At 44.1% G+C, this 144,179-nt stretch overlaps 1 protein-coding gene across 2 annotated transcripts; it reads right to left on the bottom strand.

Annotated features, from left to right (window-relative positions):
* Positions 1 to 24,544: 24,544 nt before the first annotated feature.
* Positions 24,545 to 141,505, bottom strand: grm8a (glutamate receptor, metabotropic 8a). Of its 2 annotated transcripts, none has more exons than XM_018726062.2 (10): positions 140,690 to 141,505; positions 101,643 to 101,859; positions 65,470 to 65,605; positions 64,687 to 64,841; positions 63,356 to 63,493; positions 50,604 to 50,804; positions 39,821 to 39,960; positions 35,714 to 36,649; positions 26,978 to 27,224; positions 24,545 to 25,115 (listed from the first exon to the last, which is right to left on the bottom strand). In XM_018726062.2, exons 1-10 carry the CDS (start codon positions 141,200 to 141,202, stop codon positions 25,063 to 25,065), a joined length of 2,736 nt encoding a protein of 911 aa, XP_018581578.2. In that variant the 5' UTR covers positions 141,203 to 141,505; the 3' UTR covers positions 24,545 to 25,062. The 2 variants fall into 2 exon arrangements, with proteins under 2 accessions (XP_018581578.2, XP_018581579.2); XM_018726063.2 differs by having other exon boundaries at positions 24,545 to 25,112.
* Positions 141,506 to 144,179: the final 2,674 nt, after the last annotated feature.

Here is a 144,179-nt window from a genome sequence, read left to right as displayed (position 1 = left end):
CTTTAAATATTAAAACTCAGAAGCAATTGTTTCACATATATTGCTGTTGAAAAATCCATACCTATACCAATAATGATTCGCTTTAAAGGGACAATCTTAAAGCACTATCCTGATGAAGACAACATGAGTACCATTGAAATGTTTTATACAACGGATCCCACAAAGTATAGTAATTTCAAAGGGAGAAAAGATTATTCATATTACTTTTTCATCCTTACATTACTTTTATTTCATCATTTTTTCCTTAGATCCCGTTAGTTTATTATGATGGGCAGAATGTAAATCATTCTATACATATGTGCTCTCATTTTGATTCAGTATGCTACAATTAAATACATCTTGAAAGCAGTTCTAACTTGAAGAATGAAGAAGCTATAAAAGCCAAAAGATTGATAGTGATATTATATCTCTGTGGCTTTACCTACGTATGGATTGAAATTTCTTTTTTTTTTTTTTTCAGAAAATTAAAGGCCCAAGATGAGAACTCTGGAACTAAAGGGCATTCCCAACAGCCAGTTTGTGTAAATAATAGTCCACAAACATGTACAGCCTGATAATTATTTGTCAAAGTTAGCATTCCTGTAAAGGGCAAGAGGAAACAAAGAATCATTGTTTCACAGCAGTGTGCTTTCTGCATTTTTGGGAGCACCAGTGACCTTCTTTGTAGAATGTTTTCAGATATCGTGACTTTAGTTTTCTTACGTCACTTAAAATATTTATGTACCTGTCATAATTCGTGCCTGAACTTACATTTTTTAGCTTACTAATAAAAAAATTACCCAAGGAAATTAAACATTCCATCCAAAATTCCGCATGATGAGTGACAGCCCAGTACTTTACGAGCAATGCACTGATGATCTAATTGACAGTGTTGCAGGCTCCTCCAGCCCTCTTTAGAGTCAAGACCTCTGACATTAATTGCAGCTTAACTGGTCCTCTGACTGTTTTAAACCCAATTTGCACACGTCATCTCACTTTCTGAACACCACGCCTTCTGCTCATTACCAAGAGAATAACTGATTAGTCATTATTAAGAGAAAGGAATGCTCCTTGCTTTCACCGTTGCATATATTTGAATCACTTCCAGATATTTAGCATACATGTGATGCAATACTTTAGACATAATTTGCATATCAAAAGGCACCAATGAAATTAGAATAGAAGTGAAAATCATACAAGTATCATGCAAGTATCTCTACATTTTTTCTACCACTGTCACATAAGACAGGTCTAAATCAAAGTGTTTTCATATGATCCAAATGACACCAGCTCTTATGTGAGTATTGTATTCCGTGCGCATTCTCCTGTCTGCGGAGGCTTTTCAATGTGTTTCATAGCTCAATGCATCACGGCTGCAGTTTCCCATTAAAAACGTATTTCGCCCGCACCTTCCGGCAACAGCATACCACAGGCGTAACTTATTTAGCGAAAGGAGAACTCAGCTGTTGCAGCTACCGCATCATGCCAGTAAAACAGACTTATTGCATTTGCTGAGGTGTACAGTAGCTTCATTGTGCTCTGGATCTTAATTTTGAACATGAATTTTAACATTTTCTATGCCAACAGCCACACTAGAAAAGGAACCGAAAAATACTGTCTTTTCCAATAATAGAGTCACAGTATAAGCTAGTTTGGCATTAACAAATGGTGCTCTATTGAAACCTGTAAAAAAGAGATAAACCTCAGCAAAGTATTATGTAACTCCCAGAGAGTTTAATTATAGCGTTTATCTTTATATTTACATAAATCTCTGTGTGATGAATAATGATGTGAAAAAATGTAAATCTGGCCACGATGAAGACATTTTCTTTTTAAATTCTGTTCTTTATAGCATCAAACATCTTACTATTTTTCATATTTTAATTGATTTATCTCTGCTATTCCTACAACGTCAGTTCCTGTGCAGCATGTTTTAAACTACCACACTTGCTATGAAAATTTTTCGGATAAGCATGCCCAGCTGAATTAATAAATATTACTAAGTGAGTATTAGCAAAGGGTTTTTGACCTAAGGAGTCAGACCGGAAGAATGGCAATACACTTTTCACTGAAATGACCCAGCTCTCTTCAGAAGAATGCCATAAACACACACACACACTTTCAGAACCGCTTGTCCCCTACGGGGTCACAGGGAACCGGAGCCTACCCAGCAACACAGGGCGTAAGGCCGGAGGGGGAGGGGACACACCCAGGACGGGACGCCAGTCCGTCGCAAGGCACCCCAAGCGGGACTCGAACCCCAGACCCACCAGACAGCAGGACTGTGGTCCAACCCACTGCGCCACCGCACCCCCATACCATAAACCATAATAACTTAACATCATGTAGATCCCAGCAGTAAACGCACATGTAATTACTAGATATCTTGCTGAGGGATGGATTGCTGTAGTTTGCCTCAAATGAAAGAGTAGTGGTATTACTGAACAAAAAATATAATATTTTGTCCATAAATAGGAAAACAGACCATGTGTTTTAAGCCAGTTTGTATGTCAAACATACATCCGTACAGGATGCATTTCAGCATTGGATTCACCTGTTTTTCCCTTGTTTTTCTCTTCTTTTCAAGAAATCCGCATAAACTCCACGCTTTGCTTTAAGGAACGAGTATCAGAATTCATTTCTCTCTCCCCCGAGACTGAGGTCCAGGAATGTGCAGGGTAGGAAGAGGAGAAAGAGCTGAGGAAATGGCCAAGAAATAATATCTATGAAGCATACAGCATGGTCACATGACTGTGCTTTTATTAAAAATACGCTAAGGAAGAAAAGAACTGTTTTCATTATGTTGTGCTTGAAACACAGTCGTAGCACAAAGGGCAAGTATGCCACATAACTAATCATCTTTTTACATTAAGAGATAACGGCAGTATGAGGGATTTATAACCAGGGACGTGAACTGGGAAAAAGGTGTACGGAGACTGTGGAGGAAAACTTTCACCGAAACACAGCAGGTGGAGGTACGAAATATTGATGTTGCGGCTTCAAGTCTGTTTGGTCAGCAATTTTCGGAACTTTCAGAATTTACCGTTGTCAACAAAATTAAGCTTGAGGAACAGAGAACAACTTTTTTTGTTTGGCCCATGAGTTCTAAAACTGTATTTGGAAAGGGAAATATGCCTAAACAGGAATGCAATACTCTTTATAAATTTATGTAATGTGTCACAGTCTTGTTCCCTTTGAGATGACAAATTGAAGGATCATTTTGGAGCAGTGACTCCATTAGACCCAGTGGGACCTGATTGGCTGAGACAGACCATGTGACACATTCAGCCAATGAGAACGAGAGTTCCTGTGCGGAAGAGCAAAACACCGTTCACGTCTGCATTTTTCTCCCTCTGAAAGCACCTAGAAAGCCGTAAAAATGGAAGCAGCAGGAACCCTACCAATGATTATTCCTGTCAGTTTGGTTTAACATGAAAAACACTGTTGCAGTCAAATTGACTCTATTCACTTTTTAATATATGCAAATGCTTTTCAAGAAATACGAAATTTGCCTTTCAATAAATTGTTGATGTAGAATAACAGAAATAATACAATACAGTGAGTTCATTACTTTAGCAGAGAATAACATTTCTTACTTTCTTTAAGCATAGCATTCAGCATTCTTGGCAAATTTTTAAACACTAACATCAATAATGCCAAAAAACGTTTTTGGTCAATGTTTATTATTTCCCATATTGGTGGTAGGGAACAAGCTAGGTTTGCTTGAGACTTTCATGTCTGCAGCTATGTCTCCTTCTCTCAATGTAATGCATAAATTGTACTTTTGCTGAGATGTACGTCGCTTTGGACAAATGCGTCTGCTAAATGAATAAATGTAAATGTAAATATTAAAAAGTAATAGAATAGCTAATCCTGAAAACCTGATGCGGACACAATTCTGCAGTTGTATCCACAAAAATCACCAAACTGAAAGCCACTCTCTGATTTTTTTTTTACGATCCTTATGCCAGCCCTGTGGACAAAGTCATTGATAGACGGCAGTGTCTTGGAACCACTGGTGTCTGATCAGGTTCTCTATCTCCATCACACACAAGCCACTGAAAAAGAACAACTGCATTTTTGTCAGCCAATTTCCCTTTTATATTTTATATATAGCAAATAGAAAACCATCAAAGTATTCCCTTATATATGAACACATAATGACAAAATAATGGCTTTAAGACCAGAGACTGATGTGCTGTCTTAAAAATTTCTGCATCAAACTGTGCAAGTCACTTTTGATTTAATAAATATTACAGTTGCTATGTGGCATGCAGGGGTGGAGACCGTGCATCACATCCTGGATGATATATCAGCCATGCCTTGGGAATGAGAAGAGCACCAGGTTCAGCCCTCCACGAATTTTCGGGGGAGAACTCATTAGCTGGATGGTAGAGTAGACTGGGGGAGTTTGTTGTTTTACAAGATGTAATTTACGCTGCAGGTGACGGTTTGTTTTCTTTGTTTGATGAAGTCTCCGTTTTTGTGTTGCTTGTTTTATTTGTACAGTAAAACTCTTGCTAAGTCGACCCTGTGCCTCCTTGTACCTGGTCATTTCCGGACTGGACACAGAACGGCCTGTCAAACACCTAAATGTTTATAAACCAGCATTAATGTGCTCATATTATAGATTTTTATACATTTGACATTTGTCCTTTAGCAGATCTTCTTAATGTGCAGCTTTAAAACTAACATATGAATGGTATAGTTCAATACAATTTTCATGGCTATTCTGCAAGTGTGTGTGCAAGTGTTTAAGTGCCAGAACTGAAGAGTATCTGCACAAAGCCCAAAACAAAGCAGAAAGCTTGGAAACACATGGCAGCAGTCCAGCCATTCAGAATCACAAGAGTCTAAGAGCTCTGAAAGGAGCTGGGGAGCTGCACTTCATTTCTGAAGAAAAACTTTCTGGTGATTCAGATCACATTTTACTCAAAGCCCTTTGCTATGTCACTCCTTTAGGGTTTTTTGTACTCATTGTGTATTTTAACTCTAATGTTATTAGACTACTATATGTTTCGCTGAGTTGAAAGGAACAATGTGCAAAAGAAAGCTTTGTGGTTAGGCCTGCTAAGATCCTAAATTCAAACCTGTAGCTCCATGTACTTCATATTCTGAAGTTGCCTGAAGGTGTAATTAGTTGGAATCCTCTTCCATGGGACTATTCTGCATAGTTGTTGCATGACCTCATCAGTTTATGATGCCACTCAATCTATATTCATGAATGAATTCTCTTAATAATACACATTTCATGAATAATATCTAACTGGAAACCTTTGCTTCCTTACCATTTCATCATCTGCACAATAAAGCTTTCACTGTATAATTAATCCTCAGTCATGTAAGGCACAAGGCGGGTTTTTCATGGAGAGAAATTCTCCAGATAATTATTCAGGCACAGACGAACAAAGCTAAAAAGTATTCCTGCCACCAGCACAGACGTTTGGCAACATATGCCATCAAACACGCATGCAAGATCATATACTGACTTAAGATCACTGCATACATTCCAGAACAACTAATACGTATAAAAATGTTTTATAGTTCTTAGAGAGTGCTTCGTATAATGCTCTTCAAATCTCTGAAATGTCCATGTTCTCTGTATTGTTGCTAAATGAATAAGAATATTTCCTATCCTCTTATTTTTGCTTGGTCCTGGAATGGTTCTGCTCTCTTTGAGCACTAAGGGCCGTTGTTCTCAGGAGGTCAGAATCCTCTCTTCAGAAGTACGACAAGCTGACCTTCCTGTGTTTGTTAGAGAGGCACTCTGGTCCAAGGTAAAGTAGGGGGTCAACCACTCTTTTTTTCAGAGAGCAGCAGAAGTGTCCTAGATCAAGTCAAAGACAGATCAGCCCCCCCCCTTTACCCCACCCTTCCAGGTGCAGTGTGCGTAGTGACTGTAGTGTATATTGTCTGCTATATACTGTGGACGACATTGAGTCTTTACACACCTTCTCCCATCAAATATAATCCAACATCAAAGGGATTAATCTGTTTTATCAAACAAATATACCGGTTTTGTGCTTCTCTTACTTCCAAGTTATGTTAAATTTTCAGGAGACAATCATCTTCTTCTATGTCAACAGAGGTGTGACCCCTAGTGATGAATGTGGAGCTGCAGGTAGGCCATCGTAACTAGAATGATCACATTTATGATTCCAGGTTGGGCATAAGGAACATTCAAGGACAGCATTGTAATTCAGTGTGATTCAGTCATGTGACATTGGACTTTATGCTTGTCCTATCTCACTCTATTAGATGGCATACGCATGCAGTATGTGAAGGTAGCCAATAAAGAGTTTGTAATGCAGTCATAGATAACCTCCTCCGTCACTGCTGTCTACTCATATTTACAAAACATGTTAAGATCAAGCTTAGAAATAAATTTGGTAGAGGTACTTTTCCATTGTTAATTTCAGTTTAGGATATTGCCTTTCTCATAGTAAAACTAGGATTTTTCTGTGAGGTGTTGAGCTAGTAGACAGATGTTTAAGGTACTTTCTTCAATGAGCCACCTGACTGGCTCTTGTGGCATTTCATTGGGCAGCCTCTTCATCAGCAGTCTGTGCAAAATACCAGTAGCAGCAGCCTTCACATTCAGGGTTTCTGAGCAAGGAGATTCTTCTTGAGCAGGTCAGAGCATCTTTTCAGTGTTCGCTCGGATGATTTCTGGGTGTTTTTTTAACATCACCAGCAGGGCTTTGATCGAAGGAAGGAGTTTGAGTCTAGCAGCCTCATGGAGGCCAGATAAGTGGGGGAGCATTGTGCTCATTATTGAGTTATGACTATCCTGGACAGGTATCTGGGAGAAGGGGGTGTGGAACAGCGGGGGGTTGTGTGTAGTGAGGAGCAGGTCTATTTAGATTGGGTTCAGTCTGGAGCAATGACTCAGCACTACGAGGGCAGATCAATGAGCAGGGACATTGCCAGAAATGTTATTGTCTCTCGGTCTTGAAAAATTGTGCACAAACACACACAGGTGGGAAACTGAATTTACACACACACACACGAGGGCACAGAAACTATGGGATTCTTTGGATTACTGAGCATATTTTTTTCCTGAAGATCCCCTTGTAAAGTAATTTAAATCAGAGAATACAAGTGGCTCTTGAGTTATGACAGGGTTTCGTTCTGACAACCTCATCATCAATTTAGTCGTAGGTCGAAAAACCCATTTTATTATAGGAACTGTAAGGATATATGAATTTACATAAATACTTCATTATATAATGGGCTTTGTTAAATTTTTTCACTAATTTCAGACATGATGTTAAAATAACATTAATATAAATACAGTGCAGAATTATACTTTCATGCCACACTATTATTTACATTTTCATTTCTAAATCTGTTGTTTTCTGCTTTTTGTTTTTAGCACCCCCACTTTATCATTTTATCAACACTCACTTCATAATTTGCTAAAAAGTTAGGTAAACGGCATCTCGAACATAAAGTTTTGCAATCAAAGCTCAATTGCCGCGAGACACCCAAGCACAGGTGGAACTGCAGAATGTCTGTTGCTTCTGCCTCTCCCAGCTCATATATGGTAACACAAGAAACACGCTAAATGATTGTTTTATCTCTTGAACACAGAGAAAACCTATTTCAGAACTAAGTCCAGTACATTAAAACTGCTCTGTAATCCTTTAAAACCAGGCTTAAGACCTATTGGCTCAAAACTACTTTTACACATTTGCTTCTTTCTTTGTATCATCGTTTTTTTCTCGAAATTTACCTTACTATCAGTCATTTTGCTGTTACTGTATTGTTTTTGATTTGTTCTTTCATTTTGGTACTGCAAAAAGGCAAAAACAAATGAGCTAGGTTTTGGGTCTCTGTGCTTTTGTACAAGGGTGATATCTGTGTGGAAAAAAGTTATCTTAAATCCCAAATTTACACTCAAATCCCAATTTTCATGGCACAAACGAGCACAAACACAGTACTAATAAAATATGAGGGATTTTCTGCTTTTGTATATACAGAAGAGGCTGCTTCATGGAGCTTCTAATAGCTAGGCTGTGAGTTCAAATCCATCTTAGCGAGTATAGACTCTGCATGTTCTCTGTGTTTGGATGAATTTCCTTCACTTTCCTTCCACAGTACAAAGATGTGTTTCAGCTTAATTGCTGACTTTAAACTGCCCATTGAGTGTATGTGTATGTATGCATATAGAAATGTGTATCTGCCAGTATGCACTGGACAAGCAGTTAATGACAAGGGAAGGACTCTGATGTTATTTTAATCGGTCATGATGCTCGAAGCCCCTCTCTACTGAGATATTCGTAAAGAATCATTCGCTTTAAAAGAACAGCAAATTAAATCACAAAGTTGAATATTCCTGTATTGCATTTAAAGAGAATATTATGCATTTTACAGACTCAAATTTTAAGTAAAGTCCCAAGAGAATAGGAACTTGTTGAACTTTCTTCAAAACTTGTTTGCTCATAATTGTTATAATGTGATAATGATTGTCCAGACTTCTGAGACAGTCTGTGAGCCCCAGCTAACAAGTTAGCTTGGCACGGAAAATGTGTTCACTTTCACTCTACATCACCAGTGCATGTATTTCGAATTGAAATGTCTGTTCTTGTAACGTGTTTCTCGTAGGTAAGAACTGACATCTCATTATGTAAATTTTAAGGTATAAATTAAATTTGCTTGTAACTTGGAATTTTCCCAAAAGGAGCCTTTGTTGTACCAAGGACACCTGTATAGACGATCTATATAACATCTTGCATGAATTTACAGTTATAACACAAAGACCTAGAGTGAAACATGCATAATGTCACACACCCTCTTGCTCTCTTACAAACACACACAACAACAGAAGACAGAACCAGAAACACAAACTAAAAGAAAAAAAAAATAGGTGCTGTTTCCAGCCACACTTTGATGTATATGAAATAATTTTCTTTGTGTTGCAGTACTTGGTGGTGTTATTTTTACCCCAAGAGCTCTACCCACGCAGCAGAGTGTTCCTTAAAGAAAATCCTTCCCCAACAACAGGAGAGAAAGATGCCCAGCATTTTAACCCAAATGAACCTTGATAAAGTGTTGCCATGCCACTCGGATTAGGAACCACACCCATAGAAAGACCCCTTCCAGATAAATCCCTCTACAGTAAATTATAGGCACATATTTGTGCATTTGCCCCTCATATACTGACACCTACAAGCTGGTCCTGGAAGGTGTGCTAATTGCTCAGTATCCCATGTTTTGTGGCTGAGAGGGGAAGACGGGTTGAAAGGCTTCAGCTTAAGGTCAGCAAAAACCATTTACCCCATTAGACATGAATTCACCTTGGAATTTACACTAAACAGGGGAACAAATGTGCAAATGATGACAATAAACACAGGACACATTTTTTTTTACTTTTTTTTCCTATTCACTGTACATATTGAGCTTGGTAAACTCCCACTGGCATGGACAGAAATCTGCTGTTGTTCAGCATCAGCAACCCCCCCACCACCACCCCGCCCCCTCTTGGTAACCAACACTCAACGATATGAAGAACAGAAATAAACAATAATAACTATAAACAGAGTTACCAGGCAAGTCTGATAAGTGAGGCAGATGGCAGCCGCTTGCTGGAGAAGAGGACTGCTTGGCACGCCGGGTAACTGCTAGAAAAGAGAGACATCCAAAAGCATTCTAATTGTGGGGAGTGAGGCAAGGAGGGAAAATGTTGGGTGGGCATTTTCACACACAGGACTCATTTAAGTTTTTTTTTTTTTTCTCATCCCAAGCCAAAAGAAACATTGTAATTACTCTGTAGTGTGACATCCATTATTCTGCATCCACCAAGTCCACCAGGAGGATCCATTGTATTTTCTAGTAATTTTTATTTTTTTTTTGTGTTGCCACCAGTCCGTGAGCAGAGACTATCGCTTTCTTGGCTCTTGCATCTTGCATAATGAGGAAGTCCCAGACAACACAGTCAAGAAAAAAATGTTTCAAGGCCTGCAATCTTTTTCCTTGCTACAGAAAGTCACACTCCAGCATGAGGGCCAAGAACAAGGAACTTTAAATTGAATTTGTGAGAAATAATGTGGCATTTTTGCTTTCAGAAACATTTGGCAGAAGCACAGCTACAAGGCATACATTTCAACGTGAGTGCTGTTTGTTGTAGAGGAACTAAGGAACCAGATTAATGAAGGCAAAATTTGGAGGTAATATTGCTTCATCTGGATGAGTCTGCTAGCCAAGGTCACGAAACAGTATGTCTCTTCATGCATAGGTACATGTATGTACATATCCAAACAAAGGGACTGATTTTATTTGCAGTATTTTTCTATATTTTTTTCTAAATCCATTACATAAGAACACTACGAGACATTAGTTCCATCCATGAATGTTGATTTGTTTTCCCCTAGAGGAACCATCCAGGGTCTTCATGGCTATATATAGCTCCCAGCGAATCTGGGGACACGGAGAGAGACGGGTTTGAGGTGCAACCATCGTGGCCCCCAGGTGGAAAGTCCAGAGCTGGAGGCGGAGGGGGCAGAGCCCAAGAGGGCTGACAGAGGTGCTCAGGAGAAGGCAACACAGCTGCTAGGGGATTCTCCAGCTGTGAGCTGGCAGCCTTAGAGCAAAATAATGTCTGCATTGCAATTACTGGTTCTGTTTTGCACCCTGAATACAGTCCATCGCCTCTGTTTGTAGGTAATGGGTTCTGACAAATGGGGGAGCAGCTCCAGCCAGTTCATGCTTATGGGCCAATGGCACCCAAGTGATTCGGGTGAAATGGGACTTGCCATATGCCCCACACGGTACACCCTGCCAAGCCCTGAGCGGAGCAGCAGGCCTGCATCACGAACATGGTGGGAACCCACCAGCCTGTGGGCCGGACACCCACCAACTCAGCAGGACAGGCACCGCACGCCTGCGTGATGGTATGGCACCAGTGGAGCGAGCGCCTGTGCTGGACAGAGCACTGAGAATGGAGGAGTTAACAACTAAAGGCAGTGAAAGGGAATGGAAATAGCTTGAGTAACACACAAAATGAATAAGTGATGGGAGAATTGCTCTGAAGCACCATATCGAAATTTCTGAATTGCAGGGTTTGTTCTGTGTCACGAGAGAAACGGCGGGACCGAGGTGCCTAGCGTCAATACTGCTCTTTGAATTTCCCAATTAAAACTTGATTTGGACTAAGTCCAGGCTCCATGCTGAGATAGGAGCCAGTATTTGGGCAATTCACACTGGGAAAACACAACGGGGAGCTGAAAACAACTCCAAATAAAAAGTCACAGTCTTTAAAAAAGGGAAGAAAACACATCCATGTTACATTTTCCCATGCAAACATTGGCTTGCAAAGCACTTCATGGGTCAATGAGGCCTCAAGGACTTTAAACATCTTAACTCTATTCCGTTTTTTATTTTTAATTGAAAAGTTTGCTGCTTCATAATACAAAAACTTGAGCACAATATTTCGAATGACCGAACCTGAGTGACGAAAGGATGGCGTTCCAGAGAAGAGCTCAGTCCTTATGATCATCAGAGAGCCCAGTTTCTCTAACAGCCTGGTTTTGTCTTCACCAAAGGGCTGATTAGGTTTTTTAATGATGTCATATCAAGTGACCAGTTTTGCAACAACTCATGATTAAACTGACAGTTCAGGAAATATGTTTTAATTGAATTAAATTCAGCTGAAAAACTAAACATTTTTTAGCAAGGTCAAGTCTAAATGCATTCATTATTCTGCACTGTAATTGTTAATTACGCAGCCTAAAATAGAGATACCATTCTTCTAATTAGTATTCCAATCAATGTCTTTTCATCTTTTCAGAGATGTTTTTCGTTAATTGCCAGTTTCACAATATCTGCATGAATAATGACTGTTATGGCAGGACCTGGGAAAGGTGGGAAATTTACATTGTAAAGCAGCTGGCGGCTCGTCACAGGTCAACTCCACGGGCAGATTTGACAGGGAGATGTCACCATATCTGCCCTCTTCTGGTTTGTCATTCGAGCTCCCCTTTGACCTTTGTGTTTTTTTAACTAAACCAGCTCAGCACATCTACTGAAAAACTTGTCTGGGCTGGTAAGAAATACAGGGTCCTTCACTGACTCCCAGCAGTAGATGGATCCCACGTGACCCAGGGTTGCCTGTCTCTAGTGTTAATTAAAACAGTTTTTGTGCCTAATCCCACTGGGAGAGTGATGAGTGACAGAACAGGGTGTGCAGAAGACCCCAATACACCTGTTCTCAAATTAAAGCTCTCAGCTGTGTTTCCTATATTGAGGTGGCTGTCACTGTACAGCGAGTCCATGATTTTTACATGTGGTTACATGTGTTGAAGGTAGGGACCATAGCGCCTTGACTGTGCTCTGTGACAGACCTGCATCATACTCAAAACTTGTACAGGTAGCTCAGTTGATGCTAACTACATACCTTTTGAGTGATGACTCCTTAAAAACCTCAGCTGAACTTGGAATTCTTCATCACGGATTCCGCCTTGCAGGCATCTGCGTTCTTTATACCGACCTGGCTGCAGTGAGTCAGCCACTGGAGTTGATGAACAAGTCTATTTTTGTTTCAGAGGAGGAATATAAACACTCTTCGTCATCGGAATGTCCTTCACATGGTAATTGTCTTTTGGCTCCTGCTGATGCATTGCTGTGTCTGTTCTACTCTGTTTATGTAGGCAGTGGTGGGACAGGGACGAGTCCTAACCTTTTAATCCATCCCTCAATCCCCGCTTTCAGCAAAACCAGTAGCGTAAGCCTGATAGCACTTATTCGGTTTTTAAGTTATTGACTTAGACACTGTGCAGCTCATCTCAGTGTTTGCAAGGAAATATAAACTTATCTAATGGCTGCTGTGAAAGTATGTACTGTGTCCTGGGAACCCACAATATTGAGCTCATTGACATTACACCATATAACCAAACTGCGTGAGACCTAGGAAAAGGTAAGACGACAGTGTAATGAATGAATGAATGAATGAATGAATGAATGAATATGAAAACAAAAGCCCTGCCTCTTCATATTTAGCATAATAGACCACATTTCTTTCTTACAGAACTCAGCAGACCTTGCAGTGAGCAACGTTTTTTTACTTTTCTTGCTTCATCCTAGTAACTTCATTGAGTATATTTTAATCATAAAGCTCCTGGTGCCAATTAGTTGCCACATTAGAGACTCTCTGCTACTGAGTGTACGGGACCCGTTTTGCGTACCAATACCTACCTATATCTAGCTCTTAGGTGTGGTGCTATTAAATGAAGAGTCAAAATGATGGACAGCACTCAATCATGAGCAACGCCGTACATCTACGTAATGTCAACAGACACGGGCTTCAGCTTTAAGTGGATCTATTACTCATTTCATCCTCAATTACCTTTCTGTATGCCCTTGAATAGGATCTAATTGCCCTCAGTTGTTTTACACTGAGAGGTATTCCTCATAAAACATACCAACATTAGAGGTATGCCATTCATCAAACATAATTACCTGTAGCTGATCTAATATGGAGAGGGGCGCTAAAGTGTCTGTACAGTGACATAACAAATGGGGGCAAAGGGACATCTGTCTTTTGTGTCCACACCATTGGATTACTTCCAGCCCTGCATACCATTTGCAGCAGTAAAGCTGCATCGCTAGTGTCTCGCCAACTCTCTCGCCGTCAGTTATTCCAATAAAATGCCTTCTCTTCTTTTTCAATCACTTTATGGTAATACCGTCATTCTCACTATTCAGATGGTTGTGTACAGACAATACAAATTGTAAAAAAGCTGAATAAAGATGCACCCGATTCCCCGCTCGGTCCGTTGCCCTTGTGCTGTTTTTGAAAGTAATTGCTCTGCTGGTGATGAATTGTTCTGTCAATGTTTCAGCTACTTTTCAGATGTCGGCTGGAAGTCGTGTCCGATTTCCTCTGAACAACACCTGGAAGGGGAAGTGGATGCTCGTGACTCATCTGTCGACATCCTTCGGAGGTGCCGCACACCTGGATGCCCGATGGCAGGGTGCCAGCTATGCTACAAATGTCCCAAAAGGTGAGCCTTTTGGTACAGGAGAGGCACTTCAACGGGGATGAAGAGCTATCTAAACAGTGATCAGGATTATAGTGCTCTGTAAGAACCAGATGTTGTATATGGCTCTAAGGGGATCTCTGTCAGTGTTACAGCAAAAAAGTAAAATTATTCCCTGTTAATACATTCAGTGATTGCTGTAGAACTTTGTGATGTATGGTGTATATTGTGTATACTGTAATCTTAATGTATGTTACTTTTTCACCCCCCCATGAGCTTGCAGAAAAAGACATTTCACTGCCAGCAACCACTGCTGTACGCTGTATTGTTGGGAATTTGATAAATAAACTTTTGATTGATTGATTGATTGATTATATAAGAATGTTCTACAAAATCATGGACCTGTGTGTATATGTACATAAACATGTATAAATATAAATATATGTATATATGTAAGTATATACATAATGAGGTGGCGCAGTGGGTTGGACCAGGTCCTACTCTCCAGTGGGTCTGGGGTTCGAGTCCCGCTTGAGGTGCCTTGCGGTGGACTGGCGTCCCGTCCTGGGTGTGTCCCCTCCCCCTCCGGCCTTACGCCCTGTGTTGCCGGGTAGGCTCCGGTTCCCCGTGACCCCGTAAGGGACAAGCGGTTCTGAAAATGTGTGTGTGTGTGTGTGTATACATAATATATACTACATATATATAGTGTGTGTTTGTGTGTATATATGTATATGTAGAATAGTTGAAAAGAAACTAAAATCAGAGCAAAATTATGGAGAAAAACTGCTACTGTGGGTTCAAACAGTATCTGAAGAAGTTCTTTTCACAATGTTAAGCTGTGTTTCCAATATCCAGCAGGCCCAAATGTGACATTTACAGTTTAAGGACTGTGGACATAATCAGCAACACATTTATATTATCCCTGCTTCAAGGTAAATGGTTGTCAAAGCCACTGTTTAGATATCATTTTTCTGTGAGGTGAGCCCAACACTCTTAGCAAGTTCATGAAGAGAGAACAGTTCAGCCCAGACTGTAGCCAATGCCTTTACCTGCAGTTCAGATGAAGTGGCCAAATAAATAGACTCTCACGCAGTCAGCCAACGGGTCCCCAAGGCAGGTAGACAGTCCCAGTCTGTATCAGGCCAGCAGACGCAAAGACAGCCCATCTTCTCACCTCACTCATTAAGAAACTCCCAGCAGTTTTTTCTTCTCTCTGAGCCACTTCTGAAGTTGACTGTAAACTGGAAGCAGGCCCAGAGGACCTCCCGTCATCTCCTGGGAGATGACAGAGAAATGGTTTGCTGCTGAAAGAAGACCATTAATCACCTGTGCATCGGTGTGTGCGTGGAAAGCAGAGAAAAGCCTGGCGTTTGAGGAAACAAGATGTCTTCTTCAGAGTTGAGGAGTTTTTGCTTGAACTGCATCTAAAGCCAACCTCAAAAGCCCCTGACCCCACAGTGGAACATATCCAGATATTACTGAGCAATAGGAACGAAGCTCTAGTTCTGTTTCTCTTCTCCTCTGAGTTTGCTGGAATAATCATCGAGAATGGGCCATTTTTCATTTCAGGTGTCAGTCAGCGGCATTCAGTTTCATCTCATTTTTAAATTCAAGCCAAGTAATCGACCGTAAAGCATGATCATTATTGCACGCTGCTGTTTGTCTCTGAAATAAGGCATCCTCACTGTGATGTTGTTCTACCTCATGGAGAGTCAATGTCGTCCACTCTGGATGCTAAAACTTTCCATAAATTGAATGAGAAATTGTATTTTCATTCAGAAGCATTAATTTTAGCAGCATGGTGTCTGCCACTAACAAATAGTTTCAGAGATTACTTCAAAAAATATAGATCATGTCATGTTCTACAGCTGAGATTTTCATCTTCAGAAATAATGCAGGAAGGTCTGTGAAATGTATCACCTACATTAATAAAACATGCATTAATTATAATAACTCATCAGGTCTTTGAAAGCCGTAATGGCGGAGAAGAACGAATATGTCATTAATGACTAAATTACCATAACTATATTGGGAGGAGAATAAAAGCCCGATGAGTATGTTTTGCAAAGATTGTCACAGCACAACAAAATGACCATTTAAACGGTATCATAAGAAAAGGGTGAAATCGGGCAGATCTGAAGAGATTGCATTAGCCCATAATGAAACAATAAGCAAGCTGTCACTTCATAAGTATTGCTATTAATTCAGATGAATTGAAATTGCCTCTATTTTTCCATATTAAGAGCAACTGTACAGGTTGGCAGATTACATATAAAAGAATGACCTGAAAAACCAAGCATGCAGTATACTCGGAAAGTTAACCCTCCTCCTTCAAACACCATCCACTGATGCAATGGTAAAACAACGCAATGATAATTTCGAACTTTAAAGAGATTATATTCATTAGGAAAAAAAAACAACAGGACCATCTGACAAAAGGCTTTTTATTCAGCTTCTGTAAATTTTCATCTGCCCCCTAGGACCCCATGAGAAACAACGACGATCCATCAGACTGCCAGATGTTTCATCTTCATTCGTCAAAAAATAAACGGCCAAACAAGCAAACAAAGTCATTCGAAAGCAGACCTACATTTCACTCAGTGTATCAAGGTGCACTTTTTCAGGTACTCAAGGAAATCTCACCTCTTAGCCTAAAGCCATTATCCCTTAAAAACATTCTTGAAAGAACATGGCTGGGACCTTGGTGTGACAGCTTGACGTTGCACTTCGGACATGATGTGTCCAGCAGCTAATGCCTGGTGAAATGCATTTGAAAGTGTGGTAAATGGCTGTGAGAACCTGTGCGTTCTCCCATTTCTGCCAGTGGACAAGACACTCTGCCTTCGCTAGAACAACTTTTGTGGTTGAAATTGCATCAGCGCTTCTGTAGGGATGCTCACTGCTATATCAAAATGCAACAAAATGATCTTATTCTTATTCTTAAAATGACCTTGGTTCTTAACTTTTAAACAGCAAGCGAAACAGATTACCCTTCTCGCCCTAAATTTTATTTGTGTTTTATGCACACGCACGTCTCCAAAATACAGTATGTTTACTGTAACTATTTTAAGTATTCACCCCATAGGACTTTTATGTATTTTATTGCTATACAACATTAAATCACAATGGATTTAATTAATTTTTGACCCTTATCGACACAAAAATACTCTTTAATAGCAAATCAGAAACACATTCCTATAAATCAGTTTAGTTAGTAAGAGCAAGGACTTACCACTGGATCGCATAGTGGTTTTAGCTGCTGCCTTTGAATCTAGAAGTTTCCAGTTCAAATTTCACATCCTGCTGTAGCCAGTTTGCTCCAGGTACTTACCCTTAATTGCCCCAGTAAAATGAACTAGTGGTATAAATGGATGAATAATTGTAAGTAGCTTAATGTTGTAAGTCTCTTTGGAAAATGTGTCTGCTAAATGAATAAATTTGATTGGATGTATCCATCCATAGACCAACAGCTGAGCACCAGAAAGGTGTATGGTTTATTCTTTGTGTGTGTGAAGGGTGGGTGTAATTCATTACAATGTTCTTCTGGGGATGATTAGGGCCGAACTGTGTAACCTTTTCAGCAAAGGTCTCTGCTCTTTGTACAGCTGCGGTAGAAAGGCCACGTCGGCCCCACTGACGTTTCCTCTCACCATGGAGCACAGTGACCGAGAACCTTCACGTGAAGGTTGCATGTGGCCTCCCCCCTGGCCCTTACCCAGAATTCCTACCTCTCTTTGGTCTCAGGCTTGAAAGGGGACTGCTCTTCATAAGATTGTACCAAGGGACATCGCCAGGTCGATAAGTCTGCATTTGCCAGAAGATCAAAAGGAATGAACCTGCATTGTGCTAAAAATCCATCAGAGGCTCTGACATGCTTGGAAAACAGCATCTCCTAATGACAGGAAGCAGAATAATGAAACACTATTGATATCTCAAGTGTTTGATGATCAATATAATTGATATATAATGCAAAATGATGAACCACTGTGCCAAACAGATCCGTCTTGCCATTTAATTATGAAGCCTAATTCAATTTGAATTGCTTTCAGCTGGATTTAGAAAATACACTTTAATGCCTCAATCCGTCATCAATACTCACATAATGAAAAATTTGTATAACAATATCGAGGCCAGCCAAATGCTGAACAGTAATTGAGTAGCATTGATATGATCACGTATTTTCATTGTTCATCCATTCTTTCTGTGGCTTTGCAGAAATAATCCAAAATTTCTGGTAATGGCATTAATAATCTGATATGGGAAATCTGTGCTGCCTGAAGTATTTCAGAGAGGATATGTCAAGAACACATATTTTACATTCAGCACAGCAGACTGGTCAACAGAACTGTTCATTACGGTTCTGATCATCGAGATCACAACTAAAATTGTTATTATTCTTTGTGAAAACCCAGCTGTGTGAATTCTTCTACTCTGGCTACCCAGGGTGTCCACAGCAACATTACTAAGTGACACACACTCGCTATCATCAACTGATTGTCTAAATCAGTGTTCTCGTTGGTCCGGATGCTCTTCTGGTAGCACAGGGCGTGAAGCTGGAAAGGGTGCACCCTGGGCAGGACACACTCATTCACTAAAACATAAACACAGAGGGAAATCTAAAGTCATCTGTTAACTTGAAACACATGTCTCTGGACAGTGGGAGGAAATCTCCTCAAACATGTGGAGAACACATAAACTTTGCACAGACTGAGCTGCATTCAAACCTCTGACTGACCACTACCTGCTGTGCCACCATTGTCATTAATCCGAAAATGTTATGGAAAATATTTAAAAAGTGAAGTCAGAAAGTATTCAGACCCCTGCACTTCATCATATTTGTTATGTTACAAAAATGTGAAAAATCCCATTTTGCTTTGTCATTAAGGGGCATTGGGTGTAGATTAATGAGGGGGGAAAAAAAAAGAATTTTACCAATTTTAGCATAAGGTTGCACCATAAAAAACGTGAAAAATGTAAATGAGTCTAAATACTTTCAGAATGCGCTGTTTATACTAATGTACGTAATACAAAGTATACTTACAATATGCTAATATACTTAAAATATGAAATGTATGTTTTTTTTTTTTCTGTTTCAGACAACAAATAAACAGGCAAGGTCAGAAGGGCGTAAATTCTCAGCTGGCCCCGGCTCTCCATCTCTCACACCTCTCCGTTGGCCATCTCACTGACATGGCTCTCTACTTTCCCATCCTGCAGAGGACACACTCACTGATAACATCTCACACCCAAAGAGTACACAGCGTGTCCAGTCCAGATAACTGGCTCCTCCAGGGCTCTGAAATTACAGCGGCGTTTCAGCTCTCCTGCAGGCATTGTTTAAGCTAAAACCAGACGCCGTTCTCCAGTTTCATATTTAAACGTCTCAATTACGTCGTCCACATTCTCCGACTCTTTTCACGTGAGCTGCACTCTCAGCTGGTCCTGCCAAGTGTCATCCTTATCAGGGTCCTCCAGCTCTGAACACACCTGGCAAAATTGCTCCTTCCACAAGTCCCGCATCTCATAATTGGCTTGCCAGCACAAAGAAGCCCAGCTTTATTCAACAAATCCAAGAAAGGATCCTCTTCCGCTACGGCTGAGTCATCTGCTGCACATAACCGATACACAGCGACAACACAATGCAAAACGCTCAGACGGATCACACTTTCCTGACAAAAACACTATTGGAAGTTATCTATCAATTTCACATGCATGGCATTCACACTGAACAAAGGATATTCACTGCTGACATAGTCGCAACATGTCATTAGAGCACCAAATAAGTTAAAAAGAAGAGAGACACAGAAATACATTTAACCTTGTTAAGTCTAAGATGCCAAACTCTAAAATAGATTATAACAGCATAGCTGTACATTGTACTATTTTGATAATTCAAAGGGGAAAAGAATGTTGACTCAGTCACTCTATATTAAATATATACACCTGTAAGAAATAATTAAATGCTTTGACTGGAGGCTCATATAAGGTAATATGAGACATTTTTTTACATGCGTTGTGTAAAAACAAAGGAAAGGGCATAACCAGAACCTTAACATTTGTAATACATATACACTGGGACTATTTTTTACATTGGCACCATATCAGAAAGTAAATGGCAAACAACGTGAGTCGTAGCTTATGGCAGCCTATCAATCTGTTAAACTCCCTGTGACAGACTGCTTGATGTCTGGGAGACGGATCCACGGCGAAGATGTCCATACCTTGGAACGAACTCATTAGGTTGATCGCTTAAAATCAGGCGTCAAGTCAAGCAGTCAGATAGCTGAGTAACCAAAGCAAGGGCAATTAATATCAGTCATATAGAAGCAATAGAAATAAAATACATAAAAAGTATACGTTTGAATGTCAATCACACAGAGCTGGTGTCGAGCACAGAATAAACCCCAGAGATTAAGTCTGACTTCACAAAGACGTTAATAGACAAAAACGTATAGGACGGCATCATTTATTGCACCCGTGTCCTTCATACATGCAGAGGACCTCAAATCAATGAAGACCAAACGAAGAACTTCCAGCAAATTGTCTGGGTGAGGACAGGCTGATTAGTACCAATCAACCAAACGTTAGCCTGAATCAGCTAGTGCCGAACGAACAAACTGGCACATTTAATTTTGGGGTTCTTCAAAGGACTCGCTTTCCTTCACCAATTATAAAGTTCCAAAATAAAAAAGGACAACCTTGAAACAACTGCAATTATAACTGTGTGCCCTTTAAAATCACAAGTGGAACAAAATTAGACCTGCAAATTAACTTAACACCAATTTATTCAAGGTATATTAAAAATAAAGAAAGCTGGGGGCCTCTTTGCCGACTGTGATGAGAAGGCCCAGAGGAAAAACAAACCCTCTGGCTGGGGGTTCTCTTTCCCCTCACTGCTCATCCTCACATTTGTGGTCAGCTGCATGCCTGCAGGGCTGTGTAGAGAATCAAGCGAACACTGATCCCCTCCCAGACTTACTCATCGTCCAACAAAGTCTACGGCTCGCGGAGCCAAAACAAGCAGGTGGTTCGCAGCATGATCCTCAAAGTAGTGTGTTCTGCACTCCTATTGGCATGGGTGTCATGCTCCGAGGGGTAACATAAAAACTTAACTGGCTACAGTGAAATGGGATAAGTGGGTATGTTAGTAAATAAGATATAATAAAATAAATAACATGTAAAATAGCCAAACAATATAACAGGCCCCCGATAGATAGATAGATAGATAGATAGATAGATAGATAGATAGATAGATAGATAGATAGATAGATAGATTGATTGTATGCCTCCAGGTGAAAACATCCAGTTAGCCTTGGGATCATCTTATATTCCATTGGCTCTAAGGGTCATCCAAAACACTGAAGTCTTGCTGTGTTTATGCTGATGATTTCGCCCGGCTGTTTATCTCTGCTCCACAGACTGCCGAGCAGCTGCCCAAAGTGTTCCGGAAGGTGTGTTTGCGCAGGAGTAGAGCACATCCCCGGAGTGGCTTGCAGCAGGCCTGTAACGTCCTGGTGCTGATAGCTTTCGGTGACAAACTGTACGAGAAGTGTTTCTCAGCACAGTTAGCGAAACAAGAGTTCAGGCAACCACGAAGACGCTTAATATTCACAAATTCAGGTACTAGACCACTTGAAGGTGTGTTTTGTCCGTCGTCATCGTTAGGTTTGAAGGTGTGAAAAATTTTGTCATTCATTTTAGAGTTCCGAAGTGCGTTAAGACCATGTACAACTACTGTCCAATATGAACAGTACAAATCTAAATATTCTGTTCAGTTCATTCACTTTGACAGGGTTTATTATTAAAAAAAAAAATAATAAAAATAAGGCTGGTATAATAATAGAGGCAACAAACTCCTCAATTTGAATTTCAACTCATATTGTTAGTGCTTAAGTGAAGTCTTCCTAGGGTTCGCCAAGATTTGTTTCTTTCATTGGATTATCTGATTTGTATATAACACTTGCTCAAATATATCTAAGACAGTACCTTTCAGTGGTTCTTTATGACAAAGTGAAATAAGACAAGTGTAATTAAGATTCTGCAGACTTGCATTCATACTAAGTACATCAAAATAAATTATATGATTCCTTTTTATCCATTTTTCTGTTTTTTTAATTCTGTTCATTCTCATCTGACAGCAGTTCAGCATCACAAATTCACTGGATGTGCACTCTGTGTGCATAAGACACCAACAATATAATTTTATATTTAAAACATTTATTACAGGCAAATTAACAGCACACCGGATTTTAAACGCTGAAAACTGAAATAATAATTAGATCCAATTTCTTTCAACTTTGTATACACTCTTTGAAATTTTTTAAAAAATGTAATCTGATAACACTGAACAGAAACAAGCTGTCAAAAATCCACTTTACCCCGAGGCAAGCTCTCTGCAGCGTTCTGTGTTCACAGAGCTGAACTGTCCTTCAAAAAGCAGCTTATACTATTTCTTTTCTGATGCCTCAAAAGCTGGTTCTTCCTCTACGTGAGTATGACATCATTTTCCAAACACGGCATTTTTGCATTTCGGTGTCCTCTTCAGCAACAGTTATATAAGATCCTATAATCACTTTTATTTAACATTTGTTTGGCGCCTTTTCGGGTAATGATTCACAGCAGAATGATGGGTAAAAAGATACTAAACAACAATTGTACGAAGGCACATTTCCATCACCACAAGCGGTGTTAAAAGATCATGGTTTCATGTCAGCAGCATCTGTTCACTGTCATGGCAACAGCATCCATCAAAACCAAAGCAGGGGTTATACACCCCCTGAAGGCTGTCTACATATCTGCACAGAAAAAGTCACTTTTTTTGCATAGTAACTTAGATTTCAAGAGAGGTCATTCGATTTGAGAATGGATGTTCTCAATTTGACAGAGGCTGAATAATTTAATTAGCCTATTTGAGGTAACTGGGACGAGTATCAATTCCAGATTCACATGTGGCACCAGGTCCTGGATGCTCACGACTAGAAGGCTGGGGACACAGGAAACATCATGCTTTGTCCAGAAAAAAATGCATTAGCTTGTCTTACCTTAATAAAAACACCATGCAAATAAACTAAAGAATATCCCGTGCACTTTCTTGTTCTCTGAGTTCAAGAGGCAGGATCAACTGGCAATACTAATGACTGTGTTATGAGACATAAAACTTGCCCAGTGCCGAGTAAATGAGTATTTTCCCAGTGTAATTTAACAAACAAATGAAAGTGATGAAAACATGAACCGGTTTATTATATCGAGTGGCTCAGCCAGTGGAACTGCTCCTCAATCCCAAGTGCAGAGCAGCTGCCCAGAATGTTCCAGAAGTCCAGAACCCAGACTGAGCTAAAGTCGGAGCTGTGTCATGAGCTCGCTAAGACTTCACTCTCCATTGTAAGTGGCACACAGTTGCCATCATTCCACTCAAAAGAGAGGACTCGGGCACAGAAGAGGCCCATCCAGGAAAGCTATAAGGTACATGGAGGCTGCCAGCAGACTGTGCCGCTAAGCAGACCTGTTTACCCAACGACGAGTAAGAACCGCTGCCCAGTGCTTTAAAGATATCATCAAACATCTTCCCCAGTGTTGGTCAGAGAGAAACGGAATAAAGTTAAACTCTGTAAACGCAGGGCGAACTCATGGACATGAATTAAGAGAACACACCTTTCAGACTTTCCTCCTGATTTTTCTATTCATTCGAGCTACAGAAGAATTCATTACATGCTTCAGGAGTTTCCACTTTCACTTTTATCGATCATGCTCTGCTTCCAGTCACAAAGGTGACACTGATGCAGCTGACTGGTTTTCAAATTTCATGTGTGTTTTTTTTTTTTTTTTTTATTATCGATATTTGGTTTGATGTAACAAACCTCCATCAAAGAAGAGGAAGCCAAATTCAGGAATTGACCACTTTCCATATCTGCTTTGCCTCTGGTCATCCAGTTTAGGAATAGATCCAGTGGAGGATGAATTATGGCATTCCATAATTACCCATGATCAGTACCACACATAAAAATGAGTACAATCGAATGCACAAGAGCTAAGAGAATTTAGTGAAAGCATTTTCACAGACAAAAGTTTTAAAATGAGATTTTAATACTTTTTTCATGGCTAAGCTTGACAGAGAGCAAACAGGTTCTGCCTTTAAGAAAAGAGGCACCGGGGTTGTGGTACTCCTTCTGCGGAGTGCATTCTACACAAATTTTACAGGAAGTGTAACTATACTTTTGCTTTTAAATTCATTGTGTTTTCAAAGTTTACATAATGCCATATATTTTCTTTCTAAGGGGTCTTTCTAACACTTTAATTAGATTTCTGTGTCCCCATAGCATCACGTGTTCCTCACACTTCTGATAATAATGTCAAAATTATTCCCTGTAAGGGTATTTTAGAAAACTTTAGATGTTTTAATTACCCAGTGATTTAAAAAAAAAAAAGACTGTGGTTTGCAATGTACCATGAGACTAAAATTTGTTCATCACTCAAATTCACAGCCAACAACGCTAAACATTTGCAAAACATTCCTTTATTATAAATAAATTATTTGTATAAAAACAGGCATGCTTCAACCATTGCATTTACAGATTCACAACCCAGGGCTACAACCCAGTTAGCCAATACAGGAGACAACTGATCTCATTATGCAGTTTGGACAAAGAGGGACAAGGATGAAAAATCTTCACAACCACAAAAATACTTACAAGTAGAATAACAACAAACATGGTTGACTCTGATGCTTTTTCTTTTCTTTTCTGTATATTTAAATCTGTTTTCAAAAGTTTTTTTTTCTTGAAATCATCCCGCTCTGCTCTGTTATGTGTTTTGAATGTGTCGCTCAGTGTCTCTCAAACAGCAGTTCAGTTTTTGCCTATTTACTCATGGCAGGGCTGTTAGCGCTGAACGCTCTCGTCCGAATTCCACGTTCTCACTCTCTCTCTCGCTCGCTCTCGTTCTTTCTCTTTCTCATACATCAGTTCGAAGTCAAACGGTACACAGGTCTCATGAGCCAGTACCAGAGGCGGACCCCCCAACTCCTGCCCTCCCCCATCCTCGCTGACCATCACGGATCTGTGCGGAAGCCATAGTACCTCAGGAACGGCCCCACCCTGGGGGCGCTCTTTCAGTTGGCGTGATTGCTGTAGCTGACGTACGTCGTCTTAGTCGATGAAGCTGCTGAGGGAAAACACGACAATGTCAAAGTTCCCATGTTCCTTTTCAGATGCGGATGGTAATCATCTCTCTGTTGTCCTCGCTGAAAGCCTCAGCAGCACTGCTGTGAAATCATCATTTGCGTACAGAAGCCTTTGTTGTTTTACCCACATTGTGCACTGTCTACAATGAGCACATTTAATCTGTTCACGCTCCTAAAAATTCTTTCTCTTGCCCTTGAGACTGTTATGTATGGATACCTTCAAGTCTTAAAGTAACTCTATGCAATATAATACACCTGTTGACAGACGGTGGCAGAAGCATGCAGGGCTTTGGTCCATCTGGCCAAACAGAGGGATCTTCCAGGTTGGAGAGCATTGAAACAAGCGTGCTGTATAGGAAAGCGTACGGACCACGCAACAACTAAACGGTCCGTGGGCCCCAATCAGTGAACACCGAACAAGTACCTACAAGTTAGATTCAGAGCTTTTTTTTTTTCTTTTTCAAAAGAATAATTATGAAAATACTGAAATTTAATTTAGCATTTATTCATAAGACAATTTCAACAAAGCAGGACACAGTTCAGAAACAAAAAGTTCTCGGATGAAAATGAGCAGAATTATAATGAATAAATAAAGGAGAACCTGCATCTATAAAGCACTCAAACCTGACTGGCTGACAGATAAAATTTTGCTTTGATGTCAAAGTGAGCAACGTTCCTTGAAATAATTAGAATGGGTTTCGCTTAATTACACTGAACACGTCTTTTTGAACGCTAACTCTCTCAGAGGAAGTTTAAAGTGTGAATCATTTTGATATTGTTCAGAAGGAATCTAGGACTTGTAAACCTCCTCTTAGTTGCATTTTTATATATTGGTTTTCATATAAGTAACCCCTACAGGTATGGTAATTTAGTATAAATATTAAAACATGCAAATTTTCTTAAAGAAAATTGCACGTGGCTTTTTTAAGACGACTAATGGAGGGAATTTGTGGTAAGCCCAACTTCACTGAGCTTGGTTGAGGTCGTGAAGAACGTTCAATTAATACAGAGCTAAAACAGACAGGCTCTTTAATATGAACTGCAAAATAAAATAAAAATAAAAATGTCATTTAAAAAACAGATTCAGTTCAACCAAATTTTCTAAAGTCTTCTAGACTTTTAAAACTTTTCTTCCTGTGCTTCCTTTGAAATGAGCACAGCTTCTCATCGCAGGTATTGCCTGTCTTGTGACTGGCTAATTAACCTCCAGCAAAAACAGATTCATTTTCATGACAGGTCATGGTCAGCGACAGGTCCGCGCAGTAAGACTCGTCTCTGCTGAGGTCCGTGATGGATCTAAGGTAACAAGTTCTCTGCAACTGAGTTCACAGAATTTTCAGGTTGCTTTTGCATCGGCAGCAATTTCTTGTCTGGAGAATTTAGACCACATGCAAAGCATCCTGTGGTCAGCATTCATGCAGTTTGGCGAATAGCTTGGTGGTAAGTTAAATGGAATCTGTACCATGAAGTCAGCAGGGGCTTCAATGAATAACAACAGTATCATTAATAGAGGATGTGCAAAAAGAAACTTGCCCTTGCCTGTTACATTAGACATATCAGAGACATATCAAACATATCAAGTCACAGTCTGCTCTCAACCTTGAGTCATTCCATTTGAACTGTATGCACAACAATGCTGCATGAGTGTAATGCATTAATGAACTGATGCCTCAGTAAGTACTAAAAAAATCTGACTGGTTATATGTTCCATACCCGCTATTTCCCTCCATTATGTCAATTAGCTTCTCAGTCAGCGTCTAAGAAGATGCAGAGCCCGACTGGTTCTTACGAGAGTTCAATGCTCTGCGCTAGCGGGCGAGGAGGAGGAGGGTGGCGTACTCACTGTTGGTGTCTATGCTCTCGCAGAGCTCTGTCTTGACCTCGCCGTTAGGGCGGTCGGCACCCTTCTGCGTCAGTTTGCCAGACATGGTGGCGGCGGTCACAATGGCCTTGAAGCTGCGCTTGCGCTTGGGCACGTTCTGCTCTGGGTGGAAGATGATGATGTAGACCTTGGGCATGTAGAGCATCCCCAGGGACACCGAGGCGCTGAGGCTCAGCGACACAGTCAGCGTGGTCGTCTGGATGTACATCTGGGGACAGGGGGACAGGACAATTACCAAAACTTCTGAATGCTGATCATTAACTTCACAGAAAATAAAATTACCTCCGGAAAAGAGCTCTGCAACCTGTCCGTTCAGCATGAAATTGGGCAAGAATCCCTAAGTTTTCCACCTTTCATCAATGTGAGTGGCGAAAAAATGAATGTTAAATGAGAAACAATGGATAGCAGTCACATGAGTAAGCGTACCACAATTGCCAGTCTGGATTCCACATCAACAGGATCAATGAAAACATCACACAGTTAAAGCAGACTCAACTCAAGCCTTCCTGAGACCCTCTGGCCTCACTACACAAGGGGTTGTTACCACACTTGCCAGGAACAGCCATGAAATTGTCCCTCGCGCCTAGAACACCCCGATGTGAAAAGCTGTTTGGATGCGGGAACGACAGCCAGCGAAGGGGGGGGCTTCCACTTTGGAACGGCATGCTGAGGGCAGGAGATGCCAAAGGAGAAGGGTTCATCTACAATACATGTTCCTGAGGTGTGGAAGAGAATGGCAGAAGATGCCACAGACTGGACAAAACCTGTAGTGAATTTCTGAAAAAAATGATGCCCCTAACAGTTTAAAAATCTGGGAAAGGTCCATAAAATATTCATGCCTCACTAAGGAGCCATTTATGGAGGACACTGGCTGAACATTTGAAGTTGTGAAATGTGCAGAGCGTTCAGAGCATTGCGGTCTACATCAGAGCACATTTCGGAGTTTTAATGAGCTGTCTTATTGTCACCAACCAGGTGTGATGCAGCCTGTGTCTTCTGAATCCCTTTTCAAAATAAATATACAGTGCAGAAATTAAACAGTCACTTCTACATCTCTTGGAGTCTTGTGATGTAGAAGTCCTATCTGAAACGCCAGGTACACCACACGTCAACATGAACATCAGTGCAGCCATCTTTAAAAGTACACATACAAGACCAAACAGGAATAAAAAAATGTGCCTTAAAAGACTTTTCTCCTAAAAGTTTCATTTCCTTTCCCTCGAGGTAGTCTAGTAGTTAAGGATCTAGACTTATTACCAAAACACTGCAGGTTCAAGTGCCACCATGGGACCATGCACTGGAACCTTAAGCAAAGGAACCTGCACCGCTGTAGAAAAAATCAGCTGTATAACTTGGTAAATGTGTCAGCTTTTATATACTCTTATTTGGCAAGAGAGTTCTGCTGTGGAGCTAAGATATGAAATGGAAAATAAAGGGTTCAATTTGTTTAGCCAATCTGAGTCCTCGTAATTTGTTTTCCAGCTTGTGCTCAAATCCCTGCCAGTCACTGCTCAGCCCGCTCTGGTTGGCCCACGTTTCCTAACGATAAGAATTTGCCAGTGCAGAGTTTCGCTCTCCCTGGGCTCTCAGTCCAGCACGTTTAACCCCAGGGTGATGACTCACCACCGTGCCGTGAGGCAGGATGGAATAATGAACACCAGGTACGAGGGACCAAGCTGTTGTTTGTAACCTAACCTGTTGCTCAGATGTTCATTCTGTGACAGATAAAGGAAAGCGATGAAAAGTCTCTCCAGAAGAGAACTTTATGAGCAAATAGAAACACAAACATCCAGTTTCAAAGGAGGATCACTATAAACACACCCTGCACAGGGAATAGTCACACAGCAGACATTCTCCAGCACAGGAAACACAGCCATGATCCCCTGTCATAAGGGGCCACTGTCAAAAACCTGAAATATACACAGCACTGATCACATATGGGCAGGAATGCCAGTTTTACAGTACAGGCTACGATAGTCCTTATTCAAACTCAGGTGTTGACCAAAGGGCCACCAGAGGAAGGAAACAAAAGAGTTCTGAGATGCAAGCGCACATAGATGTTGGATTCGGGCCGTGCAGGGAACCACTAAGCGATTACCTCTCTTTCCTGGATAAACAACATGGAGAGATTCTACTGAGCCGTCAACACCCGCGCAGAGATGAGATGAAGACAAGAGGCACGCTTCTTGGCCTAAGAAAAAGCGCAGCAAAAGTCGAGTAGCAGAGAGCGAGAGAGCCGGGGAAGGACGAGGCTCGCTTTAATGAAAGGAGCTGATGTTCCCTATTACAGAATCAGCGGCAAACATAAGCAGGTGCGAATGACGGACGTTTGCAGAATCGCTCCGGAACCCATTCAGAACAAACTGGCGCTCCTGCCCATAAACGCCAAAGACTCGAAATACCAGGTCGCCTATTGTGTGGCTCCCTAACTACGGCGTGTTCAATTTTCCACGTTCACGCTCCTGTGAGTTCTGCGATTAGGCCAAAAGACTGGCCCAAATGAATGCTCCTCGAAAAATTGCTTTGCGGCCAAGGCCTAAGTGAGAGCCTCTAACTTACATTACTTATTCAAAGAGCAAATATGATTGTTCTCATTCTCTCCCCCCGTGGAAATCTCATTACTCTATTATAACTGGGCGCAAGTTATTGCAAAGATCAATTCTCCACCGTCCCACGGATAGATGGCTCTGCCAGTGGGTCTCATCGGGGATAATTACGCACTTCCATCAATGGGCCGCTTGTCACATGGAAAGGAAGAGCAAGCACGCATGGGCCCCCCTTTTAATGAGCGCTGCGTTCAAGCATGTGTCAGTGAGCTGCACAATGGCACTAAAACAGCGTGCCAGTTCAGCTTCAGGGTTAATGTTTAGCGAGCCTGCTCAACAACACACGTGAACGTGTTCCGTTTTTCTTAACACCGGGAGGGAAGACATGCTGGTGCCTCACTGTGTGTGCTAAACGTGGGAAAACGCCTCATTTGTCAGTGAGCGGTGAAAGAGCATGCTCTGCAACGTGGACAGCTGTACACAAGGCCCATCCCCTGCGGTCCACATTTACTTAATAGGCCAAATGTGGAAAAAATAGCTTCTCATAATTAAATCATGTCGATATTTTTGAAACCATGTGGAATAAAAGGCCACGGCTGGATTTCTAAAGCCAGATTCTCCTGAGTCTTCCCTTAAAAAATGTGCATGACAGAGTTTGGATTTTGCACATTGTTACCTGTAGCCCTTATTAAACAAATAAATGAAAGGCAAATGACCAACACAACCAAAACCAGGAGTAAAAAGGCATCATCGCATTTGATGGGGAAGTGATTGTGCGCATGTGATTAAAATTTGTACACGGCCACTTTGCAACGAATGCTAAAGTAACTGTCACATATTTATGAAGTTTACTTCTTACTTCTGTGAAAATATCCTTTGGCAGATGAACATAAAAACCCTTTATGACACAAGATCTGAAATCACTTTTGATGTAAAGTCAATAACATTACCAACTATTATTCCTCCCAGTCACTGCCAACTGAATTATTTTTGGTTACTTCTAAAACAAAAATATGGATAACGCTAAATTAATCATTTTTGCTGCTTTAATCACTGAATTTCCTGGATCATCATTTGGAGGCAGTGATTACATCATGCTTTTTTGAAGAAGTCTACAGCGATCAAACCCATCTGCCTGACATTCTGAACGCCAGAGAGGCTTTTTGATGTGCAGCGTGTAACCGAGATGATCCCAGCTGCCAACAAGCCTCCCAGTGTAGCATTGCTCAGTGTTGTGTGCTTCTGAAGAGAAGAGGACTTCTGTTCCAAGATCCACTCAAGTGTCAAAGCTACCACTAAGGCAGTATGGTCCAGGACACTCATGTCAAGTAGGACATTAATTCTAAGAGCTTTGCCTTACCCTGCACAAGGGTAGCATTACCCTTTAACAGAACTGAGTTGTCACTGGTTTGGAACCTGGACCTTAGGATCTTTGTTATTATACAAAGCTATTTACATGTAATTTGTATACATCTCAATGTCCGTACCGATGCATGTGAGGATAAGAGACTTCTTAAAAAAGGTACAAGAGCATGCTCCTTCCAGTCATATGTTGTGGTCCTCAACGACAATCCTACTTCTGACCTGTTCCTGAACAACACACTTTAGCATCCCAGCAGATACTCATTCTACAGCATAAGTCGGTCGTTCGGAACAAGACAGTCTGTGAGAGAATGGAAGAGTAATAACAACCTAGTTTGAGCAAAAGCTCTTAATTTTCACATTTCTTCTTGTACCCATGACACGTAGTGCAGTTGCTTAAATGGCAGAGAGTGAGACACGCATCATCCATTTACTTTGGAAAATTGAGCGTTAGGCAAGTTCAATGCACTCCTGAAATCATTCGTTCTCCAAGGGCCCCACAGAAACTTCTTCCCGCCTGCTTTTGAGATGGCAAGACTTTTACATTTGAATCTGAAATTATTCAAGATGAAACGAAAATCTGATTCAAGGGCGATTTTTAGATATGAGTTAGGGAAACATGCATAAACAGTTGTAATAATGAACACAGCACAAGTCTCACTGATTAATCAAGTTCTGTTGTTGAAGTTGAGTCGTCTTTATTGAACGAATATGGGGAAAAATCACTCTCCTACATTTCTCCAGTGCTGTGTTCTCTGTGGAAGTGGACAGCAGCCAAGAAGGAGAAACATAAATGAATAAATTTACCGAGCAACCTGAACACTGGAACAACTTTGGCTGGAACACTGACAAGACAAATCATATTTTCCTAGTTGTGAAGCTGTCAGCTTCTATATTGTAGGAGCCAAAGTGTTGTCAAAAGTGCTTACAAACCCTAAAACCCATCTGTTTATATATAGTACATAAACTGTGTGCGTACATGTTTGTGTACATGTGAAAGAGAGGAAAGAGCTCAAAACGGCTCAGTCCAAGGGCGACCACAAGTTTCTTCTTCTCTTATACTAATGTTTTTAAAAACGATACATTTGTACAAATTAAAAGTAAATAAAAAGTAAATGTTGCACACGTGTGATGGTGGCTACTTAATACGAATATTTTTTAACTCACTTCTTAGAACAGAAAAGCAACGGTCGACTTCCTTCCTCATGAACACCCTTACACTGCTGATGGGTGAAAATACTGCAAACTGACTAGTATTTTTATGTTTACTACAGTGGTTCAGGTAGTAGTACCAATCACCCCAGTACCATTTCCCCATAGCTCCTGGGTTGTAGGTTCAAACGTGGCCCCAGCTCAATCCCTGAACAGTTTATGTGTTCTTTCGTGTTCACGTAGGCTCCCTTGTGTACTCTGGTTTCCTCTCACATTCCAAAAGAAACTGGCTGTGTCAGTGAATGTGTGCATCTGAGAAATACAGAGAGACATGGTATGTATCCTGCTTGGTGCCCCATTGTTCCCAAGACCAGCTTCTGATTACTGAGTCCCTAACTGAATAAGCAATTACTGAAAATGTGTACAACATACATAAAAGCACTTTGTTAAAGATGATCCATCATAAACAGTCTCCCCCGCCCTCCACCTTCCACCACAGGTTAAACGGTATGATATTGGGTGGAAACATTTTATTTCTTCCCCTTTGCAAGGCAGGCAAGGGAAATTTACAGAGCAAGCAGGTAAATGTGCTATTGTACATTTCCGCGAGAAACTCCACAGACTGAGATCATTAAAAGTACCCTGGTGGCAGTTTCTTTGGGCAACTTAACAGTTGAATTTCAATCTGTCACGAAAAGCTGAGAAGTACTGAATACCACACTTTGAGTGGTACTGCAAACTGGCAGGCTGATCGCAGCACAAGCGACTGCATGATGGGTACAGTAGCCTTTATACTCAGTAAATCAGAACTGCTCCGGCAAGACAAGAGAATTGAGACTGTGATTCCTGCTGCACCAAGCTGCGATGACGTGATTCACTACTGGATGGTCCATCCTGCATCCGTGGCTATATAAATTCACTTGCTGGTATTACAGGTGATATATGTGCATTCTTTTTTTCTCCGGATGATGTCTGGATCATTATAACCCCATGCACAACAAGTACTTTGTGTCACTAAGAGAACTGTGAACTGCAACAGCACACCAGTGAGTTTCTTCTGCTGATACCTCCGTCCCAACTCTACTACAATGGCACAGGGGAGTCCCAATACCAAGTCCACTCAGTTTCTTCTTTTTTTTTAATATCTGAAGAGTCACTGGCTGACTCCGTGACAACTACATGACAAGATGGCTTAACAAAGCCTTTGTGAAGTATAGAGTTCGAAGCTAGCACCGAGCACTTAAGCTCCTTCATTCTCATCCTGCCAAGCCACTTCAGGTCCGTCTGTCTGCTCCTGACTTCATAATAACACCGTGACACCATGTCGACATGACAGCCTGGCGCTCCTCTCTGCTAGCCCCCACATCCCACAGCGGCACCCTCCACACACTTCCTGACAGGGCACAAAACAATAAATCCTAACTTTCACAATCACTGCCATGTACATGCAGGACCATTGCATTAAAATGCATCGCCATTTGGTATGTTATGAAGGTTCAGAACTCCAGAGATGAAACCTGCAAATTGCACGAAATCACTTTCTGGCGTATCTACATCGCATCCGCATTCGTTGTTCATTTAAATCAGAGGTGCAAAGAACTGGAGGGCTTTGACTGGATGTCAAAACGGGATAAAATCCTGATAGGCGGGCGGGTGCAAAACATGCATTTTTATGTGGCCAATTCTGTCAAACATAGCCGCTTACACGGGCACCTATTCATGCAGAATTCTTTGACTGCACGCTCCCCACAGTGCCTCTTAGCCACAGGAAGGTCTGAAACCCTTTTGCTGGTGTGTGTGGGGTGCCGTTGGCCAGTTTGTGCCGTGGGTGGGCACCGTTTCCACTGCAGCTGCTGTGTGTTCAGAGCAGCCAGCGGACGAGACGCAATCTGCATTGTGTTGGCGACGGGGAGTGTTTCAGCTCTCTCGGGAAACGGTGACAGCCCAGGTGAGCCTGTGATTCCACCCCCCCCCCAAGGCTATCTCAACCCCACTGTCTGGCCAGGCTGAAAGCACAAATCTATTTCTGATCTAAAAACCTGTGATGTTTGTTTTCCTTGTGTTTATATGGGTCCAGTTGTCTGGAAGTGGATTTGATTCACACCTCGCACATAAATCTATTCGGGAGAAAACACAATATTTTACCACTGCAACATGATGGTAAGCTGTTTTTCTGCTTCTCCGAGTCTAATTATTTTCCCTAGGCGACACCATATTCAAGTGGCCGATGCTGTTGATGCGGGACTTTTTTGTTTGTTTGCTGCAAACTGATCTTCCGGTTCTGAGAGGTTATTCAAGGCAATGCGTATCATCTAAAGAAATGTTGGCAAAAGATAAATAAATAAAAAAGGGTCCAGCCGAACAAGTAATTGACGTCTAGCTGTACAGTTACAGCTCGCAATTTAGTAGAAACTCGCTAATGTGGCTTGTGTAAAAAAGCAGTAATGATGTGCAGAAAATACAGTCGGACCACAGGACAGCTTCACTAATGAGCTCTGGACAGAAATAAAGTGGGGGGAAAAACCGCGCCAGTTATTTCAATCCACTTCCTATGCTTCATCGGATCACCCAGCAAGGTACGACCTCTTCTCATCTACACTACACATCCTTACCTGCTTCAGACAGCTGCACAGTTTCCATGAAATTTGGCTGGCATGATACAGGGCATTCAAAACAGGCAAATTAATGTTATTATTTGGTCTTTTTTTTAAAAAATCTGATGAGCATTTTTGCCAGGGGACTGGAAGACCTTGATTTGATGTGCAAAATGTCGCCTGGTAATCATCAAATCACACACCGATCAAAATGATTGGCGAAGACAGGGACGTGTTGAAGATGGGCAATTTGCTAAAGAGAACCGCATTGCATTCCTGTGCAACCAGCCTGTCTGGTCCTGACAAAGTCCATTAATGGTGCATTTGATGCCTCATCTAAAACTGAGATGGAGAAGTGGTACGCTGCTAATGACACAGCGCAACTTGGAGCCGTTTACTGGCCTGTGTCATAAGGCAACTCGCATATCTCATATTTTACACTCTGCTTTTACTATGCTTTAAAAATTCAGAGCTGAAGTTTCTTGGAGCATGTGAACCCAAATCCCTCCATCCTCACACTCAACACCGGTTCAGTTACAGATTGCTCCCCCACCCCTGACAACAGTCAACATAGCCACATCATCAACATAAGCATTTCCCACAATGCACCTCAGGTGGCCGCAGCAGCTGAGCATGAGCACAAAGCACCACATTGTTTGCACAAAAATGAGGTCATGTCACAGCACGCCGAACCTGAGACAAAGTGCTGTAAGACGTAAATTGTGAAGTGAGCTTCTACGGCTAACGTGCGACCTGTCGAAGCCTCCGACTTAACACGAGAAAACCCCGTAAATGAGCATCTGACAGACATGCATGAGGAGCGATGTGCAAGCGCAGGCTGACATGATCCGCTCATACTAATTCCTCCTACGCAAAACAAAGCAGGAAAGTAGAGCCATTGTGATACATATCCGTTGTAAACGCTCGAGTTATTGTCTTATTGTGAAAAATGTTTTTCCGTTTCTTTAACACAGCACGTGCACTCAATATTGCGTACTCTATGAATATTTGACTGAGAAAATGTGATTTTAATACAGACTTACCCTCTCTGCTGACTGCGCAGTCCCGAAGAAGATGGGAATAAAAGCTAACCAGATAATGCAGGTAGTATACATGGTAAATCCAATGGGCTTGGCCTCATTGAACGTCTCTGGGACGCCCCTTGTCTTAATAGCATAAACAGTGCATGTGACCATCAACAGAATACTGTATCCCAGGGAGCAGATGAGCGACAGGTCCGAGATGTCGCACTTGAGGATCCCACGGGCGTTCTCCGGGTCCTGGGTGCGCTGCTCCCCGAAGTCCACAACAGTGTGGGGCGGGTCCACAGCAAACCACACAAAGACACCCAGCAGCTGCACAGAGATGAGGCTGAAGGTGATGACCAGTTGAGAGGCGGGGCTGATGAAGCGGGGCGCTGTCACTGATCGCTTGCCCTGCTCAAAGATACGGTGGATGCGGTTGGTCTTGGTCAGCAGGGCGGCATAGCTGAAGCACATGCCCAGGCCCAGGAAGATGCGGCGCAGCGAGCAGACAACCACGTCCGGAGCAGCAATCATCAGGAAGGTGATGGCGTAGCACAGGAAGATCCCCGTGAGTAGCACGTAGCTCACCTCCCGGCCTGAGGCGCGCACAATGGGCGTGTCATTGTAGCGCACGAACGTGACGATGACGAAAGTGGTGGCGATGATGCCCAGCATGGCGACGAAAACGGGCACGACGGCCCAGGGCGAGTGCCACTCCAGCTTGATGATGGGGATGGGCTGGCAGCCGGTGCGGTTGCGGTCGGGCCGCTGCTCGTAGGGGCAAAGCTCGCAGCTGAACTCGCTGGCTTGGTAGTGGTATCCCTCACAGCGCTCACAGTGCCAGCAGCATGGCACGCCCTTCACGATCTTCTTGCGTTCACCGGTCCTGCATGGCACGCTGCACACGGAGGCGGGTACAGCACGGCCACCGTTGGCCCACCTCATGGCTTCCATCTGCGAGGAAACAAGGCAGGACCAGTCAGCCTGGTGTGATCACTCCATGGTGTCCCCTCCCATCCTGTACTCCACATCACCATGAGCAGCGTGGCAAAGAGATTAAAAATACATGCTGTAGGCCTTCTGTGTAGTAAAATAAAAGTAGGCCACATTAAAAGAAAAATTCTTTTGCAAAGTCATCAAATCATCTGATAAGCCCAACGTCCTACAGCAAGGCTATTCAATTATAGCCCCGGAGGGCCCAGTCGAGCAGGTTTCCCGCTCTCATCACGCCGCTAAGAGCTCTCGGACGGACTTGTACGAGTTCTGTGACTGCGTCGAGTTGAAACAGGTAATTCCGTAATTCGGCGCCTGGGTGGAACAAAGCCTTCGTCGAACGTGCCCCACCGGAGCGCAATTCCGCCCTTCAGAAATGTGAGGAGTACCCCTACGGTACGTGTCACCAAAGTATAAAGGCTGGAGCATGGAATCCATGTTTCTTAATACATATTACTGTCAGAGCGCACCACACAGGATTTCCTTTCGTTTCAAAGATGAAACAAAGTACAAAAAAATCTCATGTGGGAACTTGGCTCATATTAATAGAAACTTAATAGAACTCCCCCGAATAAGTGTTTACTATGTTTTTAGTAATACGAGTTCCATTTTTAGCACCTAATTACAGTTACATTATTATGTCATTCTTGTTTTTTATTCAGTTTATTTATTTTTTTTTTTTTTGTTGCCTTTTAACAGCCATTCCTCTTCCACTGTAGACCAAAAGCACTTTAAAGAGGAAGGTTGTGTCCATCATGCTAATGAGGCATTTTGAGTTGAACTGCGCTGAATTGATGGGACGCGTATGCCGAGCAAATGAGAGGAAAACACAGCAGTTCGGCGGAGAGGGAAGTGTTCTCCGCTAGCACGCTGCTCTTTGCCTGTGTTACACAGCCTGCGGCCGCGAGAGCGAATCCATGTATTCGATTGGGGAAAATCGAGTGACATTTTGTTTTAGGCCCGGTTACAAATTTGCTACGAAAATTGCCAGCAATTTCCCCTCGCCCCTGGTAATCCAACCGGAGGCTGTGAGGAATTAAAGGAACCTGTCGCTGTTAAGATTTTCACAGGAAGCCTCACGCTCAGCTCTAAATGGTGTTAAACTTGGTGAAAATATCTAGGCACAAATTACAAATGGCATATGTAGGATATGACGAGCTACATGTGACACATCAGAAACATAAATCGCCAAGAAGCTGATGTAAAATCAAGTGAACTCTAATTAGTTATTCAGCATGATGACACCCTTTTTACTGTAATTGTGTTAATCACCTCATAGGAGGGAGAATTAACGCTCTGGAACGGGGCAGTCGACATTCTGATAAGTGTCTCACTATGGAGTAAATTAAGTAAATTGAGTATCTTTCTTATTTACATCTTATTATGTTGAGTGGGGGGTGGCTGTGTTTTTCTCCCAGATCACTTTTTAAAAAACACACGATGGCATATGGACCCCTTAGGGGACGGCAGGCAAACCTGCTGAAAAACATTTGCAGGTCAACAGCGAGGGTGCAATTCAGAGCCCTCCCCTGTCTCTCTTGTCTTCCTCTGTGGAACTCCTGTCTGATGAGACTGAAGATATGTGGACATACTGACAGCATGCTTAGCCACAAGGACAGAGTCCTCCTGTGGGTATCATTAACAGATTCCCATCCCACTGGCAAGCAAAACAGCTGGTGTGGATCTCAGGTGCCTACTGCGCTGTGTGTGTGTCTCTCCATCTCACCTGGCCCTGCGCTACTTCTCCGCCACCCAGCTTTCTTGATGACTTTCCCTTTCCTCCACTGCTTGTTGCGGGAACATTATTTTATTGGTTGAGCCGGAGAGGGACACGGTGGCTCCGTAACGCAAACCCCATCTCCGTCACCCGTGCCTGCCTTCTTCTCCTCATAGCTTCAGTGGGGATCCTCCAAGTGTTGAAAACCGTTTCCATAGCAACTCCCAGGTATGATGATTGGCACCCGCCATCTGGGCGTAAGCACGTGACAGTCCACATTAGGCCTTACAAGCAAGCCTGACTATGGGCTGTGCGCTGTGCATTTGTTATCCTTTTATTATTTCCAAGCAGTGAAATGACAGTTGCGTGTGAATAATTCATACTTGGAACAAATTATGTAGAGCTGTGAACTTTTTTGTCATAATTACTGAAAGAACAATTTGAAAATAAATGGTGCTCTAATTTAAATTGTCACATTGAGCCCTATGAACTTTTAAGGTAAGTAAAGCCTCGCCGTGTCTCCGCATTATTCTTAACAACCTTTTACAAAAAGCAGCAGGTTCAGTGATTTTTCTTTAAATAAAATGTTTCCCTCTCTGTATGTCACAGCGAGTGCAATGGAGAGGATCATGGGAAAAATGAGACATCAGATGAAAAACTTGTATTAAACCAGATCCTTCTTTATACCCACACATACCATACGAGTGTGCGTTTTAGGACACTTGTCAAAACACATCAGTCAGTTTGTGCATCTTCTGTCAGAAGTCAGAAAGTACTTAGCAAAACTATTTCAAAAATAACTCTGTATAAGCCGTTGATCATTTATCAGTTTTTATTTTCTACTGCGGAAGAAGAGGCGAATGAAACGGCACAGTCGCTCACCCTGAAAAAAGAATGAGGGGTGTTTCTGCCACTGTTTGAATACAATATTTGTATTCTATTTTGCTATGTGACCACCAGAAGAAAGACTATGTTGAAGACACAGAAGATGGTTCTGGAATGGAGAGACTTCAACATTGTAAAAACTCAAAAGAATTAATTTACATCGTTCTGCGAGGTAACCCATCACCAATGTTAATTTTTCAACATCTACAGTATCAGTGTGAAACTAAATAGAAGCCAATATCCTCAGGCTGACTGGTCACTTTCACAAAGTGATTTGTGATCCATAGTACTGTATTAAGAAAAATTTGACAAGCCTTGTATGTGCATGCTATGAGCATCATAAAGGTTTATGAGCACTCCAAGCGCAGCCCCCCAGTGAAAACAATCACAGTCACGGCGCTGGGTGATCGAACCCCAAGGATTCCACTTTGATTTCACCCGTAAACGAAAATGGGTCAGTGTGCTAAATCAAAGCACAGGACTTGTGAAATGGAAACGAGACAAACATAATAATAAGTATTTCCACATACGTTCAGATGCAGGTGGTTCGCCCAGTGCCCAATGACTTTGTACTCTGCTGTCGATTTGTTCGTGATCTGGTACTGGAAGATGTCATACCGGCCGGGCGCATCGCCATTCTCATTGAAGACGACAGGGGTCCCGGCACTTCCTGTGGAAGAAGAAACAGCAGCAGCGTGACCGATTATGAAACATGACTGAGGTACCCAAGTGAAATCACACCGACAGCTCTCTGCATTAATGATCATGAATACCTTTCAGGACCAGCTGCTCCGCTCTAAATCTCTGCATCAGACTCAAGTGAGACCTGGTATAATGCCTTTACGGTTTATTTTTGTGACTTACATTTGCTCGGCTGAGCAGGCCAGGAAAGACCACATTAGGAAAATGAGGAGTACTCTGAGGGTCTCTCCTTGTTGCTGGAGCTGAACGCCAGTCACCGCAGCTGTCGCCAGTATAAATAGTGCAAGATGCCCAGACTGTAGACCAAATCACTGTAACACTCTGTAGTGTAATTTTCACAGTTTCAATCTCCGAGGCGCAAACTTCCTTCGCCCGCTCCCTCTTCCAGACGATTATGCTAAACTTGAAGAACCTGCACATATCCTCAGCTCTTTAAATCGGGAGAATCAAATATTTCACAAGGTGCAGTTGGGACCTCAAAGGCACAATATAATTTCAATAATACATCTTGGGGAAAAAAGATAAATGTTGCGTTATTAAATCTCTTGCAGAAATACGTTTGCGATGGGCTCAGCATTGCGGGGTCGCAGGTATCTGATGGAGCAGTTGCAGTGGTTTTTGCGAAGCGCTGTGAAGAACTGCGAAAGGAGGGAGAAGGCAGAGAAAGATTCTGCCTTCTGCCGCTGTCGGTGATGAATGAACAGATTCTCCCGGGACTTGGTGCAAACCCATTATCCCTCGGCCTTTAATCGGGTACGTATCCACCAGCAGACACAGAGCTGTAAATTAAAAACGGAGGACGAACGAGCAGACTGTTTGGTTATGCATATCCCTCCGTCTCCTCCTGCCGCACTCAAGGGTGTTAATTAGAAACAAAAGGAAAACCTGCAGCCATTATACTGACGTCCAGGGTACCGAGGTGCCTTCAAGTCTGCGTCTGATTTGTATGGCTGATTTAATTGACTGAATTGAAAACACCACATTTTGGTGTCCTTGTTTGTTTTTCATTTATTCTAAATCACACGGCAAGCAACATGCTTACATTAAGGGATTAAAATAAATAACACATGTTTAGCAAACTGTTGTACCTTTATTTGTTTTGATTATTTTCAAATGTAGCCCTGTAAACAATCAGCTCCGGAAATGAGTATATGGATCTTGCCACACGTGGAAAAGTTAGAATATCGCGATGCTCACGATAATTACAATGAACTCGTAAATCAAAGACAAATCAACAGAAAGCAGGCCCCTGTATTCAAAGGTACAGTAAATGGCGCTATGGGAACATAACTGAGGCCACTTGTTCAAGACCGTTGGAATATTATACTGGGCGGAGAAGATCAGGATGAACTGAGCAAAGGCAGATTCAGTCCTCCTGGGCATTTTCCACGGTTACACTGAACATGTGACCACTAAACACGGCTACGCTGGGAAATGTCTTGATGGTTTGCGGTCCTGATTTGGGGGTGTATCAGGTTCTGACTTAATCACAGAGAAGTCCGGCTCTTCAGCTCTGCGTCACGCCAGCAAAGTGGAAAAACAGGCTCCCTCGGAGATCAAATCAAGAAAAAAGTCCTTTGACATAATGAAATAAACTGCCAGTAATTTCTGATTAGTGAGTGGGCTAAATTTTTGATTTTATCAGCCACACTTTACACACCATGAAAACATGAATTGCAAATTGAGTCCACACATTGGATGAGCACTGGAATGAATCACAGCGGAGCCGCAGGTTATACTTCTCCCCATCAAACAGACGATAATGTGCCGACCAAATCGTCCCCATAGTCAGTGGTACTGCGGCTTTGAGGTGTAAGCTGCATACAACAAGATATCGGGGTCCATCCTTTAGTCTGCACACAGCTGAGCCTTTTTGCTTTGTGGCTGTTCCAAAAGGGAAACAAGCACAACAAAGTAAACCTGAACAAGACTAAAATAAAAATAATCCAACTGGCGTAGAAAGCGTTGAAGAAAACAAAATACTACGTTGAATAAAAACAATGCCCACTGGTTCACAATCAACGAGCTCTAATGACGATGAGAGTTACTGGGGATATCGTGTATTCTGTAAATATTTCTTTAGAACAAGGGAAATATTTTACCCAGACTTGATATTTCAAACTGGTTTACCCAAAGAACTGGAGAAATCATCAGCAGAGGTTGTGCACATGACCAGTCATGTGTAAATGTGGTTTCTGATATGGTCTGTAGGCACCATACAAGGATGCGACAGTAATACTCCTACCCCAACAGAAAAAACGACATTGTGGATATTTAGAACATTGCCAAACACACTACATGACTCTGAGATCCCCAAGATGGAGACATTGTGCTGCCTCCCCTGTGTACCTCTCAGCAGTGTAGGAGACCACTCCTCATCTCTGCTTGGGTACGTTTTTTTGTTGACCAGAAACCTTGAAAACATAGGACCAGATGAGCAGATGACTCAATCACTAACTGTAAAGCAATCACCCTGACCAAAGGGTGAGTGTGAAAAGGGCTGCAAAGAGACTCAGCTCACAAACCTGGGCATCAGTATGTTTACGTTACATTTATTCATTTAATCCCACAGTTCCTCTTTCCTTAACTGAAAGCCGCACAGTGAACATTGCACTATGAGTACTATTCAGTTTTACGACACTTCTTCTAGCAGAACCCGGGTTGGCCATATTACCTCCATGTGCTTCCGCATTCAGTGGTGTGGTTGGACCAGAGATTTTGGGAACCAAATGCCCTTGCTGTTGTCAACTCTCGCCGTATCTTAAACATCTTGCAGTGAACAGAAATGGCTTAACGAATGCACTACAGGCCAAGGACAGACTTATATCCTGGGCTTCAAACTGTTACAAGGCCTAAGCATTTGTGTTAGTGTACAACTAAGCAAAAAAAAAAATGCTTACAAGGTGACAATTGGTTTATGACAGTCTATGACAAAAAATTCTGTTAGATCCAACATTTACATTTAACATATATTTATTTGGCTGACTCTTTTCTTCACAGTGATGTAGAATTTTAAGATACGTACAATTATTTACCCATTTACACAGTCGGTTAACTTTAACTGGAGCAATTCAGGGTAAGTATGTCGCTCAAGGGTATTACAGGAGTGAGATTGGAACCGGCAACCTCCTGAGCCAAAAACAGCAGTGGTAAACATTATGCTACCAGCAGTCCAATGTGTGTAACACATGAGCACTGAGACCAACACTACTATAAGAACGAGATGAAAGAAGGAGCTGATCAAACATGACTATGGTTCACCACAATTGCACAGTACAATATTTGAGATTATTTGCTATTGTGTAACATACTGCTTTCTATACTAAGAGACTGACTGAATGATTTACACAATTACCATGTTAAACAATTATTTGCATAATTCGGTATGTTGGAAAAAGCTGTGCAACTGATAAGTTTACATAGACTTGCACGATGACAAAGGCTAAATGCTGCTGTGAATTTTTGTTGACCATAAAAAAAAAGTCATTACAATTGTTGTCATTGTCATTTACTAAAAACTTGGCTACATCCTGAATTTTGTTTTACATTTCAGGGGTTTAGTGGTTCATACCCATGTGGTGATTGGCTACAGCCTAGTCTTGTGACTTTTCGAAGGGATCGTAGGGGTCAGGTTCAGCCCAGTGCTCCATTTGGAGTTTTGCTCCAGTGCTTTCATTAATTGCCCTTCTCTACTTCACCATCTCTCACCCTGGGTCTCACCAGTGCTTCACAGCCTTCATTACGCCCTTGCCCTCAGGGAGACAGGAGCTGTTAATGAAAAAAAAAATAGCTGCATCGCTTGAGAAACCTAAAATGCGTCGGAGCAGCAGAATGAACAGCGTCACAGGAAACTTCCCAATTTCTTTCAGGAAGAAAATTCTTTTGATTACAAGAAATCTGAGTTTTGGAGTCAGGCAGAAGAGGCCATATTGTTGGTGTGTAAATGAGGTGGAGAGGCCGGTAACGTGTCACTCGAAGGCAACCACCTTGCTGCCAACAAAACACATTTTTTCCCCTTAATTGGGAAAAAGTGGCATCAAGGGGAATATACATGCAATACACACACGAGCACAAAACCAGACACACAACCGGAGGCTCCTTAAAGAAGTCCCGAGGTATTCTCAGGTGCAACATGCTGTGCTCGGTGGTGATAATGGCAGGTTCCTCCTGGTTGATTAGCTTAATGGCTCGAATTATTAATGCTGGCAATGCCTGCGACAATGAAGCCATGTATAATCTTTGCTGGGGAGCTTAATGTTCTATTAATTTGCCGATGGCAATTTAATAGCGTTCTGGCTTGAACAGCGCTGGCTTTAACTCATGGACACAGGCCACATTAAGGCAGGGAAACTGCAGCCTAAGATTTCCAGCTTACTGAATTAATCTGCAAGTATTGATTGCTCTTTGGCTTCAGACTGTGCACCAGTAGCTACTCAGGGGAAGTCTGGTATAGAGTACCTCCTGCAACAATGAAACCCTTCATTAAAAACTCTTTTCTTGTTCCCCATTCCTATATTCTTTCAACCAAAGCCACCCAGTAACTACTAAAGTGGTCATGAGAGTATAAACATGTTGGCTATCATACATGCACTCACCCATGAGCCAATCATTGAGCTGATGAGAAACCCACATGGTAAATCATAAACAAATCATAAAAACCATATGACTATACTGGCCACAGCCCAGAGATTCAGTGATCTTGGGTGACAGAAAAAAAGAAAGAACAGTGATTGAAACACTTCTACCTTCTCTGTTTTTATGACTGGAAGCCTGTTGTCAAGAGCTTGAACATTACAATATAAATAAGACCTGACTTTTAGGTATGAAGATGTTTCCCTAGGAGGAGTAGATTTGTGTCGGTCTGTGCACCATATTACAAGATATGCATTTTCAAAAAAGAAAATATGAATGTCAACACACAATTTCTAAGTACAGCTATGCCAAAGTAGAATTTATCAATATTTGCAACCTGAAAAATAATAAAAAGACAGCAATGTTTTTCTAGCTGCTTCAACACATAAAGCAATATATTAAGCCACAGAATATGATTCAGTGTTTATTCTCCCTTGGTTTTCTGGCTCTAATCTAAAATTAATTTTCTAACCCTGGCTGAGTTGTTCAGTAGCCTCAGGGGGCAGAGTCACTAGGGGCATGTTCAGCACTGGATTATGTGCCATTTCTATGGCTGCTTCTTCAAGTCTATGTGGGAGTGCCTTGTCTACTTCTTTCCAACAAGACAGAAGTCTTGGAAGGGGGATTATAGATGGAGACCTACTCAAATACACCCATACACACACATACACAGAAGTAAACACACACACTTTTTGTTCAGAAAGAACATGACCCTCAGCTGCTGACTCACTGAAGAAAGTTCCAAAAGGAAAGCAAACACCAACATCTGATTCAAGAAATAAAGATTGGAGCAATGACGGACTTTATACTTGGTCACAGAGACCAAAAATTTAAGGCTGCTTCAACCTACACTGTTAAATGACTTTGCTTGTTACCTGTTACCTATTACTTGTCAGTTGCCTATTTTATGATTCTGTTGTTAGAAGTGCAGGGAAGAAAAAAAAAAATTGGCCTCCCAGCATTCCCTTGGTGTGCTGTGAACATCTGGTGTTGTGCTCCTTCCCACAGCTATGATGGGTGTAATGAAAGTGACCCACACCATCTCCCAGGTGTTGGCCATGATAAATACACTCAGCACAACAATAAGGAAACACTCGCTATGCAATATTAATCTCTGTTGCATCTGAATGTGACTCTCACCATTACAATAATATTTGAAGTATAAATAATTTCATAAGAAAGAACACCATCTGGTGAATGCAAAATGCAGATGATATCAGAGCGAAAAAGGAGGAATTAGGTCAAATAACTTTCAAAATAGTTACGCAAGAAAGCAAAGCAAAAGGTAAGTTTAAGTAAGTGTTCCCTTTGTTAAATTTTATGGCTTAAATAACAGTTATATAATGCAATGGGTGTTCTACGATGAACAAGCAGGCCTGAACAGCCAAGGTGTGCATGTCCTTTGCTGGATCAGTATGCCCATCTGACAGAGATGCTATTTGTGCAGACTTATGGCTGAGCCCAGGCTCTGCTCTGCCCCCTTTCCCCATCCAAAACATGTAGGTAGGAAGGTAACATAAATGTGTTGCTGTAAAGGACAGACACATTCTGCTGCACTACTAAAACCCTGCAGCTGACAGGGGGGCCGCTGGCAGGCTGCAGTATGGCAAAGGGAATAAAGTAACGGGGAACTTTCTCCAGATTAGCAGAGAAGCACTGCCTGCGGCCAATCCTGCGGTCAGGACCCTCCTCTGTACCACTGTTCCCACAGGGAGGCTCCCTCTTTCTCAGCTGAAGTACAGTGCCAGATCCTGGGAACCGTGCTTCTGAAAGGGAGATGCTGAAGAAAGGCAAAAAAGCACATTTTTCAGTTGTGCACTTCTAACGTATTCATTATGTAACCTACTTATCTTTTTATATATGTATTCAGTTGCTAATGGCTCTATTTAAATTATACCACTCAGTGTGACTCTAATTATTTGCTTGAAACTTAATAACTCGTCAAAAATTAATTAAGGGGACCAAAATGCATAGCAACAAAAAACTATACTTTTATCTTTGAAGAGTCCAGGATATAATTGATCTTGAACAACAAAACACATGTACTTGGGCAGCTGGATCAATTAACATTTTCACTACAATTTCGCTTGATTTTCAGAAAATGGCAAGTACAGCAATCCGGGGTTTTGCACCCACATGCACCCATGCATGGGGGAGAATGAAGGGCACAATGGAAACTACCAGTTCTGACTGGGGGTCTTGATGGATTTATTCTTTTGAAATTATAAATATGCAATAAAATTGGAGGATTTATTTTTCTTTTCAGTATCAGGATTAACAGATCTGTCTGAAGAATTGAAAATGAAAGCGAGAGGGGGAATCTATGTCCAATAAGAGGCAGAAGATGTTGTGATTTTAACTAGGCTGGGTGTGAGTAATAAACAAACGGTAATAATGGGATCCCAGGCAAAATGAATCATCTCAGATAGGGGGGCATTCACGTCATCCACACAAGCCTGGCATGCGCCCTCCCACGTCTTCCACAGCAGAAAAGCACTCCGGAACACGTGTGACTGTCGGCATGTGTAACACAAACCCGTGGTATCACGATGCCCAGCTGAGCCATGTAAAGAGCCCAGTCTAAAGACGGAGTTAGCTGAAACTCGATCGATTTTGTCACATTCGTTGGATTCTCCGAGAGAATGCACTGGGTCCGTAACTGTGACAGCCACAAGGCCAGTTATAGCATAACACCACTCAACAGGGCTGTGGTCTGTAAAATTAAAATTGCCTGATGAAATTTTTATTCTGAGCCCATGGTTGTCACACTTATCCTGCTAGTCAAACAAGGGATGCAGTTCTAAATTCCTCAAGGGCCAAGAAGGTAAAACAGATCATAAAATTATCTAATGATATAAAGTTTTTACATATCTTAGTCATCCAAAAACTAATAATTCAGTTAAAAGGAGAGACTTGAATATTCATCCAATGTATCAGAGAAATGCCCTGAAAGTGATGCAATTTTTTTTTATTTTTGTTTATTTTTGTTTACCTGACACTATTCTCCAAAGCATCTTACATGTGAGGTTTGTATTCTAAGCTACTTATAGTGATTTACTCATTCATATAGCTGGGTAATTTTTACAGGAGCAATTCAGGGTAAGTACCTTGCTCAAGGGCCCTACAGAATGAGGTTGGATTTGAATATGAGTCCTTCCATCCACAATGCAAAAACTCTCAATGCTATGTTACCTATTGCCCCTCTGCAAAAAAAAAAACCAAGATCTGAAAGATTTGAGAGCCTCCAGATGGGCAAGTACTGAGGGAAAGACATTATGCAGCCTGTTGAGATATTATTATTTTTATTATGATTTTCGAAGAAGTAGGACATTCCCTTATATTCACTATTTACTGTTCTCGTACATTGTGCCTCCTTAACTTCATGTAAGGAGTCCAAGAGTAAAAATCCATTACACTAAATGACATAAACAATTACATGAATAAACTACTTTTGTGATGCTGAATTGCAACAGTGTAAAGAAAGAAACAAAAGAACAGTAAAACACTGCAGTTATTGTTTTTCAAAGTACATTGCTTTGTGGAACGATTTACCAGTGAACAGTTACCAAAGTGAGAGCTTTGGGAAAAACCAAATATTGGAAGCAGAGGATGTAGATCTCCAATCTAGGTGCAAAATAAGCATGCTTTCCACACCCCTGCACTTCCAGGTGGTACCCTTACCTTGTTTCATAGTCACTCTAGAAAGCACTGGGGGTGTTCTATCAAGGGGCGTCAAAGTTGTGTCAGATGACGACTGCACCAGCAAACCACAGGGCCCTTGGCATCAGATACGTGGTAAAGGAACAATCTGCACCATCTGAGAGCAGCTGTCTCAACATCATGGCGCCAAAAGACCCCCCGTGAAGACAGGTAACAGTGAAGGCACCATCAGTCCCTGTTCAATGAAGGCACCCTTCCCGTTCCAAGACAGAAAAGTCAGAATTGATTTTTCTCCACCACCGGTGAGCAGAGGGGATTCAAGCTATTGGCTTGCTCTGTCTTCTTTACGTTTTGTTTGATTGGTATGGATTCGTGGTCCCCTTGGAGAGGTCTCTGAGAGCCCCATCCAATACCACGCTGCTTGCAGCCAGCAGGCTGAAAGCACAACCCTAATGAAGAAGGCTTTCTATTCAATCACAGCTCTGCCCCAGAGTGTAACTTTATGTAGGACACAGCAGAGCTCTGAGATACATGGACACACCTGTGTGTGTCTGCAAATTTCTCTTTGAACAAATGAGATACCTGTCAAGATGCTATATGTTTACTGTCAGTTTCATGGCGATTACATTTTTTGTGGAAAAGTTAGGCAGGACACAGTGGGTAAAGCCAGTGCATCATAGCTTCTGAGTCACTCAGTGGGCATGAATCCAACTTAGGATGTGCAGAATGTTCCTCCCTGTTTTCATACATGTACATTTAACTGACACTTTTCTCTAAAGCCACATACACTATTAAGGTTACAATTATTTACCCATTTACACAGTTGGGTAATTTTACTAGAGCAATTTAGGGTAAGTACCTTGCTCAAGGGTACTATGACCAGAGGGGGGGATCCAACCTGTGACCTTTAGATCCAAAGGCAGTAGCACTAACCACTATGCTACCAGCTGTTCCACACATGCAGGGAAGATCACAATGGCAAATCACCACTTCCATTACTTCCTTGCTGGGAAAACCATGTGAGTGGTCACCAACTGTTGGACTGATGAGCTGGCACTTACACACACAAGAATAGCCAGAACAAAAATTGAAAACTAAATAGGCATCGTTTGTCCATTAATATATAAACCATCAGTGCAATACTTCCTTTCAGCCCTGATTTTCTCAAACCTTCAGTATTTGGGCTGCTCAACAGACAATAAACAGCTAACAGTGATCCCAACCACTGGAAGCAGCTGTCTGAAGCGACGAGGAAACAATGTGAGCTCCGTGCTTCCACTGTCCTCAAGGACAACACAGCCAGCTGCAGAGCGGTCACATCTGCAGCAAGCAGGGTTGCTGACAGCAAAGTCCCTCCAATCACAGACTCAGTCCTGGGACACGACAGCCCCGGCATTCAAACTAACTCAAAAAAGACATAAAATTATGCATGCTGTTTTTCATAAAGGGACCATATCCATTCGTCTTCGGCAAGTACATTTAAGTAATCTGGAACCCACCCCATCTTTGGAAAGGATGCCAACCATTCCCCAACACTCATATATACATTCCACATGAGTCATTCTACAGGTAATCAAGAAACACAAATACAAGTATAACCAGTCCACGACTAATTTTCAAAATAAAAAAATAGATTTAATTATTTAACTACCGTGCTTTTCTTGAAGAACAAAAAAAAAAAACTTCTGTTCTTTTGCTTGCTTCACATTTTCGGAGGTTTAAACGAAAACAGCAGCGTAGGCAGCACATTCATAAAGACCAATCAGAATATAGTTTGCATGTCAAGCTGCTTTAGAAATTGCAGACCAAACAAATGTACAATTCTAGCTTTAATGCAAGCAGGTCTGTACCCAGTAAGTGGAATTAAAGGGAAGATCTAGACAGTGGGGGATGAAGAGGGAACCCAGAACTTGTATGGACTTAAGGAAGAAAATATACAGAAGGAAATTGACTGTAATATAAAATTTGAAAAAAAACAGCTCAAAATAACAACATAACAGGAAATGATGCCATGGCAAAGAGCTAAGAGTGATACATACAGGAAATGATGTTGCACAAAAAAGAAAGTGAAGAAGCAGCAGAGCAGCAGTAGTCAGAGTAGAAATGTAGCTGTGAAACTGAGGAAATAGGTCCAACAGACTGCAGGCGGAGAAAAGATAGAATAAAAGAAGCAGAAGATAACTAAGACAGGGGATTAACCAATATAGTAAAATAAATTATTGACTTATGCCTTGCTGAGGAATACCGAGTTGGAGAAAGGCCATATCAGCATGTCATCAGTAAGGTCTTCACACACATACATGCAGAAGGTGGGTTTACCGTTAAAGCGGACAGCACGGATATGAGCGAGCAGTTCCTTGCCATCGATGTTGGCCATGCGAGGGCAGAGACCCGGGTAGCCGAAGCACAGGTCCCGGTGCATGCGGTGCAAGGCGTGGGCCATGGCATACACGGCGTCAATCACAAACTGCACCTTGCCCTCCTGCTCGTAGCTAGAGTCTCTCCCCACCTTCTCCAACCCTGGGGGAAACACATGGAGGAAAAAAATAGAGGCCTTGGTTAGCTGAGTGCTGTATAAATTATCCTGAAGAAGCCCTGCGAGCATCTGTGGAAAATTAAGCCAGAGTTTATTGGATGAATGTCGAATGTTCACGTTGCGCTGAGCTCCAATCACCGGGATAAATCAAAGCTGTTGAAATGTCACCCGCTTCTCCTGATCATGATGCCTGTTAACATTCGCACACGTGAAACGCAAGCACACACAGGCACGCTGCGGATTGCGCTCCGTCGGGGTGCTGCACGGTGCAGAAGCAATGCCATGCACAACATCATGAACTTAATCAGCCATTAAATCTGATTAAATCGCTCTCTGGAAAAGTGTTAAGACACAAACATGAAATAGCCGCTACACAAAAGAGCGAGAACACCACTGTAAACCAGAATTAGACAGGAAAGCATTTCGTGACAAAGAAAAAAAATGCAGTCGGTACGTTTTTATGGCTAATGGGCAATAATAAATCTAAAATATTTAAGATAACCCTGTTAACAAAACACACATTACTGCACACGGTTGATACGGATCACAAAATCCCTGTTATCTGTAAAGAATTTTTATGTAAGCATTGCTTTATGTAATATCGCTGACTGTTATCTCGTAGCATGCGCTTTCCTCTTACTGTCAGCTCCTATTTCCTTTTCCATCCTGATCGTTAAAGTTTAAGGGCCACCAAAGGATGTTTTTGTCTGATTTTTTTTGTTTTTCAGCTCGATTCTATAGGCTTCAGGGTACAAAAGGAAGATGAACTCAAGGTGTGGTGGGGTGAATTAAGTCTTGTGAGCCTACAGTCAGTGGGATGCTTCAACATCTTAATAGGGGCTCGTAAATGAAGTTCATATTTTGCAGACGATTCAGCTCGGATAGGATTTGTATAGAAGACAAGGCATCTGATTATCCATGTACCTCTGAAAAGAGTCAGATTGTTGTTCATGTAAACGGAGACACAAGATGGACAACTGTAAGTAAGCAAGGCTGTTTGACATGTAGGGTGTCTGGGTTATTAAAACACAATGGAACTACAGACATGAGAGCAACAGGCCATAATGGAGGGTCAATGCAACAAATGCACAAGACAAAAATGGAAGAATCTGATGGATGTCAAATTTGACACATTAGCAATTTAAGCCCGGTGATACACAGAGTCCATGCAGGAGGTGATATTTTCTATACAAAACCTGTACCTTGCAGAACATGCATGGTCACTAGATACATGTGATTAGTCAGATCCACACACACACATTTTCAGAACCGCTTGTCCCATACAGGGTTGCGGGGAACCAGAGCCTACCCGGTAACGCAGGGCGTAAGGCCGGAAGGGGAGGGGGACACACCCAGGACGGGACACCAGTCTGTCGCAAGGCACCCCAAGCGGGACTCGAACCCCAGACCCACCAGAGAGCAGGACTGCGGCCCAACCCACTGCGCCACCACACCCCCCTAGTCAGATCCTCAAAGCCCTAAACTAGAGGGCCGTTTTAGGAAGGACATCATACATGGACAGTATAATTAATGTGCATGTTAAATAATAAAGTTGAAGTTTTCTCCCACCGTGGTAAAACTAGCATTTTAAGTGTCTTTCAAAATGTAAATCTGATTAATTATGCCCATCATTATCTGAATGTAAATTATATTATTTATTTGTTTAGCTGATGCTTTCCTCCCAAGCCACTTTGGGTTAACAGCTTGCAGATATAGTCAGAGAATTAGAATTGAATACAGTAACAAAAGGTAATAAATACACAGATGGGTTCAACAACATAATGAATGTGATTTGGCATGAACACCTTAAGAAGTTTTTCTTCCTATTTGGCCAGTGTTTTTGTCTTGTGGGATATAAGGATTTAATTTTTATCTTTTATTTTCCCCAGTGTTTCATACTGCTCTACAGGAGCCATGGCAAGAGTCACTTTAGAGGTGAACAAAATCTAGTTTATCACTGGAAGGATGGATAAACTTCTAATTTTTATGAGCTAGTGTTGTCTTCCACAGCTGTTGGAATGAGGAAATTCCTCTCCTGGAGCTCCATGGACACTGATGCTGCATATACTGTAGCACAACAACAGAATTCTTAATTAAATTTTAATTGGCACTAATTTGGTGTATTTTTTATATCAAGATGCAAAAGGGAATATGGGGCTCTAAATCTATTTTTGCATTGTTTAGTCCTCATCTGCATGATTATAGTGTGGTTCCCGAAGCAAGTATAAGAGCGGGCCTTGATCATCTGGAGAAATGGTGGGCATCTGCTGTTTTCTCATGTCCTCTTCATACTAAATTATAAAGTCAAAAATGTAATTTAAATATTATTCACTTTTTGTTTTTTTGCTTATGTGATGCTTCTTATCTGTTACACTTTTATCCAGTTATACATCAGGATATCAGGATGTTATAGAGCCTGTCCAGAGCCAGTCAGAGGTGAAATCATACTAGACGGTTTCCACTGAAAGGTTAAAATGACAGTACTTGAAACTTGGTAAAATCCACACTAAAGCCTTCAGGGAAGGTATCTCCAGACAGTCACCAAAGGAAAAAAAAACTTCAAGAGAGCGGCTAGCCTTTGCTAGGTTCTCATGAGGCTGGATATGCAAAGGCACACCTCAAGGTAAAATTACTAAAAATTATTAAGTGATGAATGGCAGAAGGCTTGACAGACAACTTAATCCTTCAAACAAGCATCTCGATTAAATGTCACTTAACGGGTGCACATTTAATTCCCGTCCCAGGAGCACTGGTTAATATATTGTCTTTTGTTGTGAAAAGAGTGTCCCATTCTGTCGAGAGACGCAAACTATATAATTTACAAAGTAATTAAGGGAGATAGTGCTTTGTAATAGGATTTTTTTTTTTTAAATGACACATTTTTACCAGATTATTTTGGGATGTACTGATTACATTTACATTAATTATGTCCTATTATCGTTGAAATTGTTGATCACAGTCGTCCTTCACAAACTGCTCTGATGCGGTAATGACACGAATCCCTCCTTGTGCAAGTTCAAGCAGAGACAGAATGACACATCAAGACATCTACTGTGTTCCTGGGGGGTGGCAATTAAGGATGGAGGAGCCCCCACCCCAAAGGGGGACCCGACAATTAAACGAACAAACAAAGCGAGGCTCGCATCCAAATCCAACGGTCGACTCCGTCGCCTCCTTCATCTCTTTGACAAATACGTCGCGAACGAAGGCACGGCGCTGGGTTCGTGTACATTGGAAGATGAATGTGGAAAGTTCTCTTGTCTGTCACATGTTTTTAAAAATCTGCCTCGGCTCGTTCTGCTGCGAGAGCTACCCGGTATGTGAAGCCATTTCTAAATTGGGCTGGCTGTCACGACTGAATAGATGAACAACCACTTCCTTCACGGCTGTGGATTACCCCTCCTCGTTTCCATTAAAATGTGTTACCTGTCAAGGTACAATGGCCAATGGGATTTGAACTATCAATATTGTAGAAGGCAATCAAAGGGAAGACTCTGCTAGAGCTTGTGGGTCTTGATGAGAGGCATATCTAAATGACGGGCTCATGTCTCCATGTTATCTGTGTCAGGGTATTCTGTGCTGAAGGACCACTTCAGAATCATGCGATGCATTTTTAATTCTCAGATCACCTACAGCCAAGTGGGACTGTACAACCCCAGCAGGAAAGGTCAATGTTTTAAATTTTACTACCCCTGAAAAAAATGTATGCAGGGAGTGAAACTGGCTTTCGCAGAACTGCCAAAACCTCACGGGACACCCCCTTCCGGAGGGGTTAAGAGAACAGCGATAACAGAGGGGCTCTTGGTTGGGTCATGGAGAGAGATTTGAGAGCAGCCACATTTCATTTGGGAAATGTTTTAAAAAAAAAAAAAAAAAAAAAAACAAACTTGTTTTCAAGGCCAAAATCTGTACTGATAACAGGAAGGAAAATGCTTTTTTCTGCACTCTTGTACGCAATGAGATGAAGTCAAGACATAAGAGCTCCAGAAACCTGTACAATTCACACTACAGAGATTTTGCAGACTTTCTGTGGTTAAAAAATAAATGGAGAAAACCAAAAATCTCATTAACACTAGAACAGCACTCCTTCCCCCAAAACATCCCTAACCCTGAACATCTCCATCAGCTTCACCACCTGAGATGGACTCCTGGGAGACCACTCCTGAATCCACAACACCAACCTATGTTGTAATCCACAGGTAAGCCCTTGAGGCAAAAATTTGACTTGAGGCCCTCTTCATCATCGTTAACAACACCACAATGCTGATTATTGTCCTGCATTGTTTACTCACTGTAGAAATCCATAATCCTACACATCCTATTACTGGACATGGGGCAATAATCTGGACTTCCACTGGAGTATTACCATTTTATTTCTCGCTGTAGATCACTGCATTAAAAACTTTTGTAGCGTTTAGAACTACTGCCTTTGGATCCAAAGGTCGCAGGTTTGATCCCCACCTCCGGCTGTAGTACCCTTGAGCAAGGTACTTACCCTAAATTGCTCCAGTAGAATTACCCAGCTGTATAAATGGGTAAATAACTGTAATCTTAACAGTGTAAGTCGCTTTGGAGAAAAGCATCAGCTAAATGAATGAATGTAAATGAGACAAAGACGGCATATCGAGAAAATGCAAACACACAAATACATGAAGTGCTACAATATATACAGTAAATTCCAAAAACCTGCTTCACACACAAACCTTGCTTTGTTAAAGTAGTTTGCCGGGGTTTTCACCATTAGCTACACTGTTCCCCGGAACACCAACTAAAAGATGGGAAAGTTGATCCAAAACCTATTACACCTGCCGCATGAGATGAACAAAGTCGATACCCTCCCTGCCCAGTGAAAGGAATCAGTGTTCAGTTCCTCCAGCATTAAATATATTCCTAACAGCTAAAAACATTTACTATTCCTCTCACTAGACTTACAGGGCAGTGGAGGATTGGTGGGAAACCAAGGCGTTAGCACTTAGTATTAGTGTTTCATTCTGCACAGCCAGCTTTAGTGGAGGAAGCTTGAGCCGGCAGCTGTAATTGACTCGTTTGGATGGGATGATTGTGTAATCCTGAGGAGGAGAAGTCGGGGCCTGGTCCTGGGTCTCAATTAGAGCTCAGCCAGATGGCAGGACTGAGTGACGGAGAGGAAACACCGATGAATGATTCCGCGCACGTGGTGCTGCTAATGGCTCTCTGTTTTTACTCATTACGAAATTAAATATTTAGGCAGCTTTTATGCAAACAAATTTGTAATTATACCCCACTGCATCTCGATGTGGAAGAACTGGAAAAGTGGACGTTTTTTTTTTTTGTTTTTTTTGAAACTTGTTTCTGTCAGCATGCGTCACAGTTTTTCCGTTTTAAAAAAAAAAAAATGTAAATCAGAGCAAGACATTTGCATGAACTCGCGATATCACCTCTTTTGGGTACTGGGAAGAATGCACCTACAAAGCTTAACAGAATACATTAATATCCATATGGCCAGTTATTAAAATAAATTCCCAAAGACTCGACCTCATCACACCCTGAAATACGTGCCCATCTAGAAGAACAGAGGCAAAAGATTGGTTTCCCCTTTTCTGTATTAGCCAGAAACCATTTTTCACAGACTCATGTTTAAGCATGGCTTATAGATGTAAACAAAAGTGCCAGTGAAATGGCACGGGCAAACATCCTGTTCCTCGTCGCATGCTCCAAACTGCCTCTCTAGTCACATCTGTCAGAAGCAATCCCATTTGTGCCGAGACCGCATCATTTTTCGCCCGCTGTTCGAAGGGAGGAGGGGTTGAACGGAGGCTCGGGAGAAGTCCGTTGGTTACGGTTTCCACCTGTGAAGGTCTTCAGCAACCCCACACACTCTGGGTGAGGTTACAGTGACCGAAGACCAATAACGTGCTACCACACAAAAATGATGGTCAAATACCGCCTTCCATCCTACTGACCCATTTCAACCAGGGTAAAATTCCTTGCATAAGGTATTGGGGTCATCGCACACACCCTTACACCCTCTTTTTCTGTGATGTTCTCAAGAACACAAGACTTACTGCATGCAACTCTTTATTTAAATAACAGCATGTCAGTGAGTTACAGAAGCCTTCTGTATTTAAAATAAATCAACCTCCTTGTTTTAAACAAGAGAACTTTAGCTTTCGGAGAAGGATCTAAAAAGTAAATCATAGCGCGTAAGTGCCCTGCACTTTAGAGCCATCAGGAACAGCAACCTGCCACTCAACCTGAGTCACTGGCGGCCTTCGGATGTGATTACAGCCATTAGGAGCAGGGCAGTGAGCCAGAGGCTTCAAAGCAGTGCTTCATACAGAAACGGCCAAATAAATAGGTCTCTTTGTGTGCTTCCTTTCTGAATGGAAACGCTTTAAACCAAATCCGTGAAAGGTGCAAAAAGATGCAGTACTGAAAGAGAGTGACTTTGACCACCACTGAACAATGCCACTGGTGTGCCCAGAACACCTTGTAGAAATCAGAGGTGCATTTTGTATGCTCAGTTCTGGGGTGGGGACCCACGATGCTGGGTTTGCACATTTAAACCAGAAGGAAACAGCTGTAAAATTAAACGACTCCACACTTGGGGACTGTTTCTTCCAGAAATTTTGAGTTATTCTTAGTTATTTAGAGGTTTTTAATTATTTATATATTTAGCTGATGCTTTTCTTCACTGCAGGTTACAATGAGGTTTACACAACTAAAACTACTTATAATAGCAGAGTAATTTTTAGCAAAGTAAACTAGTGTAAGTACCTTAGTCAAAGGTAATGCACTCACTGTATTTGCTAAATGGGTAAAAGTAAATGTAAATGTACTGCAGCAGGAGCAGGAAACTGAACCTGGGTTCTTCGACTGCATGTCAACGGCTTTATTCACGACTCTACCTGCGGCCATTAAGTTGTTTCACTATGGCTCCATGTCCTGGGCCACTGCGTGAGCACTGGTGCCTTCTTAATTACAACCTTCATCTGTCAGGTGTTCTACTGCATTTTAGTAAAAGGTCTCCAAAAGTCATATGCACTCATCCCGCACATAGAGACCCATCCAATGAAAAATTCCTCTAACGGCTTGAGGTAATAAAGGGCCTTTCAACTATACAATGAGCTTAAAATTCAGTACAATGACACACGTGCACATTTTACTTCTACACTTTTACTTCGCAAAACAGGCAATACAGCCACGCATGTGCACTCAACCCAGCACAGGTGATGTGAGAAAACACAGCTCTTGTCCTTGGCTATCGTATCAGAGCGGCCATTCAGCACAATAGCAACAAAGTAAATATGGGAAAAAAAACCCATGGGAAAATGTAAGAAAATTAAAGAATACAATAAATTCATTTAATAATGGAAAGGAACTTATGCTTAGTGTTATACAAAATAGGAGAATAACATCCTATCATACTGACAATCTTAACCAATATGGTTTAAAACTACTGATTCATATCTATGTCTGATATCACAAATGAAAATGATTATTATGATTATTGATTGATATGAAGAGGGGTGCAGTGGCGCAGTGGGTTGGACCGGGTCCTGCTCTCCAATGGGTCTGGGGTTCGAGTCCCGCTGGGGGGTGCCTTGCGATGGACTGGCGTCCCGTCCTGGGTGTGTCCCCGTCCCCTCCCCCTCCAGCCTTACGCCCTGAGTTGCCGGGTTAGGCTCCAGTTCCCCACAACCCTGTATGGGACAAGCGGTTCAGAAAATGTGTGTGTGTGTGTGTGATTGATATGATAATGATTATTATTATCTTTGCTGTTATTGATGTTGCTAAGAAGAAGAAGAATGTATCTGATGATTTTCTTCCAATCGACTTACAATGTTTTCAATGTTATGCTACTTACAGTGATTACCCATTTATACATCTGGCTGATTTTTACTGGCACAATTCAAGTACCTTGATCAAGGCTAATACAGTAGGAGGCGGGTCCTTATAAAAATAAACAAACTGTAGACAAGTAACAATTAAGTGAAATATTTAAATTATTGTGAAAAGGGTTTTTATTCAGAGAGCAGGCCTGAGGATGTGTGAAATTTGTGTTTTTAATGGTGGAATTTACAGTGAGGCACTTGAACACAGGAAACCACAGGATTTTCTCGCACTAACAGAAATAAAGCCTCGGTGTCCCAATCAAATTATCCTATTGTTAGCGTATTCATATTACAAACATTTGTTTGTAATTTTATATACGCTTCCAACAGCACAGTATCGATGTGCGTGCTCTGCAGAGAGACATAGACAGTGATGTTGGGAAATATCTTGGACTTTTGTTATCATCATAAACATTTATGAGGCAAATTATCAAAACATCTCCATCCATGTACACTGTCTCATATACTGTGCAAGCGCGTACAGACCGCCATAATACTACCTAACACCAGCAGTTATTGATAAAGTATAATCATAAATCAAAGTATAACATTAAAAGACAAAAAGCTAGAAATTCTATTTTGTTACAAAACACTTAAAAACAAACAAAAAAAAACATGTATTGTCATTGTCGTGCATAATTTTTTTAATTTTTTAAAAGTAATTTCAGGGGATACTTTTATCTGTGAACCAATTATATTTTTCTCCATAATAAATTATGCTAATTCTATCCCCTCACAATGGGACTTGTCAACAGGGGTAATTTCACAGCACAAATTAACCCCGTTAAATGAGGGATGAGTGTACTTTCATAAAGCTCATGCCTCTAATGTATTAATTCTGTGTGGCAAAAAAAAAAAAAAAAAAAAACGGCTTAACATTATCAGTGCTAAAAAAATTGCACCAAAGTTCCATCGATTGCCTCCTGTAGCATCCTGTTCCAGGAGGAAACCGTTAAACGATCTAGTAGCTGATATACAGCCCAAACCTACACAGTTCACCTTGTGCTGGGGATGAGAAGAGACCCTGCTGACCATCTAGAGCAACAAGCAGGGCCACATTCCAGACACCTATTTCAGAAAATGGAGTAATTAACCCAATTAATTGCAACTAACGACCGATTCTGTTTCCTATTACCCCTTGGACACTACAAACACTAACTCTTGGGTTCTTGGTACACCTTGTTCACCCTTTGGGTGACTGGGACGGGAACGCAACGCTCCCTACTCATTTGATTTTTTTTTTTTTTTTTTTTTTTTTTCTTGTTTGTTTTCATTACCTCAGTGTAATGGGATAGAGTAGATTTGTTAGAAACTAAATCCAAACGCCTAGTGGACTGGGCAAATACCATCAGGTACCTTTGTTGCTACCTGTACCACCTCTGAGCAAGGTACTTAAGCTGAATTACTCCAGTAAAAATGCGTAGCTCTGTAAAAGTGTACAATTTTTAAATAATTCTAGAAAGAAGAAACAGCCAGTGTCTGCCACAAAATCAATAATATATATAATTCTACTGCTTGTAATTTCCTTGGTTCCACTCTCTGAGAGTAAGTTCTACAGCTTCTGGTTAACTCAAAAAATGGATGTAAATCTTAAATGTTTATTCAGTTACATTTTATATCTTACTGCCTGATTGTCCATTAATTATAGATAGCGCAGTATCTACAGCAGAAATATTCGATTTCATTCAACAGCGTTGTGACAATACACTCTCTCCCACTCTGAGGGACAAGTGGAAAGCACATTCAACCTCATTACAAAATACTCAAACTGAGCAATGAAGTGTAAAACAGTTAAAATGATCGTTGTCACGTAAGTGTAGATTAAGTGTTACAAAGCTAATTACCATGTAACAATATAAAATTATACTAAACTGACTCAACCTCTTTCTGTACGGAAGCGGAACACTATAACCATGGGCTGCACCGAATGTCATTTTTTCACTTGCAAAGCTTTATTTGGGAATGTGAAAAAAGCTCCAACTATCAGAGATGACAGATGGATGACATCTCTAAAATTCCTACAAGAAGCTGGACTGCCGCTCACAGACCAGCAACACACTCTGAAACACACACACACACACACACACACACTATAGTGTTTTTGTGCAAATATGGAAGAGCCTACAGTAAGCAAATTTGTTCTGTATCCAGCATGAAAGCAAGAACTCAGAGGGACACTTTTCAAAAGACTGTACAAATTGGTAGCAGAGTGATGGTATGTTTCACTTCACATATCTGACACTCCCCTTTGCAGGATTACCATCTATCAGGCTGAAATAGTCCCAGTTTATTGTAGTACCATTCTTGTCTACTGTGCGCAAACTCTGCAAAGCACAGTTCCTTTTACATTGAAAAAATACTGCTTAAATGCCTTGTGTATCACAGTAGATGTGTTTAAGCACAGTGGTTAGAGCTATTGCTTTCAGATGTGAAGGTTACAGATTTTAGTCTTACCTAGTACCCTTGAGCAAGGTACTTACCCTAAATTGCTCTAGTAGAATTACCCAGCTGTATAAATAGGTAAATAACTGGCAACTTAACATTCTATGTTGCTTTAGAGAACAGTGTCATCTAAATGTTTTGTAAATTTTATACCCATATTTTGTAGCCTAATCTTAAACATCACAGTCAGTCCAGTTAAAACTGACTAACTGAGTTTGTATGGAAAGAGCCTTATATGCGCAACATTGGAATATGCATTCATCATTCAAACAAGAGCATATCAGATAAAGCTTTTACACTTCAAACTGTTAAGGCCAGCACTTGTGCCACCATTAAAATTTCCTCACTTGTTGCTGCACCTCAAAAAGGATTCTGCCTGTTGAGAAGAGATGCCCTGTAATCTGGATCTTCAGTGTAAGAACTCGGTACTAACACAAACCAAATGGCATCCAGATGTAGCGATCACAGGGAATTCTGCAGACTCATTTGAACTGCCATATGATATTGGATACTGCTGACTGCTCATTGTTAGAGAAGCCACGTATACACACACACACACACACACACACACACACACACACACACACACACACAGACGAGGACAGAGAGACGGCGCTGACTCAGCTGTTTACTCTGCTGTGAGATTACTCTGCAGATAAGTACATGGGGGAAAGATGCTCTGGAAGCTCCTTCATCCTAGGCTGTTAATAAAACGACTGCCACGATACAAAAAGAAAACATGTTCAATATTACAATAATTCAATAAAACATCGCCTCTCCCGTCGGCTATGTTTCTACCTGCACAAAACTCATACAACTGGCAAAGTGCACACGCCAATGCCCACATTCAGGCATAAATAACCCTTCACTAACTCTTTACGAGGACATCGCAGTTGCACCACCGCTATTATACATAATTATTATTGCATGAATTCAGACCTTTGCTGCTCCTGCTAAAGAACCCTGTGGACAAAGGTATTCCGCTAAAAAACAAAATTACGTCAACAGGAAAAAGTAATACAAAGGATTTCTGGGCAATTTGTCTGGTTTGTGCCTACAGCTTCGATACTTAATCAATGAAATTTCAGAATCCCGTTTCCTTTTCCCTGAAGCACTAGACACCAAAGAGTACATTTCTGCCAACAGTGAAAACACTGCAGTCAGTGCAATAAAGTCTCATTACACAAGTGTCACTCGCGCTAACAAAATCGAGACACAACCGTTGGGAAAACCTTCCGGGCTCGCTGTTCCCCACATTAGCAGATATAAGAGCACCAATTTATTTTCATTTCAATTCTTCAAGAAGTCACATCTCCCGTGATTCTGGCCCACTGGTCCGGCGCTTGTCCGTTTAGCGTGTGACGGAGAGCACCGATTATTTGTCACGCTGTCACGTGACGCCTCACAGCTCGACGTAAAGCGAGGAATCCATCAGCAGAAGAGCCATGCGTGAGCACTGGGTGAAGTTGGCGCTAATGTAGGACGACTTCCCTCCCTCCATCCCTCCATAATTTCTCCACAACAGCAATGCATTGCTTCAAGCAATTACTTGGAGACTCCAGAGGTGTAGAATGTTGCTGTGAACCTGGGTTAGACCTTCACCCCTAAGTATAGAATATGGCCGAACTCATCAGATATTCCGGTGTAAATGCGGGATACGGCTGCTTCATTCGCGTTTACGCAAACGGAAAATGCTTCGTTCTTTAATACTGCTGAAATACCGCAAAAGTGACATTTTCCTGGAATTCCCAATTAAATTCAGTGGTTCGCAGTGGCCCGTGTTTCAGAGTCTGTCCGACTCGGTTCTCAGCGGCGCTCCTGGTACGGAACTGGGCCGGCCTGGCAAAAAAACCGCATCCGGCCAATGGTCCACATTCTACATCTCCCAGGAGAATGCAGACTCAAGCTCATTGCCTGTATCCTTGCAGCTCCCTTGCGAACCACATTATTCCCCTGAACTTGCAAGGATTAGGACATAAATCTAGTTGTTTGAGAAGAGAGCAGTACACTTGCAACAGCATAAAGAGGGAACATTATTCACATCTGCAAATCCTCACTCATCTTCCCAGTTCCATGTCTCTTTCAAATGCATCAAGCTTGCTCCGACTTCCTTGAATTTACTACAAGATTAGGGCACTGTAGCAAGACAAAAGGACAAACTGGTGTGGTGAGACACTCGAGCACATGTGACACATGTAACAAAGCAACCGGTACCATACCTGTGCATTTCTTCAGGCTGCCCGGGCGCTTGCCGTGTGATCCCAGCCGGCAGCCAAAGTTCTCCTCCCAGAATTCTGCAAACCACACGTTCCTTCTGTTGTTGGAGAGGGATCGGCTCCTGAAGTACCTGTCAAACGCTGTGCGGGGATGGGGCAGATGGTTGGAAAGGACAAAGGGAAAGTAGTACTCTGTATAAGTATATTTAACCGTAAAATAAGCATATTTAACTGCAACAATTTCAAATAAGTAAAATAAGTGTTTCATGCTGTGCATTTACACAACTGTATTTTTATAGTCTGAGACAATTAATTTACAATCTTTTATAAAACACTCAATTAGCTGTAGAAAAAGAATGAAACTATAGAAAACTTTTAAAAATTGTGTTAGCTGAATTACAGTCAAACGCATGACATGTTTCAGTGTTCAATTCTGTGCAATTATAGAGTTGCATGATTGGCGATTTTGACCGTGTGGAAATTGATACAGGCTGGGTATGGGGCAGGAAGAAGATGGCAAAGTTAATGCTCAGAGCTTATCTTTCGCTCTCAAGCAAGATGTGCCTGCAGAGACATGAAGACGGCTCCTTCGCTGAGAAACCGCCTGTGCTTTTCTCCTTAAGTGCACAGTTATCCAAAGTGTTCATTCAAATACACTTCAACTGACATAACCGTTCCGCCTTTCCTACCACCATCCTTTCCCCTGCCGCCCCACATTACAGCGCAGCGGCGACCGCGGCGTGCTGACAAGCACGGCGGAGCGCTCAAACTGCAGCCTTCACCACACGTTCTCCTGCCACATCCAAAAGGCTCCGCCTACTCAGCTCCACCTGCTCATTTGCATTAACACCAAGACAGTCCCTAGGTGCACCCCATAGCAACAGTAAACCCCGGGAAGCTTCTGCAAACGTGCTCGCATGTGAGACAGGATGGCTTGCAGGTTCTACAAATGTGACATGGACCCGAAATGAATTCCTGGCTTTACTGGAACAAAAAGCCGAATTACGGGCTACGCAACGGTATGACTGCCTTCGACTGCAAGAGCACCAAATCATGACGTCCACAGAAACAGCCGCACTTGACAGTCTCTCTCATCTCCCTCTCTTTCCCTTCTCTCCCACTCTCTTCTAGCCGACAACACAGCCAACCCTCTTATGTAGGTCGGCCTCATTAGTGAGACGCAAGCCAGCTGCGTCACCATCATGCGAAGGCGAGGCCGTGGGTTTCATCGTCTTACAAGAGAAGAACCTACACACTGTCCCCACAATGGGCGCCCCCGCAGTAAACATCTATATCCATATATCCACTGTTCCCATCCCCCTCTCCCTTCATACCATCAACGGAGGCACGCTTGGGCAGAATGGTGACGGCGCCCTCGGCCACCTTCTCCTGCTGGATCACCGGGGCGATTTTGGAGCCCCAGCTGTCCGAACCCACCCACAGGAAGTGGCCCGTCTGATTATTGCGCTTGGCAGCATCCAGGATCCGTCTAGATAGAAGACAGGAGAAGACAGAAGAAGACGGAGGGTGAAACCGAGCCCACCTCCCTCCCCATCACCCATGTGGTGGAACAACAAACATCTGCCTCTCTCACACACAGAATCTATAAAGAAGAACGACCACACTCCTTGCCTACCACGGTGGCGTGACAATTGTGCCACACTCACTACTTCTAAACATGAGAGCAAACACAGCTCGACCTCCAGCACTGAATTATATAATGAGCTCAGGCTAGCTGTATGGGCCTTTCAAGACCTCCTATCACTCAAGCGGGGAAAATAGAGCAGTCCAGGCCTTAAGGCTTCAAAAACTTTTACTTTGAAATTAGATCCAGTTTTTTGCTTCAAATAGTTGTGTGCCGCATTTGGGCTTGTCGAAAACCAGCCCGATTTACCCAGCAAGTTATTCTGATTACAGGAGTGACAGCTGGAATAACACTCGATTTGTTATGCAGCGAATAGGGCAGCGCGAGGCCCCGCGTCCCTGCCGACAGACCCCAAGCTAATCGAAAGCAGCGTTATCTCGCCCTGCAGTGAGTGAGTCGTGGATTCGCTGATGGGGGATAAACAGTCCTGGCAGGCACGGCAAACCCGGGGTTCCTCGCTGAGGGCACGCACCTGATGTCGTCCTCGTTAGCGAACATGATCACGGCACGGGCGTTGGAGGTCTCCAGAAGACGCAGGATTATCTTGTCAAACTCCCCTGGCTTCGGCTCACGGGGGATTTTCAGAGACTGTGCGATGCATACCCCGCCTGCGGAGAGAAAGGTGGAAGTGTGGGGGGGGTGTCACAGCCAGCATCTGCATGCCATTGTCCTTGTGTGAAAAATGCAACCTACTATGGAGTGAAAGGACACTTTTCCGCACCAATTTGCTCTGAGGTGTCAAGACAAGATACGTGACCTTCCTTACACTGGTGTACTTACACTCATCATGGGCTTTTTCATCTGCTCACCGTGTCTTTAAAACCACAGACGCAAGAGAAACTAGAGTAGGTGACAAATCTCGAATCCTTGCATCCTCAGTTCACCGGCGCCGAACTCCGACGTTCTGAGAATGCTCCATCGTTCGCTAATTTACCAAGAGACAGCGATAACATACCAAGAGTTTAAATAAACAAATAAATCCGATAAGACGCTTGCCCCAAGGAGAATGCTTCTGAGCGTTTAATGAGATGTAATAAGCTTTTTTTTTATCATTTTCGAGTCCCTCAATTATATTAACTTTGTGTTCTGACATAAATGATGATCTTTCTCCTAGTCCAATCTCTCCTTGTCACAGTCCATTTAATGAACATCTGCATCGCCTTTCTCTCCTTGCGTTCCACTTCTTTATCATGGGAACGATCCCGTAAACGCTTTCTGTCCCAAAGACGACGAGCAATTATCCCAAACGAATGCGCCTTTCAAGGATAACGGCTACTCCGCTCCTCCGCTCTGAACCACTTTCCAGCTGTTATCCATCATTAGCCGTATCGGAGCCATCGCTGCCGTTTTATAATCTGTCACACTTGCGATTGTGCTGTGCAGAAGGGGCGTCATCAATGCTCATTGAACCACAGATGCCCGCAACAAGGCTTCCTGCGTAAACAGGCCCATAAAGACAATGTCAGCTTGATTGCCAACAGTCCAAGAGAACTTTGGAAAGGAGCTGCAAGCAAATTCTATTTACTTATTTTCTATTTTTATTTTATGTTATTTATTTGCAGAACCAATTCTCTACAGCTACACACGGTACAAGATAAACAGAATTAGTTGTGCTGCATTATCGGTAAAAGAACCAGCTCCCATCTTCAGCTCCATCTTCTAGACTAACTGCCGATAACTCCAGGCCTAAATTTTCTACTATTCAGATTTCAAACTTCCATGTTGTAAAATATGTGAAAACTCAAAAGAGAAACATACTAATATTCGCAGTTTTCAAAACACTGGCTCTTTCTAATATAATGTTTATATATGTATTTGTATATATTTATTATACATATAGTAGGGGGTGTGGTGGCGCAGTGGGTTGGACCGCAGTCCTGCTCTCTAGTGGGTCTGGGGTTCGAGTCCCGCTTGGGGTGCCTTGTGGTGGACTGGTGTCCTGTCCTGGGTGTGTCCCCTTCCCCCTCCGGCCTTACGCCCTGTGTTGCTGGGTGGGCTCTGGTTCCCCATGACCCTGTATGGGACAAGTGGTTCTGAAAGTGTGTGTGTGTGTGTGTGTGTGTGTGTGTGTGTGTGTATGTATTATACATATTTTCTATATATTTATTAAATGTATCATAGTATATATGTATTTATATACAATGTTTTCATCATGTGGGGGTGCGGTGGTGCAGTGGGTTGGACCACGGTCCTGCTCTCCAGTGGGTCTGGGGTTCGATTCCTGCTTGGGGTGCCTTGCGGCGGACTGGCGTCCCTTCCTGGGTGTGTCCCCTCCCCCTCCGGCCTTACGCCCTGTGTTACCGGGTAGGCTCCGTGACCCTGTATGGGACAAGCGGTTCTGAAAATGTGTGTGTTTTCATCATTATACATACAGATGTTGCTCTTCTAAAATTATATACATTATTTGGAGCAGAGGCTGTCGGGGACGCATTTTTACGATAAAACTTCCTAAACAGATTCACGGAAGACAGCACGATACCCCACAATAATATTTACTGTAATGAAGTAAACTGTATAACGTTTATTTATGAATGGTTTCATGTTGTTTTCTTTAAAAGTTAGTTATAACGGAGCAGAAAAAATGAATGAAATGTTGCATTGACGGGACACGGACAGAAATTATACTAGAGATTAGTGGATATTTTATGCTGTGTCGTGATTACTGGTGTAACGTTTCGTGTTCCGTGATTTAATAATAAAAAACACTTTTCTCCAAAGTAACTTCCAATGAACACTACGTGGTAATCCTTAGGCCACACCATTTTACCCAAGGTGATTTACAATGCTTAGATACTTACTCACAGTGAGTCACTCAAATATACACCAGTGCAAATTCTCTCTCACACACACACTTAGAGTCACCAATTCACTTGAAAACATGTCTATGGACTGTGGGAGGAAACCCATGCAAAGAGTGTGATTTTTTTGTGCGACACTTAAGCTATCCGTCAATGCATATTTACATTTATTCATTTAGCAGGCGCTTTTCTCCAAAGCGAAGTACATGTCATAGAAAATACAACGTGGTGCATTAGGAGAAAGAGAGACTTAGATGCAGACGCGTGATTCTTAAGTGCAGTTAGTTTGTTTCTTTGCACCGTATGAACCAACGTTCATCGCATGAGCAGAGACTTTTGTTTCTTACATAGTTATGGATTTAAGTTTTTCTACTGACTGTGATAGAGGGGGCACAGTGGCGCACTGGGTTGGACCTGGTCCTGCTCTCCCGTGGGTCTGGGGTTCAAGTCCCGCTTGGGGTGCCTTGCAATGGACTGGCGTCCCATCCTGGGTGCGTCCCCTCCACCTCCGGCCTTACGCCCTGAGTTGCCGGGTTAGGCCCCGCGACCCCATATGGGACAAGCGGTTCAGAAACTGTGTGCGTGTACCGATTGTGATGTATAGGCGTTGCATTTTGATGTGTTTTACATACTTCAATAGTATTAATAAAATTGTAAGAATCGGTGTGTGTCCTGAAGCAGTCACTCAGCAGTCAGTATGGTACAGCTCGCTCCGAGCAGCACTGTGGAGAGACGACTGTTAAAACAGAGGACGGCGCACCGAACTTCACCGCAAATTCAATAGTTTTTTGTTATTAACAGTCAGATTGTACGCGGTGCAGCACACAGTAATTAAATGACCTGGTACCGCTCAAGAGCGGGAACTGGAGTGCTCTTAGCTTGATTAGTCTTCAAAATTTTTCATTATTAAATTATCAGTGTGCCATAAAACATAAATAATTGGATCTATCCCATTGTGCCAGTCGGAGAGCACGCGACAGGGTAAAGCGCGGCAGCTGCTGTGAGGGTGTAATTCAATTCCCGCGGCTCACGGGGCGAGAGGCGCGAGTGGAAATCCATTCTGCTTAACCGGCGAGGGGTTCTTGTCACGTAATTAACTTTTTTCCTTTTCCGGTTCCTTTCCACGAGGTTCAAGCCGTAATGGCAGTTAAGGGAGGGGGCCCGGCGGCGCCCGGTGTTCCGTTTCATCGGACATCATCCCTTTGACGGAAATACAAAAATCTCCTTTTTTCCTGTCACGTTTCAGCAGGGGAAGTTAAACTGCTGTACACGTCTGTCCCCATCAACACACACACACACACACACACACACACACACACTCACACGCACGCTACATACATCCTCTGAGTGACTTATTTAGACATCTCACCTGCTGAGAGCAACAGCATCTCCGCAGCGCCTGCCAGGGTTTTATAGCTGTTTAGAATAGCTAGGAATAAAGCTCCGTATGAGCAGCCAGGCAGTGGAGCGCTACTTCACCAGCAGTGATAATTGAAGGTACGCTGTGTGGATGTTGCTGATAAAACTTTTATTGGAAAAAGCAGCTCCGTGGCCCTTCGAGCTTCTTTTCGGTGTAGCTCTTTAAGCACACACCCCCAGGCTACTCGCCAGCCAGTAAAACAGTGTACATCTTTCCTGGTGCCTTCAGCATACCAATGTCCTGCACGCTGGGGCCTCCTGTTACAAACAGGCGAGTTATGAATTTTCGAAGATGCAAGCGTTCTTCGCTTTGTGTCTGGCTGAATTTTCTTCGCTTGTCAGTTTTGAAATATTCCTTCTTTGTTGCAGAGCAAGCACGGCCTGCGTTTCAATGTCCGACCGTGATTAGTAAAACACGCCTGAGCAGAGCGGCGATGGGGACCACACCGATTAAACTCGTTTCCATGGCGCTTACGCGTGGCGTGTGGCGCTCCTGGGCAGCGGTGGCCACTAACGAGACGAGGAACGTCGCATGTGTTTATGGGATAGATTAGTCAACAATTGACACTGAATACAAGTTTGTCTAAATAACATTTTTATTTTCATTTTAAAGTAGTTTTCATTTCAATGGAGCTCAAAGTAATAATGTTAAAAAAGTCTTGCATTGTATTTTTTAATTATAACTATATCCGAGCCTTCGGAAGAACCCGCCCAGGGAATAAACCGACCGAGGTATTTCTCAATATTGCGCTTTTATTGATTGTTTAGATAATAAAGCACACTGTTCGAGATGAATCAGTCAACAATTGGCATTTAATAGGAGCTAGAGGAGGTGACAGATTTTTTTTTTTTTTTTTTTAGTGTAATAAAAGATGATATAATAAACCATCCAGAGTGTACGCTAGCTTTCTCGCTGCGTTTCCAGGATAAGTTCTGGAACATGGTGACCCTGCATAGGATGAGCACTTGATGAAAAGGGAATAACTAAATAAAAGCCTTACAGAGAATTTTTAATTCTTTACAGCTTTATCTGAGTTTTACACAGAAGCTATCTGTAAGCTACGGACCCAGTGTACACGCGGCCAAAAACACAACGTCGACAATGCAAGATCGAAGCTGAAACTCTTCCGCAGCACAATCCCCACCAAACAAAGACACGGACGGATCTTCATCGGAGGCACGGAGCCGCTTTCGGTTTCATCTTGAAGACCTGATCATCCAAAGAGCGCAACGCACTCGTGCCTCACTTGGGGTCGCTACACGAGGCACAAGCGGACCACGCAAAACGCACGCTCGTCGAATTTGCTGTGCGAGAACGAGCACGGTAAAACGTGCTTTGCAACCATGACATTTGTCAGCACAAAACCCATCTCGTGCGCTGCGGCGCTGCGAAACGCGCCCCCGCGATGCGGTACAGCAGTCCCGGTATGGTTCGACGCCCGCCGTGCGCAACAACAGACGTCAGGCTGCTTATGTAACGAATGCGACGACTCGCAGAGCCTCTCGAGCGGCAAAACTCGCATCCCCCTCTCCCAAGCCTCATTACCTCTGCGCTAAACACCCGGACACGTTAGATGGAGAGGATAAAAGTTCACTCCTGTGCGCCGCGGTCCATAATGTGCCCCAGGTAGCACAGCACACACTGTTTGAAGTTGAGCGGTGGAAAGCTGGCGCCTCTAAACAAACCTTGATATTTACTGTTAACATTCAATTGCCGTGGTAAGATAAGCCGGGCCCTCAAGGGCTACAAACTAGTTTTAGTTCCGGCATTCGGTTTAAGAGAGAATATTTATTCGCACGTTGCTTCATTACAGCACTAGTACTGCACTGTTATAGCTGGTGTCAGCACTTTGGTCAAGTTGCGTTCGGTTGGTTCACGCTGGCCACCCAGCCCAGGTGCCACAAGTCGCACTCTGCAAACAGGACTCCCTCCGTACGCTCCGTATGCGCGCCCTTCCGATCGATAGCTTGATCGATACCTTCTGGCTTCGCGAACCGCCAGAGAAACTAAACAAGGGGTATCGGGTGAGGGGGAGGGTGTTACAGTCCACAGAGAAATGCAAACTGTACCAAGATGACATCATTAAGGTCAGATGTAGCAGGCAGGACACAGACCCACCAGCAAGATTTAAATGACTGCAGAGTCTGTTCTGTTGGACCCCAGAGCGGTGACACACAGCCCAAATTGCTCTGGTAAAATTCATAGATGTATAATGGATAAATTAAATTGTAAGGCAGCCGGGATGGGGGGGTGCGGCGGCGCAGCGGGTTTGATCGGGTCCTGCTCTCCAGTGGGTCTGGAGTTCAAGTCCCGCTTGGGGTGCCTTGCGACGGACTGGCGTCCCGTCCTGGGTGCGTCCCCTCCCCCTCTGGCCTTACGTCCTGCGCTCCTGGGTTAGGCTCTGACTCCACGCGACCCCGCACGGGACAGGCGGTTTCAGATGATGTGTGCGTGTCAGCTAAACCGGCGGTTTTCCAAACTTTGCGCTTCTTTTGGGAACAACGAACTAGAACGACTGACCGATAGTAACGCTGCACTTTCACCCAGAGACACCACTCTTTTTCTGGAGCCACTCCCCGGGTGGCAGGTTTATTTGGCAGTGTCGCCGCAGCTCTGATTCCCACCCATATTGGGCCTTTGATGGATTTCCTGAAAAATGGCTCTGAGGGGTTTTCATTGCGTGGAGCTCACAAAAATCCACCTGGCCATCTGAGCCTTATTCATCCCAGCATGTGGTGGGATTTACTGGGCTAAGACTTCTGGTGAGATATTAATAAAAGCAGCGCTGTGATGTAACGTCCAGCCCGGGCGGCCTTCTATCTTAGAATGACTCCGATATTGCCCCTGCGGCCACCGTAAATGCCACAGCACTGTTATCGGAGCATTCTAGGTCTGGCTGGCCCCTGAACCCTGAACGCCGTGAGCAAGAAAAGAGGAAACGGCGATGAGGGCCACCAGCACAAGTTCCTTTGAAATGAGAACTTGACGTTTCACGTCCTCGAGGGCATCAGGTGTGATCTCTTTGTCGAAGGGCACAGTCGAAAGACCCTCCCGAGAGCTGAACCTGCGGGTAACAAGTCGAGCCACCGCGCAACCCGGATTAGCGTTTGCTCCGGATAAGTTGGACGATGTTACGCTCCCAAGGCGTGAAGCGAAGCCGTTTGAACAGGAGGTGCTGCGTAGCGAATTTCCGCGATGAACAGGGTGCCAAAAATGTTCTCCCGCTCACCAGGTGCCAGGATTTGACCGGCTGTGCAGCCGGGGCTGTGGATGTGGGCAAGGGCTGCTTTCAGGGCCCACAGCAGGGTCCTTCTCGGCCGCCACACGCAGCATATTGGGAACCGATGGCCATTTGCTCCGGGTCCCGACATGAAAGAGGATCTGGGAGCAAGAGAGCAAACGCACCACGGCACTCGGCGCACAGGAATGGAACAGGATGCCGGAGAACATCATTTATCTTCATTAAATATCCCCAAGGACTCTACCTGCAGATGCACAAATCATTCTCACACCAGGATTATGTGTGCGTAGCATGAAATACTTTCATGCAACTAATTAACTGAATCGGACTGCTGGAAGAGTCATTATTACTATTATACCGAAGCAGTTGTTTATGAGAATTTTGCTCGTGTGAAGCTGAAGGTCTTTCTCAACTGTTTTAAACCTTTTTTTATTTTCTCTTGTCCAGATCCGGGAGCCGCTACGCACAGCGCGGAGGGAACGGATGCACGGATACGAAAGCATTGGATGAATGTCGCGCATTTCCTTCCCCACGTGCGCGTGATGAGATGATGGATACGACTTTGATCCGCTGACCTTACAGCAGTTAGAGATGAAACGGAGCTAAAGTGACTCTCTCCGGTATGGCCGAGACGCTTCCAGATCAAGCCTCTGATGGCAAAATGTTTATCTGATCTTGTGAAGGACAGACGTGTTTGCTTTAATCTGGAGGTGCGCAGCGGGTATTTCGGAGAGACGCTCGACCTCCAGCCTCCCTTTGAGGCTGCGACACACATCAGTCCTGTAGCAAACTGCGTGCAGAATGTTCAGGTGGGCTGATGTGCGGGTCACTCCCAGGATCCTTCCAGGGCCTCGAGCCCCCCGCTGACGGGTCACTGGTCTTTAGCAGCTTTGACGTTTGCTCATAAGATGGTGAAGGGCTATGTTTCAAAGTGATGGCCGTGACAGCGGAGCGGCTGCAACGTGAGGTCGAAGCTCGAACGCAGCGCACGTATCGTATCGCTCGGCACCAAATGTTGCCCGAGAACATCCCTCACGGCGAATCAGCCGAAGACACTGGTTTTTTCGCACTCTGTTCTTGTAGCTGGTCTCGTATCTGTGGGACTCGTGAGATGAGAAATCTGTTTGGGGAGAGCACACTGCAATGTAATCTGTATCGCAGCATTGCAGCTGGGTGATGTGTAGGTCACGCATATGTCCTCTTCTGGTATTGACTGGGGTGCAAGGTGTTGATGGAATCCAGAGGTGTTATGTTGTGCTGAGGTTTCCACGCTACTTTGTCAAAGGAATGTGTCTATGTGTATATATATATATGAAACACACGCCCTTTTTTTTCCCTTGACCTGCTTTGTCTGCTGCAGTGTGAGGCCTCAGTCGTCTATCCTTTTCTCTAATCCTCTGTCCCTCTGATCCGCTTCCCAGCCGCTGGCCCCAGTCCCAGCCTTCTCACCCCTTGGGACACACAGCAATCGATGCCGACCCCCCCCCCCAGCTGCGGGGACTCCACTTCAACGGTGCGGAATCTGGGCCGACGATGGCCTGAGCCTCTCTGTCTCCCCCTTGTGGCAGGGCTTTCAGTTCCATGGCAGGGTTTCTGCTTCCTATGGTTCCTCAACCTAATATCACCTAATACTGTTTCTTAACGGACACGAACAGCTGGAAAAACATTTTAAAGTTATTTATGCATGCATCTGAATATTTTTTATTGGGCCAATGCAGGTCGAGCAACTTACGGATACAGGGAAAATCTGTAGTACAAGGCAACGTCCTCGCCCACTATGCATCAACCATGGGGTTAGGCTGAGGGATTTCCTGTACGCAGCTACTCCGTTAACCCTTTCATTACAAGGGTTAACATGGGACATAAGACACAAGACAGAAACCGACATCTGCAATGATTTGGGTGAATTCAAGCTTCCAAAAAGGAAGGGCTTGATCAAAATGAACCAAAACTCAAGCTAATCAGCAGGCTATCCAACCGATCAATTAGTTCTCTGGTACATACAATTGCCAACTCATTATAATAAACTATTTGTAAAATATTCCAGAAGATGCAGAGTGGAATAAACAATTAATTAGCTTTGTTTGTTTTTGCTTTTTTGCCAGCGGAGGGTGGAGGATGACATGTGGCTCGGGTGGTGTTCGTCCTCCAAAGGCTTTGGCAACAGAAACGTTCGCTCTAGCACATTTCACTGGCGTGTGCCAAGTGACATTTAAACAAACACTATCCTGCTCGCCCAAGCACAAATAAACGGTGCCAGATCGGGCGCTGGCATTTGTCAAAATAAGGTCAAACGTAAAGGAGCGAGTCCTGTAATGGCTGTGATGTTCAATGGCAGGCACAATAAATCCCTTTCTCTTTTGGCCCTGAGAGAACTTCGGCTCATCGATTTGGTGCATCCTGGTGTAAGTGTGCCACCAAAGTAAATTGTCAAGCGAGCTGAAGTGCGGACAAAACTCTTCATCATCCTGATGAGGCTCACTCATTTTATTGTGTTTTAGTCAAAATCCAAAATAACACACGCACACACACACACATCATCTGAAACTGCTTGTCCCATAGGGAGTTGCGGGGAGCCGGAGCCTCATCCGGCAACACAGGGCGTAAGGCTGGAGGGGGAGGGGACACACCCAGGACGGGACGCCAGTCCATCGCAAGGCACCCTAAGCAGGACTCGAACCCCAGACCCACCGGAGAGCAGGACCCGGTCAAACCAACTGCGCCCCCCTCCAAAGTAACACTATAATGCAAAAAAGTTCCAGCAAAAGCAGTGAAAAAAAGAGAGATGATGTCACTGCAGCAGCAGGTAGCATAGTGGTTCAAAGAATTACGGCCTCTAGATTTGGAGGTCCCCTGTTCAAATCCCACCTACTGCTGTAGTACCCCTGAGCAAGGTACGTAACCTGAATTGCTCCAGTAAAAATTACCCAGATGGATAAATCAGTGTCACCTGCTTAATATCATGTCACTTTGGCTTTTGTAAATGAAAGTTAACTGTGTTTTAGGATACTGATTTTAGAGCTCATGAATGAATGAACTGAATGAATGAATGAACTGAATGAATGAATGAAGAAATGAACAAATGAATTTATCATTCACCGAATGACTGCTGAGAAATGATGGCGAACCGTTCAGGTATTAAAGCCTGTTGCCTTGTTGCATTAGTGTTTCACCACTGAGAAAGTATTATATAGGTGTTATTGTCTCTTAAAGGGTAGCCACACTTTGCCCACATTTTTACTCTGTTCCAGCCTGTTGCAGACCTTGTGGTCAGATAATAATAACATCTCACATATGCTCATCATGGCTGCTTTGTCCCGAAACAACAGAGGCGCACACACAGTCAGACACATGCACACACACTCCTGGGTCCATAATACATGTATTATTGTTGCCCGTTGCTGTGCGTTATGTTTGCAACAGATCCAGACAAGCTCCAGTTAATTGACAGTAATGTAATTCTGACAGTTCAGCAACAGCATTTATACTTCACAGCACAAATCTTACGGTCGATTCTTTTTCTGGCAGCGTGTAGATTAGCACGTACCTGTATTGACTACTGTTGAGGCAGCAAATGACACATTATAAATGATCGATTCAAAAAACTTGTCAACACAGAATTACACATTTATTAAGTCCTAAAATATGGGAACAACCTATCCATCAGTAAGAGGCATTAATCAACTGGAAATGCAGGTTGTTGCTATGAGACGTACATGCTTTTGAAATTACATTAATCTCCTTCAAGGTTTACGACCTGTAGTTTGCACACATATTAGGGCTGATTTATACCTTCGGCTCTGACCCCATATTCCTTCCCGCTCAGGGGGTCCCGGTTATTTGATCTGACGCCATTTGCACGGCTCCAGCCTGCACTCATTTTCTCCAGATAGCGCACGGGGTCGGACGCGTGGAAATCCGTCATAGTTCCAGTGGTCGCGAGCCAATGGAGCGCCGCAGTAGCAGATTTTGACAAGATATTAAGTGAAGAAGCTCATAAAGGTCCGCGCCAGCAAGACCATCTGGAAGTAAGACCAACCAAATTCGACCACGGGGCTGTGTCAGAAGGTCACCGACTTCAAGGATGTCTCAGCATGGATACGCACTTCTTCCTCAGCTCAGTGGAATGCAGCCTCAGGGGCTGCGGCGTGCCCTTTGGATGATGATCATGACAAAGCATTATAACCATCCCGATTGGCCACCTGTAGGTTCCATTAACGATAAGGCCGGGAGCGGAATGCGCGCGTTGCGACGAGATGCCGCAGCGGCACCAACACGGCAAACACTACGGAGATGCTCCAACTCCCTCCGCTCCACAGCTACAGCCGCTGCCCCTCGCACCCATTTACCCGGAAGATGGATATTCTCATAACTTTTCAGCTCACTGAATATTTGAAGAAACGCATAATGGATATATTCGTGAGCGATGCCAAAGTGCCCAAAAGAGACATCTATAGCATACCCAAAAATATGTCACGCACAGCCCCTCCAGCGGATGGTTAGCCGGTCAAATAAAACCTCAACCACACAGCTTCAAATCACAGCTCCTCCATCCAAGCCAACTGACACATCCTTACGTTTGTTATGTTTAAGCTGAATTGTGTAATTAGCGCGCCGTGAAAGAATTAATTAATGCGAGAAAAAAACAAAAAGCAAATCTTCTCCTTGTCCAGGTTAAAAGGTTCAAATAAAACCGAAATAAAAACCAGCTTGAAATTGCTCCGAGTTTTGGTTATACGCTTAGCCGGCCCAAAGTCTAATGTTGCTCTTATGAAGATCTGCTCCAACGAAGCACGTAGAGACGTATAACAGGGGAACACCAAAAACAACAAGGGGTTTATCAGCAACTTCAACACTGATTCCGTTTCCTTTAATTACACCTTATCTTAATAGGGTTGTGTTACTGCCCGGTGTGATAGAGTGTGTCTGTCAGCTAATGAATTCCGCTTTCCAGGTGCCTTCTCTTCCTCGTCCTCCTTTAAGTCCAGTTTAATTGCACATAAGTCTGTCCTCAGTGCACTCCGCACACTCGAAGGTTGTTCCGACACCCTCTCGGCTATGCCAAGTACTTTTTGTTTGCGTCAACACCACTGCACCGTCAGCGCCCGTGGGTTGTGCGGTCCATCTCCCGCAGCACGGAGCAGACAGCTATGGAGGAGGAAGCTACTGCAGAGGCGAGCGATGATACTCGGGACGATTCAGGCCCTAACCCTGGCAGCAGTCCTTCACACCACTGTGCAACGCATGGCCAAGGCTACAGTTTCCACAACCCCTTTAATTGCAAAATCACTCGGGAAACATGTGCCGAATGTGGGAAGTTTCTCGTTTCTGTCCGAGACACGTACCGGTGCGCCCACACTCTGTGTGTCGGCACTGTGAGCTACTGTATCGGCTACGAGCCTTTCGTACCCGAGCCAGCATGGATGAATGGATGAATGAATGAACGGATGAATGGATGAATGAATGAATGAAAATCCAACAGTGAAAGACAAACTACAAATAATCACCTTACAAATGTTTTAAAATACATTGCTGTTATTATTGTCATGTTCAAAAAAAGCATGACTCGTTTTGGAATTTTAATTCATTTTAGGTGACGTTTTTAATCCAAGAACGGGTTATTTTTTTTCTCCCATAAGAATAATGGTAATTTCAGCGCTACACAACCAGAAATAATCTAACTTAACGCCACTGTATGAGGAACAAGTATCTAATATGCATTAAACAATGTTGCAGTAATTAAAACAATTAATACAATATATGGGTTTCATGCTTGGACTATTTATTATTTAGTATAAGACAACATTGCACTGCCTGAAGCTAATGAAGACGAATAAAAATACGTACCATCAATATCAATCCAAACATAAATAATGGATAATTAAAGCACACTTGGGTTAATGATCGGCCCAGGCAAAGCGACATCAGAAAGGAAATGGGACGTCGTTGCAGTGCAGCATTTTGTGGACTGGATAATGAGTATTTCCCTGTTGTAAAACACATACTTACAGCGTAATGGGCACTGCTGACTGTTTGTCCACACGACATATTTTAAGACATTAAAGAAGTCTGCTGTTCCGAGGTGTAACAATTACCCAGATATTGAAGGGACCAAGAAAATTTCAGTAATGGTACTGAATGGGGTTCTGCTTGCGTGAAAATGCCCCAATACCCCCTCTTGTTATGCCTTTGCTTCTATTATTTGTGTTGTGCAAGACAGTATGTCACCTTCTCCTAGGATGGACAACTCGGGAGAAAAGGGATAAAAAACATCCCCCGTCTTTTCACGCATCTTTACCCACGAACTACACAAACACCTTGTGCGTTTTGGATGGAAATACAAATGGATGGATCACATATGAATTCACAAAGCAGATTTTTACTAAAGCGGTAGCAAAGGTGCCATATTTTATCATTCGATGCATGACATCTCATGTGGAAGTAGAGTGTGATTCACCGACCATATATGGGAATATTTCCATAACATACTCCACACAGCATGCAGTAATGAGCAGTTATGAGCGAGTGTAAAAAACAGTAGGAGTCACCCCTGCATATGCTTCAGATACAGCAAAGTGCGACATTAGTCAAGTGGATGGGCTAATGTGTGGATGAGATCACACTCTACGTGTTTCCCGTCCACATCCCACTGAAGTGTCTGAATCCCACACCTTTTTCAGACCTGTGTGTCATTTCATGGATGGGCATCTGACAGAGTAAAGTAAAACATGAAAAGCAGTATTGGTCTACCCAACTTGACAGCAGGACATGTGAGAAAGCATGTAAACATCCAGATGGTCCTCGGTGTGGACTAGGAACACGGACGAGAACATCCTAAACTAGCACCGTAATTTTCCTACGCCAGTCAATCGGATTAACGCTCTAACCTCAGGACACTACCGTTATTAATGTTCTGTAATTGTTTGAATTTTGCTGATGCCTTCATCCTCGATAATTTACAACACCAGATATAGTACAAGCCACTTGCTTTAATCTAGCCATCCTCAGAATCAAGCAATGTAACACACACTCATTCAGTACTAGAATTTTGCAGTCATCAGTCCACCTAAAACACACCTCTGGACTGTGGGAGAAAACCAGAACGCTTGGAGAAAATCCACACAGACATGGGTAGAGCATGCAAACTCCACAGAGACTGAACCAGCTTAGAACCCACATTGAAACCCACAGCCCAGGAACAAGGAAGCTGCACTACCTACTGAGAACCTATCTTTACCAGTAGCTCTTTTCACATATTGTCATATTTCAAGTGCTCTACAAAATGATCGCCATGAACGCCAAGAGTTTACCTGGTCCTCCCCGTGGCATTTTATGAATTTCTCAGTTTGTCTGGGCCTTAGCACTCTGCACTGACTAATTGCGAACTATAATTGTCTTTTGGGGGAAACATAAAATGGATCAATTAAACCAAAGCAATATCTTTTTACGATAGGCCCACTGCAGCTTATTGTATGATAAATGCAGCTCATTAATAGCACTGAAGATACTTCACCATGCACCACCCCCCCCCCCCCCCCCCCCAACTGCTTCACCCCAAGTCGGGATGATGAAGATACATAACACTGGCTGATAAGAGACGGAAAAATGAAAAGACAAAAAAAAAAAAAACTATAAAATTGTCCCATTGCATGAAGTAAGTACTGGCTTCATAAAGAGAGGTGATCATTAGTGTTTCGGTCTTCTGCCAGAAGAGAAGACAAATTAGCCATCTCATTTCCACCCATCTCCATCTCTTCATCTCAGAGTGCTGAAAAACACAGTGGTTTTCAGTTAGTCTCTCTCCACACACACACACACACACACACACACACACACACACACACACACACACACACACACACACACACACTCACACACACCAACCCGCTCTATCCTCTGCCACTGTGTGAGATGCTGTTTTGTGCTTTGGGCTGTGATGAATGTAAATGAGAAGGTCTTCTTTCTGTTCCTGTGGTTGTCTACATGATAAGTGCTATATAACACACTGTTTTCTTTGTGACAGCTTTTTCATGAGTATCTGATGAGAGCATTTGTATTATCTGATGATATCTGCAGTGTGCTGCTGTGTTTGTGTTTGCCAATAAAGCTTCTTTTAATTTGAATCTGAGAGAAAAGGAGCGTGCGTATCCATGCACAGCATGTACTACACGCCATTGTACCTTGTGATGGGAACAGCATTAGCTACTCTGTCCACATTTGCAGTGGCCAGTGTTTGTCTCTTCCAGCCAGGTGTTCTCAGCATCACAGAAGATCTGCCTCAGCAACCTTGCTCTGGTCCCCAAACGCAACCTTTGAGTGAGCCCTACGACACACACTGCTGTCTCTCAAGTGACACTAAACGAACTAGCCAAGAGAGCCAAGTTATAGCAATGAGCCGGTCCTGGTAGTGGAATAACTGTGTTGGCCATACCTGAGCATGTCTGGCTGTGCTAAGAGAGAGTCCATCCCATAGGCCAATGACCACTGTGAAAAAAGTGAGAGTTTGTCACAGGTTTTGCAGATCAAAATATGGCAGTGGGTAATATGTATAAAAATTAGTAGTAGTAGCTGTGTGGAGATTGCATGTTTCCTCCAGGTGCTCCTGTTTCCTCCCACAGTCCAAAGACATGTTGTTCAAGCAGACTGATGACTGTAAAAGTCACCCACACTGTGTGTGTGTGTGTGTGTGTGTGTCTGTGTGATAGAGAGAGTGTGTTCCACTGATGTATGGATGAGTGACCCACTTTAAGTAGTGTATCTAGCAGTGTAAGTTACTGCGGTGAGTAAGGTGTGTGGGCTGATGACACTACATAGAGTTCACTGGAAGTCGCTTTGGAGAAAAGTGTCTGCTAAAGAAATAAACATAAATGTAGTACTATTCATTTAGCTAGCGCTCTTCTCCAAAGTGACTTACAGTGTTACGCTACTTACTGTGATTTACCCATTCATATAGCTGGGTTACTTCCTGAAGTAATTCAGGGTTAGTACTTTGCTCAAGGGTACTAATCTAGAAGATGGTTGTAATGCATGACCTGACCAAGTGATTCTCCCCTATAGTCCCACTTTTTATGTTAAGAAAGTTTAGACTCACACCACCTAAATCATTTCACCTTAATTGACATATGCAGCAGTTTGCTTGAAAGCCCTATATCTTTTAACTCCAACACTAACACATTGTTTTAATATATTACAATAATCTCTTAAGATTTTGGCCAACAAAGCATTTTTTTTATTATTTATAGTGCTGTGTGATGATTTCACAGCCCTCTTGTTCTTGAATTCCATAATAATTACATGAAGGGTGTTACTCTCCAGCAGCCTGTAGGAAAATGATATGCTGATTTACTCCATGAAGTGGGACTACCGGGTTGTATTTGTCCAAAACACAATGCTTTACTCCCAGTGTAATCATTAGAGAGCACTAGGCATTAAGCGCAGGCTTTGTATCTCTGAGAAAGCACAAAAAAATCTTGTTTTGACAGAAGGGGCTATGGCTACTGAAAGCCCGAAGAATCTTTGCCATTTCTGGACGCAAGCACTCACACCAGCAATTATAGCGCATCACACTACCAGAGGTGTGAGCTGCTGGGCGGTACCGCTGCGATGGAGCGTTTTTCTGTACATATGCAAAAGGTTATGTTTCTCATAAGAGCAAATAGGATGTTATGGGGGAAAAAATGTAATGCTATTATGTTATTTGTGACTGTGAAAATGTCTAAGAATGTGTTCTTTACAGTGAAAAACAAACACGTGCCTCGGAGTTGGAGTCATTTACGTAATGACAGGAGGAGTCCATTTGGAAATTAATTTGTCCATCTGCTGAAACAGATTTGTAGGGTGCAGGTCTCATTTGCCTTTATTTCTCTTTATTTCCTTATTTGGTGTTTGGTTTAAAGTCCTCCTTTCAAGAGACCACATCCCCACTTTGGTTTTTGAAACTTCTAAACAAACCCCCTTATTGCTGGTGAATCCTGCAGTCGTGCGCCTACCCATGTGGATACTGGGCTTCGGGTTTCCATTAATTAGCTGCATGCAAGACGCTGTGGTTAATGAGTCTTCATCCAGCCTCCATTCTGCAGGTGTTCTGTAGGATGGCTTCACCCCAAGCTGAACACCTAAAATGGCTTTGAATGGATCGTTTGATGGCTAATTATAATAAGTGATCGCTTCCCACTGAAGTCCAATTTAAAACTGAGTTGCTTCTAACTGGAAATAACTAAATATCTGGAGACCAGAAGATGCTGCCTATAGGGGAGGTGAGATATGCAAACCAATTATGCAGGGAAAATATTGACATGTTGGCTGCCCTTAAACACAGCTTAATTGCAAAATGAAAGCTTGGAAAAGACTTTGTCGGCTGGAGGTTTATATTTCACTGAAGGGAACGCATGAACGGAATCAAGATCTGATACTGTAATTGCGTGAAAGAAAACACGTAATGAAAGATGTCATTACACAAAAGGCTGCCTCCTAGCATGGGAGGAAAGTAAGTCTGTGGAAAACATAAAGTAAACATTGCGTAGGAGCGCCAAACCAGAAAGTTATGGATAATTTAGTGTCATTCTGGGTATATGATAAAACTGACTAATCCGCCTCCCTCTTAGTGGTTAAAACATCTCTGAAACCTAGCAAAACAAATATATTCCCACATAAGAATATATTCTCTGTAACTGCCGATATATTTGCATGACAGTCAGGAAAGTACTTGCAATAAAGAAAAAAATCGAAAACGCCGCGTTATCGCACGCCCCCTTTTCACACTTCGAAAGTGTACAGCTGAACAAAATATCAAACAAGTATAGAAAGGTCTAGAAGAACAGAGGTCGGTCATTAAAATTGTTCACTTTTCTTTAAGTGACAGCCATCCTGAGCTGCTGCAGAACTTGCAGTGTCAAACACTCAGACAGCCTGCTGGATCCAGCAAGACCAGAACATTTCTGGAGAGGACTGGTACACACAGAACATAAAAACACACACAGGATGAGTATAGACTTTATAGAGAGCTGTCTGCCTGACAGATATCTGGCTTGCTCTGATACTCCAGGCAGGAGGTCTCTCCTACATTCTCCCTTCCTATTAAACCCCCAAACCAGAATTGTGCCACACTCTTCACTAAAAGGAAAAATCCATTACGGGGAGTCCGCCATGAATGTGAAACAGGAGTCTGTCAAACCAGGCCATGCCTCAGGGCACCACAGCTGGTGACCGCTTGGAGGAGGGAGGTGCCGAGGGTCTCTGTGACACCGTGGGGCCTGAGCCGTAAATGTCTCCTTCCAATCTTCCATCCCCTGAAGCCTTGGTCCACGCAGCCTAGCTACGGCGGCGCGCTCCCGACCCCAACGGGCCGATCGATTCGTGCTCCCCCTCAGTTCGCGGTGCGCTCAATGACCGACCGCACTACTGACCGGAGGGGAGAAGCGTTCTCCAGCAAGGAAAGCCAACAACGGAGCTCAACAAGACCCAGGCCAGAGTCTGCTGCTCTCTTGTACATCAGACACTCATCTGCACGGTTTGCTGTGAATCGCTGAGGAGCGCATCTGCCGAGAGGGAGGCCGTCAGAGAGGATTTGGCACGGATTCCGACTCCCATTCATGTGGCGTCAGCCTCAGGCATGCCTTTCATATGCAGAGTTTCTCAGCCTGGACTTTTCCTTTTTTTTTTTTTGTCTTGCCTCGGCTGGCTTTACATGCTAAGTTTTGCGTATTTGCAACACACAGCAGCGCCGTCGCTGCACGCAGCACATCATATCACTGCAACGCAAAGCTGACATACGGTACAGCTGGGCGACAGCTGCTTGTAAAGGAGCTGCTGAAATGTAAAAGGTTTACCCAGACAGTGTCATTTATCTGCTGCAGCTCGAGCAGAGAGAGCACCTCCTCTTTTGGCTTGCGGTCACAGGTGTAATTTCACATTGCCAGCGGGACGTCTTCCTCTCATTAACATCCTCAGGAAGGAGAGACCTAAGCTCACAGGCTGCAGGGAACTCTGATGCAGTACAAAATAGGCCGATCTCATTAGGTTTTGCCTGGAGTCTTGAGCAGGTGGTGCTGATGGTTGATGGGAAGCTTCTGGAGCGCTATGTTGCGGGCAGAACCCCAGCACACGGCAGGAGGCCTCCCCTGGCACTCATGGCACTGGCTGATGGAGGCTGAAGTTGCCCCTACGCACTTTTGGAGAAGTGAAGGTCAGGCGAAAGTGGGCGGTGCAGAGCCAGTACTTCTAAAAGGTTGGCGCCCAAGACAAGGGCTACACCACAAGCTTCTGGTTAGAAGCGTCTGCCAAGCTCGTGAAGAAGAAAACCATCACTGAACAGATATAAAGGGGGCAGCAGGTGGCGTAGTGGTTAGACCATCCACCTCTGGACAAGAAGGACCAGGTTTAAATCCAACCCCCTGCTGCAGTATCGCTTAAATTACCTTAAGTTAAATCAATGTAAGTAGTTTAACACCGTAGGTCGCTTTGGAGAAAAGTGTCTGCTAAATGAATAAATGTAAACGAAATGAAAACCCTACTCTGCATGCCAGCGATGATGAAATTAGCAGAGTGCATAATATTATCAAGGCTGGTGCTAATGAATGTGTGTATAACTAGGGCACCCGCTGAGAATAAAAGCGCCACGGACAGACCCAAGGCTTCAGGTCATTAGGAGCTTTGAGCGACGCACTACAAAGACCTGCGGCTCTCTTTGAGTGCCCCTCGCTCCCGGACCCGGGGGAAATGACGGAGATGTGCGGAACGGTGTTTGGAAGCGGCGGCGGCCTCGTGGACAACGCTTGCTCCCAGCAGTCTTTTCCTGACAGAATGAGGGAGTCGATGGTGCAGAATACTTGCGTGGGTGGAGAAAGGGAGACACCACCATTGCTCGGGATGGATGCATTATTAGCTTTGGGCCAAATCTCGCTGATGAACAGCGATCTACTTTCTCTCCGTTTCTCTATCCGATTCTTGCTGGAATAATCATTCAGCCATAGCGAACGTGCGCCTTTGAGGGCTCCAAGAGCCCAGCTGTCCACTAAATCTAATTCATAAAGAAATCCAAATATAAACATACATGGAGCGGGAAACAAATGAAAGTTATAAATTCACAGAGGAAAATTTTAAACTTTATCTAGGGTATTTGCAATCATCTCTGCACTCTTTCGGCTCTCATAGACGCGGTGTTTTCTTTCTGCAGACTAGTCATCATCTGAAGGTGCATACAGCGGATGATCTCGGTTTGGCTTCTCCTACATTTTCAATTCCCCCAGCAAAATGGTCTCTAAATCTCCGCGTGGCAATTTGCTCTATATTAAAGAAAATTTGATAGATGGACTGTTCAGATATTAATCTGTGTATTTGCCTTTTCTGCTCAGATGTATTGCTTGTTTAAAATTTTATTTGGTGTTAGAATAAAGCACATTCATCTTAGCAATAACATGACCGCTGCATAAACCTTCCTGTGACAATCCATGGTGAGAAAGACTGGCACAGTAATTACTTATTCACAAAGTTATTCTCAAAAACTTCTCTTTGAATAAGTGGGCTGGGAAAGCTATGACATAGAACAAATGATTAAAAAACAAAGGATTTAACAACAGGCCGATAACAGCCTGTGGAACACCCCAGCGGGCCTCAGTAATCCCTCGCTTGGAGATAGCAGATCTGACGACTATTAATTACAATGGAGTCGGGTTTCAAATGCCCGTGACTGGGGAGATGTTCCTAGTATTAGAGCAATTCTTGGTGAAAAATAAACTGCTCAGCCCCATATCAAGTCACGTTATGGAATTTATTACTTGGTCTCTCGCGGCTCTCACCGAGACACCTCACGAGACGGCACGGGAAGACCACCATGTCTGGAAGCTGAGATAGACTTGCGAGCGGACTACGCCACTGCGTGCTACGATTTTGACTTTTATTTTCTGCGAATATGCGGTGAAGCTGGCAATAAATCAGAGTTAAAGATGCTTGTTCGCAAGGAGCTGTCCAAGTCTGCAAATTAGAACAGCACGAGAACAGCGCTCAAATCCCCACCAGCAAGCGTGTCCTCCCCTGTGCTCTTACTGCTACACGTTTGACATCATAGCAGTTTGGCACAATAAGTAAAAGTTGGGGGTGGCTGTTTCTTTTATCATCAAACTTTTCTATGCTTCATGTCTTCCCTTTGTTTCTAGAGGGCAGTACTGATTTTTTTTTAAGCATTAACTTTTTTAAGTGAAGCAAAGCTTCTCAAGGTGTTGGCTCTTCGAGGATAACCACCATATTTTCTACCGTGAATGGAGTCAACAGGTCAGTTGCAGCCAGTAATTACAAGAGGTACTATAGATGCAGCTATGCACACCCTGGAGGCTACACTGGAAAACTTCACACCACTCAGGCCCCATTAGCAGATGGAGGGGAGCCCACAGGACGACTAGAACTGTTCAGCCTCAGTCACCCATCTGAATGTGGGTGGAGCTCATTCAACAGGTGGCTCATCTCTTCCATCCACGTGTTCCCCAAGTTTGCAAAGACAAACCTAATTAAGGTTGTATTTCAATGGATTTCAGTGTTATACCTGGGACTGGAGCTTTAAATGTTATAGAACATAATGAGAATTTTCCTTTGCACTCCTTCCCCAGGTAGTATAGACTACATTTTCATAGTAAGAGGACACTAACGAAGGAAAAGTTCCAGCACGAATCGGTCTTCCATCGCGGACATCACACTGAATATTTTATTCATATTTTTTGTTTATTCAATTATTGTAGTTACGGCTGAAAACCATCCCGTTCACTGAACGCCAGAGCATCTAAGGATATTGCTGTTCATGAAGAGTATCTTGACAGTCATGGGGATTTATATCTCAGATGAGTTTGGTACACATCTCATTTCTTACTAGCCCCCCCATTTACTTATGTTTTTAGATTTTTTTTTCTTTTGTTAATTTAAAATGTGTTAAACATTGGGAAAATCAGCTTCCTTTTCCATGTAGTGTGGAACTGCAGTGGGAACTTTAAAGACAGTGATAGTAGGGATACTAATGCCGCTTTTCCTTAGGAGAGCCCTAAGCTCTTATGGTATTCTGGTTACCTCTTAGCAGTGTGCTGAGCCCAATCTCTTTAAAGTGGCTATTCAGTAAATCTTCACAATAATACTTCACCCAAGTGAAATCTCCACATAGTCGGTCTTGGAACTTTTTCGCTTCCATACCACATAATTCAACAATTTCACCCTGCTTAGACAGGACAATTTTTGTATAAAGTAAAGATTGTCCATTTCTGTGTACAGCACTCTGATGACAGATCATGATTCGCCCATCTCCTTACACCCCCTCCCCCCGCAATCAGCACTCCATACGTAATTAATTATTTTCAACTGTGCAGTGCTACAGAGCTTTTATCTGAAAATTACACAAATTACAGGGGGGTGCAGACAACATGGAGTGTTTAATAGTTCTGTGGCGCACATCCCAGTGTGTACATGTCCAACAGTTGAACCACATAATATTCCCATAATTAGACCCCAATTTTGTCCTAATTTAAAGAGGACAAAACGGTCACAACCTTAGCTATTATTTGCAAAGAAATAAACATTCCATTATGAGCTCAAAATTGTTTAGAGGTAACACAATATTAAAGAGAGAAAGTGACATAAACCCTTTGTTAACAACATGCATTATCCTAAAAGATCAACTGCATCAGAAGCATCAAAATTAATGCAGGATTCCACATTCCACAAAAGGAATTAAATATTTCTGCCCTCTGGCTTATTTTCCTTTGTCAGAATCCTTCACCTATGTATCATAATCATCCTTTAGCAGCAAAGCCTTAAATTACTTCCCCCTTGATTGGCCATTTCTGTAAGAGATATCTTCAACTAAGAGATAGCGACAGCTAAGCCACAAATTATGACTTAAAGGAAAGGAGCAAAAAAGTTTTTTTTTTTCTTTTTTTTTGATTACTCCTCAAAAGTAGTGAATGTAATAGAAAACTTCAACCAAATTATATTCCATGTATTTTACAAATGTTTTATGTGGATTTCAAACATTGACGTGTCATTGCTGCATTTGTCAAAAGTATGAGTCTTTTCTAACAATGTAGGAGTCTTTTGTTGTTTCACAGGGACTGGTAAATCAGCTGCACCTCATGTCTGATGTGATCTAGGCCACCACGTGTGTCAGCGGAGCCCATGAAAAAATAACAGTGCGACTGATGAGAACTGATGCTCGGCTCCTCGCAAGAACGGTGCCACCGGCGCGTCCGCTTCGCACGAACGCCGGGGACAAGTCGTCCTTGAGTCTACTGCTTCTTGCCCTCACAAACACAGCCAGGACCCTGGCTGTCCCTAAGCGCACAAAGAGCCGGCGGCCTGGGACCGACCGGAACCTCGGATCAAAGCTGCCCATCGCCCTAATTGCATCCCCGGACTCCGGGCCATTTCGAAAACCAATCAAACACAGCTATCACCTCAGAAATTCAGTAGGGATGCCAGAACCAGCGAAACAAAGCCAAACGTTAATTTCCCTTCGGAGGGAGACATGAAATATGTTTTGGATACGAAGAGCCGTCTTCTTCTGCCAGAGAAAGCGTAGGAGGGCCTTCAGAAATGGGTGCAGATTGGAGCACATATGTGGCCGTTGGCTTCAGACGCTGGAAGGCGATCAGTGCTACAGAATAGAGGAAACGATGTCCAGTAACCATCATCTGATTCTAACCTGTGAACACGCAGCAACTAACAGAATCAGATCCAGCACGACTGTGTAGGGGTGCTCACTCGAACCTGGTACAAGGGAGGATCGAGAGGATGGCCCTCAGATTTTCCCTCCGATGTCAGCAGCTCGTTACCATGGCGAAGAGCAACAAAGAATCTCTGTAGAGAACTCCCGGGCCTTCGTCTACAGTTTCGATTTTGATGTCAACAGACTTAAACCACAAAGCTGCACGACACACATCCCTCCGCTACAATGGCATCACTGTTTGACTCTCCATAAATGTAAGTTTGCTGGATACCAATAATAAAAGATGTCACGACATGTAAAAAGGCAAATAACATATGTAAGAATACATTGTTCTATATTATCATAGGGGGCGCGGTGGCGCAGTGGGTTGGCCCATGGTCCTGCTCTCCAGTGGGTCTGGGGTTCGAGTCCCACTTGGGGTGCCTTGCGACGGACTGGCGTCCCGTCCTGGGTGTGTCCCCTCCCCCTCTGGCCTTACGCCCTGTGTTGCTGGGTTAGGCTCCGGTTCCCCCGTGACCCTGTATGAGACAAGCGGTTCTCAAAATGTGTGTGTGTGTGTGTATTATCATATTTATATTATATTACTATCAACTAATCCATTAATGGGGGGCATGGTGGCACAGCAGGTTTGGCCGGGGCCTGCTCTGTGGCAGGTCTGGGGCTAAAGTCCTGTTTGGGGTGCATTGCAATGGACTGGCACCCAGTCCAGGGTGTGTCCCCTCTCCCTCCAGCCTTCCACCCTGTTTTGCTGGGTTAGGCTTCGGTTCTCTGCGACCCCGCTCAGGACCAGCGGTTGTAGACATTGAGCGTGTGTGTGTGTGTGTGTGTGTGTGTGTGTGTAATAAAAACTATTTCAGTCTGGAAAAAAGTTTACTAAACGAATAAATGTAAATATAAATATTAATACAGTATATGTAATAATGTTATTACTCAGTACAGAACTTTGTTCAAGTTTAGATTTTCCCCACACAAATGTAGTACATTTACATTTATTCATTTAGCAGACACTTTTCTCCAAACCGACATACATCTAATAGAAAATATGGTTTGTGGATTATACGAGTAAGAGACATCGCTGCAGATGTGTGACTCTTAAGTACAGATAGTTTTCTTTACCATATGTACTGACATTCATCACAGAAGTAGCTGCATAAAACTTCAAAAGAAAATCGCCGATTCCTAATCGCCTTCCTAGTGTTTTTTTTTTGAGATACTGTACATATAAACATTTACGTTGCATAGTATAGTGTACATACTTGATGTACCTTAAAACCCAAATGCATAACTAATCATTGATCATAACTGATCATAACTAATATATTATCATTGAGAATTTATGGATGTTTAACATCCAGAGCCCGGGTCTATTTGAGGTCCTTTCGAGGAAGAGGCGGTGCAATGCCTTACACTGGAAGCACACTGCATTTCTAGGTCCAAATAATTACGTTACCTCGCATGGGATTGGAATTAAGTAAAGCACGCATTATTCAGCAGCAGCCACAGAGTTACACCCTCCGGAGGTCAAAGGGAACATAGCGTTCCACCGAAACATGCTGAAATCCATATGTGATACCCATCGTTGTCCACTGTTATAGTCTCTCAAATTACACACCGATAGAGCGGCACTGGGATGCAGCGGGTACACAGCACCTAGGCTGCGGTTCAGACGTGGAGTTCCCCATGTTCACAATGGTAAACGATTTCCATACCCCCCTTTACTTTGGGGGAACCATGTACCAGATTGCTACGAGTAAGATCTGACTCCTTGGCACTTACCATACACCCCCACCCCCAGTCGTGCTGCGTTCAAGCACCAGTGTTAAGGGCAAGGCAAAGGGCGACCATTTGAAAGCAGACAGGAAAAGAAATTACCCAAAGGCTTCTCAGTCTCATGAGGTCAAAATCAATATTCTTTAATATTGATGTCACTTGACTGGAATTTACTGAGTAAACATCTACATGTGGGTTTGGCAGATCAGGGAAAGATGACATTCTATACCCCTGGCGAGTTTGTTCCTGACATCTTTGCCACTCCCAAGATGCTGCTGGAGGTAAATCAAACCAAAACTGCACGGTGCCCTGTTAAGGAGCTGGTCACGTGACCGAAAAGTTTCTGAGTTCCAATTCCGCAACTCGAATACTGAGTTTTCCTTGAACTAGGTGCTAATTATCACTTCAGCACCAAAGTATACCACTGAAGGGAATGCAAGTTTTTTTTTAAAGAATATCTGCTGTGCAAATATGACACAGAGCATCACTGCTTCATTTGGTAACGAAGGGTTTTCTTCAAAAAAAAAATCCGTACTGAACATTTCCAGGCTGTATTGCCGTTCAACAATCAGTTCAAAAACAGAACAAGAGGCTCACGGAAACAGTACTCAGAGGAGGTGTCTCGCAAATCCAAATTAGCTGTAATTGAGGCTCAGATCACACATTAAGACACAGAGATTTTCCAAATGTGTCATTTAGTCCTACATCAGGGCTAATCATAGAGGGTCATAAAAAGACTGCATGGCAGTTATTGTACACTTACTTTCATTTGTTGCTCAGTTTGGGTAAAATTTCTGCTAATATGCACATCTCCATTTAGGAATGCTGGAACATTTAGTAATAGGTCTACTCATCGTGCCTCACATAACGCATACATTCCATCAGAGCTACAATAAGAACTCTAATGTGTTGCCTTCTTTAATGATAGTGTAGTCTTGACACTTGCTCACATGACAGATTTCTGCTACCCTCTTTATAAATCAAATATTGCCTTTGGACAGATTCCATGCTGGGTTAGAGACCCACTTTTTTGCAGATAAATTCAGTCATCCATTTCCATAATGCCCCAACACGTAAAATATGGAATTTACTTCCAAGCCTCAGAAAAGGAGCCCATAAAATCGAAATAAAGGTAAAATGTAAAACCATGTCTAAACCTTGCATAAATTTAAATTTCTTTTTCTGAATAATGGAAGTTTCTCTAGAGTGAGAAATGAAAGGCTAGGGGAAAATGAAACTTTTAAATTCATCATTTCCTACTCTTTGCCAGTATATGAATAAATTGCACACAAGACTGTGACTGGGGGGGGTGAATGGCTTCATTACTAAAACTGAAGAAAGAAGGATTGGCAGGTTGTAACGTTGTCTTAGTTCACATAGACTTTTGCGCGACCCTCAGTCTACCCATTAGATCAACTTGGAACTGTTTCGGTGTGTCATTACCTTCCATTTGTCACTCTGTTCTCCAGTCCAAATGACACATCTGGACAAAGATAACTGGACTTGTTCTGAGCCCCATCTGTGATGCAGGTCATAAGAGTCAAATTCCTTATGGTATGGTATTGCATCGCCAACGGCTACAAAGCTCAGAACAAGAACCCACAAAGTTATGTAATCCAACTGCAACGTTTACTACAAATCTGGACAGTTTGAGCACCTGGAAGCATAGTAGTTAAGGGCACCAAAGAAAAAGGAGCCCTGTTCCTGTTCCACTGAGCAAGACATTTGAATAGTTCCAATAAAATTCCCAGTTGTATAAATACCCTGCCTTTTTTTGCTGCTTTGGATGAAAAAGGGAAGTAGGCAATGAAATTACATCTATGGCTAAAGTCGGGTCTGTGCTACCTATATCCATTGCAACGGAGTCGCAGTTTTTATAAGACATGGCTCATGCCGTCAACACACGTTTCCAAAATGGTAGAAAATTCACTGAATCTCAGCCTCGATCATGACGGTGCTGCAGGTTTGACACAGATTGTCATATCTCCGCCGACCGTGCAAAGCAGCGCTCTCGCAGCTCTCCGAAAATGGACTAGTCAGCAGTTTACGGCGCCGCAGTGGCTCCTGCCTGCGGGAGGCTACTCCGCCACCGCCGCGTCACAGTCGTTTGCATTATTTATTGTGACTTATTTTGCCTTGAGGAGCCCCCGTGTCCAGGGCCACTTGTTCTCACTTTGACAAATGAGGTTCGGCTGTTCATTCACCAACGTAAACTGCTGCATGGAGCGGACAGCACAGTCAACTCCACACGCTATGCCAAATAAAACTTAAATGTTTGGAACAATGAAACGGTGCTCCGTTGTGTCAGAAGTCAACGAGAAGGTGCGGACGGCCTCAGTAGAGAGATGGTATATTGAACAGGTCCTAGGCATTGCTCCAGTGTTTCTGCGCGATTCTTTGAAACGAGGCACCAGATGAGTTACACGGGAGAAGGTTAGAGGTCTGACAGTGCCCTGCTATCGAGAAAGGGGTTACCATAAGAAGGACAAATCCACTAACATCATGCAGAGACAAGTGTCAAGCCCGTCCACCTTCCAGGAGATTACCCTCTTATTGCCAACCGCTGATAACACCTGTTTACAATGGTACTTTGTTGGGGGGGTGAGAATCCATTTTTATTTTGTATTACAAGTGCATTTCTATACCTGGTGCATTCCTTTGCTGTTTTACTGTACTACAGTGCAGAGTATAAAACATTTCAACAAAACCACCTTAGTACGATAGAACGCTTCAAGTTAGAGATCCAACAAGGTACAGATGGAAAAGTAATGGACTGCAGATACGGAAACTACATGCATTTTGGAGCTCAATCCTCCAAACTGCGCATATATATACACACACACACACACACACACACACACAGAACAGTCAAAGAGTTGCTCCTGATATGGAAGTGTAACATCAGGGCTACTGATTGAATGAAGGTCAACGGCACAGTCAATACACCCTGCGTCACGCTGAAATGTCAAACACAGGTCCAGACTCAGGTGAGAGCCCATCATTCACCGACACAATTCACCTTCAGCAGTAGTAGCTCCTGTGGGTTAACAGAGCGCACGGGTTACTCACTCTGTGGTTCAAGGAATTGGCACATGACTTCCTGTTTACCCATATTCTTGGAAAAGAGAAAAGGACATGTACAGAAAACATTTCCTCCTTTATGAAAAAACCGTAACATTTTGGTGGCTAAAATCAAGTCCCATTAACCGATGAATCTTCATATCCAGGCTTCCAATAATGCCATGCATCAATGTCCATTATCCATAGCCAGTTATCTAATGCTGGGTCGTGGTGGTGTGGAACCTATCCCAGAAGCGCAGGGTGTGAAGCAGGGTACACCCCAATGGTGTAGACACAAATCCACTGTAAAGGTGCAAAAAACTGCAGGCTATACTGGCTGATAATATATGAGAATAGAGACTATACACAAAGGGAAGGTTTTTTCATCTTTACTACAGTATGTGCTCTTTAATACAGAACTCTAGAACCCTTAAGAAGTGTGTGGATTTAATGGGCCTCAGCTTGGGTCATTAAAGCTCAGTGACAGAGACTGGTGCGTCTCACAGAGCACTTAAAAACGTCAGGACATTTCAAATAGGCATCAATTAGCTGCCGAGATTTCCTTTTTTCCACGTCTCTCCGAAAGGCGAGGATTTGGGGTTTTGTCCTGACAGCTATGTGATGACACCATCCCGAAGAAAGCTGCCCTGCATGCCGGATTTGGGAGGGACATATACGTCCAGATAGGGGGGCGTGGTAGCGCGGTGGGTTTGGTCTGTGCCTGCTCTTTGGTGGGTTTGGGGTTCATGTCCTGCTTGGGGTGCCTTGAACATGGACTGGCGTCCTGTCCTGGGTGTGTCCCCTCACCCTCCAGCCTTGCGCCCTGTGTTGTTGGGTTAGGCTCCAGCTCGCCGCGACCCCACTTGGGACAAGCGGTTTCAGTCAATGTGTTTGTGCGATATATGTCCAGTCGTGATGCACTTGCATGTCAACCGACGTCCCGATTCCACTCTGAAAACGTGGAGCTCACAAACTTAGTTCACACTGTTGCAATTTGCTGGTGTGAGACCCAACACCGTTGCCAGGTTACCTTTTCTTTCGTTGAACGGGAAAGCACAACAAAAGGCAGGCAGACTCGGAGCAGAGAGAGGAGGGAATGCCCTCAATTTTACGTCCTCTCATTGCGGGTCTAAAGCTGGCAGGGCGCTGTTCTCATGCAGACACATGAGGCTGTAACTGCTGAGCCAACAGTGCCGTAATTGTCAGGGAATTCAGATCCAGCTAAGCAGTCCAGGCTGGGCCTTCACACATCAAGCAGTGGCACAGAGGCCGTCCAAACCCGATTCATTAGGGACAGGGAGAACTTGCTCAGAGCGCTCCCCAAAACACAAACTGCACAGTTTTTGGGAGCTCAAGGAGACAGTTTGAATCCCATGCCTCAGGGGTAACAGAGGGTATAATCAGCTAATGTGATGGCCCTGTCACCACGATGTTACGGGTTCAAGTCTCTGGTGGTGCCCTGCTGGAGCACCCTTGAGCAAAGCAGTCAACTGAACTGTTTCAGTTACACTTCTGGTTGTTAGGAACTTTAACATGTCCACACCGATGTGGATCGAAAGGTCTGGTAAGCTATAAGAAAAATGACAATAACTCCAAGCATAAGTGACAAGAAGGGGTGAAAGGACATGTCCCCCAGTGATCAAAAAAGCTCTATTTGCCCCCAACACCTGTATATTGGAGTGCAACTGCTAATATTTTTCCCCCTGAATACATGAGCTGTTATGGCTCTACTGTATATTTAGAGTAACAGTAATGATGGTAGGGGGGTGCGGTGGTGGTGCAGCAGGTTTGGCCAGTGTTCTAGTCCTGCTTGGGGTGCCCTGCGGTGGGCTGGCGTCCCATCCAGGATGATTCAGTGATCCTGTGAACCGAAACACTGGGAACTCCGGGATAGACTCTGGCTCACCGCAACCCTGCTCAGGACAAGCGGTTGTTGACATTGGTAGGTCGGTAATGATGGCACAGCTGAAAATATATATTCATCTTATATATATAAATCTTTGCTTCTTTGAATGATGGCATAATCTGTTACCAATTAACCCATAAATATTATTATTTGTACATAAAGAGCCCATATAAATTACCGAAACACTGATTCCATTAGAAATATGAATATATCATTTCAGTTCCACACTCAGTTGGCTGTCCGCTTAATGTGGTCTGTTCCTGCATGTTTGAGCATTAATGGGTTATATTCCAGCTCACACAAGCCCCCATTGCTGCTGCATGTCAATCATGTGCGAAAATGGCCCACAGTACTAATCACATTTAATTATACTGCATTGACAATGGACAATTCAGCTCATAATTTGAAATACAGTACAATTAAAACTGACATTATGAAAAGTATAAACTATTTTATACTCAGCAAACCCCTGACAAACGAGTTTGCGAGAACATAATGAATCTTTAAAATATTAACTAAACTCTGAATTAAAAATGCTTCTTACACTTTTTCACTGATCACTGCTGGCAAATTAATTTTTCATTGTACAAATTCTCTAGATTGCTTGGTCATCTTCCCTCTACAAAGGTGATTTCTTAGCCCAATTTTATACATTTAAAGCTTTTATATTTTGATTATTTAATCTTGCAGTCCTTAATGTCGAGAAGGAAACCAATGACAAAATAGCGTGAATGAACGGGACTGAAAAGTGGTTTTCTTTATGCTGATCCAGAGCTCCCTGTCATGCACTGGTCCCAGCGTCGTGCCCACGATTCGAGCAGCCGTGGCTTTCTGACCCCTTTTTAAAGATGCTCCTCCAAAAGCCCGTGGCAAAGCCCTTAGCCACTGAAGCAGAACGCTGTTAGCGCAGTGCTTTTTTGTGGTTGGAGAAAATTACTCACGGTACGCTGCGCTGCTCCTCTGTGTGTCTCTAAAAGGTGTTTGTGACTGACACGGCTTACCTTGGCCGCTCAGCACAGCTGGATTAGATGGCTCTTGGGTTTGCCATGCGCTACCGGTGCCGGGCTGACCTAGGTCAGTGTCCACAGTCTCACATTACCGTGCTCTAACGCAAATGCCTGTTTCTTTATACCAGAGAACAATATGGTATGATGTGAGGACAGGCCTTGCTCAAGAGCCAAGTAGACAGTTTGTTGTGACTGTGAGATGAACACCAAACTGGTAGACGGAACTCCGATTTGGAGACGCGCTTGCTGAGAGATAATGTATTCACTGTGATTTCAGCATGTCTTGTTTCTCCTTTAGATTGCATGGCTATGTTCTGTTATCTCAGGATTGATCCCTGCCGACTTGTGCTGTTGTCTTCCATTTCTATTGAACTAATCTCTCCTATTTGACTGAGTTGAAATTGGCAATTTATTTACATGCTCCTTTATTCATGTGCTCTTCCATCAACACTACAAATTATATGACAGCTGCCTATGCAGGATGAGTCATCAGAGTTGAATATTTGACATTGCCTTTATAAATAAAGCTCTGAAAATGTAAAATCAGCAGCTAACCTAATCATCAAAGATGCTGCATGGATCTTTATCTATTCATACTCTGCGTTTTAAAAGTCATCGCATTCCTCGAAGAGCGATGATGTAAAAACAGCCAGCCTCCCAAGTCTTCATGCCTTGTCGCTTGAAAGACACGGTCAAGCTGCATGACATCCCATCTTGTACTTTGTGAACCTCTGTCTCTTCCCATCCAGTCGGCTTCAATAACACGCGCCCTCAACACCACAGATGGGACCTTAGATAGACACCACGAAACACTAATTAATTTTGTCTATCCACACCAAGGAGAGAACTGTAAAGGACAGTATGTCAATTCCCAAGCCGTGCTGTCTTATTCTTAACAGAGGAAAAGGATAAAAATATCTTATTAAGAATTTTGCAAACACAAACGTTTTTATTCTCTCCTCTTATATGGACGTAAACAGCCCACATAAATTATATAAACACCATTTAAAATGCGTATGTTTCTAAATTCTATATGATGAGGATTAAGAATATCTGTTAACATCGATTTTGGTCTGGCAGAGACCTTCGCATTGAAAGCCCTCTAAGGAAAGCCTTTATGGCTAAATTTTAAATCGCATCTTTGAAAAGGACAGACATGATGCTGAAATATAGTCTTGTTTAACTTAATCTTACGGATGATATAAGAGTTGGAACTCGGTATAAGCGCTGAGATCAAACACAGATAAGCAATTTTAAGAAGTGGAGATGCGATCCTACTACGCTGCAGCGAGAACTTGGGTTCCTCCGCCTGGAAACACCGGCCTTCAGCGCTGCACCTGCAGGGAGGCGAACACATGCCCTGCTGGGATCTTAACAGGCTGCTCCGGGCACACCTGGACCCCGCTGCCATCCAGCTCCGCAAGGCTCTGGCTGTGTGCGTGCGGCAGCTAACTGGATCATCCGTCATGGGGATAAGACTGACACGCAGAGCCTTGACGGAGCGGTCACGGTTGGTGAGGCCAAATCCAGGCAGAGAAGAGGAAGAAGGCCGGGGAAGCAAACAAAGCTTCGAGACTTGGAAATAAATCTTCCATTCGTTCACTCTAATTTAATGGGATTACCCAGTTTTTAAACAACCTTTTTAAGGGTACGCTGATATTTGCCCATCGGTGTTACTTAAAAAAATTCCCCAATTCAGTAAGTTCAGCTCCAGCAGTTCTGGGGTGGGTGGGTCAGTGACTGAATGCTTTCGTTAATGACATTAGTTACATGCCTTTATAATCCCCTTGCAGTCAGCGAGGTCAGTGATTCTGTGCTCCTTTTGCATTCAGTACTACTGGCTTTTCCAAAGGAGCCAAGCACACTGCAACACCAGCAAGTGCAGAAAAGTGTGGGTACATCGCTGATTCAGCACCATGTGGGCCATCATGTGACCCACCAGCCAGAGTGTCTCCAGTAGAGACCGAGACGTGAGCAAAAAGGAAGCAGCGCTGTGTCACTTCACTTCTCCATCAGCCCCGATAAGTCAGGGTGACGAGGCCACACTGATCAGCAACCAGGTCTGGTTGAGTGAGGGGCCACGTGACGGCGAGCCCCAGACACAGTCCGGTTATAATCCACCTAAGGGCCCAAAGCAAGGAGAGCAGCGAAGAGCAGCGGTAAGTTTCTGCGACGGCACCTTCTGCTCACAGTCATATTTTTATTAAAGGTTAACAGGTAACCGCAAAAAACTAATTTGTGTAATAATCCATTTAAGTGGCCCCGGTTGCAGACCAGGATGCGATCAGAATGGCCATGTTCGTGGGGGACGGCGCTCGTGCTCTTCAGCTGCCCCCCACCACCCGGCCATCCCCAGCCAGCTCTTCCCTCTCCTCCTTCTCACTGTGCCCTGCAATTAGAAGCCAGCCGTGTGAGGTGGGAAACGTTTAATCCCCTATTAGAGATGTGGAAGGACACCAGGGAACGGAAGCGGAGTGACACCAGCTCGGGGTCAATCGGAGGGCCGCGGTCAAACAGACAGTCGGAGGACCGTAAGCACACAAATCAGCCGAGGGCACCCGCTCGACCCGCTGTGCCCGCCAGAGCCGAGGAGCGCGATCGGACTTCATTAGCGAGTCTGTGGCGGAGCAGATGGGCCTCACCCTTCAAGCCCGGGTGCCCAGCGCCAGGCATGGAGCCTCCAGCATGAATCCAACAGCTCTTCGGAAATAGAACCCGGCTTCATTCACGGCAGCGCGGCGTCACGCGTCAGCGACGCCTTCATGTCTCCCTCTCCGTTCCAGTTTACTGATGTCATCTTTCATAAACAAAACTGCTTTTACCACTTCGGCCCTACGTAAAGCCATCATACCGCACTGATGTGGAGAATAAAGAAGCCCCCAGAACTGTAACCTTACCACAGGCTTTGGGTAGATGTCATATACTGGGCCAGGATTTAACAACATTCCATAAATTCCCAAGCATTATAATCAATATTTATAGCCTTAACATATTTATCTTTCTAAAGCCCTATCACTGCAGATATTTACTGAGGCTGAAACTGAGGTTAAGCACTTTTCTGAAGGGTACTGTGACAGCTTCTGTCCCAGGATTTAAATCTGCAAATTTAAATCCTGGTCCCAAATCCAGTGTGTTACTCCAACAACTGGTCACATTTGTTTAGTGAACCGGTGTGAAGCCACATGTTCAGGCACACGAATAACCTGGAATTATTGTTAATTCAAAAGCAATTGTTTCAGCGCCCGTGATAAGACCGAATAAGCGCCAAATGGAACTGATTGCAATGAACACACTGTATTTTCAGTGAGATGTACGTCGCCTTGGAGAAAAGCATCTGCTGAATGAATAAATGTAAACGAATGTGTTAAAGTTCACTATGTGCCAGCGAAAGGTCAATTTGAAAAGATGAATCACTTGCAAAGGGAAACAATACTATTATTATTGTAGCTACTGTTTAGATGGAGGAAAACAAGAGCCCCGCTGTCGCGCCTCTGTTGGCTTTCTCCTCGCGCGAGTAGTGTGACGTCTGTGTAATAGCTAATTGGATCTCTACGAATCCTTTGTTGCCGCCCTTTTACCCACCGCTCGCACCGTCAGTCGTCCCGGGGGGGGGGGATTTTTAACACCGAGAAATCTCTCCCTTGCTTTTTCCTGCACAGACGAGCAAAAGAGACCGACTGGGGATTGCCATGGCCCACTTAGCTAACAGCCGTCTCGCTCCCGTCTCCACCGCCCCACCCCCCTTTCGCACTCCAGGGGCCACCTCCCTCTTCGTGTGTCAGAAGGCTCAATGCTGCAGTCCATTTCGAGCACTGAAAATGAGGGAAACGTCGAGTGGGCCTGGAAACAGACATACGTACCCCCCCTCTCCAGGGCAATGGCATCTCCTTCCCACACATACCAAGGCGCCGAATCCCCTCGGAGGGGATGCGAGGATTAGCTGATACGTTCTCCCCAAATGCTCCTTACCCATGTAATCGCTGTTCAATTTTAAACACGTGATTACGACATAATGAAGACACCCACAATGCAGTACGTAAACACCGTAAGCTGTGGCGCTCACTCAGTCCCACAATGCACCGGGAGCGGCAATTGCTTGCGGGGTCCGGTGCAAGACAGCCTCATTTGGCAGACAACATGGCGCATGATGGCTATATTTACACCTGTCATTTTTCTGCTATCAGGTACGTGTACTCATTCCACATTTCTGCGCCCCAGTCCCTTCCTGTCCGTCTTCCAAGCGATACTGCATTTGGAACCCGTCCATGTAATTGTACGCGGCACTCACTTCGCCTAAATTGCCTACCAACAGGTTAGTGCGAGACAGCACCTGAAAGAGATGTCATTAATAATCTCGCAGCATATTCAATAAGTTAAAGCGAGAACAATGAAGTGCGCCCACAACGGGCACAGCAGGATCCTCAGAGGGGAGGAGTGAGCGAGAGAAGCCTGGCGCGGGTCTACGCCTCCACCCGGATGCCATGTGCCGACGGAGCCCGCTGAAATGTACTGTGGCATCTCTCTCCCGGGGAGTCGCTCGGAGGTGTCAGTCAAACTACAGACGCATACAGCTGGACCTCCTCTGCCTCTTGCAGCCATGTCAAAAATTGAGTCGATATTTAGGATTAAAGAGCGACAGATGCAGAGCACTTCAGTGACGTGTCCCAGAGTCCCATACGGCCGAAAGAAAAGCGCACGGCCAAGCTCGTCGGACAGCGGTGGCATAAATGAACATGGGCCGTACCTGTCTCCCGGGAAATCTGGACGAAGGCCTCTACGCCACTCTCGCCGTAGTTGCCTTCCGATGCCAACGTGGAAACGTAGCTCCAGCCCATCGCCATGACGATGTCCAGCATGGCCTGTGCCTGGTAGGAGTCCGGTGGCACCACACGGGAGAAGAAGTCGTAGCGGGTGTTGTCGCTCAGTTCAGGAGCTGTGGAGGCGTAGCTGATCTGCGGTATCTGTGGAGATGGTGGGGGGGGGGAGGGTACAGTCACTTGACACGGAGGAGCTACAGCACACACAGGAAGGGGTACAAATTCGCTCGGCATTTCATTACAGAAGTGTTACTGCAGGCGGGAAAGAGTGGGTGACAGAACCTCTCAGTTTATAGGAGAGGAGCAGCATATGGACCTGGGCAGGAGAAGATGAACAGAGAAGTCAGTGTGCAGCCCACACAGAATGAGCTGCGGTGTCACTGTGACGGGCTACATCCGTGGGCAAAGGGAACAGACGTGGGACAGGGGTGCAGTTCCGCGCTGTACAAGGGCCAGCCTGACAAACAATTGGACAGAGGCACGTCCTCGATGGGAAGGGCAAACCAGCAAACGCTGCACAGATTCACTGATCTCAGATCGGGTGGGAGGCCGGGGTAATCAAGCAGCCTAATTGGCATTCTGCCTGAGGACGTGGACCGCCGGGGCTGCAAACGCCACTCCCCACCTGGAAGGCGAAGATTATGGTCCGCCTGGAGACGGGTGCAAATAAGCCCCCGTGTAAACCGGAGCGCTCCGGATGGCTGGCCACAGCACGACAATTTTGGGCATCTTTTTTAACGGAGGCCGGCGCCGATCCGCTGTAGTTGACTGAGACAGTGGTGCCGTAGTCTACTGTTAAAGGGCACAACATTACCAAGCGTAAATTGTGAAATCCTAATGTTTTTCTAGACTGAGCAGGCAGGCAGTACTGGTGTGCATCACTGCCAACAACAGAAGTTGCATTCTATTTGGCGTAAATGTATACAGTCTATTTTGAAATCTTTCCATTTTTAATATCCCTTATTTGAACTCTAGAATAGTTCATCCTCCCAAAAAGGTATTACCATATTGCTGCGGAAAATTTCATAAAGTTTACCAACCGAGAAGAATGAATAATACATGCAGGTACTGTCAGGTAGATAAACCAATGAAAAACATATGAAATGGATGAGGATAAATAATAATAGCGCAAATATTTCAACAATGGTATAAATTCAGACTATACAGTGTCCGGTGCAAAAAAAGACAATACAGTCACACAGAAGCATGGTGAAACCATCATCATCCTGATGGCAGCATGCAGTGTTACCAGCAATCAGCTCCAATTCAGTTCTAGACTCTGTCATGTTTTAAACCAACAGAATTACTGATGTCAGAATGAAATAATACTCCTTGGCAATATTATAAGATGGCTTTTCTCTCTTTCTTTCTATGGCCAGACATGGAGCTGATGAGCGTAATGAGACACAAATCCCAATCTGAGATGTTCGGCACTTCGAAGGGTGTCGCCCGAGCTTTGTCCCAAGTGGAATTTGAGCAGTTTTCTGAAAAACAAAAGCATCTCCCTGGATTCAAACTACTGAGGATCACATAGAAAGCTGAAGCAATGAACAATTCCAAATGCAATTACATGGAAAACGAAAGAGGCAAACACATTCAGTTTCATCTTCCTTAATGAATGTGCAGTTTTTAAAAATTTCTGCCGAGGTGAATTAAACAATCTTCCATTTGGCCTGCTGCGTGCCCCCTGTGCAGCAAAGAATGTCGCTCGTAATGCTGGATTGCAGAACTGGTAAACACGTTCTCCGCTGAAAGCATTGGCATTTATGCTGAAGTGAAACAATCCCGCTTTATTACTTTAACTTATTAGTAAGCTCCAATTTTGCAATGCGGTTTTATAATGTACCATTAAATATATGGGGAAAGATAAACAACACATATTTGCCAGCAGCAAACACAGGTGAAATAATTTTCATAACATTTTACAGGAAATGTAGAGTTATATTTGTAAGTGAAAAGCTTGTTATTAAGTGAAACTTTGGGAGGGAATTCTTACTTTGTCATTTTTTTTTTTTTTAAAATATGTTTTTATTTTTTTTTATCTGGAAACATTTGTGTTTCTTACACTTTTGAATCCGACTGGCTGAATTCCAGCCTCCGGTTGTACGGGTGACATGATAATAATTTAATTGTTTTATAATTTTCACGTAGTTATAACGCAACATTGAGGTGTTCGGTTGTTCGCCGAGCTTGACGTTTAGGTTGCAAACATTTCGTCACCAGTCATGGTGACATCATCAGTGCACAAGTTGTGTGATTTGTGTTGGATGCGTCCTCCTTTATATATGGTTTGATGGGTGGGATTGCCTGAAGCTTGGACGTCATTGGTTGGTTTCATGCAACCTTGAGCATGAGCAGTTCTTCTGATTTCTGATTGGTTGGTTGCTAGTTTCAAACCGGAACCGGTTCGATACCGGTTAGGTCCTAGCATTATATTGGCCCGTAGACGCGGTCCAGTTCAATATAAGCCAATATATGTAGCAATTTTGTAACTGAACTGTGTTAGAAATACACAATGTAGCAATTTCTTAACCTGGTAGTTAAACGTGCGAGTTTAAAACTCGAAGGTTGCTGTTCCGAAGTCTCCAGAGGAGCAAGATACTTAGTTCGAACTGTTCCGGTTATCTAGCAGGAGAAATATTTTAAACCGTAGACTTAATAATGGGTTAAATTGCAAGCATACGTATAACAATAATCTTACAGTTTACCTCCTCATTAAATGCACAATTTATTTTTACTATATCAATTCAGGGTAAGTATCTCGCTCAGGGGTAATACAGCAGGAGCAAAATTTGAACGAGGGACCTTCGGCTTGCAAGGCAAAAGCTCTAATCATTACGCTACCCGCCACTTCCAGCAAACACTACTAATAATGCTGAACAGACTGCGGTGTAGTTCCACCCTTTGGCGTGTTTTAGGGGTAAGCAAAGAGTGATACATCATGCACTAATTCCACATTGCTAGTGTGGACATCCAGATGTCCCCACTCCTGGGGAGCTGGGGGAGGAAGACACACAGATTGTAGAGAGGGCTTCGGATGGGTAGAGAAGCGAAAAGCTCCTCCGGGGTTTAAAATATGACTTCCAACACTTTGAAACACACCAGATGCTCCTGCACGGCACCTCCTAGAGTGACCACTGGGACTCATCAAGTATTTAGCCCATTGGTGAAGAGAGCCTCTCTCCGCTGACAATCCCACTGAAACCTGGAGAAGGCTTATTTATATCCCTCCATCTAAGGGATCTGAGGATGATTTATTCCACCTCTGCCAATTCAACCTCGGTGCATAAACCACCCACGCTCCCCACCCCACCTGAATCGGTGGCAAATGGAGCCGTCCTACACCGGGGTGCCACATTATAGTGATAGATGGTGCTCGAGTGACAGTAATTAACCCTGTGGTGGACCCACATTGTGAGCTGCTCCAACATGGAAGGGAGAGTATAGATCCTAATGAAAGGAACAAGCGAAAATGCATGCACAGACTGTCCTGTCCCCCCCCCCCCTCCAAATTTCCCTCCTTCTCATAACTCATAGACACACAAGAACAGAAAGGATTTCATTATGTGCAAATGTGCATGGTGGCTGTGTCTGGTCAGCACTGATGGTGGCAATGATTACCGCAGTGCAGGACGAGGAAATGATCGAGAGCAACTTTGCCGGTGTTCATTTTAAAACATCAAAATCAGGGCAAATGAGTCGGCCCCCATCCCTTCCTCTCTCTCTCTCATCTCTGAGTATTTTCAAAATGCCAAGTGAGCGGGACTGGTGACATCTGCTTGGTCACCCTGCCGGACCAGATGCTTGCTTATGTTTGGCACATTTTTCATTTCCCCTCCCACAGATGGGTCCCTCCCTCCCATCAACAGCACACTGCAGTAACCGCCCCCCAGGTAAGAAGATGCTCTGAGAAACCTGTCCTGAGAAAAACCATATGGGTATTCCGGGACCAAGAGAACATTGTTATGCATTAAAAGAGTTGCTAGATACGATTCCCAGTGCCAGACAAATCTCTGGCGTCATCCTTTCAGCAGTCAAGATTATGTTTATTACTATCGGTATTATCTTTATTACTACCACACACACAGAAACACATTTGCTGAAGCCAACTGTCCCAAGCGGGGGCGCAGCGAACCAGAGCCTAACCCGGCAATGCACGACATAAGGCTGGAGGAGGACAGGACACACCCAGGACGGGATGCCAGTCTGTCACAAGGCACCCAAAGTGGGACTCGAACCCCAAACTTGCCCAGAAAGCAGAACCTGGCCAAACCCGCTGCACCACCACGCCCCCCATTATTATTTCTATTCGTGTACAATTCTTACACCCACCATTTTTACAGTCGGTCCAAAGAGTAGACCAAAAATCATGTGCTTGATCATGCAAAGAAAAGCTTACATTTACATCACATAGGTTCTGGAGGAAGATGTTTTCTACTCCCAGAACTACTATAGACATTTCAAAATATTCACATCGTTTTGGAATTAATGACATTTGGATCACTGGACAGTGTCTACAAGCAGAGCATAAGAAGCAATAAGCTGAGAGTGATTTTTCTTTATGGCATTCCCTTGTCTCATGAATATTTACAAACACCAGGCTGTTTTTGAGGCAGCCATATGTGAACGGACATTCTGGGGGGGCCTTTTAAGCTCGGTGGTCCCCTGCTGCCGTCATGTTAGAGCGTGTCTTTCGCTGCAAGAACATTTTGGGTTTAAATCATCTATTCAGATGGGATCACAGCAGATGCCTTCTGTGCTGGGGTGGTGCCCTCACTGGATGCACCCCACCCTCACCCCACTGCCGGGTGTCCATCTCACTTGATAAGCAGGACGTCACATGCAGAGCAGTCATCATCCCCCGTGACGATGCCAGCGCCTACTGACAGTTGATGAGTTTGGTCTCTTTCCTTGTGGCATTCAAGATCTGCTGTTTGTTGCTGTGGAGACAAGTGAGCAAAGCCAAAGGCGGAACTCCACAGTCTATTAAAATGCAAACTTTCCACTTCTGATAAGCTCACGAATGTTAGATTGGGGTGGCACATCTGTGGATTTTTCTTTTCTCCACAGGTGTTCCGAAGATCCGAAAAAATTCTCTGTTTTTCCCAGCGCATGTAAAATCTTGCTGAGTTTCCAACCGCTGAATGCAAATCAGCCGTGAGACACCCGGTGGAAGAGTCGGCGGGTAATCCTTGCACAAGTTCCAGCCAGTTTAATCAACCCTAGATACCATCCACCTCGGCTCATTCCCACAGCAACTTATATCACCCCTGATTAACCTCGCACATTCACAGTGCCGGTAATGCGTACTCATCCAATCCGCAGTCTTTATGTAACGGTACCAAAAGGCACATACGGCCAACTGACTTCTTCCATACATCCATCAGGCAGCAGCTACTGAGGAAGGAACCCAGAGGAACAGGCAACCAGTAATCCCGCCAAAAGGTCCAGCCAATTTAATCAGTCCTGGACGACACCCAACACCGCTCTCCATCTCTGCAAGCTGGCAGCGGCGACCCTTGCGGTTACGGAGGCTGAGCCGAAACCTGAAGGCCGCAGGTTCAAGTCCCACAAGGAGCCCTAGCGCAGTACCACTGAGCAAGGCGTCTCACCTTAGATGCCCCAATAAGTATACACGTGTATAAGTGGGGGAAATTACGTTTATTTCCGAGAGATTTATCCACACAGCTACGACAAAAACAACTAATTGTTATCAATGTCACGGGGACAGTCGGAACGGGCCTGTTGTGACTGTCAATGAAAAAGGCTTAATAAGCGGATTAATAAAACCCAGCCGACACCTCCCACAGGCAAGACCATCTTTGATCTCGCTGCTCGGGCCTACCTTCACCGCAGACATTTGCCACAAACGTTCGCTTTGTTGTTCCCGGAACACGGCTGCGCGCGACGCTCAAAATTTATTCAGAACTACCCACTCAATTTTTCACGCGACGCAGCCGAAATTGATGTCGACAGTAGTTTCGGTTTCATAAAAAGCGAACGTCAAATTCAATCCAAATCAACGTCCCAGGAGGCTTTGGTGTTTGTTTGGCGGGGGTTGAACATGCGTTCTTCGTCAGTGGCGTGACTCCGCTTGTGTCTGCTCCAGCAAACGCTCAAGTGGACCCGGAGCTCTGAACACATCTCTCCCATATGTGAATTAGTGGAGCGGGAAAAATACATCTCTGACCATTAATAAAAGACATCTAAATAACAGATCGGTGTTTACAACAGATGACAGTTTGTAAACACCACACTGAGATGCAGTCGGAACAGCGATAACCGCAGCGACACAGCGCATAAAACATAAACGCTTATTTTTAACGGCATGCTGGAAATTTCTTCCGTACATTAGAGACTAATCTCCGAACAGGACTGCGAAGTTAAAATTCTACAATTATACGTTCAGTTTCTAATAATATGTGGATTCATGCCTAGGAAATTAGTGCGAGACGATGGATGACTGAAAACAATTTAAATCCAGCAGAAGCACGTTGCATAATAGCAAATTTGTGCAATCCCCTCCAGAGGATATGTAAGGAGTGCAGAATGTCACTGATAACCGTGGAGAGGTGGCAGCTTCTAATATCCACCCGTACAACTCCTGAGTCACTGCCTTTTTCAAGTAGAATTGAAGGCTTTTCTTATCTTGGGGGTAAAATTGAAAGGATCAAGTGTAGGCGTAGCGAAATACAATGCCACATTAGGCCAGCACTGCCCTGAGACAGGGGCTTAGCAGGACCCTCGCCGGATATTCAGTAACATTGAGCGAAGTGCAGTTCTTTCGGTCGAAAGACGTGCCTGAGTGCAGCTTCTCCCCGGGGCGCCGTGCTACGTCGACTTCCGATCGCCGCCTCGACAAAGTTCGGCGCTATTCCTGTTGCGCGCACATCGCTCGAAGGGCATTTTCACCTTAACCGCATTTATTTGGTGTTCGACAACGCTGAGCTACTGTACAAACCCACGTCCACCGGGACCATTTCTGACCGGGACCCAAATTCCCGATCGGGCTATTGCCGCTCTACCGTTCGCAGCACACAGCGAGACAGAACCCAACAGCGATCTAAAATGAATTCACCAAAGTGATGCAAAACCCCGGCAACGTGCTAATCTTTCTGCGGTGTTGCGGCAGAAATTCAAATGAGTGTTTTTTGGCTCTAACGATCACGCAGCTATGTGCACTATTTTTTCCCCGGGTAGAGCTATTGCCGGCTTTGTGCGCTGACTGCAAAGGGGACGACGGGGCATGAATGTCTCAGCAGGGCCTTGATGTCTGTTGCCGCTGCGAAAGCAATAAGAACCCGCGGATTCCAAGTGGAGGCTGTGACGCGTGCGAAGGGGGCTGGTCGGGGGACAGGTTGACCCACGGCCCCAAAAGGAGCCCCAAGTTTCCCGAGTCCTCCAGCACAGCTGCTGTGACTTTTTGAAGCACAAACACCCTCCCAGCGTGTTTGCCCTCCTCCTAGTGCGGCAGCGGAAAAATCTCAACGCTGTCCATCGAGCGAAAGTTCAACCCGACACAACAGCTAGAGACAGGAGCATCGCCGGAATCAATCGGATCCAGACTCGGCGTCCGAGACGGCGAGGTTGCTTCGGGTCGCCCTGTGAGCCGCGCCGATGATACGGCAGGCACATCTCCCGCACGCTGTCGGCCGATACCGCGATAGCGGCATTAGCGGCGCGTCCGGCATCGCGACACACAAACGGGCCACACGTGAGGACAGTTCCGTCGTCAAACGCCGATCACAAATCACACTTTTCCGAAGCAGAGCACGCTCGGGGTGCAATTTTCTGCCTGTACCGCTGGCCAAGTAGATTTTGCTAAATATGTTCCGCGGTGGGATGCTTCTCATTGAAAGGCAAGGCAGCAGGCTGGCACAGGTTGTATTTTAGACTATGTGAATGCCAGAAAGCTGAGCGCCCTCTGAATTAATGCACATCGGTGAAATAATGGGACTGGCAGGGAAAAAAACAACTGGATTTTTTTCAGCATTCAACAGCTGATTTACCGCGACGTGTTTTTGCCACGGGCGGTAATCCGCGCCTCGCTCGTTGCGGATCGGCTCCACGGTTCGTGACTCCGGGTTCCGCGTGGTGCCGACGACCATCCGGTAACACCTGCCTGGCACGATGCAAAGCAGCTGTTCCCACAACACCACCAGGAAGTTCGGAGATGGCCGTATGAGGCTTGTCAAGAGGCAAGAGCTGAACGTGGTCTGAGCGTTACCTGGCTGTTACCTGGGCGTTACCTGGGCATTCAGGCAGGTTAGGGCAATCCCCCTTCCCCATTTCCTAAGCACAGTTTTAGGGGATCACTCTTTTCCCACCTCTCCTCCAAGGTCCCCCAGTTTGACATCACCCATTACATCCTCTTCTCTCATTCCTCCTTTCTTCTTCTTATAATTAGTAGTAACACATTTCTTAGCTGATGTGTTTACCCCAAGTGACGTACAAGTTTTAAAAGTGTAGTTGGGATTTTTTCGGACTCCTCAATGGACCAGTGAGCCCGGGTTCCGGAGCCTCCGTTCAACCGTCTACTTTTCGGTTTGTAAGATGCAAATTCTTCCGGACGCCAGAGTCTTGCGCAAATCAAGGTGTGTCCTCATATGACTGGCAAAGGAGTGTGTCGATATCTCAGAGTGGTGCGTCCGTTGCAATGACAAGAGAGATAAACTTTAATGAAGAAACCGCATTCAGTGGCAAAATCCTCCCCGCACGTCTTATTAACGCCCTGATGCTTCGCCAAGTCGAAAACGTTCTCCTGATCAGAATCTCGGCACATTTTCAAAAGAAATTTTTTTTCCACCAGTTCAGTTTGTTCATTTTGTTTTGAAAACCGAGCAGAAACGTTATGTCTTTTCAGAACAATGTCTGACACGAAGCACCAGCGCAGACAGGAAATGAGTGCAGATGTGCAGCAGCTACTGATCTAACTAGGGCATGAGTACGGCACACTTTACTTTCCACAAAATCTGCCTTTTAGCTTTACTAAGTAAAGTAGCTTTACTTCACATATTATAGAAATATAGCTGTTCGGCAGACAGTCTCTGGGTGACAAGAGTCTAGTATCATACTGAAGACCAGTTAAAGACAGTCTTCACCCTGCCTTGACTGAGGATAAAAAAAAAAAGAGAATACAGAAGAGCTTGCGCTGGAAAGAAATTGATTTTTTTTAATATATCTATATAGATACTGTATATACAGTGTGTATACAGTATATATAAAAGCAAACTTAATTTCACCGTACACGTATTTAATAAAAGTTTAACTTTATTTCCCCTTTAAGCTTCTCTGAGAAGGGCTGCCCACCTTGCAGAGGACCACTGAAAAAATTTGTTCAGCTATTATATTGTACTATTTTATGCAATTATGAGAAACAGAAAATCATAACAGGCATCACTCAGCATCAGCAGTATGATCACACCACCATGTACATGACTTTGACAATATGTGGAAGTCCAGATAAAGTGAGTCAATTGATAAAATGCAGAAGTGTGTATCTTACTGTATTACATTGTCTTCTTCACCTGCTGTTGCTTTGGCACACCATGTGGTGTCTCTGCAGACACCAAGTCAACTGCTGTGCTATAGTGGTGGCACAGTGACACAGCGAGGAGCGCTGCTGTCTCACACCGCCTGGGTGGCGTGAGAGGACGTGGGTTCGATCCTCTCTCTGTCTGTGTAGAGTTTGCATGTTCCCCCTGTGTCTGTGTAGGTTTCCTCCAGGTGCTCTGGTTTCCTCTCACAGTCCAAAGACATGCTGTTCAGGTTCCCCCATAGTGTGTGAGTGACAGAGAGAGTGTGCGTGTTCCACTGATGTATGGATGAGTGACCCAGTGTAAGTAGTGTCTCTAACAGTGTAAGTCACCTGGGTGAAAAAGGTGTGTGGGCTGATAACACTACGTAGAGTTCATTGGAAGTCACTTTGGAGAAAATAAATAAATCTATAGCGTGCTAGCATTTCTGTTCCGGTACAGTATAACGATACTTACTGTTATTGCTAAATGTAAACATGTTCACAAAAGACAGCTGTTAAAATCCCAGTATATTGCAATGTAGTAATTGTTAATGCAATTTTAAAATGTACCTTCCTGATTTCTGATCTCCTTGGTGTCTCCATTCTCATCATTCCAGTTATCAGACAAGAGAGTAACTATCGACATTAGTAAGAGGAAACAGCAGTTTCACAGCAGATAAATGAAATAACTGGTAATAATGTAATTGTAATTTGACCTTTCAAAAGCGGTCCATGTGGTGTTTGTGATAATGGATGAACAACAGCCATCAGGAGCCAGAGACCTTCTTCCATGCTGCTGCAGCGCTGCTCACTGCTCCGGTACAGAATGCATTGACCCCCCCCAGTACACATCTCCATAGCGTTCAGCCAGAAATAGATGCGCAAAGTTCCAGCTCCTCGTTCTCCTGAGAGGCAGTGTAAGTGCAACAGCTGGGATCCTCCATCTCTGTGACCGCAGTCCACCCCTCCAGTGACTCCAGGTTCATTGGGTTCAGAGTTTGCTCGGAGCTGTCGCCCAACTACGTGGGTCTGACAGCGCTACTATATAATGCATGTAACATATTCACAGATATATACACACACACACACACACACACACACACACACACACACACACACACACAACCTGCTTCCTGATCTTCTGGCCTCTCCCATCCTGCCTGAACAATTGCTACAGTACATGTCTCTCCCCTCCTTGTGTCCCTCACTTGACTTCCTGCGACTGCACATATCAAGTTCAAGACTCATATTGCAGTCTACAAAATGATTCAAGAACCTGCTCCAATATCTAACTGATAAAAAAGTGTTTGATTTTTAATATACTATGAAATGCACTTTCGCCAACTTTGCGCTGTACCTCGCTTTGGAGAAAGTCGTCTGCCAAAAGCATAAATATAACTTTTTTATAACTAGGTTGGTAGGGACGATGGGTGCTATGAGTTAGAACCAGATGTTAAATGGATTGTGCCTGTAAAAGGTACCAAAGCACAAATAGGAAAAAACCGAAATACATTTTTGAACAAAATCAGCGCTGTCCCCTGCCTGTCTTAGATCCACCAGCACCTTATTCTCAATGAACAGCGACAGCCTTACGTTCTCACCAAATGCAGACAGAAGCTCGGCCCAACACTGATCACTCATTTCCACTGAAATTTGCAACATCTGAAAATCTCCAATATGACCATTTCCAAGATCATAAAATAAAAGTCATGAATATTTATGTAAACCTTCATAGCACTCCTTTTGATGTGAAACATGGTATATAAAACATTCAGCTAAAACTCAGTTTACAGAAATTGATGTAAGAGTCAGTAAATAGCAGTGTTGCACCAACAGTTACTTCCCTGGAGGTTCTGATGATCCATGAGTTAGTAATTCAAAGATATGATTAGAATACGCTGGGCTGTTTGGAACCACTTTGTACCTTAGTAACAGTTAGGATTTATTTTAGATGCAGGTAGGACAGCATATAGTACAATGATTAGAGCCACTGCTTTGGATTGGAAGGACCCAGGGCAAAATCCCAGCTTCTGCTGTAGTACCCTTCAGCAAGGTAGTTATAACCTCGGAAAAAAGCATCATGTAATTGAATAAATAACTATAGTCGGTGTTATTGGAGACACTAATGCAAGCAGGACACAAAGAACAGGCAAAATGGTTTCAGGGACCTCTTCATACGTTTCTGCGTAACATGGTTCTGAGCGGGGCAAACACACACATGCTAACTGGAAAAGAATAGCTCTCGCGCTTCATCTAAATAATTAAATTACACTGAAATGAAGTCTGAGAAAGAATAAAGAAGATTTATCAAGGAACAGGTGAGGATGTTATTATGCAGCCACTTCCTTATACGGTACCTGGAATAAAAACACAGTCAGGTGAGGACAACAGTGGTCTTCCACATATACATAGACAGTATATTTGATGTTTTATACGTCGTAACATCTTAACCCAGACAGGTGCATACCATGAATTATTGACTTGCTTTGCAGGCACAAAGGTCAAGAAAAACCCATGTCTTAGTCCATAAGGATCTATAGAGGAAATGAAGGTATAGTACCTGGCTGTAGCACGCGGAGCCTGAATTTGCCCTGCAGAACCTAGGCATTAAGGTTTCATCCTTCAGTCAGAAGTCTATCTTGTTAACTGCTACCTCATACTGCCTGGATATAATCCAGCAAAGAGTTTATAACATTGTGCCCTCCGAACTGGAGGCCCCATTTTATGGTATTGTGTGGTCGACATCTCAGGTGAAGGGATTTCGGCTATGGTCGATACCGGGAAGGCAGCGCACACCATCTAGACCTACAGTCGCTCATGTGATTGGTTGACTTCTTCTTGCTGTCTAGTCAGCTGCTGTGCTTCCTAAGTTCTTTCCTTCTTCCCTCGAACCACACGGCACACCTCATCGATAACTGCCCGTTGCAGCGGGTGGCAAAATAATGCTCCTGTCAGCTCCGCATTCTCAGGTTTTCGCCATGCCCGGCTGTCTAGGTATGGCCTCCCCCACAGTGATATTCAGCCCATCATTATGGAGGACAAGGTGTTGAGGGAGACCTGTGCTCTAAGGAAAGATGGAGGATGGTGGACTATCCACTGTGAAGAGAGGATGACAGAAGCAGAAGCATTTAAACCAGCGCACTGGAAGCAGCATCACACTGGACAGGTCTTCTTGGTCCATTCCAAAATGAGTCCTTATTGGTTGCCACTTCCCAATTACTAGAAATTTTGAGGACGCTGAGAAAAAAACAGCCATTCAGGAAATGCTTTTGAGTTTCCACTGAGGTGAATCTAGGGAGGATCTTTTCCATCCACATAAAAGTCCAAACACATCTAACAAACGCACACAAACACACAGGACACAAAGTCTGCAAAGCATATCTGGAGCAGTGGCAGATGTTCTACACCACATTACACAAGCAAAGAAACCAAAGAGTTTTGCTAAAGTCTGTGAATAACTGTATACAACATCATACCCTCAGGTGATGAACTCTTTCCTGTTTGGCTTTTTGTCTTTGATGTAATGTCATGCAGAAGGTATTTACACTGGTAAACAGTCTAGCAAACCGTGCCTTTTCCTTATCGGGGAAGAACGTTTTCTATCCTCGGCCATAAAATACACCTAAGTTGTTCTGGCAGGTGAAGCTAAAGTTAAGATACATAAATCCCTTCAGAGACAAGTTAATGTTCTCCTGGTTTTCGTCACGCATGAGCATCTTCCTGCTGGGCTGTTATACAAAGTGACTTGCTCGGTTATCGCTGCCCTCCACCTTTTATGCAGTGTATTTCCGCCGTCGCCATCTCCCTGCCGTAAACACTATTACTCCACATGCCACCAGCTCCACGCTGGGACACCTGCTACGTCTTACAGTGTCGCTGCAAGTCCATTCGCACCTCTCCTCCTTCTGGTCCCTGCTTCACAGCCCAAAATATTGGCGAGAGCCCCTCACCTCGACAGCACATTAGGTGCTGCAAATGGTGTTCCAGCCTGGTGATGATGTGATCTTTCAACTGTGATGTCTTGACTCTACAGTCCAAGTGTCTTTCTTTGCCGTAAGATCTGGGCTACACAGTTTCACTATAAATTAGGGATTTTTGGGAACTCTGACCATCTCTTTACATGTAAATGCATTGTTGATAGATGCTGCCATCATAGTATGACCCAGCTCATCCTTGGAGCAGCTTAGGAGTTCGAGCTCACAGCTGGACAGTTTTCTGGGTTCTAATCTGCCCATCTTTGCAAGGACTGACTGGAGCTCCTATACATTATTTCTGTTTCTATCTTCATGACCTAAACACTGCAAATTCATCCTACCTTGCTAATCACGTACATTAACATACATTAACATTTATTTATTTAGCAGACGCTTTTCTCCACAGTGACTTCCAATGAACTCTATGTAGTGTTATGAACCCACACACCTTATTCACCAAGGTGACTTACACTGCTAGATACACTACTTACACTGGGTCACTGATCCACATATCAGTGGAACACACTCTCTCCGTCACTCACATACTAATCTAACCTGTGATTAACTTGAAGTCACATGCTGGGTGTCACAATATGCTGCTGTTAACCACAGTTTGCCCAGCTTCCCTCTTCCACAGTAAATGATGACTGATGGGCATGCCCCCGGTGGAAAAGACAAGACAAAAACATTTGTCTGCTGCAAAGGACAGTAGGAAAACTGGCAAGAATCACACATCTAAGACACTTAGAGCAACAAGAAAATAAACCAGCAGAACAAAAGTTTTTCAGTGATTTTCTTTTGTTAACAGCTAGGGCTATAAATCTCTTCTGCAAAGTGACGGTGGGATGTTCACTACCCTACCGTTAGGGGACCGAGCCCTCCAACCAGCAGCAGATAAGGTGTCCTTTCAGGGCAGGGGGAGCACTGCTTAAGAAAGTGATGGTGGAACAAGAACAGGCCACCTGTCTGGGATCCAGATCTCCCTCATCATTAAAGAATAACCCCTTCATTTTATAGGCTCCTCCAATAAAGGCATCTTTGCTTTTTTAGAAGACACTTCCAGTCCCTGTAAGCTATGCAGGTTAACAGAATTTCTTCAGTACAGACTTATTTGCGTAAAACAGCTTGGCAGAAAAATCCCCTCCAGCTGTAATGCATGTGTATAGAATGAGAAAAGGAAAATGGAGACAACGTAAGCAGAAGGAAGGGGTGGATGCAGATGACACTACTGAAGCAGAGACACGTAAATACGTTTTGGTGAGGCTCAACTGTCAAAGAGTCCTCCTTTCTCAGAAGAGCTGTGCCGGTCAGCGTTTCGGCATTGAGGGCATCCATTATACCGTGGCCCACAGAGAGCAAGAGATTTACAAGGGGAGGGAAAAAACGGCTTTTAATAGAAGTGTTCATTTTGATGGCCTTGAGTCAGGCTAAGCGGTCCTTCTTGTATTTGCCCTCCGCAGGCCCCCATGGAGTCCTGGCCTGTAATCGACAGGTCGGCAGTGACAACGCCGAAATTAGAATGAAGGGCTGGAGCTCTCCTGCGGCGCACGCAACAGGACCTAATGGCGCCCCTCCTTCCTCCCTCCTTCAGTGTCTTAAATGGAGGCTAAATTTACACCCAAGCCCTTATTCCACGCTAATGCTTTACACGCCTCCCTAAACTCTGGCTTCTCCCACACAGCAGCTTCTGGGGAAATACGATCTCTGCCTGCTCTCTATCACTTTGTAATTATCAGAGCGGTGGTGGCCCATCACTACCCAGGGATCTGTGGCCGACGTGACCAGTCGGAATGTCACAGCCGCAACTGCCACCACAGCCGCACTGCAGAGGTAGGGCCCGTTGGCCTGTGTCCACACAGAGAATGAGGTCCGATTGATGACTTGAGTTTTCCTGGTAAATACAAGTAAAACTCACAATACTGAAAGTCCACTTCAGCATTTAGCACTTTTGAAGAGAGGATCAAGGATTACATGTCTTCTCAACAAATAAGGTAAAAAGGGTCACGTATGGTAGCTAGTAAGAGAACTGAATTAGAAGGTGGTGTAAATGATGGAACCTGGAGCGATCATATTTGCCCCAGCATTGCGCATTTTAAACTGAGCCCTAAAATGTCAGGCAGGCTGATGCGCTGCACAAGGTACAAGGTGCAATGCATCTTCCCAGACCTCGGGCATCTAATGACACAAATAGACGCTCAAATCATAAAATGACAGGGAGTTTGCGTCTTCCATGACTGACGATGACAGGGGAGGGCGAGACTGAGCACACAGGGTCAGCAAGGCATTACCACCCCGATGTTTTATAGTGGATTTGGAGAAGACAGATATGCTCAGCTCTCTGAAAGTCACTGCTTCCACTGCATCACTGAAAACATGAATTCCCTTATTCCAAGACAAGGCATCCTGGAATGCCATTTTGGTTTTTACATTATTCAGCGTAGAGCTTATTTCCACATCTAGCACCTGTAATTAATGTCCTTCCTCCAATGGTGAAAGAAGGGACTCCCCCTCCACAGTGGTCCAAATTACACATGTCCCATTTCCATGGAAGCCAAATTTGCTACTTGTACAAATAATGCAGATTAGTTTCCTCATCAGGAGGGAATATTTAGGCAAATCAGGGGCCCCTGATTAGAAAATCGCAATGCATTATTTTCTTTTGGTTCCTTTTTTTTACAGCTCGGCTTAACAGATATCTCTGGCATTTGGGTGACATTTATAAACATTCCCCGTGGGGTGGAGGAATCCAGTCACAGCGACGCCGCAATTACGGAGAATTTCAACAGCCTTTTATTCATCAGCACAGAACCGACCGAGTTACGCAGAGAGAAGTGTTGAGGGTTTCGGATTGCTTCCATTCTCACAGGCTGCAGATTAATTAACAAGCCCTGAGACCAGGGCTGGGATCTTTAAATCCTTCATGAGCAGCCCTGGCATGGCCCCAGAACCATCATAATACAAATTAGGCTGAAAGGATGGAATTAGGATGGATTTTTTTCAACTGCTCATCAGAAATTATCATTTTTCAGAACATTCCATCTTTTTACACATATTATTAATTAGTTGTCTGTCTGAAGGGAAAACAAGTTGCCAACACTGCAATTTAATAGATCCCTAATTGATCATTTTTGGGCAAGAAAAGCTGTCTCCTTCAAATTACCTGGTCTGTAGTGGAGAGATTAACCCCCAAATGCCTATGTCAAGAACTGCAAAAAGAAAGAGAACAGAAGGTGTGGGGAGGAGAAGTGAGAAAGAAAACAGTAATAATGTGTGCGGAGGTGTCTTTGTAGCAATTCTGGAAAACAGCATTGGCCATTTCAGTCAATAGATGGAGACTGATAACTGTGCAAGAAAAAACTATACGTATTTATATATTCTTGAATTAACATCTTCAGATCCTAATGCGAAAAAGTTCCACCACTTTCTCAAACTTTTAGGAGATTCAAGGCCACGGGCTATTGTTAACGTACATGTTCTTCAGAGAAACAATAAATGGGCTGAATATATGGGCCAATAAAAGATATTTAGATGAACAACAAGGGCAGTACGTATGTTGCAGCTGCTTATGAAAAGAAACATAACTGGAGAACTATCAAAATGACCTGCTGTCCCCCTCTTAAACCACACGGCATAAACCTTCACAGCACAGTGCACAAGACATTAGGTTCATCATAAAACACAACCTTGAGTTTTGCTCTTGATCAAAAGAAGTCTTCAGTCTCCTTTAAATTCCACGCAACATCCATCAGTCATTCCTTAAAAACTCCAGCTTTTCAATATCAATTAGAATGCCTGCCCTAGCAATCGAGCCAAAGGACTAATTACTCTAATTAGGAGGCTCTGCCCTGATGCCCTGAGGTCAGAACAGTGCAACTCCAGCTTGTCCTGATGCAACAGGGCCATACTAACAGTGACAGCTCATTCAGAACAAGGAGGAGTTGGGTGATCTTCAGGTCCTTCACAGCAGCACATATCATCTGTATTGTCACCCGTAGATGTGGAGGTTGAGTGAGTCAAAAGTCATCAGTGCTGGAGAGCTGTCATTCAAGAGTGCCGTCAAAACCCTCAAACCTTTCCCTGGACAATTCAAAAATAAAGCGTAGCTACGCTACGTTGGACGTTGACCATCGGATATTGTGATACCACAAATCTCCAAAATAGGAAAAAGGATCAAATCAACATAAAAGAGGCTTCAACAGGTAGACACTGTAACAGGCAGGGTGTAGTGAGCTCAAGCATTTCTCCAAGAGAAGCCCAAAGGGCTGAAAGATAGAAAAATGGAACAAGACAGAAACTTCAATTTCCAATCATTTCATGGCAGCCAGTCGCCAAGATAGACCCTCCTTTCAAAAGTCTAACTTGTGCCAAACTACTTTTACTCCTGGTTACCAAGCAACATCTCAGTCCTTAAATCAGGCATACTGCAGTTATTCTGACAGTTGAGATGTAAACTATACATTTATGAAAAACATTTTATTCAAATTATATAGGAACAAAGCATGGGCACTATGAAATCTGAAAATGGAAACCCAAAATTTCTACTCAGGGACAAAGAAAATGTGTCATAACTGATTAGTACAGTGAAATGGGCATTTTTTTTTATAGCCAGAAGAAAAATAGTAAAACAACTTTTGGAGTTTTGCTGGAAAAATCAACCAAACTTCTAGCATATTTTTCATTCAATGGCTGTAGGTGTAAATGTTTCACAATATATTACTGTCATCCAAATTTTTCTATGAGGGTATACCAAAAATCTTTTCCTGCAACTGAAACAATAATTGTTGCCAAACCCAAAGGCCGTGAGTCACTGCATTTCTTTTCTTTGTTTGTTTATTTCTTTACTGGGTGAACTGCATTCAGATCTGAGAAGAAATTAATTAATGTGTGATGCTATAGAGCATGACGCTGGAAACATAATGTCATGAGCTCTTATTTTCAAAGGACAGGGAACCTCGAATGTTCTGGTTTCTGGAAGGACACGCTTTCTCATGGAAATCTAGTGATATAATATCTCCTTGGATTTTCTGGGGTGAAAGCTACATCGTCACACCATTGCAGGTATCACTAACTACCTCTCTAACTTCCTTTATTCTTTCACAGTTATCAGCAATTTCTTATTGCAGTGATAAATCTACAACATGCTAAAACATTTCTCAATGAAAATGTTTTGTGTTAAAATGTTTTCAGTTCTGAGAAGCTTTGTATATATGTGTGTGTGTGTATTTGTCTTCTTTTTTCTCCCCCAGATATTATGCTCACACTAAATTCCTGTATCATTACTCTCCCACTGGCAGTTACATAATTGACTGGACAGGAGTAGTTAAGGATTCACAGCTATAATCCTAAAATCATCCATCTATCCATTGTCAACAACCGCTTGTCCCAACCGGGGTCGCAGTGGTCCAGAGCCTTACCCGGCAACACAGGGTGCAAGGCCAAAGGGGGAGGGGACACACCCTGGATGGGACGCCAGTCCATTGCAAGGCACCCCAAGCAGGGTGCGAACCACAGACCTGCCAGATAGTGGGTACCGGCTGAACCCACCACTCCACGCCCCCATCCTAAAATCATAACATTTATAAAAAAAAATGCAGCCACAAAGAACATTAACTTTGTGTCGTTTCCAGTAGTGTCGATAGCCGCACTATATTTCTGGCTGATTAAAGGCTGTACGGCCATCTGTGAATGCACAGATGCAGGATTTCCCAAAGACACCTATTTAGGGAGGTACTGTGGGCCCCTGGATGTTGCGATGCCTACACTCGTGAGGCATATCAGGGTTTTATTGCCGTAACACACATAACTCGTATAAGATATTCAAAGGATCGAAAGTGAACGCTGGTTTGTGTCCACACAAACATACAAACAGGAAAAGACTGGCTTCTTTGCCTCGACAAACAGGAAGAGTGTTGTGTAATCTCTGGGGTACCTTCACTGCTCCGTTTCATTTCCTGTGTAGAGAGAGGCACCAAGGCTTCTGGAATATTATATGTTTTCAATGTGTCCTTTGTGCTTGTTCCGTTGTCTCCCGTGTTTGTATTTTTCTCTTATTATGGACAAATGTACGCTATAAATCTGACCGGCAACAGCCAACCAGCAGCTTTTTTTTTTAAGAACATAATGTTCAGGCGTAGGTGCTGACGGCCAGTGTGTGTTCTCTTTGAAGATCTTCTTATCTCAAGAAGACAGGTGATCATGGCTGGACCGTGCTTACCTCACTTGCACGGTGGGGACTCAGCAGCTGGACAGAGTCCTTTCCCAGCACCCATAGCCTCTATAATAGATACCTTTAGAATATGCAGCATTTATTCATTTTGCTGACATCTTTCTCCAAAGCAGCTTGGACCGCAGTATCCATGTATGCAGCCGGGCAATTTATACCAGAGGAATTCTAGGGAAGCACCTTGTCGGAGAATACTGCGGTAAAGGCTGGGATTCAAACATGGATCTTTCAAGTAGAAAAGAACAGCTCTAACCATCACATTACCTACAGCGGACATAGCGGACAGTGTCTTGTGTTCATCCATTCTCAATACTTTCTCTAGGTGGTCTCTGTCAAACAGGGAACACAGAGATAGACTCGCATTGTCAAAACATCTCTTGATACAGCTGAAAGTTATACGTCTGTTAACTTGTTTCGCCGGCATTTTTGTCCACATAAAATGAATCTGAAACTAGTTAGCAGACTTTATATGGAGTCTCAACAAGTACATTTGTGTTAAAAGAGCACTCAACTTTTACCGTACAGAAATATTCAGATCATGTCTTGAATGTCTCCGATTCTGTTGTACTTGCTTGTTGTATAACTGGATTTTATGGATCAGTACCACTGCTCCATCTGTACAACCTGTCAGAGGGCCCATTCTCTTGATGGTGCCATGGCTGAGAAGACAGATTCCATAGGGCACTGAAAGGATCTTGCACCTTGTAACGCAGAATTAGGTTGTCAGCCCTCAAGAAGAGCTCGTGTTTATTGTCAGAGCCCATTGCGAAGCGGGCATTGATTGGCCACTTAGATGAAACCGAGGCCTGAAATCACTGCATGCAGCCAATGGGCTCACGGCATCAGCCATCGCCCAGCCGACTGAATCATCACATCAGAGCCACATCGGTAATAACTGCCTGTATAACAGAAAATCATTTTACCGCAGAACCCTAGAAACTTTCTGAGCAAGAAATCACTTGTTTGTCCATGTGGAACGATGCCTTTAACGCCTTCCCTTTGTTCTAGAATAACACGGCTTTTTTTTTTTGTTTTTTTTTTTTTTAAACTCCCCTTCAACGATTTTACAAAACACAAAAGAGAGTTTCTGAGATTCTGCACACTGCAGGAATTGGTGGTTTCCATTAGCCACACAAGCACTCAGACACACACTGCTTCTAAAGGGAGCAAATTCCCAAGAAAAAGGTCAAAGCAGTGCTCACCCTCACTTTCTCGCTGACTTCCTATCGCTCTGCACTTTGTATCCATACCCACATTGTATGCTTCTTCTCTGACATCACAAAGTAAAGCCTCAACTAAATGGTGCCTGGGGGATGTCATGTGATCTGACAGCCATCAAAAATTTCAACAGCAGGAAACCCAGACGGGTCCCATGGAGACCAAATAGCAGAAAGATGAAAAAGACTAATGATGGCGAGATCTCCCAGGCTGGCCCAGCTCAGTGACAGTCTGAGGGTCTTCCTGGGTTGAGGGACTGACAAGCAGATGCAATTCCTTGGATTTCTTGACAGTTGCCCTTGCTTAACCCAGGAAGTGATGTCACAGTGGTGGTATGTCAGTGTAACTGCAACATAATGCAGAATTATACACCTTAACCTCATATTTAAGTGAAAATACTCAACACAGAGGAACACGTAATAACCTGTGACCTTAAAGACTTTGTGTTCAAAGCCCAGAAGAGGCTTTAACTTCAGAAGGGCTACTAAATATGTGCTCTGTCAGAACATATTCCTAATTATAATGGTTGCAAATCAGAGAGTAAATGGTCTGTGATTGGTCACACACTGGAATAGCACAAACACAAACCTTTGCTCTGAAAAATTAACTTGCCCTTGAATGCTCTCATGAAACACTGCCGGCCATCGCTCTCAGACGAGACCCCTTACGTGTCTGACTGCTCTTGTGACCATAAATCACTCCCTCGTACTTTAGGTCACTGGAGCCTGACCCCGTGCACTGATCACCCACGCCTCCAAAGAAAGCGAAGCATCGGCGATCGACGGCACCTGACCATGCCAGGGCCCCTCAGGCTCTCTGATGTCATCGACTGCAGCATGACCCTTGTGCCTCGTGCGTTCCCTTATGGCGTGAAAATATCCCCATGTGCAGCCACCTATTGGCAGCAACCCAAACAAGCAGCCAAGCTCGTCATGAGAGAAAGCAGCACTCTACTCTGTGGCTATTTAACACAAAACTCAGAGCACAGGGCACCCAGATATCCTGGATATCCTGCATGGCAGACGGTTGACTACACACTGTGCACAGTGGATCAGAACCACTGGAGCAAAAAAGAGCATCAAGAGAGGCCAAGTAGGAGGCCCAGCTCCCCCAACATACCCCCTGGGGGATGCAGCCTTCTGTTGCAGTAAGGGAAAATGGGGAGGGGTGCGCCCTAAATAAGCTCTCCAGAGCTCCAGGGCATGGGCAGCGGTCCAGATGTGGGCATGGTGTTAGCGGCTCTCTGACCTCCTGAAACGTTCTTGCCCTCAAGCGCTGGACTGAAAGCAAGTGCTGGAGGCCAAGTAAAACATGCCAAGCACACTTCTTAACCAAACAAGACACTACAGAAATGGCTGCTGGATGTTTAAACACACAGGTTGCATTCTGCATCCAGTGAACTAACAGATTTGTCAAAAGGTATCCAGATTTTAGAATGACCAGTTTGTTCTTTAGCATATGAGTTATTAACATCCTGTTTGCACTGACATGGGAGTAAGTGAAGAAATACATGCTAGACCCCTTCAGCTGTGCTGGGAAATTTGAGCATTGCTCCCGAAAATTGCATCCTTACACCACGAAATATGTGAGTTTACCATTCAGATGAGTCCAAGCTACAACTATGAAGCCTAAAATGCGATTTGAACTTCTGAGACAGCCTGCTGAAGATGCCTTCCTCAAGAGCAAGGATAAAACAAGACAGCAGTTTCCCTGTATTAATTGAGCTTCTCATGAAACATAAGCAGGAGAAATTATTTCTAATAGAAGACTACTGTAATGAACAAGATGGAATGCTGTAAATCCTTCAGACACAAATGTAAGATAAAGGAAATAGGAAAGTAACATAGCTCTATAAGCCAGCCTTCTGATTGTTAATGGCCACCATTTACAACCTCTAAAGCCCAGCTATAAATCACAGCATCACACAGGGGAATGGGCCCGATGGCTGTTAAAGCGAGGTGAGAGGTGGTTATTACCGACCGGCCTGCCATGCAGCCGTCCTGCTCGCCAGGATTATGGTACTCCGCACAACCTGGGTCCCGGAGGAATGTGATTACAGTGAAGGTTCAAACCGAAAGAGGAGGAAACATTTCTCATTAGCTCAGGCGACACACACACACACACACACACACACACACACACACACACACACACACACACACATACATATTCAGGCATACCTTAAAACAGACAGGAAAGTGCATACAAACACACTGACACATGCAGTCATGCTCACAGACACAGAGGTGTGTTGCTCTAGTGATGACCTCAAACATGAACACATGTTCCCTCTGAATTCAAAGCATCTTCAGTTTGACCATCACTCACCCTGGTCTCATTTCCTCTTCACGATTCCAGTGATGAGCACCTCAGTCAAAACCAACGACCCCGTCAACCAGAAGAGGTTTAATGACCGTCAGCTCAGCTCCACTGATTAGCCAAGTGGGACGGGGAAGATGGTTAAAGAGACCCTTCTGGTGGAACAGAGGAGAAGAGCTCTTTGGTCCATGCACAGAACATTCAAACCATTCAAGTCACCATGTTCGCAGCGCCTCATCCAAACCGAAAACTAAGATTTTACTGTGGTTTTCACTTGTTGACCCCCCCGCGACTGTCCACACTCTTACTATGCTTTTACTATGGGTTTATTCATTGCTAAAGTGACACTTTTTCCCTTAAATCCAACTCCCCGGTTCTATTTATTGATTCCTGTAGCTTCAACACAAACCTGGGCATTCTCTGTGAGCTCCACGAACTGGCTAAAAGAGGCCAACTGCATGTTGCAGCACCCCTCTCCGGTAATGAGATGGCCCCAAGGGAATCTTGCCCTCCAGCCCCGGGGTGGTAAATGGAGTTCAGCTCTGCCGCAGCTCTAGCACCTCACTGACATTCCAGTTTTACAGTCTTGGAGTCCTGTCTTCATGTACCCATGTCTTCCCCCGTGCTTCACGGTTCCTCGAGTCCTCCACGACCTCTATTCCGACTCGCAGACAGCGATCAGCAGCGGACCTCGAGACCCGCAACCTCCAGCAGAGGCGACGGACAAAACAGTACGACACTCGATTCGTTTTCCTCGCAGACCAGCATCACAATGAGACGGTCCTTCGTTGTATTTTTTGCGTGTTTTTTTCTGCTTTGAATGGAGGAACGATAAACCCTGCGTCGATTAAACCATAACGTGGTGGGTTAGCGCAAAGATCCGAAAAGGGGACAATTATAAAACAGTACAGTGGACAGACCTCGAAACCCAAATCATACTTTTTGCTCTGCCATTCCTCTTGACATTGTCTTTGTGGACTTCAACTGAGGACTGAATACTTGTTCACAATTGGTTTTTTTTCTGCAAAGAAAATTTTAAATGAAGCCTCTACCTAGAAGCTTCCATTTATACCAAGCAAGGAGTAGAGGTGCTGGGAGTACGCAGGTTTTCTGGAACTTATCCCCAGCATAAAAGAGGATTACCTGTACAGGTATATATGATTTATAATATGTGAGCGATGATTTCTTGAGGGTTCCATTTCCGTGCAGAAATCCTCCTTAACCATCCAATAATTTATTCCTTATGCTGATTCCACTGCTTCGCAGATTAAGTAAGATCTCTTATAGAGCGAATTGTGAGCACTTCTGTAGTGGCAAACTGAGTCTCTCCACACGGATTTGAACTCACAACCAGCTTTGATCGTGGCAATTTCTCTCCCGTGTCCAGCACTGTTGAGGGGTCTTCCACACGAGATACACATGAGCGATGCTTATGGCTTTGGCTGCCCCTACCTGCGAGGGACACGATGCTAATGAAGCCGCAGGCATGATGGAGGCTATGCCTTTGTGCGCACTCACAAATTAATGCACGAGACGTGCCAATTTGTCTTAGTTAGACAAGAAACACAGCCCAAAATGCAACAGACCCTGTTTGCTCTACACCACTGGGTCCAAAGCCACTGCGGCAGAGGAGCTCATCTTATTTAGAACTTAAACATCTTAAATGTTACCTAATGTAAACCTTACCCAAGTTAAAATTTCCCTGATCACCAGAACAACACCTTTTTGGCCTCACACGAGTTAATGGACTCAATCGATTTCGTCTGTGTGGGTTCTCTGATCAGGTTAGTAAAAAACCTTTTAACAGCCTCAGCGTAATTATCTGTAATTATGGGCTGCTGTCAAGAGACATCGTGGAGACAGGGAGGACCATGAAGCGTGGAAAAATTACCGGCTTCAACAGTGTCCTCCAGCACTGCCGCGCACACACACACACACACACACACACACAGAGAGTTTTCTCCACAGTGCCACACACAGAGCAGTCATCAACAGTGACCCCCCCCCCCCACACACACACACACACACACACACACACACACACACACACACACACACACACAACAAACATTGTCCATGGAGTTAGACCAACAGCAGTGTCACTACATTGTTTCAGATTCTATGCCAGTACTCACCCCTTCTTGAGGAATTCTTACTATGCCAAGTATGTATGAAACTTTCAAACAGCATCAGCTTTCTTCTGCTCTTTTGACTATTACAGTTCTTGCTTCTCATGCCACCATAGTTTTAGCTCTTTAAACGTTAGTGATACAGTAAAGTCTCCTTTAATAATATATAATCCATACTGTCGTGTGCTGCTATAAATGTCAGAAAAGCCAGAATGGTAACTCAGCCCTGCAAAGTAAATCATTTCAGACTTGTTACCTAGACCAGTTTTCAACAGGCTGAAATACAGCCTGTCAATCACAAGTCCATGTTTATAAAATAACACGGCCAGGACGGCCAAAAAACTTTTGTGTTTCTGGCTAAGAGAACAGAAGCATTTTAACTACTCTCCCAAGGGACTCCTATTATCACATTGGCTTCACCCATTGAAAAAGTACCTGTCCAGTTAGGAGTCATTGAACAGCAGCTGAACACGGGAAGATCCAGAACTGGACCCCTAGTGTTTCGTCTTCCATTTCCTATGCTCACACTTTATGGTTTCATCCACAGCCTTAGAAAATGCAATAATCCTTACATTCGTTACATAGATGGCTGTGATGTACTGAGGCCAACCAGACCTGTTTTTCCCATGTCAGAGACAGGATTTGCTTTAATTCTACTCCCCTTTACAATGTATATCACCCCAAACAGCAGCAAGTGTGGTAAAGAGCAAGCCTGCTATCAAACTGATCATACGAAATTGAGAATGTGATGTTCACTCACAGACTCCTCCACAACCAGAGCAGAGCTCATTCTGCACTTCCCAAATCCCCGTCCAAAAGAAGAGCAGGTCCAAGTGAATCCGGTGACATACACTGCCCATGGCAGTTGTCCCATTACATTTATTCATTTAGATGACACTTTTCTCCAAAACAACTTACAACGCTAAGCTACTTAGAACTATTTACCCATTTATACAACTTGGTAATCTAGGTTAAGTACCTTGCTCAAGGGAACTAGAGCAGTAGGCAGGATTAAAACTTGTCACCGCTGGATCTGAAAGCAGCAGTTTTGTTCCCTACACTATCAGTGGATCCATTACTTGAACCTCAGCAGCAGCTATCTAGCGACATGTCCACTTTCACCTCTGCCTCCCCTTTTGCTGCTTGACAGATTGGATTCCATATCCCTTATGCAAATACAATCAGAAATGCTGGATCCTAATTGCCCATGATTCTCCTCTAGGCAAAAACCAAGAGAAGAGGTCCCCCATATTCATCATGCAGCTTGCCACGAGACACCCTACTCCCTAGATCTGCTGGAGCTCCTTATGAAAGGTCAGCCATCTAACTCAGGATAAAAGCAAAGGATCAGGGACACATTGGTATGGGCAAAACTTCCCCACTAACCCTTGTCGGCTTGAGATTTATTATCAGTATAACCTGGGGAGCTCAAGCGAAAACTGCCACCATCACAAAATGTTATGGTTGCGGGAGCAAAAGTGTCATTTAAGTACAGGAGAGGGGAAAAAGGAAAAAAAACTTTCGATGTTCTTCAAAAACGAATTTCAAGCCTCATTTGTCGATCCTGAACTTCCTCTTCACGCCCCATTGGCCCAGAGCAAACACTTAAACCATTCTGTCCGAAAGGTAAGACGGAGGAAAGTTGCGGTGTCTCGGAGGTAATCTCTGAGCGTGGTTACAGTGACAGATTGGTCATCCTCTCATCGAACAGAGACGGACAAAAAGCGAGAGACGAGAGACAGAATCTTATCACATTTCTTATCTTATCCATGCCCGAGGAAGACACCCCGCTGCTTTTGGCATTCGCTGGTATCCATCATATTCAAATCACATTTATTCCCTTTCAGAACCGACAGTCCAGTCAGACCCAAGGATTGGCAAACTGACAATAAGGCTTTAAGCTGCGAAGCCCTTTAAATATATTTCACGATAAACGCGATGCACAGATGTCTGAACGTCGTAAAAGTGAGTCATTTTTGATGGACTGACATGCTGACATGCTGAAATACTGGCATACCGTTTCACTCCAGAAGGGTAAGGAATATGGGGTGGGTCATTTTGCTCCATCGCATACCGCGAGTTCCTCTACAGCAAGTCTGAAGCAGGTAGGTATGGAGAAATACATGCCTGTGTACACTAAACATGGGAATGAGCCTCCCTTTCGCTGGTTCACCTGGGTGATGTCTGGCAAAATGCACTGTGAGGTGGACCGGCACTTGTGATTCACAGGCCAGACACCTCAGAGAGAAACACCTCCACTCCTCGCTCAAGTTCCATTTCAATCCAGTTCATTATTAATCCACTTTCAAATAATCCGAAAAAACCTCCAAAGGAGACTTAGCACGCACCTTCAGACCACACGGAAAGAAAGCTATTAAACTTTCAGTTCATAAAAAGACAGGAAGCATCATTTTCACATTTGCCTTTTCGCTCAATAAATATTTGATGAGATCCCTGACTCGGCTTGGCATTCTTTTTAGGAAAGGATGTTAAGGTCATCAGATCGTCACCCACTCGCCGATTCTCTACACGCTCACACAATGAATAATTTTCAAGGCTCGCGTTACCCCGTGCTTTGACCGAGAACGGCGTAAGGAGCTCTGACATCAAGGGGCACAAGGATTCACATCACACAAAATAGGTACACATTTTCCATTTTGTTTCTTTTCATTAGCCCGCTGCATCGGGAGTGCGCCGTTGATAGGAAATACTGACATGGGAGGGCACTTGAATTCACACTCCGCTTCGTGGCATGAAAAGAAGACGATAACATCAACCTAATTAATGCCTGATGAATAGAGAACAGTCGGGTTGGGTTTTTTGTTTGTTTACCGTATGGAAATTCAGAGGAAGCACATTTTTCACAATGCAGATCTCTCAAGATATGTGGAATCGCTGCACATGGTGGCTGCCTTCGCTAACATCGTGACTGACGTTCACAGTAATTGCCGTAAACAATTTCTTGTTTTGGTAACAAATGTTGAAATTGTGCACTGGGAGGATGAACCTCCAAAGTTCTGTCGGTGGTGACTAAATAGGCAGGGGGGGAAAACAGGGACGCCGGCGGGGCATCATTAACAGACAGGAGACGTCTGCAGAGTCCAAAGCTGACCATTTGCTCAAGGTCATCTTTCAAAGGACTGTCGCAGCTTCGTGACACCGGGTGACAAAGGGAGATGACGGAACGCGGCGGGGCATCATTCCCACGGGTTATTCAATTACATTCCTGGGGGGCCGGGTCCGAGAGGTTCTTGTTCCGACGGGGCGGCGAACCACCCGATTCAACCCGCAGCCTCCACTGAACCATTTTAACTCCTTTTTTGAGTACGTAACAGAATAAGGAGAGCTGGGAAACCTGCGGGACTCGGTCCTTCAGCACCAGAGCCGGACAAGCCTGTTTCAATCGATCAGCTCAACAATTTTCACCGACAAGAATATTTCTGACGACTCCTGGTTTTTCGCACACCATTTCGCTTGAAAGTCAACATTTACCATGTAAGGACCTCATTACAATTATATACATGATAGTAACTAATGCTGTGTAACTATTTCATTCAGGCAGCGTGCTCTGCTCAGGCTCGATATTTAATACACGAGTCCCTGCTGAGCAGAACTCCCACCTCTTATATGATTCCGAGCCCCAGCAGTGCTGCGGGAGGGAAATACGGAAGAAGCACGCATGTAATATTTGTTTCTGTTGCACTGTGAGCTGTTCTTCCAATGAGCGCTAGGGGAGGGCCAGCGGTGGGAACCTGTCCAGGTGAGGAGGCAGCTCAAGCCCTGGTCGCTGAGAGCAGGACTCCATGCGGAACGTCCACCTCATTCACCTTTTTCAATCAGGCTGATCGACCGCCGAGGAGAAATCACGCTTCTGTTGCCACTGTCGATCGCCGACATGTTTACTCGCTCTGGCGCAGTGTGTTGCGAAGCGTTTCGCTGATCGACAACACAGACCAGAAGATCTCCTTCATGACGATGCCTGACGAGTGGGGAATTGATCCTACATACTCATCTAGGAGCGGATTCGCGAGTTTCAGCGCTCTGTGAGGGTGGTTAATTCTGCAGCGCAGAATCCATTCCACCTTTCAGGATCATGCGCCATCCTCCGGCTACGGACCCCAACCCAGATCCATACTCATCTCCCACACGCTAAACACTGAACACACACACTACTGCTGGACCACACCGATCCGCCCGCATTGTGTGTGTGCCTGCGCTGAACACTTGCCCACGCACAACCATGAGAGAACACTTGTGTTTGCAGTCTACAAACACACTCCACACTACACCTTTCAAAGATCACCATGCTCTATAAACACTCACACACATACATACACACACACACTTTCTGAACCGCTTGTCCCATACACGGTAGCGGGAAACCGGAGCCTAACCCGGCAACTCAGGGCATAAGGCCGGAGGGGGAGGGGACACACCCAGGACGGGACGCCAGTCCATCGCAAGGCACCTCAAGCGGGACTTGAACCCCAGACCCACCGGAGAGCAGGCACAGCGTAAACCCACTGCACCACCATGCCCCCTGAGCAGAAACTAACAACTTTAATGAAAATATGATTCCCCAAAATTCAGTTTTTTTTTCATTATCAGGTCCAACCCACTGTGCACCCCCCCACCACAGAAAGAGTAAATTCTAATTTGCTTGTGAGTCTTTTAAGTACAGTTTTCAATACCATCAGTGCTATCAAGCACGCCACAACACAATCACAACATACAAAGAATCCTTGATATTGATAACAGGGCAATAACGAGTAAATAATTCCAAGTAGCTTAACACTGTAAGTAGGGGCGCAGTGGGTTGAACCAGGTCCTGCTCTCCAAGGGGGCTGGGGTTTGAGTCCCGCTTGGGATGCCTTGCAATGGACTGGCGTCCCGTCCTGGGTGTGCCCCCTCCCCCTCCAGCCTTATACCCTGTGTTGTTGGGTTATGATCCGGCTCCCCGCGACCCCGTATGGGACAAGCGGTTTCAGATGGTGTGTGTGTGTGTGTGTGTGTGTGTGTTAACACTGTAAGTCACTTTGGAGAAAAGTGCCAACGAAATGAGTAAATGTGATGTAAATGTAACAGGGAACTCTTTCGCTCTTCTCAGCGTGTTCATTGATGGTTAACAGCACCGGATCACCCAGATCTCGTCCTCGGAGGCCAACGCGGCACACCAAAGTGCTTCCGTACGATGCGAGGATACGCAAAGCGAGAGAGAGAGAGAGAGAGAACAAAATGAGCGGGAAAAAGCAGGGAAGCAACAGCCGTGTCTCCTCCCGAACTGCAGGAAAAGCTTCAGCACAGAAGCATGTCACCCTCGTGCAGCTCGCTCTTAAAACCATATCAATCGAGATGCCACGAGCAAGAAAGTCGGTGCGGTGAGATGTATTAAGATTACTGCAGGAAGAGGGATTATGCTCGAAAAACAACAAAACGACAACAACAACAAGCAGCATATGTACTTAAGCTCCCCGTTAGCCCCCAGCATGAAGGAGCAGGGAAATTATAGCCCAGAGTGAACAATCCCATCTGAGCCCTTGCTGCCTCTCAGCTGGGGCTCTCATTATGGAAACGGCAGCGCGACAGATTTACAGTTTTACAAATGTTTGCAGTTGCGCAATGCCCCCGCAAAACAGGCAGCGCTTTCGCATCAAGCGTGGGCATTACTTACAGCACGCACACACACACACACACACACGCACACACGCACACCAAGACCACAACCTGCACGCAATTAGCATGCGTTTAATGTGTTTACAATGCACACGGCAAAGGTCAATTAACATCAGGATGATGCAAACGCTGAAAAGGTTAACTGCCGAGACGTTCGGTTTGACGCATTAATAATTACGCACAAACAATTCAGCATCTTGCCGAGGTATGAAGTCAGGTAATTGTAATTTATGTACCACATACATCCGCTCACCAAATGAGTGTGTCGTACGCATATTCGCCGTGTATGCAAGCGTGTGTCTAAATGCAATAAAAATCCCAAGTGTTCAGCAAGGGGATACAAATGTGTCTTATTAATTGTGCTGAAAGGCACGGATACCGCAATGGTGTGGGGTCTGATTAATATCGCTGACGGTTAAGGAGCTGCCTACCCTTTGCCTCGCAGCTGTCTTTTCAGAGAGGTTCAGCCAAAATCAAAACGCCACAGACGGGTGGTTCGAGCGCCTAGTCGGGTATTGATGATCTATGTCATCAAGAGAGAAATGGAACTCGTGGAGCACAGCAACGTACACAACGACAGGTGTTCCAGTAAATATCCAGCTGTTTGACATCAGATTGGAGCGATAGAATACGGTCACTTCTTGCCGCTGGGTGGGGTTTTCACAGCAATCTAAAATGCTTTGTCGCATCATGGGAAGACCATTTTTGCAAATATCTTGGAAAAAATCTTTGCCTTTGGTTTCTGCCGATTGCTCATTGGTGAATCACTGCGAGAAAAGTGTCAGAGGTCCAAAGGGATCATTATCTAAGAAAGTGGACTAAAGACACCAACTCAGATTAATCTGAATCACAGCTACAGGACGGGTTTGCAAAGTTTACTGTTCTCATATGCATAACATAACACCGGGAATAAATATACGTATATTCAGACCTTTAATTGGATTGCTCAAATAAAAAGTGCTACAAGCACATTTATCATAGGTGTACACAGTAAATTTATTAAAAATACGACTTCCATTTAATTTATGGATCTTACACTTCGTGTAAAAAAAAAAAAAGAAAAAATTAATCTACCTAACTTTCCTAACCAAATAAATTCAAAACGTAATAAAATTACTTCCAGTTAATTATGCATGACACTGAAGTCCTTTATTAAAATTATTCAGATTATGATTCCACCAGTGCCACAAATCATTTTGGGCAGATGAGAAATCACACAGTGCAACTGCGGAGTGTGACAGTGAGGAGTGCTTCATGGAGTGAGGGGCCTCACGTACGGGAAAGGAGCGCAGGAACAATCCAGCGTGTAAACAAACTTTCTCCCACTCCCAGTTGGTTGCACACTCTGCAAATAAGACGTGGCATATAATTGATTTGTTTTTCCCTTGGTAGACCGGTATATTATGTTTCCGTTCAACACCCAACCTATCATGTTTTGAATGTATCTGGCTGCAGATCTTGAGTCTGTGGAACTTATTGCATGCATCCGCATTCATTAAAGTGCAAATATATAATACCGACTGCATGATCCGTTAATAGACATGGGACTTCTTCGTCTGACTGGTATACGCAGACAAACATGGCTAAGTGCACTTTTTGGTGAACGTGGACCCATTAAAAAAGGATTAACTTTGGAATCTCAACGACGATTGGTGTACCACCATGATGGATGTCTTGAGCTACGCCATAGAGTTCAAAGACCATGATGCCTAGACCACCTCATAGTAAGACCTCCAAGACCGCCACAGCACAGAGATGGTGGCTTTTCATTATTATTATCCAATCCTTAAAGCACTTAAGAGCAGTATTGACTTCCCAGGGTCATGCACATTGATTCTATGCCTTACTCATCAATGGTGCCCAAACTAACTGATACTTGACTTAGTTCAATAGGTTCATCTGACTTGAGGGCACTAGGAACATCTTCCATTCAAAGCGTGTGCTCAGTTTAATCAGTGGATGTTGACCTACCAGGACTTTCTCACAGCTTGCATGTAATCACTAGTTCGATGTTTAAACAAACCTTTCACACAAATTTCCATGCAATTTTTCTCTATTCACACGTGCCGTGATGTGCGGAAATCTCGCGAAAACCTCCACATTACACTACTTCCACATGCTCACGTTTGCCACAGCGTCGGAGTACAACGGTTTGTTGTAAATGAAAATGTTCCCCGAGTCCACAGGTGCCGCCCACAGGTGTGAACCACAAATCCCAAACTAAATATGTAACACGGCATAATTATAAAAAGAAATATTTCCTATGCATTTAATAAGACAACAATTAGCACATATCAGTTACAGGAGTAACAGGTATCTTCCTGTCGGATGGGAGAATGGGATGGAGCTGGGGGGACATGCTCTACTGAGATGGGACATTGATCAGCCCCTGCTATAGTGCCCAAAGTCCAGTTTCAGAATGGAAATGAGGGAGGCAGACCTGAACTGCTAAATCAAAGGTCGAGGGAGTGGATCCAGGAGCTAGCGCACAAAGCAGGGCAGTCCTATGGCTTAAAGACCTCTCCTTGGGCACCACGAAGGAGGGGATGTGACGGAGTTTGTGGTGGGGGCCTGGCCGCCGCACTGACCGTTATAAACTCTCATTACCTCTGATGCTTCACGCTCATTTTTCTTGCGTGAATTATTCAGGAGAAGATTCAACTTCCTAGAGGACAGGTTATTAAAAATACATAGAGACATCACAGGCGCAGCTGAAATATTCTTACCTTTCACTTATTTGTCGACAGTAAAGCATACGGAGGAATAACTCTCCATTTTTTTCCATGCTGGGGCAATTATGCCTGCCAGGTTGAGTCCCCCACTCCCCAAAAGCTGTGCAGCAATGTACGCAGAATAAGTAAATACCACCTGAGACACGTTGTGTCTTCGGAATAAAGGGTTCATTACCAGATTAAACAACCAGCTGCAGAAAACAAGGTCAGGGACAGGAAAGCAAAACACGGCAAATTGTCAGACACCAACCTCACATCTGGTGCCTACACCCTTTCATGGAGAATCTGCACTCTCTTATCAGGAGCCTCTGCCCTGCCTTCACCAGCCAAAGCAGCACCGACACCATTTCCAAGACTAATGCTCTATAATATGGAAGCTATGCTCTTGTAGGGGGGTGCAGTGGCACAGTGGGTTGGACCACAGTCCTGCTCTCCAGTGGGTCTGGGGTTCTAATCCCGCTTGGGGTGCCTTGCGGCGGACTGGCGCCCCGTCCTGGGTGTGTCCCCTTCCCCCTCTGGCCTTACGCCCTGTGTTACCGGGTAGGCTCCGGTTCCCCATGACCCAGTCTGGGACGAGCGGTTCTGAAAGAGTGTGTGTGTGTGTGTGTGTGTGTGTGTGTGTGTGTGTGTGTGTGTGTGTGTGTGTGTGTGTGTGTGTGTGTGCGCGCGCCTGCTCTTGTGTCCAGCTCCCATCCCTTTCCTTAGCTTGCAACATTTTTTCTGGGACTTAAGCATGGTTGATTCAAATACAACCGCAGCTCTCCCTGTCTGAAGTTACCCCGTTTTTACCCTCTTTTTTCCGTACCTGCATGGTTTCCTCCCATATTACATCAAGTTCGGATGAACTGTTCAATCCAAAGTGCCCACGTGTGGATGCAAAAGTGCCCTGTGATGGATTATCGTACAGTTTTATTCAAACTGGTCCCAGAAAAGTCCTGCTGTGGTTTCACTAAACCTCAGATCTCAGTATCCACCTCTGAGCCATTTTTGGAGCAAAGCCCAAGTGGTGCATCCCCAAGAAACTCCCCAAAGGCAAAAATGCAACGTCTACAGTCGCTTGTCCCAAGTGGGGTCACGGCGAGCCGGAGCCTACCCGGCAACACAGTGCGCAAGGCCGAATGGGGGGGAGACACCCAGGACGGGACGCCAATCTGCCACGAGGCACCTCAAGCAGGGCTCGAACCCCAGACCCGCCACACACCGGGCGCAGGCCAAACCCACTGCACCGCCGCACTCCCCCCAAAGGCAAAAATAAAATGTATAATATTTTAAAATGATTAATTTAAGCTGCTTTCTAAACGTGTCTTCTAAAACAGACCTCCACCTATTGAACTAATCCTACGGTTTCAGGCTGTCGCAAAATCTCTGACCACTGAAGTGTAAAATCCACAGAGGATAACTGACACTGACTGGATCTTTAGCACAGGAGCAAGCACAGGCACCCCAGAGATTAATTTTACTTCACATTACATCAGCTTAATGTTCATATCCATCAAAAACATTTACTTTTCATTAGACCAAAAAATAAAACATGAGTATGCGATGGTGTATCAGTTGGAAGCAGCGTGTAACAGGAGGTTGAACGCTACATATGAGGGTACGTCAAAAAGTATCCAGAGTCTGTACTGATCTGAAATCAGATTATCGCAGATACTTTTTGACTGACCCTTGTAACCAAGTGATAGGACGGCCACATTCTCCAGGAAGGTTTCGACGCACAAATCGTTTCTACCTCATGCTGCTCCCTCTTTATAAATGATGCCGTATCTTAATGGTAGAGAAAAAGTCGCTCCAGCTTGACTGGAGGAGAAGGCTGCCACGGTCCTTGTTATCCGACACATCCCGTGCGCCAAAAAGGAGCCGCTGAAAAGAGCGGCAGGTCTGTCAGGTCAGATAACGCACGAGAGTGTTCCTGCTCGCCAGCGCCGGAGGAAACAGACAGGCTGTTTAAGCTAAGGTGAACGCCGGGGAGGGTCCCGAGCTGCAAACCGCACTCCGCCTCCACTCCAGCACCACTGCATTCTGGGAACCGGAAGGGTCTGACTTTCAAACACTAAAGGGAAGTATTTTTTCATTGCTGATTTTTCCTGAAGGCACAGCCCTGCCCTCGGACACCTTCCTCCACACTTGTGCAAAGTCTCAAGCGCTTGGTGGAGAAAACATCCAAAAAAAGTTTAATTCACACATGTAAATGAGTGCCAAGAGGGGGAGAGGTGTCTTCCCACCGCGATCTTGCGTCAAGAGGACCTGACACCTGTCAGTGGGACGCTCAGTCATTCACCTCTTGCTGCCACAGTTCTCACTTCTGCACTGTAACACACAAGGTGCTGTGTGTGAGGGGCTGGGTGAGAAACATCAGTACCAGCACCAGCACCAGCCACCAGCTCCACCTCAAGCCATTTATAGTATCTGTCTAATCGTAACAATCTGCTGCTGTGGCCCTCCTCGTCTCACGAGCGATGTATGACTTCAAAAAGGGCACGGATCAACCGAGTAAATAAGAATAATGCGTTTCCTCTTTACAACTTAATAATAAACCATTTTCGGTGGCATGTCTAGCAATGTTGTGTAAACCTCCTGTGCTGTGTTTGCCCAGTAACGGCCATGTACGATACTAAATTATAATTTCACAAGGACAATTAAAATTCCACCTTCCAACTGAAATATAAAACTTACCTGTTTCTAAAAAGCTGAAAAAATGCCTGCAAAGATCACCCTTGAAGGTACTTAATGATCTGCTTACCCTTAATGACCATTCCTGTTCATTAACGGAATGCGTTGCAGGGCTCGCCTTCACTCACTTAATTTCTCATAAAAAAGATAAAGGCTCAAAGGGTGTCTCAACAGTCACCTTCATAATCTACTCCAGGCTGGAGGAACAGCCGGAACCCTAGAACCAGGGAGCCCCGAAAGTCCCCTGCAGGCTCCCCAGATGTGACGCTACCAGGAATCCTGTTGGGGTCCCGGCCGCTTGTGGGCAGAGCAACAGAGACCATCGCCAGACAGAAAAAAAATATCAACCGCTTCTGAGCAGGAACTCCAAAACAGCACAAGAAAACCGTTGTCATTTTGCCATGGAAAGAAATGTTGAAGGGTTGAATCTGCAGGGTCAGCAGCAGTGAAATAAACTTATTCACATTTATTAATTGAGCTGATGGTTTTCTCTGAATCAACTAACAATGTTTAGCTGCTTACAGCATTTTACCCATTTATGAAGCGCTCTGATTTCACTGGTGCAGCTCAGTGTGGCAGATCAATGAATGGGCAATCAATCAATTCTCCAATTCAGTGTGGACAATCGAGCGGGATTAGAACCTGCGGCCTTCCACTGCACCACCTGCTACCCCTCCATTCTGACATGTTTGATGTGTGTAAAAACAACTATCAACGTAGAACGTGTGTGTTGGAGGTGGACAAAACCCGCTTCCTGGGCTGTGCCGACAGGCGTCGGGCCGTTGAGGGCAAAGAACTGCTTCGCAGGGTAAGTTTCCACACAGTAACAACAGGGACCATCTCATCTTGATTTCGGTCATTTTAAATTTGTGTACAGTACAGCAGAGTACCGTGTGCTCCATTAGTGACCGTACTGTTCTTACCCATGGACCGGTCTGGTTTCCCCCCCAAGTTAAGTGTTGCTTCTCTTGGAGATCGTTTTCCAAACCTTGTCTGGAACCGTTCCAGAATTTGTTTCATTGGCTATGCAGTATTTTGCCCGTTCTGGACCCAAACCTTCCCAACGAAGCGCTCATCGGTCAAACGGTCGCTCCTATCTGTAAATTCACAACTGAGCAGCTCAACACACATCTCAAAACTGAGGCTGTATTTCATCACAATAATTGTTGTTCTTCCATTTGTAATTAGTTGTGGTTGATTATTATAAGAGACACGGAGGCTTACAGGCCACACTGCACACTGGAAATCTCAGAGAACCCATTAACATTTCATAAATAACCGTGCAACTGGTGCCTGTCCCCTGTTTCCCCACAGTTCCATAATCAGTAATTAAAAGAGCAAAGTTATGTTGCCGATGAGTCAATGGAGTGTGAAATGTGAGCACCTGTATTCAGCGTTAACGTTCTTCACTGGGCAGTGAGCTCCGAGTCGTGAATATTAAAAAGAGATGATTCTGCCGTCGCAGACGCAAAGCTCTTTCCGCAGACCTGCTGGAACAAAGGCCGGGCCTAAACACGTTTTCCACAATACTACTACATGGTATGCAGCGTTGTCATTGTCAGCGCTAGTTATTTCATTATTTCATCTGATCTCTCCTTTCATTAGTGCATCGGGTTTGTCAAGACAACCGCCTGGCCTCTCTTATGAATGGAAATCCTGCTTCTTTCCTCAATAACCCAGAGGATCTGCGTCTCCCGCCTCCCCCAGACCAGATGCTCAACATTCCATCTTTAACAACATGGAGAGAGAACAAATTTCAGTGTTTTCATCTCGCACTTACCGTGGCCAAAAAATATCTAAAGGACGGCGCGGGGGGGGGGGGGGCATATCTGTGAAACATTTACACAACGTCTGCATGTTTCTCAAATTTCAGACCGATTATTTTTAGCCAGCGACATATGTCATCGTCATGAATTATTCATGAGACACGAGACATAAGATGAACCATCACCTGCAATCAGATACAAATCCAATATTCCTTCCTCAAAGTAAAGGCACTTAAATTCTGGAAATCTCATTAGGCACATTTCTGTTTATTTGCCCATGCAACGGAGATGAAGAAACTTGAACAAAAACCATGGGATTTTAAACATTTCGACTTCAGGCCCTCTGAAATAAAACTGCACACTTTTCAAAATCGTGTTTGCTTGTGTGATTTATGGAAAGCTCCCAGAGCCGCGGCGAGCGGAGGCAGGTTTTCATTGAGACGGACTGCATTTTAATTGGCTGTCATGGTCGACCATTATCCGATCCGATAGTAAACGCTGCCCCGTTCAAACGGCAAGTACGGGAATGGAGGGACCGGGGCCGGGGCCGGCGCGGCGAGAGGGGAGGGCTCATTTCACAGCCAGATCTGAGCGGGAAGAGGAGCCGTCGCCAGTCGACGAGGCGGGGAGCCGCACGCGGGACGTGAGGAACGAGCCCCGGCAGCACCCTGCCACGCCAAGCAGCTGAGCCGAGCTCGCTCTCCGGGACGTCCGTGGAGAAAGGCAAGAAGAGAGGGGAAGAAGGCTTACCTTGAAGAGTCGCAGGATGTTGGCCACCATGATGGACACAGAGCTGGCGGCAGCCCCGATCACCCCCACGATCTTGTCGGGCTTGGTGAAAATGGGCGGGTCGCCGTTGGCACAGCGCACGTCTGACGAGTCTTTCTCGATGAGCGCCTGCACAAAGGTGAGCGACTGCTCCAGGGCGTAGGTGTCGCGCGAGCAGGTGTCCAGGATGCGCGCCCCCAGCGTGATGTTGGGCAGCAGCTCGGGGTCCTTGTTGATCTGGTCGATGGCAAAGAGCATGGCCTCCAGGCGGTGGATGCCCTTCTCCTTCTTCAGCTCCCCGCAGGGCACGCCCCGGTCGCCGCGGGCGTGCACGGGGAACAGGCCGCCCAAGATGATGTCGCCATCCAGCCGGATGGAGTGCGCATGCTCCTGGGCCTCCGTCTTCTGCATGGATGTGAGCAGCCAGCAGCACTTGGCAGTCAGCAGGAAAAAGCACTGGCAGGACACAGACCTGCGCTTGGAGTCCCTCGCCATGGCGGTGGGAGGGTGGGTAGCGCACGGGCGGGCAAGCAGGTGGGACCACGAAGCTTCGAGCGGTCAGGGCAGCAGGTGGCGGTCTGGCGGTGAGCACACAGTGTGGATGGGACCATCGGTGCTTCTCTGCCAATCAGTGCTCAGCCTGGGACCCCAAGCAAGTGGGGGGTCTACCACTGGTTTTTATAACATCCCGGCCACATTTTGCACGCATGTTACGACCGAACAGGAGACGGGAAAGGTTTGGAGCCAACTGACGATGCAGGAATATCAGTCTCGTGGCTTCAGGCTTGCAAAGTTCACACACGTTCCATGTACCCTGGTTGGAAATAACAATAAAAATGTTCAGGTTAGTATCTGTGACTAACCTTTAACTGGCCTGCAAAGCAACATGGTGCCATCTCTCTCTCTCTCTCTCTCTCTCTCTCTCACACACACACACACACAAGTTTACAGCAAAGGTTTTAATAAGGAGATACTTAAGCCAGGGGCGCTAACACTATAATGCAAGGCATCTTACAGTTTTACACATTTCAGAGCTTGTTACTTTACCACAGCAGCTCAGGTTAAGCACTACAGCAAAGACTTGGCTAAGATTTGACCCAACCACCTTCAGGAGACAAGTTCCTATCCATCAGCTAATTACCTTCCATATTATCCAGTCTGCTACATTAATTTACAATCATTTATTTTAGCTGCTGCTTTTACCCAGCACAACTTACAATATTAAACTACGTACAATGATTTACCAGTTTGTACAGTTAGGTCATTTGTACTGGAGACATTCAGGGCACTATAGCAGGACCCGGAACCAAACCTAGAACCAATGAGTTCAAGGGAGCAGATCAAACTCCTACACACGCTAGTGCCATTCTGTGGGCTGAATGCTGCAAGAGAACTACTGTACTTGACACGATGTCAAAGAATGGAAGCATAAAATGTATAAAACAAAGTGTAAAATATTCGATGGTTCATATCTGTTTTACTGTTTTCCGTATTACTGCCTAATGATTACAAATTAAAATGTCCAGCTTCATCAGCACTGCAGGAATTACTTAACAGCAATAATAACACATCATCATCATCATCATCACCACCACCACCACCACCACCACCAGCTCCAGCCACAGCGAGACAGATAGAACAAAGGAGGCCAGTAAACTTTCTTTTCTCAGTGTTTCCTATTTTAGCAATTTGTTCCCGTTTCTCCAGCATCAAACACCCAGCCCTGACTGCCTGCTCCCTTCTTCCTTCCTCACAAACCACAGACACATTCCATTTCCATTACCTGTTGACAATTAAATGCCTGGGGTCCAATTAAAGATTAATTGTATACGTGTGTAGGCCTGATCCAGGAACTGTTTCTGTGACCTACCTGCCAGCAACAAACTCTATTACATTAAAATTTAATTGCATATTATAAAGTCTAAAAGTCTGACAGATTGCACGCCTATTTTGGGAATACCCACTTCTTCCATCTGCTTTGTGAGATTATCTTTGCCCTAAATGAGCTCTTCAGATTACCTTTTTGTGCACAAGAGGTGACATGGGGGGTGCACCCCCCCCCCCCAATATTCAAACAAGCTTTCATATAACTCCATTGTGTGCTGTTGTAATGCTTTGTACCCCCATCACCTGATACATCACCATACAACTGCATCTTTGTGATCCCATGGCTTTACCGGTGTAAACTGCGTGAAATGTTCCCAAAACATGAGTTTTTTCATTTTCAAACAGTAACTGACTAACTGGCCCAAGATGCTGCAGGGAAGTGTGGTCATGGTCACCCTCTGTCTCACTGGGAACACTGGGATGCTAAAGTATAAACCAAAGCCTGTGGCTCCATGGACATTTCACCTCTTCCATGATCTTGAGGAGCATCATTTTCATAAAGTTTTATCACGTGTGAGATTATTAACCCACCAGAGTCCTACGGGAAGGACAGGATTTGGTCCTACAGGACGACCTGGATCGTTAGTAAAGGATATCCTGACATTAGTCTGCTCTGTCTGATGTTTCTGTGATTTAAGTACAGCTTCTTGCGCAATATTTAAAACGGGAAACTCATTTCTTCCCTGTGGCGAAATGAAGGAAAAGCGGAGGAGCGCTGCTTTCACCCAACAGATACATAATAAATATAAAGGATGAAAAACATTAGATCATTTTCTGAACTCATTTCCGAAGGAAGAAAAACAATATTTTTGCTGCCGATGGCTTTAGCATCACGTTAAAAAGGGACGAGCAACATCGGCTGTCAAAAAACTAAATGTCATTTTTCTAAACGTCGTTTTTTCTGTGGTTTGTTTGTGCTACAATGATTGCGCACTAGTCTAAAGCGCTCGAGGTCTCGAACCGAAACACTACGCGATCGGGGCAGAGACACGCAGTTCCTGAGTCTAATTGTTTTTTCCTTCGTTAAAATTAATCAGTTCAACGTCACATATTCTATATGTTTCGGGTTAAAAACCTTCGATCAATAGTCGGTAAAAAAAAAAAAAGCTCCGTCTCTTTTAATTTAAGGTCCATCCATAATTAATGGGGTATAACATGACAATCACAATATTTAATTCCAATGCCAGTCGCGGCACTGATTTATTTTGCTTGCTCCTGCAATTATTACACGCGATCTCATTCTCCCCAAAAAAAACCCCAAATTTAATCTTACGAAATGTTTAGAAATCGGTTAATTATGCGGAATACGCGTGGATTTCTCGGCACTTAAATGGATACTAATACACTCAGAGTATGATCAGAGCGCTCCACGGAGGGGGCAGCAGCCCGGAGGGGGGGTTCCGCGTCCCATTTCTCTTTTTAATTGATATGAATGGGAGCGGGCAGCTGTTCTGCGCTCTCTCTTCTTCTGCACCTTCCTTCCATTATGTTCCCTACAGCCGCTCTCCTCCCTGGGGGGCCGCCTGCTCCTTCCTCGGCGAGGCGGTGCGGGGGACGAACCGCAGTCAGTTGCGCATCAGCGGCC

This window comes from Scleropages formosus, chromosome 21, assembly GCF_900964775.1.
Source record: "Scleropages formosus chromosome 21, fSclFor1.1, whole genome shotgun sequence".
Classification (NCBI taxonomy): Eukaryota; Metazoa; Chordata; class Actinopteri; order Osteoglossiformes; family Osteoglossidae; genus Scleropages; species Scleropages formosus.
The sequence above is the reverse complement of the archived record's forward strand: the minus strand, read 5'-3'. Positions and strand labels throughout refer to the sequence as shown.

What these genes read in the sequence shown, in the direction of transcription:
- grm8a (XM_018726062.2), bottom strand. Translation starts at nt 141,202, where the DNA reads ATGGCGAGGGACTCCAAGCGCAGGTCTGTGTCCTGCCAGTGCTTTTTC. An exon ending in CCAGATTTCCCGGGAGACAG is followed by an intron (nt 65,606 to 101,642) that starts GTACGGCCCATG and finishes TTCTCTCCGCAG; the next exon opens with GCGGGGTATGCATCGCACAG. An exon ending in CGAACCACCTGCATCTGAAC is followed by an intron (nt 36,650 to 39,820) that starts GTATGTGGAAAT and finishes GTTTCCTCGCAG; the next exon opens with ATGGAAGCCATGAGGTGGGC.